At 47.6% G+C, this 144,179-nt stretch overlaps 1 protein-coding gene across 2 annotated transcripts; it reads right to left on the bottom strand.

Annotated features, from left to right (window-relative positions):
• Window positions 1-42,371: 42,371 nt before the first annotated feature.
• LOC104140915 (gamma-aminobutyric acid type A receptor subunit theta) lies at window positions 42,372-119,016 on the bottom strand. Of its 2 annotated transcripts, none has more exons than XM_009669930.2 (9): window positions 118,448-119,016; window positions 114,315-114,403; window positions 89,147-89,214; window positions 66,498-66,718; window positions 52,968-53,050; window positions 48,092-48,229; window positions 46,324-46,476; window positions 43,331-43,587; window positions 42,372-42,857 (listed from the first exon to the last, which is right to left on the bottom strand). In XM_009669930.2, exons 1-9 carry the CDS (start codon window positions 118,525-118,527, stop codon window positions 42,480-42,482), a joined length of 1,467 nt encoding a protein of 488 aa, XP_009668225.1. In that variant the 5' UTR covers window positions 118,528-119,016; the 3' UTR covers window positions 42,372-42,479. The 2 variants fall into 2 exon arrangements, with proteins under 2 accessions (XP_009668225.1, XP_009668226.1); XM_009669931.2 differs by having other exon boundaries at window positions 43,343-43,587; window positions 118,448-119,002.
• Window positions 119,017-144,179: the final 25,163 nt, after the last annotated feature.

Here is a 144,179-nt window from a genome sequence, read left to right on the forward strand (position 1 = left end):
ACGTTTGAAGATGTTAACAAACCCCAACAGGAGAACTGCTGAGCAAGCCAGTCACTCATCACATCTGCAGATGGAAGCCTCAAATCAATATGAGCTCAAAGCCAGTCCAAAGCTCTTATTTTATTGTCTAATCACTAATACAACAATTGCTTTCATATAGACAAAACAGACCCACTCTTCCCTATGAGGGGATAAAATTCCATATTTTCCACCAGTTTTGTTACCTCATGGTTACCTGAACTAGTTTGGTCTCATCTTCTGTTGTTAGTTCTGACAGCTGGAGTGTAGAGTTCATTGATCTTCAATTACCCCCTGTAACCAGATCCTGGGACTTTTTTCTTTCACATATCCTTTTGAGCCTACTTAAGCAGGGCAGTCAAACTTAGGGCCTCAACAGCACTTCTCTGATCCTTCCTGGAGGTACTAGAAGATGACACATTTGGTCTGTGTGGCAAGAGGCAGTCAGAGCTACAGGAGCCCTTCTCCTCTTCCACATGTTCTCAGCCAAGCTACCAGGATCGCTGTGGTGCTGCCACAGGTGGTACATCAGCAAACCAAGCCGAGGGTCCTGCTGCTCTAGACAGTGTGGCTACTCCCTCAGCATCTGCAAGAGGATATATATAGGGAATGGGAGAGTTTTGCTGCTGCCAAATAGGATCATTCATTATATGTCTCCTAGCAGGACAAATCTGGGGTACCACAGCCTTGACTGGAGAAGGTTCCCAGGAGGGACACTTGCCCTGAGTGGTCTTTCCTCCTACAAAAGGTCTCAGCAGAGCATCCTCCCTCAGCATTCGCACATGCACCCAGGCAGGACCTCCACCTACTGCTGCTTCCACAGAGATTACAGTCACCCTCCAGCAAGACCTAAGATTTTCCTTCCAGACTGCTTAAGTAGAACACTTAAAACACTGAAATAAATGGGACTGCCTGAAGCACACTGCTGCTTGGAAGGTGTCAGGAGCTAAATTATTCCAGAAGCACTGAACCATATGCTGTCAGGAGCGATCCTGTGTTGGCAGAGAGAGGATGGACAAAGCAGCCCAATAGATCCCTTCCTTCCATTGTAGCATCTATAATTTCTCTGTTAATGACTTGTAATCACATCCTACATGTCAGGACAAATTTTGATTCCTTGCTTGATAAAGCACTGGGGCCAGTCAGATCATTCAGCTAACTACACAGTTTAATACCTCCCCCAACACCAAGGCCTCCCATCCCACATTGGCCAGGACCATCTTTCTGCACCTCTACAAGGGCCCAGAGGGGAAGCGGGTGAGGAGCAGAGAGAAACATTCATTCTCCTCATTTAAAAAATGTAAAACATATTCAGTTCTGCATGTAATAGTGTTGTAAATCTTATTTCCATAAAGCACCTCCAGGGCTAATTCACAAGATGTTAATCATATTCCAGCTTCTCCCAGCTGTTAACTTGTCTGCAGGGTTTTTGATAAAAGATTTTGTATGCATTTTCAAGAAAGGCAAAATAGTACCTACAAGGACAAGTCTATATGGAGTAGAGATTTCTGAGCTCTGAATAAAGCCCACCTAGCAGACTCCAGAGCCCGCACGCTACAGGTTTCATTCCCCAACCAAACCTTTCCCAGCTCCCAACAGGGTTACCTCACCATCCTTTCAATGACACCCTACGGTGATGAGGCTTGGCTAAGGCACAGGCAATAATATATTTCCAGGTCACTTCCTCCAAGTTAAATCTGATTTATTCCCAGCCAGTTCATTGGCATCGTTCAGTAGCAGTACCCTTAATTATTCCTTTAAATCTCATTTCAAATTCCAAGCAATGCCTCCCTCCCCTTCTTCTAGCCTTCTGAAATTATAGTCTGATTTGTGGATAAACACACTCTTTCCCTTTATCCTATTTGTCTGAAAGCACCTTTTTCCAGGAAAGGCCTTGATTCACCCCTGTGTTGCACCGGGGAGGTGACAAGCTCTCAGGAGGTGTGGGGCAAGCCTGCAGATGCGGGGACTAGGAACACACTTGTCCCTGAGCAGAGAACGCCAAGCACATCAGGGAGGTGGGATTCACCTCATTGAGATGCCGCATGCACAGAACTCCCTTGGCAAGATGGCAAGTGACTCCAAGTCACAGCAGCAGGGGTGGCTGGGCTTGTGGCATGCTGCATTACAACATTATAAATCCTCTTCCATCAACAACCCCAACCTGCTGCCCCACATATGCATGCTCACTCTTCCCATAGGCCTCAACAAGTTGCTCCCTCCTCCTGCATCTTGCAAAAGAAACCCCCAGATCTCCAGGCTTGCACCTCCACATTTAACCTACCTGTTTTCTCCTCAGAGTCCCCCCCAGGGTAACTGGAGGAGGGCTCACCTCATGCCACCAGCGAGGCAGTGGTCCTGCTCTCAGCATCTTCTTCCCAAAGCTCCTTTTCCACATGCAAAGCCAAATTTGGGAGGATCTTGTCATCCAACTTCATCCACTAAATCAGCTTGCTGGCTAATCCTGTTTTAAGCGTGCTTCACATTCAGCAGAACATCACTGTTGCTGAAGAAGCCCCTCTCCTACTGCAGTGAAATTATACAGAACAACATGAAAACTAGTCTTGAACAGCAGGAGCCCAGGTGTCACAGGGAAATGGGCAGAGGGTCCCCAAAAGCATCTTCCTCTCTATTGTAAAGGCTATAAATATTACAAGCCAGCAGCCACCTGCTTTCATCAAGAATGAAGAGAGTTGGGCATCTTCCTGCTATCTGAACAGGTAGTTTGCAGTAGGGACAGGCAGGATTTTTAACCTGATACTCCATTTCTGAGTTAATCCCCTTAAAAGAGTAAATTTTAAAATGAAAAATGCTGCTTCATACTGAAAACATTACAACTAAACATCTGGACATTTCAAAGTGAAGTGCTTCAGCACTTCTCTATCCTTTTTCATCTGAAGGCAATCAGCAAGTTTGCATCAAAATCTCATTCCCTCAAACTGTGTCTTTAGAAAAATTCATTGCTATTACTAAATCTAGGAAAATTTTTCTTCTTTCTGAACAAAGGACTTTGGTAATAGAACCATAAGCATAGAGGAGACTGTTAGATAAAGCCACAATGGGTTGCAAGAGGCATATTAGGCCTTTTCTAATTCAGTAGGAACTAGAAGTTCAGGAATACCGGTTGGTGGGCAAATAGGGCTCCGAGTTTCAGCTCATGCAACATTCCCAGTACCTTTCCACAAAGACTAGCATCTGCCCCCCATTCTTAGGGGCAAGTGGTTGTGGTGGCAGTGCCTTAGGATCCGTCAGATCTACAGCAGTTCACCAGTCCCATTTTCCTGGATGGGGGACTAGACCGGCTACTGTTCCTCACTTCCCTCCTGCTCCTTTGCCGACGTGGTGGACTGCAACGGCTAGCTCAAGGCAGCCTCTAGACAGAGAGTCAAACCAGATGACTATACTTGCATTTCTGACAAGGCTTTGCCCAGGCTGCTGAAACGCAGCAGGGATGGGGTGACCAGCATTTACTGGGAAGAGGGACCTGGCTCCAAACCCACACTGAGCACAGAGACCAGGGAAGGTCTTACCTTACTGCTAAGTCGTTCATCTGTATCATTGAGAAATGAAAAAAACACCCAACCAAAACCAGAGTCAAAATACCAATTACTGCTGCTGCATTTTGGGCAGGAAAGCACAGTCTGTGCTCCAAACCCCTTTGCCTGTCAGCATCTCCAAAACTGATCTCCCCAAGCTCAGTACTGGCACAAACGGGTTGTCTTGGGGCTGCACCCTCATGCCTTACTCTCATCTGCACCTTTCTCTTCAAGGGAGCTCGTGCTGCCTTTCCCCTTCTCCAACTTTGACCACGTTCCTTCCTTTCTAGAAGCCTTCAGACTCAACAGTCCCACATTGTAGCTAATCCAGATATGCTACTCTCCAAATAAAGGAGAGAATTTTTCTTTTTTAGAAGCCTCCTTCCCACTGACCCACTGTCTAACATGCACCTGTCCTTTCCCTTCCCTCCTGCTGCATTGCAGCTTGATCTTTGACACCAGAAAATGGGAGTGTTTCAGGAATGCCTCACCAAAGGCAGAAAAACTCAAGAGCAGGCCATCTAGCACCATGACTGTACCATAGCTAAAACAGGGTCTTGCAACTTGCACAGCCTGCAAAACTCAGCAACTCCAGTTCCTTTTTCCAAGTTTCTTTTATTTGCATTCCTGAAAGATGATATTTTTATTCCAGCATTTCTGGAGTTTCCTCACTGCCCCATACAGCCTTTCACGTTGAGTAGATAGACTCTCCACATTATTACCTGTGGACCTTATTCACAGTCTGGATTTGTTTCCAGCATTTCACCTGGGAAAGCACCATTCATATTGATGCTATTACCTATGCAGTTATCTTGAATAAGGGAGGAAAAAAAAACAAAAAACAAAAAGAGACGCACTTCAAGTGCTATTAAACCTGTGTGATGCCAATAGTTATCTTTATGTTTTCCACTGAAGAGAGTATCTGTTCTTCACTTCTCCCTGCCCCCACTGAGGAATCCATCCTTCTCTCCCCCCAAAACCCCAACCCACCACATGTTTGACTGCCAATGATAGTTACTTAATAGTGCATCCCTCAGGGCCCCATGGTTGCAACTGAACAGAACCACCATGAGTTCTGTGAGCAGCTTAATTTGGTCATCTTGGATAATCTACTTGCTTTCTTAGTGTTATGTAATCTAAATTGGTTTTGCTGTTATTTTGATCTCCACAGGAAAGAAAATTGGTAAATAACTTTTTTTTTTTAAATCATGCCAAACATTAGCCATCAACAGACCATCAGCCAGTCAAACTGCCACCAGCAGAGATCACTGTAAGAGACAAAAGATCACAAGCTCCATAAGCACTCTCAGGCCAGGCTCAGGCAGAACTAGCACACAGCAGACACAGCAAAAGACAGACAGCTCTCCAACTGGTGACCCCACACCACTGTGGAAGTTCAACTTTCCTTTAGTGAAAAGATGTTATTAGCCCATATAATGACAGTGTGCCCTTGCACCTCTGGGAGGGAACAGAAACTCAGGACGTAACTCCAAGGACAACCCATTCCTCTGGCCCCCAGAGCCCAGATCTGCATGGCCAGACACAGCACCCAGCAAGCTGTCTTGGAGATTGCATACTAGCACCAATCCCCACTTGGAGATTGCATACTAACACCAGCCTCCAGTACTTGGGAAGCCACTGAGGATGCTTCCCTCTGCTGCTGCCACCAAATGCCATGTCCAACGCAAGGTCCAGAAACATTTCAGCCCCTGAGCAACACACCCTGAGCACTGGCAGGGAAAAACTAGCCTCACTCTACTCTGAGCTCCAGGCCCAAGACAGAGCCAAAGCCAGCTTTTCTATACCATGCTGCTCCCCCAAACCACTTCCTACCTTGTCTTTTCTTCTCTGATGCTTTCTCTCCATCCTCCTTACCACCTATCCAGACTCTCAGGCAAAACCTTAGCAATAGCTTCACATCTTTAGGCCCTCACCTTCACAGCTGGACCCTCCTGCTTCACTCAACAGCACTGCACCAAAACACTTACCTAAAAGCTTCTATAAGGAAAATGCACCCCAAAACCCACCACCAACATAACAAGGGCTTTTTCCCTTTTAATCCTAACTCAGTACAGCTGTGGCAGACAGGGCTGATTGAACAGGACTGGTGATCAGCAGAGTGATAGGCAGCCCTAGTGTAAGCAAACACCAGGCCTTCTGAGACGAGACGCTCCTGAATCGTGAAGGGATGCCAGTCAAACATCACCTCTTTTTTTGTTTCCAAATATGATATTTTAGGAAGTCAGGGAGTAGCGTACTTGCTGTTTAGAAAGCATTGTTCATGTAGGAGCACTGTAAGGCTATATTCAACTCCACAAAATATCTACAGGTGTCATACAACAAAGCTCCTATTGTTGTTTGCTCCCAGGATTAAGATAGTTTGTGTGCTAGGGCACAACTCTTCTAGCAACAGAGATCCTTCTCCTTACAATTCCTAGTTTGTGAGTTCAGCTATCTGCTGTTTCCTGGCCTTAAGAAAAGATCCACCCTCCATTTCCCTCAAGCCAATCTAGCCATTTCTCAGCTCAGAATAGCACACATCCCTTCACTTTACTGTTGCAGTCTGCAGCGCAGCTGAACGAAGGGCAACACTTCATTTCCCAGAAGACTATATGAAGCTTTTATTCAGGCCAAATACTTTAAATAAACATTTGAAGATATGCTCCAATTCTGTGAATTCTTCAACACAAACAGATAGATTGATAGATGTAGTAGATTAGTTTGGGTACAACATGATCCAACATGATAGTCAAGGGATTCGAGCAAGGGAACCACCTGCAATGCGCTGCTTAAAGAAACATAATGTGTTTTCTTGTCAAGTACGTCAGGACGTTCTGATACTAACCTCACCCATGCACCTCCCATAAAAATATGCCCAGCTCTCTTCCATTACCAGCCGTCAGATGACCACAAGTCCCTTGGGATTTCTTGAAGTGAGCATAATAGGATAAATTTTGTTCCCACATCTCCTGGATTGCGGTGATTCCAGGGGAGACTCTAATGGAGAAATTCTACCAAGGCCAGCGTGGGGCTGACAGCACAACCAGCCGCATGGGAGGAGAGATTTGGAAGCCAGGCAGGGAGAAGAATATAGAAGCAAATATAGAAGCTCAATTTTATGTTCAGTCAGGCCTTCACATTTCACAGAATCACAGAATCACAGGATGGTTTAGGTTGGAAGGGACCTCTGGAGATCATCTAGTCCCACCTCTCTGCTCAAGCACGGTCAACTAGAGCACATGGCACAGGATCGCATCCAGGCAGGTTTTGAATATTTCCAGCAAAGGAGACTCCACTACCTCTCTGGGCAACCTGTGCCAGTGCTCAGTCACCCTCACAGTCAAGAAGTTTTTCCTCGTATTCAGATGGAACTTCCTGTGGTTCAGTTTGTGCCTGCTGCCTCTTGTCCTGTCACTGGGCACCACGGAGAAGAGGCTGGCCTCATCCTCTCGACACTCCCCCTTCAGATACTTGTACACGTTGATGAGATCGCCTCTCAGTCTTCTCTTCTCCGGCCTGAACAGGCCCAGCTCTCACAGCCTTTCTTCAGAGGAGAGACCCTCCAGTCTCCAGAGACCCCAGACCCTCCAGAGACCCCTCATCATGTTTGTAGCCCTCCGCTGGACTCTCTCCAGTAGCGCCATGTCTCTCTTGTCCTGGGGAGCCCAGAATTGGACACAGTACTCCAGGTGAGGCCTCACCAGGGCTGAGCAGAGGGGCAGGATCACCTCCCTCGACCTGCTGGCAACACTCTGTCTAATGCACCCGAGGAGACCATTGGCCTTCTTGGCCACAAGGGCACATTGCTGGCTTTCCTTCCTACTCGGCTCCATGTAGGTAACTGGCTACTCTTTTCCTAAATATTTATTTGAAAATAGTTCTTGAATTTACCTTGGGAGCTGGAAAGAGAAATTCAGAGGTTCCTGTATTAAGCAAAGCTGACCATGCTAACAGCAGCTCAGCTTTGTCTCAAGCCAGTAACTCTCTCTCCTCAAGCGGGCTTTTGAAGAGCCATCATACCGTGATCTCTAACCTCCTTGACATCCCACCCATGGGCCTTGTTTTTGGATACCAGCCTTTCACCCTTTGTACTCAGTGTTATTTCCCTGTCAGAGGAAGAACAGCAGCTACAGAAACCACAGCACTCACGATTGCAAGTACTGGCAGCATCCAACCTCTGTGCAAGAGGGAATGGTGACATGGTGCCAGTGAGGTGACCGTTCATGACTTTGGCCTGTTTCTCCCAGCATAAGGGTCAGGTCCTGACACTGACACCGCAACTTCCCTACTTTCTAGCCAATTCAGCAAACCTTAGCTTCTCCTTACTACTGATTCCTGGAGTATTTTGTTGGGAGGGGTAGGATTTGCTTTACCCAAACGCTTGCTCAGCTTTCTCCACCCAGGGTTCCAGCAGCATCCTTTATTTCCTCTTAGTGCTTGTCTTTTTTGTAGCACTTTTCTCCCTTGGGAAAATGATTAGTTTGCATGGTGGTCAGATTGTCTGATAAAGGAAAAATTACATGTTACACCAGAAGAAGAAGTGAAAGTTTTTTTCCAGGGCCCTGTGTACACTAATAAGCTTTAATTGCTGGACCAGCCTCACCTAGGATGTGATTGCACTTTGCCACAGGTAAATCCAGAAATTAAAGAAATAAAAAAGTCACCTGATGGATGCAGAATATAATGAACTGCACTTCCTGCCCTCCCATACACAGCCCTTTACCTCACCTCAAAAAGATGGAGGGGATAAGACCACACTTGTGTGCTTGACTGTGAGCGCGTGGTTGGCTCATGTGCAAAGCTGCATTTCAAGGGTGTAACTCGGCTTTGGTTAAAGCCTCTGGCAAACTCCTACCACTTTCAATAGCATGCATAGAGAAATCCAGAAACACCAGGCGCTCTGTTGATGTAACTTGACGGATTTGTCAAACACATTTCTGCATTTTTACTGTGTTTTTATGTGGTACAGAATCACAGGGTTTTTTCTCTGCATTTGTTGCAGCTTAAATGCCTTGAAATGCCTATAATGGAAACCTGACCTTTAGCGTGCTGGTACCATACCACAGCATGATGACACAGAAAGTTTTGAGGTGACGTGTGCCAAGGCTAGGACTGCAAGGTGCATGTGAGTCTTGAGTCAGGAAAGTGTGAGGAGCAAGATTTTTGGCCTAGCAAGCTATACAGGTGGCACTACTGACTTTGGGAGGGTGGGAGTGTGCCCCCGGGAGCAGCAGAGAGTGCCTGCTTTGCAGCTTCACAGGATGGCACAGGGAACCGTTCCCATCCCTTGGCAAACTGCAAAGGGCCTGTTCAAGTGGCAGCTCCTAGGCAGCACAGGCAGGCAGCGGCAAGGAGGCAGCTGCCTGCACACAGTGAGGAATAAATACGTCTTGCTCTGCCAGATGGTGTGGCATCAGGGTCTGAAGAGAGGATAAGTGTCCCCCAAAAATGGGCACCTGAGCACCCTCCCCAGCTCCTGGGGGTATTGGGCCTGCAGAGAAACACAGGACTTGGGAGAATGGGCATGTGCCCTTAATTCCCCAAAACTCTGCCAATAGAGAAAACAGAAACGCCTGGAAGGTTCTAGAGCCTTCTCAAGGAAAGTGGGAGTGAGGGAAGACAACCTGCAGTGCTGCCTGCTGGAGATTTCCTCCTGCCCATCCCCGTGGTATCACTCAACCCAAGGGTCGGTGCTTGGGGAGCAAGAGTTACCTGGCAGCTCCAAACACTCTTTCCTCCAGCAGCAACTCAAAGTTCAGCACTGAGGCGTCATGTTCACCCTGCTGCCACCGCAGCAGCCTCTCAAGGGACAAGCACCTCTCTGTGAGTGCACTGGGCTATGGCCTCCTTGGAAGTGACCTGCCCTGCGCAGAGGTGAATAACTACTGAGGCCACCTAGGAGGGCACTAATGAAGCAAGGGGCTGGAGTCAGCATGGAGAGAGCTAAGGGGATGGCGACCGCACAGGGCACTGCTCTGCTCTGCCAAAGCCCAGGCGTGCCCCAGTGGCTCTATCTCTGCTCCCAGGGCAGGACCTTTACCTCTCCTGCCCTCCTTGCCTTCTTCGTACTGGCCTGCTGAGAGGGTCCCGCCCTGCTGTATGGAGACACCCTGGTGAAGAGCCGGAGTTGACGCCTTGCTTAATCAGACCTGGGCTTTTCAACCCTGCTCCCACTAAGGACAATCCTTTTCTGGAAGGAATGAAAAAGGAGGCACATTCCTCAGGCTAAGTCTCACCTAGGCTTCCTTTTCTCTCCCTTTTCTGTATGTGGATGATCTCACGGGCACCCTGCACTGAGGCAGTGACATCCTCCATTTAGAGGTTGCCAGTAGTACGGGGGACATGTTCCATGCACTGACACTTCACCGGCCAAGTTTTCTGCCTATGGACACAAACAACCTCCTGGATCCCTCTCCAGGACTCGCAGATCCGTGGGCTTTCAGAGACCTTCAGTGTTGCTGGTCTTCATCGCAGGAGGGGAGCAGTTCTCCACATTTCTCCCTGCCCTTAAATCTATCTCGAGTCTGTGGATGCTAAAAGAAAAGAACAAGGGGGCGTTGAGGAAATTTACTTTCTTTCAGCTGATCTCCAAAATAGTCCCTCTTGAAGCAATTTTAACTTTCTTTCCCCCTTAAGTAAGGCTTTGGGTGACAGCAGCTGCTTCACTGTCAGTGCTGACGAGCGAAGAGGAGTGCGGGCTGAACGTGAGGGAACAGCAGAAGGAACGTTATTGGAGAGCAGTAGAATTGCAACAGCTTGTTAGTTTTGGCAGCAGCTGAACGGGAAGTGGGGACATGAGGGAAGCAGGGTCGGGGAAAATGAGCAGCAGAGAAGCTGCTGAACATCTCAGGCAGGACTTTGAATGGCTGCTCAGCACTGGCACCGCTGGGGCTGCTGCAAGGGTGTTTCAAGCTGTTGTTAGTCCATGACCCTCGCTAGCCTGGCTGTAGCACTGAAAATGGGACACTGGGGACGGGGGTTTCTCCAAGATGGGAATCAGATCCTCTGACCGCTGCCTTCAGTAGTCAGTGGTGCATGGTGCTGGGGTCTGACGCATCTGTAACTGAGGCCAGAATCTGGCTGGGCTCCCCTCTGGGCCATAACCAAGAATGTTGTGCTGTATTGCAAAGCTGTGTTACATCTCTTGTCCCCATAGTGTGACAAGGACGTATAGGCTGATGGGGCAAGAAATCATGGCTCCAACTATTCTTACAGTCAACTTGGACAACATTCTACTCTGCCTTCTTGTCAGGGAAAAAAAAAACCCCGTACTGGCCACACAAGCAGGTGCCATGAACTGCAGAAGGAGCTTGCATGTGTTCACACAGACAGGAATTACCAGCTAGCAACAGCCAGTGATGCTCAGGAAGACAGAATAGCTCCGTTCTGGAGACACCTTCCCCATTACACATACATCCTTGTGACTGGTCCCAGCCAGAGACCACCTGTGGCCTTGTTAATGCTCAGTGGAAAGCAAGAGAGGTAGATGAGGCCTGGGTGCTCCTCAGGCAGTAACACAGGCTCCAGAGGCTGCAGGAATCCCCCTGTGCTCCATTCCAAGCCTAACCGTGGCTGTTGGACTCAGTGCAAAGAGCCTCAGCCATCAGTTACATTAAGAAGTAGACTTTAACGGTCCTCAGCAGGCAGCCTTGGTCATCTCAGGCATCCCCCAGCACAGGGAGGAAGATCAAAGCTGCCGTGCTCAAGTGGCAACCTGACTGATGGCTACACAAGGGAGCAAGAATGATTAAACAGGAGGCACAAGGCTCCATGCAGTTGCTGACCCTCTTCCCCTGATATCAGTGAGAGTTTGGGGGAGTTTGGAGAGCCAGCTGATGTCAGTTTGGCAGCCTGCGCTGGGTAAGGGAAGGCAGGAAGGTTGAGGAACATGTAGGGGAGGGCCCCTACCCTGGCCTGGTTTCACGTGGTGCTGAGCGGGAATAACTCAGCTCCTGGCACTGCGAGTCTCCAGCATCGGTGCTTCACCCACCCCTCTGCTTCCCTCCACTCTGCAGTCCCCCTCCGTAACTCAGAGCAACTTGGCACAGGCACCTTGGGAGCTGCCCTCGGCTTGGGCCAGTTCTGATTCCTCATCTGCAGCCTGGAAGGGGGATGGGGACTTTCCCCGTGGTGCTCCCAGGTCTGATGGTGACTTTGCAACAGTTACCAGGAATTAATTATGCATTATTATCATCCATTATTCATTCCTATTATGTGTACATGCAAACGCGGCACTGAATAATAAGGAAATTATGCCAATTAAATGGCCCTCCACTGAGAAACAGCTTCAGGAGGAGGAAGTGCACCACAAGCAGAGGGAGGATTTAGCGAGGGGCAGCATCAGCCTGAATGAGGGAAGGAGGCAAAGTGACCAGGAAGGAGGGAAGCCAGGGCAGAAGGCAAGAAATGGGATGAGATGTATGAATTACAACTGGGTTAACAGACAGGTTTTCAGCTGAATGGCTGAACCTAAGTAGTCAGAAGACATTTGGGCCAAGTTTAATCAACTTTTCTGGCAAAACAAAATAAGATTCTAAAGGTCATTAGGGTCAAGCCTAAGTGATTCTTCAGCAGGAATAGAAATATTCCATTTATTTTCTAGTCCATTTTTTAATGTTAGCCTGAACAAAACTTGCATCAGTTTTGAAATTTTTTAAAAAGGCTGTTCCAAAACATTTCAATTTGATATCCAAACATATTTCTTTCAATATTTTCAAAATGTCCTGCCTGCTTTCAGCTGAAAGTATTTGTGGAATTTAACACAAATTTGCACACAGATTTGGTCTACCTCAAAATGGCATTTTTCAGCAATTTGGAAAATGTGCTTTGACTATTCATGGCATGGCGTGGAGGAAAGAGGAAGAAATCACCCAGCACTCAAAGGAGAATGACAGACCACGCAGCACTGTTCAAAGATGCATTTAGCAGACAGCCTGTGCAAAACACCGGAGCAGCAGCAAAGCCAGCAGAGAGGAAACTCAGGTTTTCAAAATCCATCTAAACTGATGGAGATAATTAGAAGTGCCACATTCCCAATTTCTTCTTCTGGGAATTCTCGTCTTTAATAAACTTGTTCTAACAAATTGATCACAGCCTCTCCAGTATTCAGCACATATCAAAGCCATTTATAAAACAGAAGAAAACGCTTCAGGTGAAAAATAGGAACCAGTGCCAGACTCTATACAGACCTGAATTTGCCTTCAGGTGTAATACAATTGAATTCAGTTATTCTGTTCATGTGCCCACTATTTAGTATGTTCACAGGTCTCTGCTTCTAATCCTTGGTCAGTGGTGAAACCAAAGAGCCCAAAAATCTCAGGAAAATCTCAGGAGTGAGACTTGCCCACAGGTGTCCCCTGCAGCATGTACCCAAGCTGAGAGACCTCGCTGAGCTCCAGTGAGCAACACGCTGCGGTCACCTACCCACTGCAGCTCGGAGACATCCTGTCTCTGCGGGATAAAGTTGCACTGGTTTTCCTAAGTGCTCATCTCTGGGCTATTCTGGGCTGACTTCAATGGGCTGAGCCTGGCGGGATAGGTATATTCATGTAAACCTGCTGGAATGGTTTGGGTAGATGATGACGTATTGGTTAGGTCTGGATTACTTCTCTTCCTTTCCAGTTCTCTTCTCTAGATTCTCAGGGAAGTGTTTGTAGCAGCATAATTTTATTGAAATAACGAGACCAAGAGTCACTTTTTCACAGGAGTACCCAATATGCTGAAGACCTTGTTTTCTAAATGAATATAATTAAACCAGCTCCAAAAAAATCAACAAATGCCTAGATAAGCTTTAAACTTGAGCTTTTAAGTGCATTTCATTAAACCTATGCAAATGCTATGAGGATGCCCTAATTGTCTATTACAATTTAGTTTAAGCCCATGGGGAAAACATTAAAATTAACACCCTCCCCCCTCCAATAAACACTTATTAACCCAAACTGAGAGCACTCAGGCAAGCATTGTTCAACTTTAATCAGTTACTGGTTCGAGTAACTGATGCAGCCAGAACCTCAGCTTTGTGGAGATGGTTGCTCTCCATATAGAGAGCAACGACCCATCCATCTAATTTACCTGATCCATGTTCTTGCAATAGTCCTGGTCATCAGTTGTTCACATAAAGTAGAAATACAGGGATAGGAGGCTGTCCTGGATTGTTTGTCTCATGTCAAGCTTTTAAGTGCTGGCCATTTTCCAGAGCTCGGTCATGGGCTTCCCCTTCTACTCTGCAAGTAAAGCTGGGGGCAAGAGGCTGGTTAGCTTTCCACAAGGAGACTGATGTTGAGCAGCTGAGGTTTGCAGCGACAGTAAAATATCCCTCAACTCACAAGGAGAGAGTGGGCCCAGCAGCAGCATGGCACATTTGTCTGCTGTACTTGCAGCTGGGTTTTTGTTCCAGTTAAGTCCCATAGGGAGTTAAAAGTCACCTTTCCCCAAGACGCAAAAGTGTTTTTTTGCGACCGCTGAAATTCCAGGAGCGATGAGGATGGAGGCAGCTGTCCCTGCCTCCCCCTTTCTGTGCACTTGCAAACCTGCATTTCTCATATACCCTTTCTACCCAGAGGAGGTTTTGTCTGCACAGTGAAGTTGCATCAGTTTTACATAAGCCGGTGCTGAAGCCAACACCGACACCTGCACAAACCCACCTCTCGGCATCCTTCCTGCAAGCTTTCAGTGCCAGAAGTGCCTCCTCCCGCTCCCCAGTGGCAGCCTCATGCCTCTGAGGGGAGGCGAGGGGGTCTCACTGCCAGCCCCATGATGGAGCATGGCAGCCCCACATCTCTCCTTGCAGTCCTACCTCTCTTGGCCACCAGCTGCCCCCACACCTCAGACCCAGCAGCACGGCCAAGGGCATTCACCAGCATCCCCTGCCAGGTGGCTTCACAAGGGACTGTGCAAGTCTGCATCCTGGCCAAGGCAGTGACACTGCCTGAACAGCTGGGAAGGGATTGGAGAGCGAGGCAGAGAGCCAGCCACCAGCGCTGCGGGGCTGGCAGGAGCTTGGCGCTGTGGGCAGGTGCAGGCACATGGGGGCCATGGGAAGCAGTGCGTGTCGGCAGCCGAGGCGGACTTGTGAGCAAGATGCTTCTTGGACCGTCCCACTGAGATGTCAGGCCTCTGTGCAAGCGACGGCAGCATTTCGCAGTCTTGGGACTGCAGGAATAAGCTGCTGGCAGTCTGCTTAGTCCCAAGGGGATTTCGCAGAGAGCTGGGTGGGTGGTTGACAGCCTGGGAAAGGAGCCATTCAAAAGCAGAGGAAGATCATTTTTCCAGTTCAGGTGTGTTTTTGCTATCATTTGCATCGTCACCTGCTCCCATCAGTGAGAGGTCACTGCTCCTGAGCTGCTTTTTGCTATCACCATCCCCCAGCCACTCAACCCCCTTTTTGGGGTCCCCACCTAGGAGAGAAATAATCGATGCGAGATGCTCACTGGAATACAAGCACCCCAGCCCAGGTCTGGCTCACAGGGGAATTCACACTTCCTCAGCAGCAGGTATGTTATATCTGAGATAGCGCAAGGTCGTGCTGTGCTGGTAGTGGTGGGGGGACGGGCCCAAAATTAGCAGCGTGTTAGCAAAGAGCACCAGCACGAAAAGAGAAAAGTCAAATCTATTTCATCACCTTTTATTTTGGCTGAAGATATATTGGCTTTTAACACTTAAAAAAAAAAAGTTTCTCCTGGGGTTAACTTTTTTGCTTCTTCTATGAAAAAGCAGACCACTGTTTTCTTGATTTTCAGGAATATTTTTAGATATCTTTTCAAACTCCAGGGGTTTTCAAAACCAAACATATAGTTTTGATTTTGGCGGTAATTGCTGCCAAAAATAAATCAAAACCAAGTCCCCAAACAGAACCTCCCCATCAGAGGAGGTTTAAAGGTCAATTTAAAGGCTTCTTACAAGATAGGCTATTAGGTGTACACCAGGGGAACCTGGTCTGGAGCTTAGCAGGGTCTGGGCAGCTGCAGGTCATCATCCTCAGTGCGGCATGTTTCTTTGCCCTCAGCATCCACTCGCCAAAGTCTGGAGCCAGTTGTCACTGGGCAAGAGCAGCAGTGAGGCCAAATTACAGCATTTCGGAAGCCAAAAACCTCAGTGTCCCGCAGGTCCAAAGCTGTTGTTCCCCCTTGGGCGTGTGCTATCATGGGTGTTTGGGAATAAGGCACGCAGGGAGATGGGGAGGGAGGAGACGATGGTGCAGATGAGCTGCAGAAGCCGTGGTGGGACATCACAAGTTCCCCCGAACAATCTGGTCTGCGCAGAGAGGCTCATTACGATGAATTCCAAATCCTGAATTTACATCTTTGCAACTATCACCATAAGGGAAAAGGTTAGACTATTTTTTGTTTGTTTGTTCATTTTCTTTAGTGGCAGCTCAGATTAGAGCTGACACCAGAAGGGTAGAGCAATGAATCCTCGGCTAAATATTTCATTTCCACAGATGCTGGCTTGAAGATGGTTATGAAAAAGCTCTTTGGCATTGTTGTTTTTTTTTTTTTTGCTTTGCTTTGTTTGCAGGCCTTTTTAAATATATATATATATACACATCACCCTCTGCTAAATTGGGATGGAAAAGGAAAAAAAAAGCTTTGAGTTCAGAAAAATCAAATTGGAGCTAGAAGGAGGCAAGTTTAAAAAAAAAAAAACACACACTTTCATGCAGTTAGCTAATCTGTTTCCTGCAAAGATTAAGGAGGGCTTTGCCCTACTTCATAGCAAAAAGGAGATTTTTCCTGAGTAACACAGGAAATTGGGTTCACATTAAGATGGAAGAGACTGCAGCCAGGGTCCTGCTAGGCCTTCCAGTTTTCTGGTCCCTTCACTGTTACATACATTGCTGACATCAGGGAGCCCATCCAGAACATGCTGAAAAATCCCCAAGATGTGCCCTTTGGGAGCACGGTGCCTGACACACACAGATAGCCTCTTGCTTCTGGTATACTTGGTAAAGTGCAGCTAAAGAAAGAAACAGTGCTGAGGAGCCACGCTTCTCCTTTGTTGTATTTCAGAGAATTGCTACAGAACTTCACAAGGGAAATTATATTTATGCTTCAATGCAGTGAGCAAAAGAATCCCATTTCCCTTTGCCATTCAAGCTAAATTTGGCTCTCCCTGACACTGGTACCTTTGGAATACATCCATTGAAGTTATTCTGCATTTCCACAGTGGCAGAACATGAATCTTTATTTATTTATTAAGGCTATATGGGTTTGAGATTTGCTGTTGCAGGAGGAAACTTCCTCAGTATTGTTTACGCTCGGTTGCAGAGGACTCGGTGCTGGGCACAAACAGCAACATCCAGAGGAACAGAGCCAATTAGCAGGGAGAAGGCTGCAGCCATCTGCATATTGCAGTCCTCCCGTGCCGCTGCCGAGAGTGCCAGCTTCCATGAGAGCCGATCAGGGTCTTTCCTGTCTGAGGAGCCTTTGACGTCGGTGCTGGTGCTGAGGCAAGGGAGACACAGATGGATTAAAATAGCACAGCTATTATCAGCTTCACTCAAAATTCCGGTTCAATTTAAATTCATTTGTCAGGAGAACGAGGAAACCGACTTTTATTTGAGCAGCTGCTTTCCCTCCGGACCCCAAAGCCATCTCAGTTCCAGCAAGAGCCAAGTCAAAGACCCCTTGACAGAGGCACCGTTTGGCTCATGGGGATGCTCCCAACTTCTTCCCAAACAGAACTAAGCACTGGTGGCTCAAGTTGCATGTCCCATAGGTCAGGAGTGACATACAAGTCCCATTGTACTTCCCCAATTACATTCCAGTTAAAGTACCAGCCCACACAAAGAGATATCCCATGGGGCAGGTGCGACCTACTAGACAGGAAAATATTCTCTGAGCCAGGAACTGGAGTTCCAGTTCCACGTTCATCTGGGGGCAAGGGGCTCCCCCTCTCTCCCATCCTCAATTGCAACAGCCATTAATAACACTTTCCACTTTGGAAAAGCATCAGCTCTGAATGCAACTCTCTCCGCATTTGTGCTGGCTGGGGATATTTTCAGGCTGGTCTTTAGGAGCTGGCATGTTAACTTTCCCTTACAAATACCTTTAGGTACTTCACACTCCAGAGCTTGGGGACATCATTGGACATCCCACTTGTATACTGGTCTAGCCCTCAAAAGTGATCCCAGTGTTTCCTCCCTACCTCAGCTCTGCACTCCTGCCCTGACACATTATGTTACTGCAAGGAGACTATTCCTGCCCCTTCCCTTGCTGCTCAAAGAACTAGATAAGTATCAAAGCAGGGAGCCTCAGTGCAAAGAAGCCTCCGAGGAAGTGGATGAATTTTCCTTGCTCCTTCTCAAGGGAAGGTATCTCTACACAGCCCAAGGCTATTCTGCTAGCACAGGGTTGGTTGCCTACTCTCTCTGTGGTATTACAGAAGGTCCCTTCCCCACCCACCAAAGCCGTGCTCTCCAGCAAGTGACTTGGTAAAGCTGCTAATTTATCCTTCTGTGCCTCCAGCTTGCAGGCTCTTTCTGTTGTTAGGTTTTGGCCGTCCCCCACACTCACTGGAAGAGACTCAATGCTCACTCTACCCTCCCTGCAAGCGTGCTATGACCCCTCTGTCGGGTACCTCAGGCTTTGTTTGCATGCATGAGGCCCCCAGGTGCCACTTGCCAAACAGCAACACATCTGGAAAAGCTGGTCTCAGTGCCCAGCATCTTTCTTCCTGAGTATGAAAGCATTTGTTCCCTACAATCCCCAAGCAAGGAAAGCAACAGGGATTTGATTAAGTGACTTTGAGGCAAATGTTCCTCATTCTAGCATGAGCTCCGCTAGTCCCCAGTGCTCAGGGGCTCAGCTCACAGCACATGGGCAGAACAGGGACGTGCTGGCAGGCAGAAACCCAGCCAAAGAAGAGTAACAGGTAAAGATGTAGCTGGATCCTGTTGTGCCCTGGGGACTGGTGCACACCTCGGCCAGCCCATGCACACATGCTACTGCCCCATTCATGGGTGCTTTACCATACATCCCTTCCCCACCTCATATGATGCTCAGCTATGAGCTGTGGGTAACGAGCTCCCACATGTCACATAGGTAAAACAAGCCATCCGCCCATCTGTGGGGAAAAAGGGACATATGGGGCAATGGAAGAGGAAAAACTGTTGCAGACAGCATCCAGTAGGGTCACATCACCTCTGCACTAACCACCGCAGGCTCCCTCTCTTGCCCCTTCTCTCTTCCCTCTCCACAATTTTGTTTTTTCTTTTCTTTCTCCCTCTCCTTTTTCCCCCCAGTCATCATCAGAAGATACTTTACTTTCTCATTCCTCCCTTCCCAGTGGTAATCCTTGCTGTATTCATGAAAACATGAACACGTTTTACACATGGCTGCCCATCTCCAGAGATCAGTGGAGCGTGAGCAGGAGCTGCTTCGCTGGGCAGGCTGCGGCTGACCCCCCAGCACCCTGCCTCCCCTCTCCCGGAGAACGTTCTGGTGACGTGCTTGGCTGGGTGTGAGAAGGCTCCTTATCAACAGACGAGTCCCATGGGTCCTCGCTCTGCTGCTGGTGCAGCCAGCTTAGCCCCTGCACACACTTTGCTCCCCTCTGTGCTGCTCCGATGAGGGATTTGCCTGCTTCCCATCCTTTAAGAGCTGCCCCTAGCGTCCTGCTGGCTAAGCCCGACACTTCCTCATAACCAGGCTTGGTGCTGCGGCATGATGTAGGCACTCACAGTGGCAAGGATCGCCTTTGCTCTTGCCTGTCCTTCCATCATCTGCAAAACTGCCAATGTCTGCCCAAGCCCTGCAGCACATGTCCGGGGATGGAGAACTTAAGATGGGGAGCCTGGATTTTTATTTACTGCTTTAAGTGCTGCAAGGTACAGATGCCTTGCAGGACAAAGATAGTGAGCATGTGAAATACCTGCTCTCCTCCAGAGCCTGTTATGTGTTTGTAGAAGAGCATTACAGCCCTCCAGGACTATTTGTCCTCCCGAGTGGTTGATGGAGCAGGCCTGCAACTCACCAAGTCCCCGGCTCTCACTCTGTCAGTCCTCCCCAGTCTCTGCAGACCCCTTGCCTTTGGTGTAACAGGTGTCAGGTTTCTTGCTGGCTTTGCTCCCTGCTGTGCCAAAATGATCTTGCTGGATTTCAGATGTGCTCTGAGTCTTGGCTCTCCACCCAAAAGGAGGGGTAACAGTGTCCCTATGTCAGGGGCACAAGCAGAAGGCTACCAAGGAGGACACGGTTGCTGAAAAAAAAGAAAGTGGCAGACAGTAGCAACTTTGCCCAGTTCCTCTCCACCCCTGACTACAGCTCTCTGCAGAGCAGAGCTGATGATAGTGCAAATTTCGGGTGGAAATAGCTGTGTTTGCCCATGAGGACACTTCATACCATTCTTTCTGGTGATGCCTGTACCTTAATTACCAACAAAGATGTCCCCCAAATCCTGACCTCATAGCAGAGCTGGTCCCTGCTGCGCGGTTGAGAGCAGCCAAGGTACAGCTGGAGTCAGAAGCAGGAGAACGCGCAGGCTGGACTGGTGGACTGGCCCATTGCTAACTGCAGAGACCTCACTTTCAGGACTACACTAAGCTCTTCCTCAGGCACCACCTTGACCATGAAGAGGTCTCCACACCATGCTCTTCTACATTTTGGAGACCTGGGATTATTCCCTTCCACGTTTCACTCAAGCAGCCCACATAGGATTTCTCCCTTCCAGGTGCAGGAAGCATCACTTTGCTTTTGGGCAGCTATGTTTGGTGTGGTAATTGCAGCCCCGCATCTACTTCATGTGTGCCAGTCATAGGCTGCTAGTTGCTTGTACATGAATATATCTATGAAAAGACTCATGTGATAGCTCTTCAGCTGCCCCTTTCAAAAACCAGAGACCTCATCCTTGAAAGGCCACTTGACAGTAAAAATAAAACAAACAAAAAAAAGCCCTTACTTGTTCTGAGGAGCGGAGTGCCTTTCCCCAGCCTACACACTAGCTGTAACCATATGCATGCTCTTGACCAATCCATCTCATCCAATTAAATCCCAGAGCTGCTGAACCAGAGCTTAAAAAGTGACAGAGAGAGGGGAAAGGGAAAGCAGGATGGTTGCATGCCTTTGGGAAGATTTGTTCCCTGCCCGGGCAACGCCCAGCGCTTCTCGTCCTCTCCAGCTTTGCAGGAATAGCCCACATGATTTCAGGTTGGTATTACCCACCTCTATCCCTCACTTCAAACCCTTGGGCTTGCCACACCTTTTGCGCTGGAAACGAAACCTAAAATAAATTACAGAGAAGAAAAGGAAAAGAAAGCACGTAGATCCCCAATCAGCATAGAGTGCTTATGCAGTCAGATCTCTAATCACTACAAACTGAACAGCAGGGGTGACAAACCCCACAGCTAATTCCTACTGATTAAGTCCCCCCCATCCCCTCTCAACACTTCTGCTCATTTTTGGTTTAATTCCTTGGCCCCTAGATACAGGCAGCTGATAAAGGGAGCTCTCCCCCCACCCAACTCAGGTCACTTCACAGAAGGCTACTCCAGAGCCTATTCCAAACCCTTGCATGTCTCCTTACATCCAAGCTCTTTCCCCCAGTCTGGCCTGTGCCCCCTGAGTCCAGTGATATAAGGGACAGCCCTAGCACCGCAGGCTGGCATCATGGGAGGGCAAGGAGTGGAAGAGACAAGGCAGGACCCAAGACAGAGTTCACAGCCCCATGGAGTAATTTAGGTCTGAAGGGAACTCTGCAGATCTCTGGTCCAATCCCTAATCAAAGCAGGACCAGATCTGAAGTCAACTTAGGTTGCTCAGGTTTGTCCAGTCAAAGTTAGAATATCTCCAAGGGCAGAGATCCCACAGCCTCTCTTGGCCCCTCTTCTGACGTTTGACTGTCATCCTCACAGAAATTATTTCCTTTTATCAATTCAAATAAAAATTGCTTTTGTTGCAAATTGTGTCTATTGGCTCTTATCCTATTACTGTGAAAATTAATTAGGACCAAATTAAACCAGAGAGGGAACATGTAGGCCCAAGAAGAGCTCTCAGTCTTCTCTGAAGAAGCATAGCACAGCCTCGGTTTTGAGCGTATCAGACACAGACCAAGCTGCAGGTTCAGACTTCCCAGATGTTTACCTTCAGATTAATATCTATATAGATAAGTACATGAATAGATATGACTCAAGACCCAGGTTCACCACAGTCTTCCCCCAAAAGGGGCTGCCTCTCTCCAGTTTTTTGCACAAATACAAAGTTAGACCTTCTGAGATAGTTAGTCCAGACACTGTCCTGACCTCTTGCACAGTGTAGTGCCATCATCCACTCTTTTATCACAAGGATTCTCCGTTTGGAACTATAGCCCTCTCCTTTCAGCCACAGGGACTCAAGGCAAAATTAAGGTGGAGACCAAAAATGATGAAGTTTTCCCCTAGTTTAATCAACATCATCAAAGCAACTCACTGAAAACTCCAGGGCAGATGCTGAGAGGAAGAAGAACTAAGAAAGCCGTAAGAGACTAGTGCAGAGGCCTGAAATATATTTATTAAAGAAGACAGAGGAGCAAATAGGAGGTTTAAATTTAACCAGACATTATATGGGAAACTCCCTCTGAAGTGAAGTTTGAAGGGCAGAATTACTGGGACCCTAGCACACATACTGCTCTGGGGTAACTATGGCCCTGCTCAAGAGGGCCTGGCTGTTGCAGGACCTGGAGAACTGAAGGTCTGCACAACCTCAGCTGGTCCCCATTATTCCCGGTGCCTTGGTGCAGGAGCCAGCATGAAATGTCAAGCTGGTCTTCAGAGTTTAGCAGCAGTGAAGTGCCACGATTGTTGCTCAGAGCTTATGGAAGGGTTTTGTTTGTTTATTGTTGCTTTGTATATTAGTTCTTTTAATTGAAGGCTGGAGTGTTCTTTATCTAAGAAGCAGTTCTTGGAAGCAAAAGTACAAGTAGATGCAAGGCCTCAGCTGTCCTCTAGGACATGTCCCTTCAGGCCATTCGCCCTGTGCTGAGGGGTGGGTGCAGTAGGGCTCACACCAAATAAGCAAGGAAGAAGCAGATTCCTCTCTCTGATCATCTCTCCGCCCATAGGAAAAGAGATGCACAATGTCACCTCAGCTCTGCCACTCCCACTTCTGCAGGTGCTCAACCCTAGTCAGGATTAGGTCTTGCATAGCCAAACACGTGCCTCAAACATATCTCCTTTCTATAGAAACGATGGCTCAGACTCTTCTGTTTAGTACATTGCGTTCAAGAATACCAAAGTCCAAAACTGGGGACAATGCTGAACTTTCATTTCCTCCTGTAAGTAGGGCTGTGCTCACACAACACACTATTTTTTGTCAGTCACACTGAGGAAGTGATTCTCACAGAAGGGCAAGAGCAAGAAGAGTGTGTGGCTGTGCACTGAATCAGACATTTGGTACAGAGGGCTTAACTCTTTTTTTTAAAGCCATAAGAAAAAGAAAAAGGAAGAAACTAAGTAGACTCACAGAAGTGGGGCAGGACAAGAAGTCCTGATCCCCCCATAGGCTCAGCAGTTACAACATGCAGTCAGGGTGTGGCAGACCCAGCTCCCTCCTCTGCCCAGAAGAGTCTGAACATGCTGCTCCCACACGCACCGGGCAGGCAAGGCTGCTCCCTCCCTCCCATTTGACAGCCTTCCCCTTTGCAGAGGTAACAACACGCTCACTGGTGCAGGAGCTGGAGGCTGTGGAGTGCCTCCCAGGTCTCTGCCAGGTCATTTTCTGTCTGACTGCCCACACTTTTGTACAAGTGTGACAGCTGTGCTGGGAGAGACAAGGAAGGACACAAGGTGTCCAGGACCCTCTTCTCCTGCAGTAGGTGGAGACAGGATTTGTCCTTGCACCTAGGTAAGGACCTATGAAGGGTAGGAAGCAAGCAGGCTCGATATCCCTGCTCCCATTCTCTTGCCTCCCTCCAAGGCCTTTTTGCCTGTGTGTTACAGGGAAATTTCTCACCTGAGGGTGCATCATCTGATTTCCCCATGCCCCATATGGAAAAGGTCCTGACCAGAGAAACCTGCTGACCAGGGAGAAGAGAAAAGCACCTGCACCCACCCTGACTAGTGGAGCAATTTAGTACTTTTGCTTCAGGAGAAGATGGTAGTGTGATACGGCAAAATATATTCAGAAGGTGCCCCAAGAGACCTGGCTGAAATCCTGGCCCAGTAGCGCTAAAACTACCAGGCTCTGGCAGATCCAGGACTTTACTCCAGGCTTCTATTTCCTTCTGTACCACTCAGCTGCTCTGTAACTGCCAGAGGAAAGAGCATTTTACCCAGCCGTTTCACTGCTCCTGAGAACATGTTCATATAGGCCCAGCAAGGTTTATCAGAGTTTGCATTTCAATCAGGTTTGTTTAACTGCATTAAATCCTTATGTGGGCACCATTCTTCAGAAAGAAGTCTGCTGTGTTTCAGGTTAGCACACTTTGTTCTAAATACAGATGTGAAACAGTGTCCACTTTGATGACCATCTCTATGTAAGGCCTTGCCTAGTTAGGAGAGGGGAAAACACACACACCTCCCCAGTCTAGCACATCACATGTTTTTGGCAAGTGGAGAACACCAGCTCCTCACTCAGCTCAAGAAAAGAAGGACTCAGCAGGGTAAATCCCACGCTCAGGAAAAGGCCACGTTTACAGCCCAGATTTCTCAATCCACAAACCAGCTGGAGCTTGATCAGCAAGACATGCATACTTCCAGCATGCCTTGTGAAAAGTAACCACACCCAGGAGATGATACCTCCTCAGACCTTTCCTCCCAGGTTCCTAACAGAGCTATCTGGTCTACCAAAAACCAACCTGGACACTTGGCAACACCAATTCCCTCCCTCCACTCCTAGTAGGCATCTGGACAGGACTCTGCTGTGAGCATGCATGGAGTAATGAAGTCAGGCAACCTTTGATGATCTAAGAAAGCCCTGCCTCATTTGCTTCAGCTGGTTTTAGCAACCTTCCTTCCCACTTGCCACATACTTATAGAAATAAATCATCCAGTTAAGCAGTCTTAAAGGAGAAATGCAAACCTCATGCAAGGAATAGATTTTAACACCAGCTTTGTTTCTAGGGACAGAAACCCAAATCAATTACTGGAGCTCACCATCCATTCATCTGCATTAGCAACTGTATTTGCTACTATGACTGCAGGAGTTATGCATGGATTTTAACAGTCCAGTGTCACAGCCTTCAGATTTTCCTTGGCTTTGTGAGCAAGAAGACAACAGATCTCAACAGCTGCAATATTAAGAAAAACCCTATGCAAACTCTAAACTCCGGAGTACTGAACACCCATAAAATACCTTGGATAACATTTAACACACCTAAGGAAGTCCCTAACACACTTTCAGCGGCAACAGTCCCAGAATTTTGAAATACAGTAGTATAAAGCAATGGAAACTCACCCTAAAGACTTTTCCTAGGAGGATATTTGGCATCCCACCCATGCTTCTAGAGCTCATGGTATCTTGCACCCCAGCTACAGAGGGTAAGACTGCTAACAGATCTGCTTTGGCCTTCTCAGATTTTACCTTTCTAAAGAGAAGAGTTCACTCCTGGCAATCCTGCTACTGACTGTTGCCAAATCCTCTCATGCTTTGGGGAGCAGCAACAGCAAGACTACTGCACAAGGAAGGAGCCAAGGGTGATCACAGCCCCACAGTGCCCAAGCAGAGCAGGGCTGACAGCAAGATCTGCCAGCAGTCCAGCAATCATCAGACAAACACAACATGCAGAGATAACCAGTCCCATAAGCAAAGGCTTGAACAAAAACCCACCAGCAGCACAGCTCTTACCAGGACTGGGGCCCAGCCTGTGTGTGACTGGAGGACATGGGTGCCTCAGGTGGGGCTGCTCAGGCTAATTAGGACCTATTGGTACATGCAGGGCCCTGACACATGATAGTGAACGGCACAGCTCAGATGTGCTGCTCTGATCCCCATTCTTCTAATTTGCACTCAGCATTACACCCTCATGATGCCCCATTTGCTTTAGCTCTCTCTGGTCTGCTCCCACCAGGGAGCCTGCTGGCCCTGACATACAGACCTGCTGCAGGAAGCAGGTCCTATCATGTTCAGCATCTTCTGTAGCTCATTAGGGTAGCAGGGTAGCCTGGATACCTTCCATGGAAAGAGAAAAAAGCCACCTTTCTCCTTTCTCTCTTTAGTTTTAACAACCTCCATGCTGAGCTCTGGTGGGAATTAAGAGACGCCGGTAAAGGAGTGGAGAAAAGGCAGGTAGGGCACAATAATGCTCTGCATGGCCTAGCCCCTACAGCTGACAAGGGTGAGATGTGGGGCTGGGTTCACAGCAAGCTTTCCATGCCCCAGAGGCAGAGCATGTCCACAAAAGAGAGCAAAGCAAAATCTCCATGGGCAAACATGAGGTATATGTGTGAGAACTCCGAGACAGTAAGTATTAAAAAATTCACTGCGCAGAAAACAAAATGAAGCCGTTTACCCTGCTGAAGGGTCCTGACTGGTACCCAGTTCTTCCAGTCTTGCTCTTCCTCCTTCTGTCTTTCCTTATTAAGTCCTGAAGATTTTTTCCCCTTCTGATAATTGTGTATCTCCTCCTTTATCTCATTCACAATCTTAAGAGACTTTCTCTTCTCTCGTTTTTATTTCTCCTTTGTGTTTTGCCTTTGTATAATGCATCCTGTCCTTCCCGCTTGCCTTCTGGATGAAACACTTAACCATCCAAGGTTTCCCCTCCTTCTTGAAAGCCTAGAGAAGCACCGAAGCTGAAAGCTTTGCCCTCACGGGAATGCACATGGAGCAAGCAGGGGGGCTGTCCTGGGACTGTGGGGGATTCTCGGGTTAACTCGTAAAATTAACTTCAGACTCAGCAGCTGCTGCTACTGGTACTATTTCAAGGAAGAAGGAAAATGCTGATGGTGACAGCTGCCTCTATGATTTATGAGCATTCTGCGAACCTCTAGCAAGCTCTGGAGAGCTGCGTATGGAAGGGGATTTTCCTGTGAATGACCTTCTTTAAGAAAAGTTATTAGGCACATGTTTGAGGGGAAATTGTCAAAGATTCCCTCAGCAATGAGCAGCTTCATCTTCCTTTTGTCATCTATCCATCAGATCCCTCCTTACCACCAAAGGTGTTGGTCTAGCCATAAGGAATGGTGGAAAGTGGTGACCTGAAGACATTTTTAGGGAAATAATCTTGTTTTCTGAAACATTGTCCACTCTACTGTAAGGTCTGCGAAGAAGATGCCTGTCATTGTCCCAACACCTCAGTACGACTTTGTCTAAGAACTTTGCATGGTGGCAGGGAGATGAGTGTGCACAAACATGTAGGACAGAGAAGAGATGGGTAAAACATCCCCTTCTGTTTTATCCTGCTTGCCACCCTTCTGTGGACAATCTTTCAATACAACAATTGTGGGTGATCCAGCGTGCTTCTGTCAGAGTAGCACTCACATTGCTATGGGAGTTTCTTCCTAAGTTGCATAATGGATGCTTTATCCTACCTCCAGGGAGACTCTCACTTCAGCTGGTCAGCTATACCAATAGATAACATTGGCTGATGGAATGAAACTCCTACCTCCTTTCCCTGAACCACCACTGGATTAGGAATAGGCTCTTCTCCGCAGCAGGAATCCTTATAAATTCCCCAGCGGTGTAACTCAGCCAGATCACAAATCCTCCCTGATTCTGCCATGCTCCAGTGGGTATAATGCTGCACCAGGAGGTCTGGAGACCTGAACCCTGCACTTCTGTTTTTCTTCTTGTTTATAGAGTTCTTGGGGTGAGGTGCTCCTTCGTGCTCTGCCCCTCCTGGGGCAGTCATTTGCTCCTCTAGTGTGAATCATCATTGATGTTTCATAACATGAAGCCAGGGGGAAACTTCATCCAATGAAAATGTCAAAATAAGGCAACAGTTGCGTGTTTCTCTGCCATCCATACTTCCACTGGCTAAATGGTGGTTATTTTCTTTTCCAGCAAAGCTGAGCAGAAGCATTGTTCTGAGAGAGCTCCAGATGAGAGAGTTAAGCTCTTTGGTGAGGTGTGCATGCCCACATACATATGTATTTTGCAGGGAAGCAGAGCTCAAGAGATTTTGGACTGGACACTGAAATACTGTCACAAACGTTCAGTAATCATTATTTGCCTTTTCTCTGTCCCCAAAATCTTGATTTTGACTTAAAACCCACTAAGTGATTAATAAACATTTAATGGTAGATTACTTTAATTTGCCCTCTGGTAGCCAGCTTCAGCAGTCACATCTATGAGCTTGTGTCCCTGATCCAAACTTAGTTTTTGTTTTTACATGCAAACACAGCCCTGGATATATTCCCATGAATCGAAGAACAAGTTGTTGTTTTTTTTTGAAGAGGGACTTAGAACTAGGCTCATGATTAATTCACCAAATTAAATTAAACCAGTTGGCAACTCTGATCTAAAGTTGGCTCACTTTCACCCATCTAACTTCAAAATGGCAGAATGGATTTTGCTCAAACTTTAGAGAAAAAGGAGCTTGCCTTTGGGAACAGGAACTAGAGACTAGAAATAGAAATATGACATAGTAATAGCATTTGTGTATCCTCCTTGGTCATCCAGCGTTAAGCAACAGAAGTGACTTGTCAGCAGCTCCGTCAGCTGGTGCATGGCAGGGAAGGGATATCGTTGCCAGACAATGCTGGCCAGGTGCAGAGCCGAAACACCACAGCGATTCTTGCCCCAGCAGGAGTGAAAATGTCAGTGCTCAGCAGAGTGCTGACTTTCTGCCCCTCTACTAAAAAGAGACTCCAGCTGCATACACAGCATCTACCTTTAAACTCAGAATTTTAATAAATTGGGCAGCAACTCTTGTTGTGATCTTCATAGCTCCCTAAGGAGGGTATATCTCTGCATAGCAACTGAAAAATGCATCCCATTGGAAATGTACTCATCATTCATCAATAAACCCACAGAGTGAAAGAATATACAGTGTGAGGAAGTGGGTGGGTGAGGATGGATCTACTCTGTGGAATCGGGTACATGTCAGTTGGGCCATCTCAAAACAGATCTCTGGGAGCCCTGCATCATGTCATGAGGTGTTTTATTCCCAGCAAAAAGCTAGCTTTTTGTACACAGAGAGAGTTGTTTCCTGAGTGCCTGCACAGCAGAAATTTTAGACTGGGAACATGAAAAACACAGGCTTATATCTGCCAATATCTGCTGATATTGCTTCTTATTTCAGCAAATTATGCTTATTAACTGGCCTTGACTGTTTATCTGACAACATCTCCTAAGAGAATGGTGTGAAGACAGAAGCTGAGCTCTTCTATTGTTACATGAGTGCATGTACAGGGGAAAGGAGTAGGTAGATTGTTTTCCATATAGTGGATACAGGTTGATGTCAGGCCCTTCCTTGACACAATGTGAGCCTTAGAGAACTTCTTCTAAATCCTGATTTAGGTCCTGTCAGTATATAGCACAAATTAGAGTGATATTTAACGTCATAATTTAACATCAGTGTTCATCAGAGCTGAGTTTTTCACAATCCTAAAACTAAAATGATCATTTGAAACCAGTGTCAAGGACAGCTTTTAGAAATGAATTTTTTTGATCAGGAGCTGCTTTGGAGAATTTTTTTTCCAGCTACCGATCTTGCTATCATAATTTGTGCCTTTGTTATTGCAAGACCAGACTCCTGCACTGTGCTTAGCATGACGCTAAAGCTTAAGCGAACCCACTAACCAAACCTGGCGCAGACCCTGACCTTATACGTGTCAGCAGTATGTGTCACTGGGTTGCTTGATCCCAAGTACGCTAGCAGCCTGGTGCTTTGTAGGAAGCAAGTTTTATGGTTTATTTCTTTGGCTAAGGAGCCAAAGACCTCAGACCTACCTGTATGGGAGGTAATGCATCCTCAATGTCATAATCCTTTGGACATGATCAACGGATGCCTTAGCTGCAGAAGGAGCCTCCAGCAGACATGTTCTGGGATGTGCCATCAGCTGGAATTACTTTTCTGCTATGTTTGCGGCAGCCAGCAGAAGCAGACCCTGCAGTCATGGAAAAGACCTGTCTTCCTAGACAGCCCTTTTGGTGTAGGAAACAAAGCGACAGAGCTGCCTTTGGATGGGTATGTGGACTATGTCCAGCCTGTTCATGACGGAACAGCTCTGTTTGGGGAAAAAAATCCGTGAGAAGGATTCAAGGTTGAATCCTCTGGCTGATACTGTATTTCCCATGGGCTGGTGAGAGCACATGGAACGCTTAATATTTAAGCTGTTGATACAGTGCCCGATTTAGACAGCTGCTTCACCGTCACCTTCATTTGGCAAAGTGTATTGTCTGGGGGAAGGCGGCATGATCTAAGCATCCAGCACAAAATGTTTAGGCTCACTCAAACCGTGTGGCTGGATTGCACTGCACTGAGTCTGCTCAGTTCTTTCTTCTCTCTGGGCAGAGAACGACTTCCAAGGGCTTTTCAGCACAGCGTCTCTTTGATGAGACTTCACAAAAGAATTGGCTGGAAAATGTCTGTGAGTTTTTCTTATCTTTTCCTTCCAAAATTTGCAGTTTTTTAAAAACTGTAAAAAAGCAAAATTGTGGTGATTCGAATGAAATGTTTTTCAGCTGCCTTGAAATACAATATTTTATTTCATTTCAATTTTAGTATCCATTTTGCTTTGAGTTTTTCTTGTTCTGAATTTCCCTCCTTCTGCCTTTGCCTGCCCCAAATTAGACAGTGAAAATTGTGTTGATATAGGTCAAAACATAATTCATTTTTGGACATGAGATATTCCAAAGATATATCAAAAAAAATTTAGACCTTTTGACACTGAAGATTTCAAATACATTGAAGAATTAGACACTTGCTATTTCTCTTTTAAAGCAAACAAACGATTGGCTTTTACTCTTCCTATTGGGTAGGCAAAGCCTATTTAGTTCGAGTCATTCACCTGCGACTTTGATGAGAAAGTCAAGAAATGCTGAGATCCTCAAGCATTTGGACACCAAAGACTGGGCACTGGATGTTTAGATCATGTGGTTGGTCTCAAAAAGTTTATAATATGGGGGCTAGTGGTAGCGATGCCCAGGAGGAGAGGCTAGCAGGTGGGAAAATGCAAGCAGTAACCCTTACAGAGTGGGCTGGAGGCTGTGGCAGCTCTGCTGGAAAAGGGCAGCCTCTCCCTTAAGCAGCATTATGGTGCTTTTCAATAGGAGAGCTTTTCTAATAGCCCATGAAGAAAGGTAAAAGTTTAATTGTCACTGCTGAAGACAGTAAAGTAATGATCTTATCTTATAGACTATGCACTCAGTGAAAAAAAATCCAAAGGCAAAGGAGGAACCTTCCTCCTGTCCACTCCCCAGGATCATGCAGACGTTTGCTGCACAGGTGCCAACAAGCCTCAGTTAGTGCTGGAGACAGGAACGTGACAGGGTCTGGGGAGGCAGTGGCTGAGTGAGAGCAGCACACGCCAGGCACGCAGCTGCACCCCTCTCCCAGCAAACATGCCCTCTCTGCGGCAGAGGTCCTTGCTTGCTTGCTCAGAAGAACTGCTAGGTGATTCCAAAAGGGCAAGCCCTACTGTTTCTTGAAGAAGTTTGAGTGCCCAAGACTCAGCCTATTAACAGATCTGAATTAAATACCGCAGTGCCTTGCAACTCTAAGTGCATCAGTCATTTTTGAAAACGGTATTGTCTAATCCACTTTTGGTCAGCATGGCAAGGTCTAGCAAAGCTTGAGTGTTTTATTGGCTTGTAGAAATAGGATTTAAGTGCCACTGAGAAGGTAATCTCTTATCTTCTCTCCTCAGAGTCAGGGTAATTTACTCACCTTTGTGGTGGAAGAATAGTGCCAGAGATATTTTTCTCCTTTTTCTCCTTTTTCCCCCTCTGCTTTTTTTCCCCTCACAGAGTTTGTACATATCCCAGCTTTCCACTCCTGGCTCTTGATTCAGTTTAGCAGAACACTTAGGCATACAGATAACAGTTTGCTTAAGTCTTAGGAAAGTCCTCTGGACACACAGTTCAAATGGCACCACTGCAGCTGTGTTTAAATGTAAGGACAAATTTGAGTGCTCTGGAGAGTGAGGATGACTTGCTTCTCAGAGACCAAATATGTAGATTTGGTCTAAAGACAGAGCCTTGAAAACTGAAATCTCTTGCATACGAACCAGCAGAGAAAAAAATCGTTTCTCCATTAAAGGTTGTATTTTAAAAGTGTTACTTTTGTTCTGGGTAGGAAAAAAAAATCAAAATCAAAAGCCCAAGAAAGATTCCTAGCCAACTGATAACAGCTTTCAAGTACATTTATGTCTACATACATCATTTGTTAAAAAAGAATTCTTTTTTTAGTGTTTTAACACCTTTTTGAAAAAAAGGAGATGAAATTAATGTACACATTACATTATTTTAGCACTGGTTTGTACAAAACTGTAAACTATTTCAAGTTTGTTTGCTTTGACTTTTGTTCATCACCACCTTTCAAACACTGTCACTGCAGAAACAAAAATACCTCAGACAAAACCCCAAAATAAAATCAAGGCCACTCTCCTTGCCCCTTCCAGTCCTTCCCCTCACCCTCATGGCCGCTCTCCCTAGAAGAAGACCGAAGGAGATAGATAGATAGTTTTTGAAAGCACCCAGCCAGTACTGGTGATGTGCCCTCTCCAGCCTCCGTGGAGCTGAGCCTCTCCTGCACAGGAACTGCCTCTCTGAAAGCAGAAAGTGCTACCCATCAATCACACTGTCCCACCTGTACAGTAGACAAAGATGGCTCTTTAGGTCATTTTATTTTATTTCTTTGTCATTTTTCCCTTTTTTTTCTTTTTCTCTTTTGTTTTGTTTTGTTTTGTTTTGTTTTTTACAAAAATTTCTACATCTAAATCACTTTGCTAGAAACATTATTTTTCTTTTCTTTTTTTCTTACATTAGTTAAAGCAGAATCTGTTTTTGTGAAAAAAGACAAGGATCAAGGTCTCATTTCATGCAGAAAATGCAAATTAAAGATCTTAAAAATGGGCATTTTGTTCCGTTTTTGTTGTTTTTTGTTTCTGTTTTTTGTAACGCTGTACAGGATGCAACGCAGCCACTCAGAGTATGTTAAGATGGTTCACAGAAGTCCCTTTGATAATATATATCAACATTGCCATTGATCTCACTGTCCTGTTGTCATTGCTGTTCAGTTGTTTGTTTTTCTGAATTTCTGGCCACATAAGATGTCCCCCAGTCAGAGAAGTTGTTGCTGCTTTTTCATCTTTGAGAGGAAGATGGATGAGTGCAGTTTGAGAGGATGACACATTGGCATAAGTGGTCCCAGATATTCCTAGAAGGATGCTCCAGCCTTTGAGGTCGAACCTCTTTTATTTTCTTACCTCTTGGTATAACATCCCTGTGGTGACCACAGCACAAGTAAGCATTTGTCCTTCTTCAGAAACCAGTTTCACTTCTGAGAAGGGACTTGATTTTGCATAAAGACCCAATATCATGACATGTCAGGCCATGGAAAGAAAAATTCCTGCAGACCACACAACAGTCATGCCCCAAGGGTCATATGTTCTTGTCAAACGAGGGGATTTTTCTGGTTAGCTTTTAAGGTTTTACTTTATCCACAGTTATTCAATTTTCTTGTCCAGCACCAAGCTATACATCTTTCCAGATATTAGAAACTCTTCTCTGTGACTTCCACTGAGTCTTTCTCGGTGGTCACTCACTAAAAATCATCCCTTTTGGTCTGCCAAGGGCACTGACCCCAACCCAGTGAAGCCGTTGGGCCTGGGTGGGATTTTCAGCAGATGAGCAGTTGTCAGGGCTGCTCTCATGCTCAGTTAGGCACAGGACAGGGCTTTGCTGGGCTGGGGCACAGTGCAGGTTTAATCCCACCCCGCTTCTCTGCTTGTCCCCTCCACTTCTTGCTGCAGTGCAATAGCAGCAGGGCAGAAAAGCCTGGGTAAGCCCTTGCTCCTGGCCAGCCATTTCCCTCACCACTACCCTGCTACCCTGCTCAGTAGGGCAGGGGTGATGCTCAGGGATTTCTGTGAGAGGCTTGGGGACACAGCTCCCTACTCCCACTTTTCCAGGAGCTGGCAAGGGCCAGGGGGTCGTGGCTGGCTGTGGCTTGGTAGCACAGGCACCTCAACTTGAATAACCTTCAAGCCCTGATGCAGCGGAGGGGCAATGGCTGGCAGGCAGAGGGACAACGCTTGTGGGCTTCTGGCTGCACGTCGCTGGCTCCAAATGCATGGGACACGAGACTGGAGAGAGCTCCAAGGCCAGCCTGGAGCCTGCACTATTTCCTATTTTCCTATTCAAAACATCCAAAAAATATTTTCTTATTCAGAACATCCTTGATGTGCACCCAGGTGCCCCTGCAGCAGGTAGTCAGCTGGTCCCCAGATCTGCAGGTCCCATGGGCCATCACCTCTGGAGAAACGAGATTAAGCATGGCCAGCCCTGCCATCGCCAGCTCACTCACAAGGTGCACCTCCTTTGTGACCTCCCACCTGACATGTCATGACATTGCATGCTGGGCCATGGTTGCAGTGGAGAGTTACCCGCTCACCTCCCCCCGTCACCAGTTCAGCCCTCCCTGCAGGCTCGTTGGGAACAGCCATCTCCTTGGCAAGGCTTTGCACCGCTGGCCCCTGTAGCGCTGGGCACGGCCAGAGCACAGTGATGAGACGGAAGAGACTAATCCAATGCCCCTACCCTATGCGTACAAATAAAGAGGATCTGCTCAAGGACTGAGTGGGGTCGAGCGAGGCAGAGCAGCTTGGAGAGAGACAAGGCAGAGTCAGTTCCCTTCTCCACAGAGAAGAGCTGAGATCAGCCACAGAGAGAAGTGCTTCTGCTAACCTGAGCTGCTGAAAAACAGATGTGCCCCTTGTCTCCGTCCCCAAGCCGTATCTGTGTAGCACCAAAGGCAATTATGCTTTCCTTCCTTCCTTGTGGGCCTGGCTTCTCCCAGCCTGTCAGTCTCCAAACCATTCCCCCCTGCCTTAGCAGTACCCGAGCCTCTTGTGCAGCTCGGCAGTGTGAGCAGCACGGCTGTGCAGTCAGCAAAGCATGCTGCAGTCAAAGACATGTCCGGGGGCAGGGAAGGTCAGGGAAAAGATCTTCGATTCTCCTGCCCAGACACTCTGTCCATGGATGCCTAGCAAGGTCCCCAAACAAGACCTGGACCTGGAGTCTGAGTATGGAAATTTACCCTGGAGTTGGCACACGTCATTCAGCTGGGATAGCACTGAGACCTAGGAGGGAGTAGCCTTACAGAAAGCAAAATAATACTCATCTGCTCTTTGAAATGTACTGGAGGAGAAAACATCACCCTCTTTGTAAAACAATGTTGCTCACCATTGTGCCATCGCATCCTTTCTGGGGGAAAGTCTGCCAGTATAATGCTCAGCCTGTGCAAATTATAAAATGAGCATCCCTACAACCATAAATGGGTCTACCATCTCTTATCTCCCCACTTTCTCATAAACATATTCAATACTACTCAGTAAGTTTTTTCTACCTGTGGCACTGGAAAGTTCTGGCTATCTTAGATGTGAGCAGGCAGTTCACAGCAAGGTGCTGAAAATAGGAGGTTTAGGATGGCAGGTCCAGTGTCTCTGGGGTGGGATGGATGTGGGCATAAGCTTTTCAGAGCAGAGACCACATTTTGTTCCAGGCTTTTCTAGTCTATAACACAATGGAGTGCAGAGACTTGGGCTCATATAACTTCTCCTGGTTTTGCCTCTGCAAAAAAAAAAAAACCCTATTCTTACCTATCCACCAGTCCTGCCTGGGCTGCTCATCCGTAGAAATCACTGAATCAGGTCTGTCTGGCCTGGATCAGTATGGGTGCACCCTAGTTGGAGTGGAAGCTGCAGTAGAGAAAAGCTTTACTGCAGAGGAATGACCATTCCTAAGAGGATTGAGACTTCCCTCCATTCATTGCCTTCCCTGTAAAGTTTTTTTTATCCTCACTGCAATCACACAAACGGTACAACATCCATTGGCCCAGCAGCAGAAGCCACACTTCTGCTCCACAGAGACAAGACAGCCCTCTGCTTTCCCAAAGCACTAAACATATGACAAACAATCCATTTCTTGTATTGTTTTTTTTACCATTGAGACCTTTCCCAGTCCAAATGAAGACGGGATTGTAACACAGAGATCCAAAGATCTCAGACCAACTACCATCTTCCTCATCCTCAGCATTCCCCTATCACTATTATTTCTGATAACTGGAAGCTGGTATGGAAATCAGGTGTCCCTGAGGCCTGTCAGTGCCCTGCACTTGAGCCCCCTCATTTGTACTTCTGACCTTACACATTCCATAAATCACCACTGAAGAATTTGTCTCTGCAAAGCCAATGGCCACTAAAACAGACAGCTAAGCTTAACACAAGGTCCCTGCTCTGCATCCTCTCTCCAAATCCCCAAGCAAAGGTCTACTGAATTGCAAAGGGTCTTAAAACAAATCCTTCCACATGGAGGGCTTCCTTGGTAACTCTTCCGAGCAGCTGGGCATTTCCTAGCACTTGTCACCCCGGAATAAGTCACAAGGCAGAGAGCAGCAGCAGCAGCAGCAGCAACAGCCTTTCAAAGAAAGTTCAGGCTTATACCGCCTTTATTCCATCTGCAGGTTTATGCAAGTGACTCCTGATGCCACCTTAGTCCCTTCACCACTTTATCCTTGGATACAGTAAGGGAGAGTTCAGGGTGGCTCTCCAGGAAGAGATAACATTTAGGAGATATACATAATAGAGATAAACATACACGGTCTCCTCCCGTTGGCCTCAGGGATAGTGGGGTCAAACACTGAAGCTTCTTATGTACCATCACTTCTGCGCTCTACCCCCCACCTTTTATTTACTTTTCTTTATCAGAGGTGGATCAAGGTGCCAGCCCTAAGGTCATCATCACAGCGGGCTGTGCCTCTGTGCAGGCGCATGTACAGGTTTGCCCTCCAAACCCTGTGGGAAAGATCTGGGGAAATGTGTTATAGTATCAACCTGGAGGACAGTGCTTCTTTATTACACTTGTCACCTTTCAGCTGTTCTTCAGTTTACTTCTGAATGTACAGAACCATTTTTATTTGGTTTACATCAAGACATTAGAAATCAAACATTTTTTTCAAAAAAGAACAAAACCAAACAAAAAACAAACCAAAAATAAAACCCAAACCCCAACACTATATACAGTTCTTCCTCCCCAGTCTCCACTCCCCCCCTCCCTCCCCTCCTCCCTCCCTCCCTCCCAGCATCTGCGTTAGGTCCTGCTTTCAACAACATGTAGGCTTCACATTTCTAGCCTGACCCGTAGCCCCAACCCAATTTCCATGCCTACTGTAAAGACTTCTCACCCTGTTTGGTAAGCCCAGTCTCATCTCCAAAAAAGCGTTTGGTAACCCGCATAGTGTTTCTTGCCCAGTTGGCTCTGATCTCTGACACCAGGGTAGAGCTCAGCCTTTGCTCTAGCTTGGGATGGCTGTGGCTCCACTGCTTATCCCAGACCAGCTCCTGTAACATTGTCCAGATGCAAATGATTGTCCCTGCCTAAAGGGACTGAGCTCATACTGACAGTAAAGCCCTGGGAGTCTTTCCCTCCTTTCCTCATTTCCTGATTTCACTGTTTCCCAGAGACTGGCCTCTGCCCGCTGAGTACTGCTACCACAGCTAGGTTTCCTTGAAAGCTGCCTGCAGCTGCACCCAGCCCATCCGGCTCAGTGAATGTCCTCTGTTCTCAGAGCTCTAGTCCCTTCAAACCTATTGCATTGCACATATATTTTCATTACCTCTCTCCTAACTGTCCTGCTTCTCAAGTTACAGCTGTCTCCCACCAACAACCTCTTCCTCACCCCACCTTCGCTTTTAGGATTTCAGTACCACCTTCTCTAAAGCCACTGTCCTTTGGTCTGCAGCTCCAGAGGTTTCTCTTCTGCCTGACAACAGCTCAGAGATTTAAAACCCCTTCCTCCTCACCACAAAAAGAAATACAAAACCAATGCAACCCCCCTCCCCACCCCTTATCTCCTCCTGCCAGGGCCTCTGGAGCAGATCTGGTCAAACAGACCGGCCCAATCAGTTCCCTGCATGGCTCTATTTCTGGGAAGTGGATGTGCTGTCCATTGGACAGAGGAAGTGCCAAGCCTTGGCAGGTTCTCTACTTATTTGCAAGACATAAGCTGCTGGTGTGGTGTCAGATGTGCATGCAAGAAAGCTGGATGCCAGTTAAGACCTACAGTCCTGTTTGTTTCATGCACTGTGAACTTATCCTATATACACTACGGGCTGGTTTATGCTTGAAGACATGAATATAAAGGTATACATTTTCCTTTTATGTTAATAACCAAAGCTTTGCTTTCACCATGGAATAGCAGGAGTTTGCTACCAGGACTCTTATTTACCTCTTTTGATCTTTCTCTCATTCTCTCTTCAGTTCTTAATACTCAAGGTGAAGGGGGATAGGAGGGGGACAGGTACAATTACAGTCCCAAGGTCCTAGTTCCTAAGGGTCCCTGAGTGACAGCACTATACAGTATCAGAAAATGAAGCAATAGGGTTGTGTTGGCCATGTATATATCCTGAGAGAGATTTCAATTCTATTTCTCCTCTTCCTTCTCCTCCTCTACATTCCTCTCTTAGGCTGTTATGCATGGGAAAATTAGAAAACGTTCTCCCCCAGCCCAGCTCCCTCAGGCAAACTGAAGCTTCCCTCATGCTCGTGTTACCGTCTTTGCCAAAGGCATGACCCAGTAAGCAGTAATCATGCCCCAAGCTGCAAAGAAACCAGGCTGCATTGAGAAGCAGCTTTGCTTCAGCACCACAGGAGCAAAAGTCAGCAGCTCTTCTGTGGAGAAGCACTCCTTCTTCCCTCTTTCCCCACGGCTCTCCCTTCACGAAGCCAAGGCAGATGGCAGCTGGCGTGCAAGTTGCAGCATGGAAATCCACTCCATCTTTCCAACAATACTAGCTTTGTACCCACTGTATTAGAGGGTCATGCCTTTCCTTTTCCTACATTTATGATGGCTTGGAATCTGTAAGCCTTGAGTTTGATTAAAGCGCCTACTTTTTCTCCACCGTTTCCTTTCCAGATCACCGGACCCAAAATGACACACTCCTCTGTTGTCTCTCTTAGGGGTAGACACAGTCTGTGATGGAGGGGGGAAATGGAGGTGCGACCTCAGTTCTGGAGAAGGGCATTTCTAAAGGCTTTCAGCAATTCTTCCCTCACCCCCATACAAAGATACATTTTCTACAGCTCAGTTGTTCTCCAGCATTCTGCCCTGTCAGCAAAAATTATAAGGCAGTCCCTGAACTGTGAAAAGTCCTGACCACACACTCTTTGGCAAAGATTATTGTGTAGGACCAAATAGTCCAGATGTCTGGATATACTAAGACTGACTCTATGAAATAAGCCTGACCTGATAATGACAGGTCAGAAACATTCAAAGAGAGAAACTAGGACAACTCCTGATAAGAAAGAGAACCCAGCCAACAGAGAACCTGGGCAATAACAGACGAGCCTGGCTCCAAATTGAACAGGTGAAGTAACCAGCTGAGCAGTGGTTTTTCCCTGGAAAACTTTAGGATTGTCGCTATGAAATTCTGGGCTCAGTCTCCAATTGGAGCCTTGAGTAGTGAATGCAGGACTTCTGTGTCTGATCTCCAGCTGCTAGAGGCCCCAGGTTGTACCTACAGGGCACTGGACTGGGTCAGTCAGTGCCTGGCAAGAGGCCTCTCCATATGGGCTCAGTGCCCAAACAAAACGCTTAGGCAGGCTTTGCATCATCCATGTGCTGCTGCCACTCTTGGCCACTGGGACTGTCTGAGAGAGCTCTCAGGCACCTAGCTCCTGTCACAGATGCAGGCTTTTAATAAAACTACTAAATTACTGGAGTTCCTGAGTCATCTCCCTCATCTTCATCACATCATTTCTATGTGGCCATTTGTTCTCTCTCCAGTCTTAAAAGGCTTCTTATAACTGCCTTCCTTTTTTTCCCTTCTAATTTTCTGACCACCCTTTACATTGTAATCACATTTATAAGGGTAAGTATTTAGATATTTTTATTAATGAACAATCAGCTGGTTAGACTCTCCTTAAAAACTGAATCTGCCTGAATAGGCAGCCTCTATTCAGCAATTACAGCCGTCCAACTTGCATATTTCCATCTACATCATACTGCTTATGTCATAAAATGCAACTTATGACTTCCATTAAAATTTTTAAAAGCCATTTCTAAATCAAATCCCAGCATGACTTTCCTCTTTTGGCCAGCCTTTAAACTTTCTGTGTATCAGGTAGACAAAGCTACCCAGTCCAGCACTAGTCCTATGATCAAGCTTCATTCACTTCTCAGACTCTTACTCCTACCAAGTCCCATCTAGACCATAAACTGTAACAACATTGAAAAAAAACATTTACAACTGCATCGCTCTTAAATGTGAAAACCAGCAAGAGACTGTTCTGCAGGGCAGCTGGGAATCCAAGTCTGATTTAACAATTGTGCTAAAACCTTGGTGAGTCCAGGGAGGCCTGGACTGAATGTGTGCATGCATGTACATGAGAGGGAGACAGAGCCTGGGGACAATTGAGAAGGATGGTTCCTCTACTTTTATGGTTAGGATTCTAGTAGTAGAAAATGCATAAGACACATTACTGATATAAAAATAACAATGCTTATTACACTGATGGGCCCTGATCCTGCTCCAGCCAAGTCAAGGCAAAACTTCACATGACCGGTGTTGCTAGGTCAGGCCTATAGTGATTCACATTTCTGTAGTACTGTATAGACATAAAGTAGTAAATGAAAAGATGTGCATTAGATGCATCTATCGTCTGAAAAACAGGAATTTCCCTGGTCTCAGAGGATCGCTCTGATTTCCCAAGGAATGGGAACCAAGGAGAAAGGATGAGAATGCTACAGGAAAATAAAGGGATGTTTGGATTCAAGGCAGTGTGTGTGTGTATGTGTGTGTGTGTCTGTGGCATGTAAAAGCCTCCATTGGGTAAGAACAAGGTTCTCATCATTACTCCGGGAATGGCAGATTGATCCTAGGGTTAAAGTTTTGCACTTGTGAATTTATTATTTTCATGGCTTTTATACACTTTATAAGGGAGATTATCAATCATCAGAAATTGCCAAAGTAGCCAGTAATTCAGTGATTTCCTGAAAGTCTCTGGCTCCTTTGGAAAATGTTGACCTTACAGCTCAAGGCCAAGTTACCCTTCTGTACCTTTTTATAACAAGTGCCTGTGGATGGAAGCTACTATAAACTTAGGGGCTTCCACAAGCACCAACAAGCTCAGCGTTTTCATTGCAACCTTCACCCTGCCCAGTCTTTGAGGACTATCATTTTCCAGAGGGATGATGCTCCATGGAACGCTACTGCACCCTTTGCTATGTCTCCTGCAAGAAGGGACATGGTGTGCTCTTCTCTACGCTCTATATGCATTAATGGATATACAACAAGGCCCGATAGAAGCAGTCTGCATCAGAGGGTGCCAGCCCACCATTTGCTTCTGAAGTTCTTAGGAAAGGGGTTAGTTATCATTTCCAGAGTTTGTCATCCTAAAGCACAACAATTTTAAATGACCTCCACCCCTCCCTGGGCCTTGCAGTTGGCTAGGGTCATTCAGTGGGCTGGAGCGTGAAGTCCCTTGTCTGGCTCTGTGCACAAAGAGCAGGTAGATGGGGAAAGAGTTGAGTTTTCAGAGTCCTGTAACTGCTTTTCTCCCCAAACTCAGCAAGTAAGATGCAGGGTGAGAAAGATTGGGAACAACCCCTCCTTTTTAGGACTGGATCAGCTTAATCTACCTGAGATCGGATGCCAGCTGGGGACACTGGCACTGTCCCATGGCTGATACCCTAACCTCTCTCTCCTCAGTAAATATATATTTGCATGATCTACAGTCCCCAGCTCTGTGACTCTGATACAGGCTGGGACTCCAACCTCTCAAAGTTGCAATAAGCAAACAAAACCCTGCTATTCCCCCCAAAATACTGCCAGTTAAATGTCATCTGTGTTCTCTTTCTACAAAAGACATTATAAAACCCCCCTCCCCTGCTCCCCACCCCAGAAAACATGCTTGCACACATACATCCATATCTGCATACACACACACGCACAGATGCGCCGCACACACACACACACACACATTCACACAGGAAAAACAGCTTGCAAACTCCTGAAGGTGGAAAAAGGCAACTTGCAAATGTGCCTTTGTTTTTGATAAGCTCCCTCCTCCCACCCCCCTCCCATATCCCCACATTGCCCCTTCCCTCCCAAATAATTGCCCTGTCCTCCCCCCTTTCCCAGCTCTTCCAAAATAAATATTATTTTTATTTGTTGGTTTAAAAGATTCTTTTAGGCTTGTAAGCAAGAGAGAGGGAAAGAGAAAAAGAAAAGAGAAATCTTTTAGCATGAGAATGAAACCCCACGATCTCATGAATCCATGAAGGAATAAACATGAGGGGGTTAAGAGCAGAGACAGAAGAAAGGTTAAAAAATATAATAATGCCGAGAAGAGAAAGATGAAATTCAGTAGTGAAATGGAAGTGAGGATAGCGCATTAGTGAGCACAGCCAAAGATAACCTATCCACCCCACACCAGTTTTTGACTCAATTTCTTTAAATCTCCCCCCCTTTTTTTAACTTTTCTTTTTTTGTTGTTTTTTGTTGTTTTTTCTGTCTTTTTTCTTTTTTTTCCCTTTCTTTTTTGTTTTTTGTTTTTTGTTTTTTTTTACAATGGTTTAAGTCCATCGGCAGGAAACCAAAATTGAGACAAACACATCCCTCCCTGAAACCAAAAACCCTCCCCTTACACCCTTCTCTCCCTTATCCCCACCCCACACTCCATGGTTCTACATGTGCTGAAAAGAGAAGAGTAAGCTTAGAATAAACCTAATGAATCAAAGGAATAAATGATAATGATAGTAAAGAGTAAAACCCAAACCCAAAAGACCACAACACTCCTGTGTTGTCATTGTCTGAGTGTCTGTCCCTATCTCTCTTGGAGGCTGCAGGCATCAATTTACATAGTACAACCAGTAAACAAGGTTGAAGAATCCAAAGGTGATTGGAAAAATGATTCGTGACCACTTGTCAATGGTGCTGACATCTGTCAGGTCTGGGATTTTGAGCTTCAGCTTAGATGACCGCCGGCGAAGACGGCAGTTGGCGCGGTTGCGGGCCGCAGTGTGGTGGGTCAGTGGGACGTGGCGGTCTAGGGTTGGGTGGTGACCAAATCCATCTCGAGAGGCCAGCTGCTTGCGGAACTGGATTCCTGAGCCTTCAAAGGACATGACAGAGTTTCGAGAGTCGCCAACACTGCTCATCATGTCCGTGGCCAGCAGCTCATTGTTCATCTCCAGAGTGCTGAGGAGGATGTTACCGTAAGGGTCAACCTAGAAAAGGGGAGACAGAGAGAAAGGTAGCAAGGATGTCCCATGCACGGCGCACATGTGGCCATGCCATCAGACTAAAAGGGATTATTTTGAACTATTTTTGGTGTGCAGTGGTTGGGTTATCTGTGAGCCCTGCATCCTGGATTTCTGCATCTGAAAAGGTTGTCCACTAATGCTGGAACTGATGGACCAGCTACCTGCACTTGCAGCAAACTTGTGATTTGGGTAATGTGATCCTGATGAGGACTCAGGATGACGACCAAACGATCAAGGAGAAAAAATTCCTGGTAATCACTGGAAAGAGGTCTTTCTAGGCATCTGTCTGCAAAGTTCAGAAGACATATGTATACCAGACAAGGGAACTGGAGTTCATCTCTTGCGATGAGGAGAAAGGCTGCTCCACAGCTCACTCAGAGCTGAATGAACAGTGGAGAGTCTGAATTCTCCTGCTACAATGAAAGAAGGGGACAAACCTGCTCTCTCACCCTCTTCTCCTCATAACGGTGGCGCTCATTGTTGGCCTTGCTGATCCGTTCACTCTGTTTCTTCTGCTGCCGGGGGCCTCTCCCGAAGAATATGTAGTTGACAAAAGCATACTCCAGGAGTGCCAGGAACACGAAGACAAAACAGCCCATGAGATAAACATCAATAGCCTTGACGTAAGGGATCTTGGGGAGGGTCTCCCGCAGATGGGTGTTGATGGTAGTCATTGTAAGTACCGTGGTGACCCCTGCAAGGAGAGGGCAGGCACTCTGTCACCAAGGTGTGGGGGGGGGGGAGTTTCCTGAAATGGTACTCTCAGCTTCCCCATCCCTCCTCCCAGCCAGGCTGAACATCAGGAGTGATGGAGCAGCACAATTGGGAAGGAAACTGTGGTTTATTTTAAACCCTGGTGTCCACTATAAATCACTGCAGAAAATAAACCAGCAGTCAACAGTGGGAGAAAATGTCCAAACTGAATATCATCAGGGTGATGGGGATCAACCTCTCTCTGTTCTCTACGTCCTCCCTGACCCTTCTTCTTTCCCTCAGTGAGGTAGGGAGCATTCAGTTTTGCTCTCAGTCTTTCAACATCTCCTCCCTTTCTTCCACTTTATGAACACACTGGGCTTCCCTAGGCACTACTGAATGGCTCAGTACCCTTGGCATGAATTTATAATCTGCTTTGTCTTTCCAATGCCATGAATACGAGAAAAGAAGAAGAGATTCCCCCTTCGTGGCTTTCTCTTCTTTCGCCTACCTCGTAGCCTTCCATCTATATCCTTGATCACATCAGTTCCCAACTTCCTTTCACCTTTCCTTTTACCATGCACTGCTTCAGCTATCTTTATACACTCCTCACATGACTCTCATTCTCTCCTTTTCAGGCCTACTTATGTTTACTGCTTGAAATAAATATCTCTTGGTCTCATTGACCACCTTATTTTTTTTTCCACCTTCTTGGTCTCCAAAAGCACGATGCACCATAGTTATTCTCATGGCCTTCATTCCTCTTCTTGGGCTTCTTCTCAACCTCTCCCCTTCTCTGGTCTCAGGGTAGCCCCAAATCTGTCTCTTCAACAGTTTTCTGCAAGCTCTGAGAAGATGGCAATGGATCTTCATTCTTCTTTTGGGGCAGTAGCTGTGCCTCTTCAAACTAGTCTTCTTTTCTCTCTTTTCTGCCTCAGCTGTCTTGCTTTTCTTACTACCTTGCTGATCATCTTTTCTTCTACTGTCTCTACTGCTCATCTCCTTGTTGGCAGCTCCCCAGATCATATCTGTTGTCTTCAGCTCTCTCAATCTTCATGACTTCATTTGTCCTTCTGGTTTCAGCTCCCACCTCTGCAGTGATAGCTCCCAAATCTCTCTCTGTGCATGCTGGACCTCTGTTTGTCCCGTTTCCCCCTCACACCTACCATGTATTTGGTGTTATTCCTGATAAAAGATGGAAAGAACTGAGAGTTTTCAGTTCATACAAGAGTAGAGAATAGGGAGATATGACAACAGTCTTTAAATATCCAGAAATTTGGTGCAAAGGGGGAATAACCTGTTCTCCACGTCAGCTAAGAACAGGACAAAAAGTTCAGTGGTTTAAAATGTAAGGGAGACCTAGGACAGAGATCAAGAAGAGCTTTCTAACAGTATGACCAAGTGAAAGTACCCAGAGGAGGTTGTTGAGTTAGACAGAGAGCTGTCAGGAATGGCTCAGGGAGAGCTGTTCCAGTCCTGATCTACTACAGTGTTTTTCTTCTGTCTTCTCCTGTGAATCCAGATGTCAGCAGAAATTCAACAGCTGGGCATCTCATCTCCACCCTTCTATCTGTACTGTCACTGTGCCAGCAATGTCTGCCATGGTCTTTCCTTCTCCCCTCACTGGTAACACTAGTGGCAATGCAACTTACCTTTATAATTTGTAATGTTCTTCTTGTCCCCTCCCTGTCTCTCTGCTCCAGTCTCTCCAAATGACCACAGCCAAATCTTTTCCCTTACACACCTTTGTACAAACCGTCCTTCCTCTGACTCTACCCAAAGCTCTGTCTTCTCCTAGATCTAATTTAAGCCCCTAGACCTTCTCTGTAAGACCTAGCCTCCACCTTTGCTTGATTGCCTTTCCGATCCTTTTTCCACTCACAGCCGAAAACCTTCTCCCTCCTCCTTTGCCTTTATTTCCTCTGAACTTTCTATAATTTTGCACAGCCCCATTCTCATATGCCAGTCATCCACCCTTTCTCCTGTTCCTTCTTCAAAATTCTCATCTGCAATCCACCCCCTCTTCCCTTCTGTTGCTTAAAAGACCTCATTTTTTCTTCATATAGGAAAACATCCCTAGCACGTGTTTAAGAAGAAATTGGACTTTTAACTACTGTCCCACATTTGCCTTGATAATGAAGGTCTTCAGGTGCAAAAAGTGTCTGTATGGGGCATGAAATATCATGAGAATGTGTAATGCCACTTCAATTATTTTTATTATCTTAGCCATTAATTTACCATCCTTACTGCTCTTTGTCCACCCATTCTCTGAATTTATCATCCAGCTAACATAATACCAGCACACCTGTTGATTAAGAGGTGCCCAGCCTTTTTCTCAAGAAAATAGGTACAAACCAGAGTGAGAACACTGGTGTGCTCATGGCATGTCACAGTATCATATGTCTGAGAAGATGTGACCATTTATGTCTTTGTTAGAGTCTAAATTTGCACCCACAGAAATTTACAGCATAGTTTTTACTGATTCCAGTAATTCGGGCTAAAGCTTTGGAGGTACCAACTTTTCTAACAAAAAAGTGTCTCTGCAGGTAGAATACTCCCAGGCTTGTTCTCGGAAGAAATGTCCTTCCTTTGGGAAGGAAATCTGACAGAACTATTTGATTTGCTTTCACTGCTACCTCATCTTAAAAAAAAAAAAAAAGTATTTTATTTCCCAGAGCTGTTCTAGCTGACTTTCTCAGAAAATACCTTCTTCAATGTATAGTGAAAAGGTACCTACCCAGTGCCACCCGTGCAGCAGAAGCATCATAATTGATCCAGAACGAGACCCAGGACAGGATAGTGATGAGGATGGATGGCATGTAAGTCTGGAGGATGAAGTAACCAATGTTCCTCTTAATCCGAAAACTCAAGGATAAGCGGAGATATGAACCTGTCAATGAAATATTAAAGGCAAGTGTTGTCTGAGAGGAGGGCAAGGCTGTATTTATGGTTAAAAAGGTTAGAAATTGAAATTTCACTTGGAATGTGTGCTCAAGAGTCAGTGATAGTGAGGAATCTCTCTTCTTTCCTTGCTTTGATTTTGCAGATTTATCAGCTTTAGGGAGAGGCTCTTTAGAGTCTGCTCATTTTGCTCAGAATATTAAGAAGAAAGGAAACTATCTAAGTAATATTGTCATGTCAAATACCATGGGAGAATGTCTACTCAGAACTCAGATGAAACTGCCGTTATGGTATGTGCCAATAAGTAACAGTCTTACACAGGAGACTTTAACCCTATATCTGGATGCACTGAGATGATTTTCCATTGTTTCCTGTGTTAACTTTTCCTCCAAACAGCAATGAATATCTGAATCGTATATTTCCCATGCTGTTCTAAAAATAGGTTATGGTCAGACTGGGCAAATATGCGAACGCTTTAAGTTAATCTGCAAGTCTTTTTTTTTCAAGTTCTTGCAACTTCCTCCTAATCTTTTAGCAAACCTAATGGGGATAGTAACAACAATAAGCACTTTTACAGCCCTTCCACTGGAGCAGGATCATTTTAACAGGAACAAAGCATCACCTCTCTCTTTTCTGTGAAACAAAGTCCAAGCCTTTCCCCCTTCCCACCTCTGTCCCTTCAGCAGCACAGCCGGCTGCCCTGACTTATGGGTGTAACTGTTGGTTGGCAGTTAAACTAATAAGAGAACAGCAGTCTTTAATGATCAGAAAAGTGGACTGGGAAGAAAGGAGGTTAGGTTCTCTCCTTATTATGCACCATGTGTATAACTTGAACAAGGTACTTCACCTGTTTGTCTTTGCAGGTCTTAGCTATTTTGACTGCAAGCTGCTACAGGGGCCAGGACTGCCTCTCATTGTTCTTGGTATTCTGGAGATGCACAATGGACCCTTCTCCTGGCATGCCCCAGAGGCACTACTGTAACAACAGCACCATCTGCCACTGTTGCTGATAGACTTTGGCAGTGATTTCATGGCATTTGGAAAATCATCCTGTCTCGCAGGTGTGTGGCACGCTGCTTTGGCAGTGAACTGCATGCCAGATCAAAATAAAGTAACCAAAATCCAAGCCCCTCTAACTTTTCAAGTGGCAGTATTTCAACCATCCAGGATATTATTCTCTCCAGGTCTTTTGACTGTTATGTGCAGACGGGTTTGTGTCACTCTATAGATCACTTGCTTTTTAACAGAAATATACTTCTGCTTACTGTTACACCTACCTTGGCTTCAAGAGCCAGTTGCAAATCACAGAAATAATGTAAAGGCTGAGAACCTTCTGATGAGGTTCTGTTTTGAGCTCAGTTGGTATTTTGCCCAAGAAATGAAAATAACTGCAGGAAAAAATATCACCCCATAACTCTCTGAAGATAGGCAGTCAAAAAAGGCAAATTTTGTAGGCACAGAAGACATCTATTTTCCAAAGGAGCAGTTGAAGTCTTGAAGACCTTAAGTTAGTGCTTCGGTATCTAAATCAGAGGAGCAAGCAGACTGACTTTGATCAGCACACGGTTTACATGTTCCATTACATCCTTTGGGAAGAGACTCACCGGTGGTGAAGACCACTTCCCTGCTGACCAGCCTCTGTTCGATTATGGTGAACTGGGGTAGTTCTAGCACCTCCATTCCTGTTACAGCAGAATCATTTCCTTGCCAGAAGAACACAATGTCATCAACTGTATAACCATCTGCAGAAAAGCACAAAGAGAGAATTAAGCTGAGAAGCTGGAGCAAATGGCACCCCCATTTGTAATAAGGTGATCTGGAATAGGATCCAAAGGAAAGCCTGTGCCATCAGACAACAAGCATAGGCCCTCTCCTGCTGATATACTTTCATTCATCAGCTGAGCTTGGCAGTACAGTCACCAGGAGAAGAGAAAAACATGGTCAGAACTCCTACTTCTGGCTAGGATTCAGGAGGAAAAGTTGGGAAATGGTCCATCAGCTCTTGACTTGTGCTACATAATCTCCATGGCTGACATGACACGGACTTGTGCATCACAAGCCTCTGTCAAATGCACCAAGCCAGCATTTTGCTTTTAAAAACTGCATCCTTTTACCAGAAGGGGGAGATCACACAGTACTTTTTGGAGTGGACTTGGTAAACAGTGCCTGTAAGTATTAAATATTCCCAGAGAGAAAAAGATTTACAACAGCAGCGAAGAAAGAAATCTGAGCATCGGAGCATCACCCTCTTCTAAACACCCTCAATCAAAATTTGGAGCGAGGAAGTGGACAGCATCTCTGAGATAGGTAGCCACTTCTGGAAAGTGCCAGCTGAAAAGAACACTAATTGGAGGGAAAAAAAGGGGAGGGGGCAGTCAGGCTGGTAACAAATGCTCATCTCTTTCATTTCAGGGTAATGGAATCATTCAGAGGTTAACTACACCAAAGGTACAGCCTCCTACTTTAACCCCAAACCACCCCTGCCAGGTAACAAGGGCTAAGCAGGCTGAAAGTGCTGATGAGTCCAAACCCACAATCCCAGGAGCAGGGCTCAGAGATCTCCAGTTGCTCTGGCCTCAGCAGGAAGGAGGCCCATGGGAGCAAATCATGCAGCTCCACTCTCGCTACTGCAATGAACATAGAGCCCTGCCTGGGTCCCCGAGGACAAGGACTCATCTCCACTTGAAAATTAACACAGGTTGTGGCAAGTTGGATTTTGAAGCACCGTGGCTGTTTCTGGACAAGTCCAGAGCCTGCCTTTAATTCCAAGCAGCGTGCCAGCATGCAGAGCTGAATAGGAGCATCTCTGCGTACACAAGTACTAAAATGAGGAATTCACAGGCATTAATTAGTACCTCACTGTGAAAGGTTTCATTTGGAGCATGAACTTTGCCTATGCCCAGAGATAGCTTTTATTCACAACCTGCACTGCAGCACAGCAGCCTGCCTAGTCCATAAGCCCTTGCAGCAGAGAAGCAGCTGGCTAGCAATCCCTGGCAAGGCTCTTTGCAGGCTAAAGTACACCACAGAGAGCTGCCACCAAAACCAGCACCAATTTATTAGTGAAGCCAGTGGAACAAACAGCTGTCCAACGTACCATAGAGGAGGAATTCCTCTCCCTAGCCTCAGAGGCACAAGGTTCCCCTGGATCAGGGCTGAACCTTTCAGGATGGTGCCACACTGCAGCTCCCTAGTGGATAAAGTCCTGAGCAACCGATCTGATCTCAGAGCTGAGCCTGTTTTGAGCAGGAGCCTGGATGAGAGACATCCTGATGTCCCCTTCCAAACTGAATTATCCTATGACTCTGTAGTCTCCAAACCCATGTCCTGCTAAAAAATAATAACAATCCTCCAAATGGTAAGCCAGATCTACTCCTGGTATAGATCAGCTAAACCAGGCCTCCACCTCCTCCTCACCATTGCCTGCTTCTGCTCCCACTGCAATAAATGGTAACACACTGACAGGCATGAGCCCACAGATTCAGAGAAGGAAGGCCAGGAAGGACCTGGGCCAGGAAGGTCATCTCATCTGTTGCAAGCACTAGGATGTCACAGGCTGTCACACTGCCTCAGTTACCCCAGTTTTGTGCACAGGAACTGGTATTTGTGGCTGGCTGAAGCATCTCTCCAAAAGCAAAGTATTGAGATCAACTGTAGAAAGCATCAAGAAGCCATGAAGCCCCCAACTCCTCCTGGTGGTTGATTTTAGTGGCTTAAACACTTGCAGCTAAAAATGCTGTGTGCAATTTTACATTTGAATTTATCTGGCCTCAGACTTTCAGACATTGGTGGCTGTTCTGAATTTTTGTATTAGGTTACTAAGCCCTTTCCACCCAGCATTCATGCTCCGCAGAGGTGCATGCAGCCTGTAAACAAGTCACCTCTCCATCTCCTTTGCAGTAAACAAACCAGATTGAGCTATTTAGGTTTCTTACTGCAAAACATCTGCTCTAGCCCTTGAACCACTTTTCAGCATCTTTTTTCAACCTCTTCTGATTTCTCAACTTCCTTTCTACATTATGGAAACCAGAACTAGACATAGTCCCTTTCCCAGTCTCACCAGCCACATATACAGAGGCCAGTCAATTCCCTCCTCTGACTCACTGCTCCCCTGGTTTATATAACCAAGTCTCACTCCAGCCTTTTTTGTCAGAGCCCTGCTACCAAACCTCCAGCAGTGGTACTCAGTCGCTGTGATCCCTTGATCTTTTTCGTCAGTGGGTACTCCTCCAGATACAGTCCCTCAGTCTGTCAGTCTGGCCTGTGTTCCCACACTCAGACATAGGGCTCTGCATTTAGCTGTATTCAGATGTATTCTGGATGCATTCAAATTTGGATGTATTCAAATGTGCAGCGAGCAAGCCACGCAGACTGCCGTCTTCATCATCCACAAATTTAACAGCAGTGACTTTAAATTTACTTCCTGATCAGCAATGAAAATGTCAAATTACAGTAACTAATTTTAGGAGATCTCTCAGTTAACTAGTTTCTGCTCCATATAGTCCATGACCTGCTGATGTCAGGTACCAATCTGTTTTTTTGATCATGGCATTATGGAATATGTAAACAAAATTTTTTTTCAAGAAACCATTTTTTAAAAGTGATTCTAAAGGGAAAGGTTGTTCATTCTAAAAATAAATACTTCACTTTGATTTCCAGCTTTTAAAAAGGAACCAAATTTCCATTTTACTTTTACAAAGTAAAAGAACTTTCAAAAAGACAAGTCATTTCAAATTTAAACACCATAAAGTATTGATATAACATTTTAAAATGTCAGATTAACACCCTGGCTATTGCCTACCTCATCGCACTTGAATACTGGCACACCATTATGCAGGGGTGTACGTAGAAAGGGCTGCTTTTCAAGACAGGGGGTATCCTGTCTGATCAACAGATCTTTGACAGATAAACCTACATTGGTGATATAGGTTTATCTCCTGGACGGGCTCTCCTGTGATCCCCTTCTAGCGTCGTTCACATCACTTGGCTGTACCATTGGCCACTGCCTCTTTTGCCACGGGCATTTTACAGTTTTTGGGGCCAGGGACAACAAGGGAAGGTACCAGTGTCAAAGGTGGTGATGGGACAAGGCAGGACACCCAAAACATCCAGGGAGATGAACCACACAGCTCAGGCAGGGTTGCTGCCCTGCCCTAGGAAAGCTGTCTAACCCAGCTCTCTGCTGTTTTGCGAGGTGGGACGGAGTGAGCCAGGCCAATTTGCACAAAAAGAGGTCCCACAGCCGCAGTCCGCATGGGAGCCGTCCCACAATTGCCACTAGCTGCTGTGGGGAGGGAAATTCCTGCTGCCCACTGCTGCTTTACAAATCCATCACTCCAGCACCATTAAAGGGTTATTTTGGTGTTTTTTTCCTTTTTTTTAAGCAAGGCATGAACAGGATTATTGTTCCAAAGCTGCGTGGACATGGAAACAAGCAAAACGTATAGCCCCGCAGATTCAAATGCACCAAGTGTGTAAAAGACAAAAGCTCTGAGGAAATAAATGTTGAACCTCTTCATCTCTGTGTGGATCTTAGAAACATTGCAAGGAAACATAGCTTTGACTAACAAATTAGCTTGACATGTCCCATTAAGAACAAAATCGCAACATGGGGAACTGTGGGTAATTCTCTGCCTTCTGCTTTCTTGGTTGTACCATAAACTATTCTCAAAATACTAAAAAGTGCCAGAAATGACATGTCATTAGTGCCTAATTTACATTCCATTACCCACCACGCCAAGCGCCGCAATTGCTGAGCATCCTAAGCAACCCAAAACACGAGCGGGAGCTGGGGCTCCCAGACACAGGCAGGGCTGTGAAGGCAACACAGAGCTTTCTGACTATGGATGCTGTGGGACCTCTTTTATGAAAAAAGCAATTCTCTGATAATCACCACTGAAGCTGCATCATCATTACTGTGAGATCTGCTGTTCTGGACCGCTCCTGTGGGGATACTGCGGTGCATTTTTATGAGGGAGAGCTGGGCTTCCTTCGCCGCTGTGGTCAGAACATGCTTTTTATAGGAGTCAAAGAAAAATTCAGGCTGGAAGGGATCTCAGGAGATCTCTAGTCCCACCTCCTGTTCAGAGCAGGGTCAGCCACGAGGTCAGGCCAGGTTACCCAGGCCTTCCTCGGTGTCAACAGAGGCTCTTACAGCCCTCCTGGGAACAAGGAGCATTTTAGTGCCCAACCTGCTGCTAGAGCTCTGTTTAGCTCCACCTTTCACCGGTGAGGCTGCCTCAAGGGGGAGCTTGGACGAGGGGGCATGGGTCCTGCCTGTGGCCCACGGGGCGGCTGCAGGTCTCCAGCCACTCTCAGCCAGGAGCCACAGGGCTTGGTGCATGTTCTCAGGGATGGGTGGCCTGTAACGCCCCCAGGGAGGCAACCCCTGGGTGGGCAGCCCCTGCCGAGGGGGGTGTGCACGTGGCACCGTATAGCCGTCGTGGGGTGCTGCGGGAGGAGGGTGCAAGGCATACGCACAGCTCTCGATTTCCAGTGTGCAGTTCTGCTGGTCCAGGGGGTACCTCCTCAGATCCATCATGCAAGCAGCTGTGGTGGTGATTCTGGAAGGGGAAAAAATATATATATATATTAAAAAGAAAAAAGAAAAAAGAAAAGGAGGAACGAAAGGCAGACGCAAAAGGCAGCATTTGGGGCTGCTGTTTCCCTGGTAACCAGGGAGAGCCGGAGTGGGAGGGAGGGAGGTGTGTGGGGTGGGGGACTGGATGCGGCTCACCCTCAACTGCATGGCTTAAATCTTTCGTGACTCACGTCAGCAAAGCAGTATCTTTATTAACGAGGTGGGGAGGGATTTGTGTTCCTCCTCTGTCTTTCCAGGAGGGAGACAAAGAAACTGGGAGTAGGCAGGGCTATGGACAGGGGAGAAGAGGAGAGATGTTTCTATTTGTAAAAGAGAGACAGAGGACACATGTCTACAAAACAGAAAATGTGTTGTTTAAATTGCTCTGCAATGAGGTATGCGGAGGAATAATTTATCATGTCTTCCCCTTTTTCTCCCCAGTCACCCTGATGACCTGAAGCCAGCCTCCCCGCCCCCCCACCATTGCATATATCTTCAAACCACCAAATCTGGATACCGGGAGCCCACTGATGTGGCCCTCTCTTCTCAATGAAGTGCATCACTGCTGCTCCATCAACTCTTGGCTCTGTTAACATAATCAGTCTTGCGCAAGTGATTTCACGTTCAAGATTTGCCTGAGATTTTGGGGGGGAGGTGTTCTTCCTTCCCCCACCCCACCCCACCCCCAATTACACAGAGAAAGAGAGTCTGTGCTGCTTTAGGGGTGGGCATCAGAGCACACGGGGGCAGGGAGCAGAGCCATGCAGTGCTCACAGCACAGTTTTGCATGGCAGGTGCAAAAATTTTGCATGTGCCAATGGCTGCACCGGTGTGGAGGGTTCACATGAGCGCATGTTTTGTGTTGCACATGAAGGAGCATCATTTTCCAGGCTAGGGCATTTTGGGAGCAGGGGTTAAATGGGGGAAGTAGGTATGAAGCAAGGATGGAGCGAATCAACAGTTAACTTACCAGCTTGGCCATGCTGCCCTAGAGTTAAGAGGCTGCCCTTATTTTTGAAATATACTGCTCCCCTCACCCTGTAATGCAGTCGTCTTCCTGTGCAATGTGCGTGTGTGTGTGGTGCTGAAGAGGGGGGAGAGACTGGTGCATTCCTCCCCTCTTTTTTCAATTAACCATCTGGAAGGCATTAATCAAGCTACAAATTTTTCTACTATGTAGGCATAACCAGTGAACTGTTAACGAGAAAGCTTTGTTATCTTCTGAGCCCTATGGCCTAGGAGAGGGAGAGAGGGGAATAAAGACAGACAAGAGCGAGCGGAGAGAATGAGATGGCGAACAACCCAAAAAAAAAAATGCGGGGGGGAATCGGGAATCAGTGAAGGAGGATGAGACAGACCAGAAAAGGGGGGAGGACAGGTGCAGATGGACAGAAAATTGGAAGGGGTGGGAGAAGAGTAGGAAAGATAATCACTGGTTTGAAACAGCAATACCTTGGGGCAGGGGGGACAGAGGCAGGGAAGGCGAGCGTGCACCGCTGAGCAGCTGTCTCTTTAAGAAATCTCGTGTGCTAAATTTATCTCTCTGCTGTCTGTGAAGACTGTTTGTAGGAGATGAAGCCTTGAGGAGAGCCTTTGCCACTGCCTGCCGTGCTATAAATAGATCCGAAGAGACGGAGGGAATTTATATATATCCTCACTGGGTCTAGATACAACATTGCAACTGCCCTCTCCCCGAGCAGGGGGCCTAAGTGAGCTCTTAACCCTTTTATCTGTAATGCAGTAAGGGTGTAGGAGAAAGCACAGAGCGGGAGAAGGATAACAGCACAGGAACCACTTAAAAATTATCACAGTGCCTTCAGGATTGCAAGGACTGGTTTTATAGCCTCCAAATTTGGCATCTCTGCAATGCTGGAAATACAATACCTCTCCCACCCTAATCCTCCTGGACCAGGGTACCTGGGCACAGGACACCATAGTGGAGGAGCAGATATGAAGGTACACCTGGAGGTAGCTACACCTTGCCAGGATAGCCTGAAGTGGCAGGGGCAGAGTCCCTCACAGCCCTGCTCCAAGACCCAAAGAATCACGAACAGGTATGACTCATCCCCCTGTGCTGCACACAGCATATACTGTGCATATTATACTGTACCTGTGGGAAATAGCAACTACAAATTCTTCTATGCTCCCATTCTCCTATTATCCCTGAAGTGCGAGATGCAAAAATGTATTAGATGAAAATTTTCCACCCCATTTGTGGGACCCTGTGGGCTAAAACCTTTCCACAGTGTCTGTCCCAAGATTGCTGCCTGGCTGGCTAACTTTGTCACACAAAGGACATTTAGAGGAAGCCTTTTCTGGCATGAGAGGGACCCTCTAGCCTCTCAGCAGGATTTGCTTATCACCTGCAGTGCTTGTTGGAAATGCAGAGCACGACACAGTGAGCTATGGCTACCACACTCCATGCGCCAAATCCTGCTCACACTAACAGCTAGCATAAATCCAGAGCCACTCCACTGATTTTTGCAAGATCACACCAATTTACATCAGCAGAGATTTACATCAGAGCAGAATTTAGCCCTGTTGATTCAAAGCAAAGAGAACTTAGAGACAGTAGAATGGAAAGGAGAAAAACAGATTAAGATGGCGTCAATCCCAGAGAATCAGATAACATTTCCCCTTCCTCCAGATTAAAGGGTGGATGTATCTACACTGCATTATTCAGCAACCTTCAGAGACATCCCAGCCGGTTCCAGGTCCAGAGCTTCTAATGAACTTACTGTAACACTGCTTGGGCAAGTGAGAATTGGGAACATCTACTTGCGGGTTTTATTCCAGAGCCTGGACGAGCACAATTGCGCACTGCTGTCACCTGCTTTTTTGGAGCATTTCTGCAGCAGTACCACAGCCTACAGTGCAGGTGTATCTAGCAAGCCCTGGGGGACCAGCAGTACAGGACCACCTGGATCTCGTGCTCCCACAGTGTGATAAGATGCGAGAGACAGCTAGCCTGGGGTGCTGGGTTCAGCTTACATCCTGCCTCTGGGCTTCCTAAACCCTTCCCGGGTTAAAACCCAGCCCTTCCCGGGTTAAAACAAATGGTATCCCAATAAGGAAGGGGATTTTTAATTCTTCAGATCTCAAAAGCATCCTAGACACCAATGGCCCTTTGCCATCCCCAGGGTCAATGCATTGCAACCCCATTCCCACTCCCCCAAGGCAGACCTGCCTGCTGCTGCTTCACACAGCACCCACCAACTTCAGTGAAGCCTGCACCGCCCACTTGTCCTTAAAAAACAGAGCGTCAGTGCCCTGGAGGGGCCAACAAAAGATTTTTCTAGCTCCTTTGGGGGCTGCATAATATGGACCCAGCAAAAAGATGAGAGGCTCCGTTCACCTCTTACAGCCAAAAGGGGACTAGAGCAAGACTAGGGCACACCACTGACCTTGATGAGTCACTGCACATGCCATGGCTGGTGCAGAAGGCCATGGGACCAATCTGTACCTAATGCTTTGACGGTTATAAACGTGTCACCTTGATATGCTCTGAGCTGTTGCATAAAAAGATGTATTCACTTAGCACAAATGACAAATACTGCATAGGGAGGACTGACTGGACAGGTGTATGAGGTGATGGCTGCACAGTAAGGGACCATATAGTGGCAAACATATTTAAGGGGTGATAGGAGAGTAAGAGGTGGAAAAATGAGAAGAGGAAGAAAGAGTGATGGCAGAGCATTACTAGAGGAGGCAGGAGTAGAGAAGAGAGAGAGGAGACCACATAGTAAAGGACAGGAGGCCACTGGAGTAAGAGAACGGAGGAGAGATGAGGGATGAGGAGAACTAAGGAGAGAATGAGCTTGGGGAAGGAGAGCAGAAGAACGAGAGGTTAAAAGACAGAAAGCAGAGGAGGAGTGAATACTCACTCTGTGAGAAAGGAGATGAAGAGACAGAGAACAAACCATTCCCCTGTAAACATTTTCAGACAGGGCACAGTGCCTCCAGGAGGAGAGAAAAGAGAGAAAGGAGCATGGGGGGGGCAGGGAGGACACCGGGGAAGAATGTCATGTTCTCTGTGACATTACAAATGGCACTGGAGCCTAGCCAGGCTGTATCTTCTCCTTTCTTCTCCTCTTCTCTTGCTTTTAAACCCATCCCTATCCCCTTTCAAATTCAAATATTTGTGTGTCATGAAATTTCATCTGCTTTGGTGGGTATTCACAGAGACACTGCCCATCAGAAGCTTGCCTGCTTTTTGCATGATGCACTCAATAAAGCGGCCTGCTTTCCCAGCCTCCCACCAGCTCCTGAACCTGGCCGCCATGACCCTCTTCCCATACAAGCTCCCCTTTACTCCGTCAATCTCTATTCACCCCTTAAGGATTCAGAATCAACCCCCTCATGTGTCGCAAACCTTCTACCTACCTTCCCACAAAAAGGACATATTAATGCCCTTGCCCTAATTACTTCTCCTCAGGTCTTTCAGGCAGTCATGCTATCAAGGAGCCAGGTCCTCCCTGCCCTATTACTTGGCTGCACTGCTGGCAAGGCAGCATACTTCTTTGGAGGGGGGAGACGGAGCTATGGAGAAACCCCCATGTATCTCAAAAAAAAAAAACCCCAACAAAAAACAGCATGCATTCATGGAATATCGAGTAGCTCTGGTAGGCTGGGGGCTGATGAACATCCCCCTTTTGCATCAGCACCCAGAGGACCTCAGCAGAAGCCTGAGGTAGCCCAGATAACTCACTGTGGAGAGCATCCTTCAACCCAAGGGACAGGTAGGGACAATTTCCAGTAAAGCAGCCATCAAGCTCTAAGTCACACAGCATGGGTGCTGGGTCTCAGTTTGTTATAGCAAGGAAGCAATGTCCACCTGAAGCTTGCATTGACTTAGCAACTGCCAGCACAGAAGGGATAACGCAACTTCACCACAGAAAGGATAACGCAACTTCACCCTCCTATTCCACCACCAGCCTCTGTAAGCTGAGCCAGACAGTGGGGTGGGACTGTTCTATCACATCTGTAGTCCAAAGAGGAATGCTCAAACTTCTCCTGCACACCAGTGGACCACAAATATTTCATTTCCTCACAGACATGCATACCAGCAGCCCTTTTATTCCCTCTCTGAACCTCCTCATTGCTGTTTACTTATTAATGGCTTCTTCTGTCTTATTTAGAATGATTATATAAGATCGCAGACACAGAGTAGCATAGAGCTCAGACCTGCTACTAAAACCTGCCTTGGCTGAATCTCTCCTTTCCATCTTCTTTTGCTCTTGTTGCTTACTTCCTTCAGCTTCTTTCCCAGATGAATCTGCCTCTAAACTTCTACTCTGAAGGCCCTCATCCACCATTTCACCCTCCAGATCTCCAATGTGCCAGGAGAAACAAACTTGCCAGCCACAAGTGTAAAGGGAAAAAAAATTGCTTCCCCAAAATACCATCTGATTTCAAAAGCAGCAGGTCCAGACTCTCTAAAGAGGACTGGGGTGGGAGACAGGGAAAGTTACGTACCTTGGAGGGATTTCTAAAGCAAGTGCGGTCCCTTTCTGCTTAAGTTCATACTTCAGTATTTTACTTTGCAAGGATGTGCATCTTAAATGTGTCTGTACTAGCAAACTAAACATGCCTGGGACTGGGTTTTGGCACCACTTTAGCTTGGGATGGAACAGCCTGTGTCCATACTTTTAAATTCTTACCCTCCACAAAAAGGGTCTGGCTGCATGCAAAATGCGTGATGAGAATGGTCATCAGCCTCTGCTGTACTGTAAGTGGGAATGCCTGAGAGACTGTTAGTGGACATGGATTAAAATCATGTAACAATTCAGCAGTGTGGACCACTGAAGTCAAGTAACTAGGAATGTTCCCTGATATTTAATTTACTAGAATAGATATAAGACAGCATCATCTGCAGATTGTACCTGTAGCTTCAAAAGGACGCTATCTAAAATTCAGTATGGATGTGAATAGGAGGAGAATAGCTCAGATACCCCCAGCACCTCCTTCCTAATTCAAAGGGAGGCAGAGCCAGCAATTCAGGCTCCTACGGCTTTGTGCAGGTATGGATTAAATTTTAGTATCTGATGACTAGCACACTCAAACACATCCTTGCAGCAAAGGATAAATATTAAGGTTCTGGTTGCAACTTTATGGATCTCAGATCTCCCAAGAGGCTGAAGATGCTACTGTCCCTCAGGGATACAAACTCCCAAAGCTCGCAGCAGTTCACAGCAGCAGCAAGGATGTTACATGGAAATGGCTTGGGTTTTGCAGGACCTGCGTGGGCTAACTTCGTGAAGCAAGTTAAACTTAGAATTCAAGTGACTTTAAGGGGAGAGAGAGAGGCAAAATTGCTGTTTTATTGAATGTGAGGAAAAAAACAAAACCAAATTCTTACTCCATACATTCTCAAAGTCGATTAGAAAAACATGCTGGTAAGTGTCACCTTCCAGGTGGCTCTAAGCACAAACTTCAAAGGGCCCAGAGGGATTTATAAACCCTTGGCGAATTTTGCCATTCTTTTAACATGATATGATCTTTGCAAACTCCTGGAGGTCATTTTGGAACCAAAAATAAGGCAAGGATATGGAGTATTTTTCCTCGAGTCCGTTTACCTAAAACGGATTCAATAAGCCTTAGCACAATCCTGCTAAGGTCACTCCATTTACAGAAACATCCGTGCTTGCATAGGCATCCTTTAACAAATAACAGTATACACTGCACTCAAATTAGATGGGGGAGAAAAAAAAAATCTTCTATACCAGTACACAGGGCACCAGTCACCTAAATCAACCAGTTCTTCGCCCCGGGAGAATACCAAGGTGATTTGCCGTCACTGCAAGGTTTGCTTTTCAGCCTCTGTATTCTATTCCAACTGCACTGTGTCTCGCAAGCTGCTAACAGGAGTCGGGAGCAAGAAACATCTGAGTGGAATATGTTTAGAAAGAGGTTTATCCACTACAGTTGTTTTAGATTACAGTGACCTGCACTTAACGGAGCAGAAGAACCCTTCCTTTAACAGCATGAGGCTGGATAAAGTTAAATTAATAGAACAGTAACCCATGATATAAACCTGAGGGATTTAGCAAGAATAGACAGGGTCCAGGGGTGGACTCAGACTGATTACTAGGATAGGACAGCAAACAGGAAGACTAAGAGGCATTTCCAGTGCTGCTACGGTGAACTGTGGGTACAGGCCATGCAAGCCCTTCCAGTGGCTTGTGAGGTGATGCTGGGGATCAGCTGCTTTTAGATATGTCTTGACCTCTATTTTGCTAATAAACAAGTGTGGAAGATGGGGCACAGGCAACAAGTTGAGCCAGGCACTGACGATGCTTGCCTGTTCTTGTATCATTAAGGGTTGAGGATCAGCTCTGGCTCAGTTTTAGCTAGCTCCAATTTGTTCCTCAGCTTCTAAGATATTATTCTGAAACTTCATATTTTTCTTAAACTTTTCATTTCTTAAACTTCTTTCCAGTGCTTCCAGCTAAGCACCTCATCCCAACCATGGGGGCCAACATACACATGGGGATCTGTCCTAACCCTAAGTGGGGAACCAAGCTCCTAATTAAATTCTCTCATTTCCCCTCACATCCATCTAATTAACTCTTCTCCCAACTCCACTCCTGTCCCTCCACATCTTTGCGCTAAGGAACTGACCCATAGTAGAGCTCCATGGTGAGAACAGTAAAAATCTGCAGCAACAGCTCTTGGGGGCCAGCTAGATAAATATAAATCCACTTCTTTGTACCCAACCTGCCAAAGGAGAGATTTCCGTTGTCTAACCTACTGAGGAGGAGCAGGCAGAGCTTCCAGAAGTAGGGTAGAGCCTAAATCACCTCACCAATTTCCAGAGAAGCCTCTGTCGTGGAGGGAAGGGAAAGCAAAAAGGAAAATAGTGGATTTCTTCTCTTTTAGCCTGTAAGATGGGAGCAGAAAGTTTCTCAGTAGCCTTGGTGCAGAGAAAGAACAGCTCCCCAGTCTTAACTTACTAGGCTTCTACTCTGCAAGAAATCACATAATATCTATGCGGAGAGCAAGGAGATAGCTGCAAACAGAAGTGGGAGAAACCAACTGGAGTTGGGAGTAAGAGGCTGGGATGTGGGGAACGTAACGCAGACAAGACCAAGTCCTGATTAAGAGGTGGGTTGGAGCTGGGACCTATGAAGCAAAAGCCCCCCAGAGGAGTTCCAGCATGGCCCAACCTAACAGCAGGAAGGCACGGGGCACCTTGGACTCACACGAGGAGCTCTGCCAGCCCTACCACCCAAGCAGTCTACGTGCCCAAGGGACAGAGGGGCTCTCTGATGCTGGCAGCCTACCCGGTTTTGGATGAGCAGCTAGGTGGGATGCTAAATGCGGATTTATTAGACTGTGTCTGTTCCCTGCGTAAGGGGAGCTAACAGTGGTGCTCAAGCTGCTGCTTTGCCCAGAAGCACGATCTCTCCTGAGCATGGGTCAGCAGTAGCTTGCTGCAGTGCTAGGCTGGCTTCCTCTGGGAGCCACTGCTTTGCAGGGAACAGCTGGCAGATGGGAACTTACCTCTCTGATAAGTAGAAATCAAGTGCTGCCAAAGCAGATACACTCAGATTTTCTTATTTTTAAAATGCAAATTTTTAGTTGTTGGAAGTATAACAACTCACGTTCCCCCTTGCTTCAAGCACCAAACATTTACATTGATGAGGACGACGGGGGTCCGCTTTCCCAGGAGAGTAGTCATTGGTCTCAGTGCTCTGCTTTGTCTCAGCACCTTTGCCTACATCCAGATTGCACCGCTACTGCCTTGTCTCTAAAATACACCTCGTTGCGCTACCATGGACACAAAAAAAAGCAAAACTCACACGCACACCTCCCAACCACCACCTTCGCAGGAGATCCCTTATTCTCACCACACAGGAGAGAATTTCTCTCCGTCATCAAATTCCTCTGCAGTTTTTCAGTTGCTCAGTTTACATTTTCTGGGCTCCTTGCCAGCCAGGCATCGCATCTCACTTGCTGTCCACTCAGCTTTGCGCCTGCTTCCCAGGCCAGCCTCAGCCCCTCTACTACTCCCCTGCAAGCAGGGGGATGTAGCTGGAGCTCCTCAAAGCACCGGTTTTGCTGGAATTCAGTTTTGTCCTTAAGTAGAATTAAATTAAATAGCTTCAAGAGCACCCTGACGGATATTTTTAAGTTGGTTTCTGAATGCAGTTTCAGATTACCATATGAGAATTCCAGCATTGTTACAGATTTTCTATTTTTAGGTCTTTGAAAACAGATAGCAAAATATTGATGACACTAGCATTTGACAAGTGTCAACTTGTTTCACTATCAAATGAAGGCAACATGGTCTAGAAAAGGAAATAATCTCAGTCCACATTATATACTAGTTGTCTTTAATGACTTCAAATGTGAAGATTCAGAATGTAAAGCTTTTTGAATATTACAGCAGGGGTGCACTAGACAGTCTCTGGAGGTCCAGAGAAAGCCTTTGATGATTCTGTGTGATACTCAAATGTCAGCAGTGGTAGTACAGGCATCCGGAAATAGTGAGGGAAGTATTGACATAAAAATGAAAAATTCTCTACATAAAATTAGGAGTGAAATGTCAACATTTTCTGAAACATTTTTTCTTAAATGAAAGATTTCTCCCTAATTTTTTCTGTTTAAAATTTGATGAAACTAGTGCAATTTCTGACAAAAAGCCATTAGGAGGAGAAAATACATTAAATTCAGCTGGTTCTAGCTAGCCTTTCCTCACTATTTTATCTATCTAGCTCTGCTACCCTAAAAACTGATTACTTTGTCTTTGTGGGTAGCTGCTTTAAGCCTCCCTTCATATTGCATGCTTTCTATATTGCTTTAGCACTTTCCTGTTGTGTGCCACAGGTGACACTTCTCTGTGCTTGACAGACACTTAATTCCAGCAAGGTGTTTGGGAGCTAGACAAGTTCAGACACCATCATGCCAGGTCACGCTTCCCTAAAGCCCTGGCAGCTCAACTGGGTTTGTATCCTCCCATCACAGCCCATACATACTTGCCGACTGCTTCGTGTTCACAGAGATATGAGTGCCTTCCGGACTATATCGGGGCTCGAGGCCCCCATTTAGCCTTCTGGGATTCATGCCATCTGCTATTCATAAAGGAAGGAGTTAGGAAATACCAGTCCCACCTCCCATCCATGCAGCAGTCCCAGAATTGCCTCCTCCAATTCAATCCATTGCTGTTTATGCATCCCTTTTGTTGAAGACCTGGCAACCAGCTTTTAATCAAAGCCCAATGTGAATTAATTTTGGAGTAAGCTTTTGTATCAAATGCTTTCCTAAGATGTAGTTATATTACATCTGCCGTACTCCCTTCATCCACTTATTTGCTAATTCTATCGAAAACAAGCATGTGCTTCTTCAACACAGAACTTTCACAATGGAGCAAAGTAGAGGAAGAAAGGGCTTCGTTTACTCATGGAAACAAGGTACCTGAAGCCTGGTCTTATCTCACTGAAGTTAGAAACAAAATACCTGTTGACTTCTGTCAACTTGGACAGAACTCGGACCTTGGGGGTCTGATCCAGGGTTTGAGACTCATCCTGCAGGTCACCTGAACACATGCTCAGAGCCAGGGTCTGCCAGGGTGTCATCCTCCCAGGTCTCTGACATCAGAGACTACTGGAAAGAAAAATGACTGTTGTTCCACAAATAGCATGATTGAGTCACTTTGCTACAGGATCAGCTCAAAGGAGGGGGAAGTGACTAGCAAGAAGGTAGCAGGAGAAGGAGCAGAGCTCTGGTATCTTGCTTGTGGAAAAACAAGCAAGCAAACAAATGAGAAGAAACAGAAATTGTCTTCTTTGACCTTCCTCCATCAGAGCAGCTCCATTTTAAGAATCCTTCCAGAGGACGCTAGAGAAGCCAACAAGAAAAGGCTTCAAAACATAAGGAGGATGTGCATTTTCCCTCCTGTTTGCAGGGCAAGTACAGGTGCAGCTTTACAGCAATAAAGGGAACACAGGTGAATGTGATCACTGTTTTTGTACCTGTTTACACCTGCTGTGCATGTGTCTATGTATTATTGACTATTTCACAATTATTTGCACCTGCAAAACCACTCCTAGGACTCCTACTGTCAGCAAAATCACAGGTGCAGGAGTCAGTGCAGAAAGGAAGCCCTAATGAAAACATTGCCCATACCCCTGTGAATAAAGCTAGAGAGACTTCTAGCATTCAGAGGTACTGGGCCTGTCCCTCAAAACCCAGTGTGTTTTCAGGATAGGAAAAGCAAGCCACCCTGCCCTGAGCTACAGCCCCAAGAGCTCCCGCTGAAGAGAAGAGTAGCTGAAATTGCTCAGTGCCTGGTTTCTGCAATTGCTATTTTCTCCAGGGGCAAGAGAGCAGCTTCCAGGAAAAACAGGCAAAAGTTAACACAAAACAGGCAGCTCTTACTACGGCCCCGGAAATAACAGGGTTTTGCAAAACAGCTGTCATTTTCTTCCTTTTGGCCTGAATGCAATTCTCCTTTTGTCTCGCCCATCTACACTGGCCATCCAAGGGAGTGGACAGTTTCCCTCCCAGCTCTGCCATGTGCCCCAGGGACTGGCCCTGCTGGGAAGGGAAGGGTGCAAGAGGTGCTTGTGCAGGCTTCCTAGCTGGAACTAGCAGGAGTGCAAACCCTCCAAGGACTTCCACTGCTTGTCACCTGTGCTGCAGGGTTCACACCACTCATTATTTGAGCTGACTAAATTGAAGCTGATATTTATATACTAGCCTTTCTGCTTCTTTTGCTGTGCAGGTGCATGCTAAGACTTCCCGCGTGCTAGGGGAGGCAGCTCTTTGCTCAGACGGGCTAACTCAGCAACAGAGAGCAACCTGAGCTTTGGTGAAACACAAGTTTAGTATCTCTTCGCTCCCTCCTCCCCAACTGGCTGAAGTTCACGCTCCTACCTGCCCCAAGTCAAAGCATTTTCTTGCCCTGCCTTTGCTCTTGTTTTAACACAAAATAGAAAATCTGTGTTAGTCATCTGGGTGAAAGCTACATGCCTTTTGCTGTGTAAGCAAAACTTGCTCAGGGATCCTTGGCAGTACAAGTCAAACATCATCACTGTGGTGCTCAGGTAAAGAGATCTGGATGCTCCTGTCCCAGGAAGAGAAAGGCAGAGCTGGGACTGAGCCACGGAGTTGGGCTTGTCACACCTTCTGCTGTCTCCAGGCCTGCAGCAACGGCAACAATGGGCATCTGCTAATTGGAAGGACAACTAAGTACAAACATCACCCCAAATGATCACTCCAGCCTGGCCCTCAGCAACAGGAGCTGCCGCTGCTCATTTGGCTTTCCACAGCTCTGTCACAGGGAAAATAGTGGGCACAGCAACCTTGCTGCCCCAGCAGGATGGTGCTCCAGGCAGCCTCCTACTTTGTAATGCCTACATCCAGCCCTACCCTCTGCTAGTTAAAGAGGAGGAAATCATCATAAAATCAGACTTCACCACACAACACGAAGCAGCAGAGGAGCTGATACTGTAAATGAGAAGGGTGGGTGTAGCCTCTTTGAGAGAAAAAGGTCTTTCCTCCCCCTTTGCTGCACTGGGACATAATCCCAAAGCTGCTATCACAATCATTTGTGAATGTGGAGGCAGGTCTACAAGCCAGCTGTAAATTTTGGTAGTCAAAAAGAGGGGGAAAAAAAACTGTGAGAAGTACAGCTCAAAGCAGTCAAATAGAGGATTGAGAAAATCACTGCCTAGATTTCAGCTGTAGGGTCCAAAACCTGCATCTAAGTCTTACCTGTGGCTGAAAACTTCCCTTTTAGCCCTCTGCTTCCTCCCATTTAACTTTCCTATGTACCCTGGCATGTCACACCTCCAGATAATAAAGTAAGGCCAACCTTTGCCACCTCCACTGCGCATCAGCACAGCACTTTCAAAGGCTGTGAACTTGGTTACATTAATTTATTCCAGAAACCACAAAAAGTCTCCTCACTGAGGACTATTTCCCTACTAAATATCAACTTTCAAGCCTCAATCTTTAGAAGTGCTCTGGTAAAGACAAGAGACGTTTTTTAATAGTACAGAAACACATATGCTATCTCACATTCAAAAATGACTGAAGTGATTTGACTCAAACGCTATGAAATTCAACCTTAGACACCAGACTAATGAAGTCTTATCTCCATAGGCCAAACTTGCCAAAAATTATAAGCAACTGAAAATGAGTTTCCAATGGAAGTGTTGCACAAAATGAGTGATAGTGACCTGAAATGCACAGAACCAACTATTCCCATCTCCCATATTTCTTTACAGCAGTATGGGGAAACAACCATTTCCAGCTTGGAGAAAGAGCAGATGCTTAAAATTTAGCAACATTTGAGCACCTTTTGGTCTTTTTGATCCTTGCTTGTGCTTAAAGAAAATGCTAGAGTCTCTTCGGAAATAGGTGAAAATTTAAATGAGATGTCATTGTTCTCAGCCACAACTGACAAAAACTCCCTTCAGACTTACCTCAGGCCATACAGGACAGTCCCATCAGGATGAAGCCGAATCATGCGATTCTTCACTGTCACCCCATGCAGAAAGGACTTCTTGTCATTCAGGAAATAGGTATCAGGCAGCCACAACTGGTCAGCCACCCTGTTATCCAGGGTCAGGTTGAGAGGAAGGTCATTATACGCTAGGCGTTTGTCCCGCCAGCTCTGCTGGAAGTACATGGTGATGGTGTAGTCCTGGGAGAAGAAACATGCAAGTGTCAGCTTAGCCTTAAGGTAGGAACATAACTCTCAGTCCCTTCACTCCTGCTGCTGCCGAGATCTTTGTAGGTGTGCACCTTCTTTGGCACTCAAATGCTCAAGTCTGCACCTCCATGGGCTATGAAAACTATGCTTTGTTCTGGTGGAAAAAAGTAAACGAGCCTGAGTCTTGTAGGGGACAAAATGATATTACACGCCTCCAGTTAAGCACACATCCAGTGGAGACCCAGAGGCCCTAAATCAGTTTTGTTCAAAGATACAGTATCACAGCAGTGTACTACAAGAACAATTATTTCTTCTCGGATATGCTAGTCGGACACAAAGTGATTTAGTACACACCAATGACAGAAAATATCATCGCAACAGGTCTTAAATAGGCTAGGAGTCAAGATTCTTTTGCTACAGGGGAAAACAGAGTGGATAAAAGAGCTAAGAAAATAAGTTTGTAGATTAGGATGCGGGAAGGGTAAGCGGTGGGCTCAAGCCCTGTAAGGCTTGGCAGTAAAAGTGTCAGTAATTTTGCACAAGTCCTTAAGTAAAAAAGCATTCTGCAAATGCACAAAAATGAATTTGTACAGTAATGCCCCGAGCCACGGGACATACTATCTCTTCCTAAGCAGATCTTATTGGGCCACAGGACCCCTCCTGACAAAGTCAATTTGCACAAGGGGCAGCAAGCCTTTTTATGCTTGGTGTGTGCCAGCTCTGTGCAAGGCACTGGCGAGGTCCTCGCGTGTGCACCAACAGCTGGGCTGAGCACAGAGGCACACTGCCTGTCTTCTCCCACTGACTTTACTAGAAGCCAGGTTTATTCGGCACCTCTGAAAACAAGCTCAAATAATCCCACAGTATCAGTATGCCAACTTTGGGTATCTAACTATGATTCAGAAATCTAGACCCACATGCATATCTAAAAGGTCACAGAATAAATCTGTGGTGCAGTCTAGATATAAACGCTGTATCTGTCATCTTCTGCATTGTATAGAAAAGAACAAAAACACAGTGACAGCTTGTTGGCCAGGAAATTGTTTTGCTTTGCTTTTTGAAGGACTGCTACATTCTTGCCTCAGAAGCCTGACAGATCATCTCTCAGAGACCCCAACATTTTCTTTTTTGGTCAAGACCTTGCAAAGGAAAACATCCTCCGTGCTACCCCTCCCAAGGGGTTTGGACCTTCATTGCAGTGAGAGCACAGAGTATAGCGTAAGTGCTTGGAGCCTCTTACCCTTACGGTATCTGCTCTTCCCCACTTCGGTGACACTCGGCTCAAAGGCAACCTTTTCCATCCTTTCCCTCCAAGAACTCCACAGCACGTCGCAGCAAGCTGCATCGCTGACCTGCATTTTCTTAATCCCTGACAGAGCTCTGCAACACCTCTGCCCTCAACCAGGCCACCCTCCTGTCATTGCAGGCTCCAGTCAGTCCCCAGGTGTGGCAGACGAGGTTGCACTGACCTCCAGAGATCAAAAAAAGGATGAGCTGCTTACAAAGTAGAGGCTCAGTAGCACCCAAGACATACACCTTCTAAACTCACATCTTATAGACTTCCAGGTTTGTGAGAAGAGTACAGAAGTAAAAAACCTAGATCTGATCCAGTGGGCTAAGGATGCTCCCGAGGTACAGAGACCTCTCTGGGGAACAGCAGCCAGTCAGGCCCTTGGCTGAGCCCTCTCCAGTTCTCTGACTGTTCCTGGGCTTCTTTACACAACACATTTCTCTGGACAGTATCATGAAAGTCTGGAGCACTTGATAATCACGGCTCATCTTGTATCCAGTGCTGCCTTTCACTCCTTTCTCTCCCCCAACCCCTATTTGCTTTTCTCCTTCTTCCCCTACCTCATCCCTCAGTTCTGTCACACAGTGTGCAGGATCTCTGGGCAGAAGCAAAATAGCTGGGCAAGTGTCCAACATGCAGAGGGCAGAGTCCTCTCTGGGAGGAGAGGCGGCACTGACATACTGATGGGTGCAGCACTGAAGTTCAGGAATGAGGGATGCTCTGCCTCCAGGCCCCTGGGAGCAACCACACACAGACCAGGGGGCCAGGAGCAGCCCAGAGAAAGGGCGTCTTCCTGGCTATCTTCATAGAGGAGGCAGTGATATGGCCCACTACAGTGGGTGAGAGGCCCAGGAGTGAAAACAGTGAGCCTTGATCTCCCTTCATCCCCCCATAACCTGGGCAAACAAGTACGAAGTACACCCATGCCTCCCCCTCCAGCATCACCATCTGCCGACAGGTAGCTCTGTCAGTGTCATCAGTTCTTGCCCTGCATACACATCCATGCCCTTCTCCTCCCCATCACACAGAAGTGGCCAGGCTCCAGAGCTGATGAGATGATATTAGTCAAAGCCTCCCTTTCAGAGGCAGATAAAATAGTAATCAAGGGTGACATCGTTCTTTACGAGCAGAACGGCCAGACAGAGCCAACGCATGCACTGTTTCGCAAGTTCAGGAATCAGAAGCAATAAGCCTGATTTTCCTCCAAGTCCTCAATGGGTACCAGCGCAGCTCCAGTGGCAACAAAAACACTTCCAGGTTTCCTATTATTGAGCCTATTGGGTTTTTCTAGAGGACTCTAGAGGTGCTCAGGAAGGGCAAGTCTGGCTGAGGCTAGTCATTGCTGTGGCAGGAACGGAGAACTGGCTGAGGCTAGTCATTGCTGTGGCAGGAACGGAGAACTTTCCATTCCAGTTCACTCCGCTGGGGCACTGTTTGCTCTCTGCACTGGGTGAGGAAACGAAGGAGCTGCACTATGAGGGAATACGCATGTACCAGACCACTCTGTGCAGCCTTCTGCTCCGTTTGGTGGTTGCTGGTGGTGGGGGAGATGCAGATGAAGGGGGAGACCACTCCTCATCAGAGACTCAGTGCAAGTTGCATTGCAGAGGCCTTAGAAGATCATTCATCATGAATTGAGATTTCAATTTGAAAAAATGTTAAGGCTGGGACAGGTGAAGGGGAATGGATCTACTCAGAAATTACATGCCTTCATACTTGGTCCTTCTGGATTCTCCACCCCCAGGAAAAGCAAGCTTTCCAGAGACACCTGCAACCTTTCTCTAGTCAGGCTTTACTACTGCAGCTTGTCTTGCCATGCCTGTCCACTCCTCCCCTGACCAGTATCCCACTGCAGGAAGCTGAAATGCTGCAGTCGACAGCCTTTCAAGGAGAGCCTCTTTCAGACCCAGATGATCCTTGCTGAATCTGGCTGACCACGCTTCCCTTATGCTAAAAGGGCTTGAGTGTTTCAAAATAAGCTGCTCCTCTCCCAGTTTCCACCAGCACCTTCACTTGGTGGTGGCCAGCTCCCTTGGTTTGCTCCAGAAGCCAGCACTCAGTAGCTCACAAGTTCCATGGCTCCTTGCTGCTACATCCAGCTCTTTTATTTACTGCAACACTTCTGTGCTCCCTCCCTGCCTTGCAAGGCTGCCTCATGGCCCAGCTGTGTGCAGGGCTGTGCTCAGCACTACGGCTCCCATTCAGCCCCTCATGACACTGAGTTGGCACCTGAGCCTGCCGGAAAAGCTGTTAGCATGACCGTCCCCACGGGATCCCCTCCAGATCCCTCCATTCAGTCTGCTCTGTCAAGCTGCTCTGAGCCTGCTGCCAGCTCCAGCCCCTCTCACCTCCCCTGCTCCCCAGGCCCAGGTTTTGCAAAGGGTTTGCTCTCTCTTTTTCTCTCTATCTTCTTGCTGTGTGTGACACATGCACAAAACAGGTGAGAGCAACACACGGAGCAGGCAGACATTTGTGTACAAGAATTGCCTCCCTCTGAGGAGGCAGGACAACTGGTTTAGAGACCAGTAAAATCTTTGAAGAAGGACGAGGAGCTCACTTGGGGGCCTCACATGCTAAAACGACAGTGCATCCTACCAGCTTCTGAGCACAGGGCTGTCAGTCTCCTTTCCCTGACTGGAGATGAATGCTGATAATTACAGCCCTATCAATTACCTCAAGCTTTCCTGAAACTCACTAGAGATCCCAAATCAAAGATCACATAAGCGGACTGAGCAGTGGAAAGCTGAGATGTTGACACACAAGAGGCAAAGGTGGGCAAAGGGGAAGATGTTGGACCGCTCCCTATTTGTGTTGCATGTGCAGTTGGGGAGCAAGAACAAGCCGCCTGCCACAGCAGCCCAAAGCTGCCTCTGGGAACAGAGGAGGATGCCAGATCTCAGCCTAATGAGAACAAATCTGCTTGTGCAAAGTTTACAGAGCCCAAGTCAGTGAGAGGACATGAGGTGCCTCAGGTGGAGGGAAAAAAGAAAGGGGACTAATAAAGGCCTAATAAAGGAGAGGTGGGTAACTCCTCGCACTGTGAGTGCGGTGAGACCCCACCGACAAACCAGAGGGCAGGAAGAAATTGGAGTGCTTGAGGTAGCAGATGCTCTCAGGAGACATCAGGACCCAGGGAAGGTCATGGGAATGTGGCCGCTTGCTCCCTGGGCCAGCCACATGCCTTGTGGAGTATCCAGGGACACATCCAGCCCAGACACCACTAAGAGAAACAACACCTGGGGGAGTCAGTGGAGAGGTGGGGATCAGACCTTCCCTGTTAATAAAGGAACACAGGACAGTGAGAGGTTGAGCAGAAAGGGGGTTAAGGCACCTCAGTAACAAACATAGCACTTTGCCAAGAGCAACTTCAGTCTTCTACTGGAAAGGCTCACTGCACCTCCGCTGGCCCACAGACATGTGCCATGAGGAGCCTGAATTCCTCTGAGATTAAAACTCAGGGCTAAGTCCAGGTCAGATCCAAGGTCCAGAATGTGAACATTCAGTCCTACCTGATGTATAGGCGGGAATTATGGACTCTGACACTCAGGCAGCTCTTCAGCCATGTTATACCTCCACATGGCTGCTCCCAGCCTGAGAAGTCAGAGGCATTTGCTTTCAGTACCTGAGGGACCCAGCATGCAACAGAACCCAGATGGAAATCCTCGTCCTCAGAGCTCCTTGTCCAGGTCAGACAGGCTACTCTGGGTTTGCTGCTATTCCTTTAAACACATACACAGAGCCTCTGGGCTCAAGGATGCCCCTTTGGAGGCTGTCCTCTATCACATAGATGTTTCTGTTCGCTGCTGAGAGAGATGGGGACCCAGAATTAAGGACCTCCTTTTTCCTCCCAGAATTGAGGGCCTCCTTTTCCCCCTTTTCTCCTGCCTCATCTCACGTGAGCATGCAGACCACAAAAATGCCATATGTCCTAAGTGGTTTTCCTCACAAGAATGCTTCATCTCATTTTGGAGATATACACAGCTCTACTGTGTCAGATCAAAAGTCCTTCTACAAAATTATCCTGTCACCAGTAGCAGTCAAGAACATAGCAGGAAGAAATATAAGCAAAACAGCATAAATGTTTTGATACTTGCTTAGATTCCTCTCCAGCTATTTGAGGCTTAAGGATCTCCTAAGCCAGAGCTGGTATTCTCTTAATTGAAGATCCTCAGGTTCTCTTTTGAGATTGTCTCAACTCTTAGACTGTTCAGCCTTTGGCAGGTACAATCTTGCGGCGGTAAGTTCCACAGTGTAGCTATCCACTGTATGCACACCACTTCAAAATAGATACAAGTGATACTGACTCTTCCCTGACTCCCTGTAGTGTTTGTATTTAAAAAGTCAGTAAATAATCCTGACTCTATGCTGCTCAAGGTTATAGAGTCCAACCCCTAGTTAGATACTTAAGGGCTACTGAGCAGAATGGAAACAACTAAATGCATTCTCAAAAGCACTAGGCAAAGCTTTAATAGAGACAAGAAGCAGCAAGATGGGAAAGAACTGTTGTATGCGTTAAATGCAAAATACAGACAGAACTGAATGCCCACAGTGTCTGACTTTTTGCAGAATAACAGATTGAAGACAAGGTGTGGAAATAACTTTCCACAGAGCCTGTAGAACTTGCTGCTATGAGCACACTGAAGCCAGGAGCTTAGCAGTATTTGGAAGCTCTAGGCACTGATGTGGAAAACATGATCATCTGACTTAGAAATGGGAGAGGTTAAAAGGAAAGAGTAGCCCAAGGACACAGAGCCTCCTGCTGCAAAGTAGAAGCTCCAGCTTCTAACAAAAAGGCACCAGAAGCAACCTTCCTGGGCAGGCTGCTTTACAGAGGCCTCCGCACAGCTCCTTGGAGAAACAGACCACTGGCAGGTTGGGTCAGACTAGTTTCTTCTGCGCTCTGACTGTGGCGGCCTCGGTACTAAAACAAGCCTCTTGTCCAGAGGCAGGAAGTGTGCACACTCACTGGGAGGTACAATAGACTCAGAAGCCAAGCTTAGAAACAGAAGGAGTAGTGTACATGAAACAGCATGTTGTGTCTTTACTCAGAATACAGTATTTCTGGCTATATGGATGTCTCCTTCGCTTAGTCCATTTTTGCCTATGACAAACGACTCAGATACTTTCACCTTCCAAGCTCCTACCAGAAAGGTAGCTATTCCAGGCTGCTAGTGGAGGTTGCACTTCACAAACCACTTTTGTCAGCTGCTTGAAAGCAATAACTTCTCTGCAAGAGAGAGTGCAGGCAACTCTTCTGCTGCTGCATCACTTGGGACATGAGGGATAAAGGAGATTTCGCAACTTATCCCTTTAGTCGGCTGTGTCACCTGACTTTTCATCCCCCATTTCCCCTCCACCCTGATTTTGATAAAGCACCTCCTTTTTGAAGGGGGAAATCCGCAAATAAAAGTCCTACCCCATACAAGCAAATGACATATGGTCCCCTTGTCCAAGATCATAAAAGAACAATAGGAAAGCCAAGATGCTCCAGGAAGAGGGGGGAAAAAAATGGAACATCTTTGACTTGGTGAAAATCAAGCTGCCACTGCCAGCAACTAATGAACAGTTTGTTGGCTTCAACTTCATTGATGATTAAACACCAGCTCCTGTTCCCGTCATTCTTGGAAAAGAAATTAAAGGACAAAGGAGTCCTCAAGTATGTTTCAGGGGGGTAGGGGAAATAAGAGGAATTATTTTAAAAAGGAGGAGACAGGGCGTGCCTGCAGCCAGTTGCAAAGAATTGGAGCAATGTAATACATACAGGAGAATGCAAGGACAGAGCAAGAGGCTCACACTTAACAGGAGCTTGCTAAGTAAGGAATCTGCTTTGCCCTCTTAATGGATTGCCCATTTCTATCTAGATAAGATAAATCAGTGGATTCCAGACCTTAATTAGCACCAGTGAATCTGACATTAGTAAAGACATGATAGAAATCTTTCCAGCTCCAAGACAATTCAGTCTGTTTAGACTCTCACCTTTGCCCAGGGCAGGAGGCAGCAGCCCTGGTACTTACTGTGCTTTTCTTGGGGAGAGTGCTGCTTTAATTTCTCTTTTGGTGCAAGCCAGTGACTGAGTTAGGATTCTGAAGTTCTGCATGACAACTGTTATAATACTAGACGTTGCTCTTCTCCCTATGCTTCAGCCCAGCAGGTGAAAACCTCAGACTCTCTTCCTACCTCTCCCCCTTTTTTGAGTAATCAGATGTCAGTACTGACTCTGGGATCAGGAAAGGCTTTTGACAATGCAAGCCCCTTCCACCTGCAATCTCTCTGCCATTAATGCAAGGGGACAAGTGTGCTGGCAAATGCTCCGTGCAGCAGGTCTGTATGCTCATGGACTGATTTTCTTATAGGACCTGAAAAGTAGCTTTCATGGAGATGTTCCCCTCACTGATTTGATCTACTTTTGTAGTAATTTGCATGTGTAATTGCTGAATGCCTGTCCAGAAACTGGGACAGATACCAGCTGTATTCTCAACAGGTATGAATTTGCAAGTAAACTGTCACTTTGTTGCCCTATTTCTCTCCTGCCCTGCCCCATCACTGCAGCACCTGGGTTGGTGCTGATCCTCCTAGCCTAAGAGAGAGGATATACAGAACTGGGTCCTAAGCCAAAAGCAGGTTGATTTGCCCATGAAAAGGCTTTCAGATTTCTGATCCTATATATCAAAGTTCCATCTGAGCAGGAGGCAGCACCAGATGTCCTCTGCCTAACAGCCCTAGTCATGTTGGAAGCAGAGGTTGAGAAGAGAAAGCTAAAAGTGATGGGCTCAGGGATGAATAGCACCTGCTTCGTGAGCATATGCGAAACAGCAGTCTTGTTCAGTGTTACAGGCAGCAGTCCCCAAATCACCACCTGCAGTATGCCATGCTTTTAGAAAACAATGCCTGGCAGTTTCTATTCTTAAGCTGTAAAATCTGTGAGCTGCTGAACGCTAGTTTCTGCTGCTCTGGTTTCCTAGCTCTGCTCCCCATGAAGGCTAGTGGCTGGGCAAAACCCAGAGCCCATTCTACCCCTGAAGTAGGATGGTTTGGCCTTCCCATTCCTGAGTCACCACCCAGCCTTCACTCCAAACCCCATCACAACTTGAGAAAGTGTCCCACCTTGAGAAGGTGGGAGCCCCTTAGCTGCTGATCAATCCCATCTCATCTAATATTTGGTGCCAATACCTACCATGCCAAGGCAACACAGCGGACGGGTAGCTGAGAAGCAAGGTAATACATTAAGTTCAGTAAAAGGTGAGGCATCAATTTGACTGATTTTCAGCCACAAAGTCAAAGGGATGGCGTTTACATGACCCGCTCATTGATAGATGGGCTGGAAACCGGGAGAAGGACTCCTCCCTGTAGTACCCAGGGTTCTGAAAGCAGATCAGATGTGCACTTAAACCAGGAGGCAGCCCAGGCAGCAAGTCACCACCTGAGCAATCCCTTCCAGGGGAAGGGCACTCTAGAGGGTGGCCTTGGATAACGTGGGGAGGGGAGCAAGCTGACACCTCACTGAGAAGTGCAGTATATTGCTTTTCCCAGGCGAAGTCTATCCTAAGTATGACTTGACCAGCATAGCACCCAGACAACCCCCATAGCATGGCTTCTTCCACCTCCACAGGCTCATTACATACACCTTCTAGGTTCTGCTACTGCAGCAAATGTCTCAAAATGGCTTCATCAAGTTCTTCTAAATCCCTACTCTAATTTGTATCCTATTTGCTTAAGGCAAAAATCTTAACTTAGACCCTTTTCTTGCTTCCCTTACCTCTCTGCAGGTATCCACAAAGCTACCCATTACTACAGGCTTTGAGACTCATGCAAGCATTAACGCACCATCTCTGTGAAGTCTCGGAGAGGCGTAATGATCACCCGCTGCATACCTGTGAAAGGGAGGCTGAGGGTATGCTTTCTAGTTTGGAGTCCTTGGTAAATTAAAACAGATTATGCTGTGTTAGTATTCTGCTGCCCTATGACAGGAAAACACGGTGCTTTCAGAAAGGCCATCTTCACCTTCTACTGTTTGCTCGCACTACACTAGCATGCTATGTATCTGCCTTCAGCACACCTGCAATAAGCCATAGGATAGTGCTGGTGTCTGTAGCCCAGCTCTTCTTCCCCCATCTCCCACCCAGCTCCTCCCAGCCTATCTTCTGGTACTTTCCTCTCCAGCCCACTACCTTTACTGCCTTACAACATCTCTGTTTCCAGTGCCTGCTGCAAACACATGCAGACATTTCTAATAAACAACCATTAAAGCTCAAAAATATGTTTTTAAATAATCACTTTGTATTTAATTAAACATGCAACAACTAGCTTATTAGACTAAATTAAATTTGAGCAAGACATTTAAACAGTGACTGGTGAAGATATTTGTTTCTAAAGCCTTCAGAAGGATAGAGAAAGAAAACTGGATTGTGCCAGGAGAGAGGTGATACAGGAAGATCACTGATGCTACCTATACCGTCTCAAAGAGGCTTCACAGCCTCAGTGTGTACCCTCTGAAAAATTTTGCCTTGTAGTTGCTTCCTTACTTCTTGCTTGCTGAGAGATGCTCACTTTAAGTAATCATCAAAAAGCAAAAGGTTTTCTAGCAGACACAACATGGTAAGGGACAAAAGCAATTTCTCTAAAACATTCCCATAACTCTTCACTCTCCCGGGCCTATCTTTGTTTGTTTGGCTGGCTTTTAACTAAACATCTTCAATATCTTGCCAATAGGACTGGACACCAATCCTGTCAAACCCTGCCCCAGGCCGGATAGGTTCTACAGCCCTCGCCATAGACACTGACTGCCAGAGACCACAGGACAAAACACTGCAGGAACGGGAAGGTAAAAGGGAGACTTCTAAAGTATCTAAGGGACTTAGGAGTGCATTAGGATTAGGCACTTTAGAAAACATCATCTCTCGGTATCAATTCCAGCTCACCCAATGCTAATTCTCTAGGATTCCATGGGCACTTTCACCTGCTTTGTTTTCCATCTGTAAAATTAAGATACTGATGCTAACTGTCCCCTGTGCAGCACTTTGGGATCCCTAGATCTCAATGCAAGTGCTAAGTGTGTAATGCACATCAGAAACTATTTTTTCCTCTGTGAGGAAAATATTAACTGGAGCTTGTAATTCTGCGTGGCAGTCAAAAAGGCCAATACAGTTTTGGGCCACATAGGTAGGAGGTCATGTCATGAATGAGAGAAGTAATATTCCTTCTCTATACAGCAGAATAAAATGCTGTATATACAGCTTTGAGGACCAAAGCCATCAGTCTTTGCACCAGTATCAAGATACAGAGTGCTTTGAAGAGACTGAGTTTTCAGGAAAAACTTAGAGGAGGAAGGTTTGATGTGCCAGCTCAGGAAACCACCACAAAGATGTTATACCCCGGGATGGTAGCCCCGTGGTTTGAAAAAGCATGGGGCCATTTTTCAGCAAGCCCAAGCAAACTGGATCTGCACAATTGTACTGTTAAGCATCCCAAAACATATGCAGGAACAGAGACCCAGTCCTATGTCTGGGATGACTGCTTCTACACATGAACGCTGCATAGCCATATCTGTGATCTCTAAGCTGACAGACTCAATAAGATTGACTTATTGTTAGAGAAAATAGGTGGAAATCAAGTGTCTCAACAGTAGTGTCTCAACAGTGCACTCTATAGTCATACTAGTACAACTGAAAAAAGGACAAGAGCACCAACTGGATAATCTGTTGCAGGGAACAACTTCTATTACCAAGCATATTGACCAAATGATGTAATACAATAGAAATATTCTACTTCTGCCTCCAGCTGTGGATTAGTCTGCCATCAGGTATGCCAGGATAAAGCCAGTGGAACCAGTCTAGATTTACACCACCATCAGTGAGTGCATAATACATCCTATGCTACCCGTCTTCCACTTCAGCAATCCAAATCTTGGCTGCAGGAGCGCAAACCTGATGGGCAGGCACAGACAGTGTGGTTAACTGGTGAGAGTATTCAAGATACAGCTGGGAGAGACATTCCTAATTCTGCTGAACAAGTCAAGCTTGTTACAGGATTCATGAAGAAAAGTAGCGGAGACTTCAGCAAGCTCTGGAGGTCCACAAGCAAGCAGACCAACTTCACAGCCAACTGGCTGGCAGAAAACAAACTGCAGTCCCTGTCCATGCTGAGTGAGTGCTCTATGCAGTACCAGGACCAACAGTCCTGGAGCCAAGGAGCTCTATTTGCAGAGCTGGCTGAAAGTTATTGGCAGAGAGCCCATGTGAGCTCGGTAAATAAAGTATCCAGATAATAAAAATACCCAAAGGCACTGTTTAATTTTTCTGAGGGTTCTGATACAGCCAGCAATACTGAGATGGAATAGAAATCTTGCAGACAGGAGCAGGGGGCAGAGCTGCCTTTCCATAGGAAGGACACAAGACACCTGGCAGGTCTGACTGCTCACAGTCTGTACAGCTAGATACTTAACACTATGACTTGCAGGGAGACAGCTGAAAGGGAAGGAGGTCTGTGTTCAAGAACGAGACTGACACTCTAGAGCACTCTAGGCTCAGACAAGAGCTGCTGTACTGTAAACCCTCAAGTCTCCTTGAACCTCAGCTCCAACTTTGTGATGGACAAAAGGGTCAGAGTTTTGTGCAAGTTAGAACTAGCCTAGAATGCATCAGACCAAGGGAGTGGCTGGGGAGATACAAGGCCACAAGCTGTCTTCCTCTGTAGTCACAATGAAGTTAAAGAAGATACTGTGGTAACAGTCTGTGGCAATGAACCTGTTAGCATGTCTTGGGTTTGCTTCCCTCTTTACTAGGGCTTCAGATGGGAGCTCAGTGTTTTGCAAAAAAGGGAGGAAAGATGTATAAAAGGGCATACCCCAAAGTGGTGACACACTGCATAGACACATAGCATAGACAGGAAGAGGCCAGCTGTATATACTCTGCAAACAATGACACAGAAGTGGACAGTGGCTAGAGAATCTGCTCTTTTACCATTTCTGCTGCCATTTTTCTGGTAAGAGCTGCCACGAGATGCCACTTGTGCCAGGGCAGCAACGGCTGCCTACGTTTCATCCCCTATTCATGTACATCCTCCCTCCCCTAAATGATCCTTTTCATCTAACTAGAGGGGCTTTCTGGACCTCCAAACAGCTCAGCAGATCCTCTCCCTTTTACCATCCTTCTTCCTTGAATGTTCATTTTTCTCTGTAGCCTAGCAACTCAGCACAGACTCAGAATATTAAGAGCTCCTGTCCCCATACGCAGTCTTCTCCAGAGGCCTGAAAAATGCAATAGCAGAAAGGCTGAGAGGGGTAGGAGCAAGCACCAGAGATACAGGGAGCACACAGGGAACCTCTACCAGGCTCTACCATTTGGAAACAGCAAAGCTATTCAGATGTCATATCTGCCACCTTCACTTAACATGTACATAACATATAGAGCTATATATAGAGCTATATAGAGCCCCATTTATTTACATATTCAAATAGCAACACGACACACGCACACTCATATTTGGATCTAGATTCTATATTGAGGTGCTGGCACTCTTGTGCACGTACATTCTATTGCTACACGCTTTAAATGTATATATGACAGGACGGCAGCAGGTCACACCCTAAGGATCTAATCTGGTTTTCAATCAAACCAAACCAGATGAAGCTTTTGCTTGTGGGAAGATAGTTTAGCCTTCTGCAGTAATACTCTCCAGTGCTGCAGGATCACTATTGAAACAGGTGGCAGTTTGGAGCACTACTTTCAAATAGACAGCTTTTTTTTTTTTTTTTTAAACAGATATATATGTAAATATATTTTTTATATATATATATACACACACACACACACACATATATATGGGCAGTGGGAGTTCTGCCTGTATAAAAACCTGAATAAAATTCTGAATAGAAAAAAATGCATTTTTATCCTGTGCAAAGTCTTCTGCAGTAACAACTCTGCTACAGGAATGCTGGAGTGCAAGCTGAAGTGGTTCATACCACTGCCGTATAATACTGCGATACGTTCAGATCTAAAGATAACTTGGCCGATACAGGAACAGATGGGGCATTGCAATGCATAGCACTGTTCAGCCCAAAACATGCTGCAAACAGGCCATGGACTCTCATCCTCTCCAACACAACTTCTCCCTTCTCCCATGGGAAAGAGTCATCTAAGAAATTCAGAGTGAACTTATTCTCTTCAGTGAGAGCACAGAAGTGTTCTCATTTGGGAAACCACTTGGTGAGTAAAACATTTGAACTCTGTTTCTCAATATTGGAAGCAGGTTTAACCCAGCTCTCCTGAGGTTCAGACTTGTGATACTGGAGGAATTGCAGATCCTTAGGAATAACAGCATCGTGGAAAGAGATGTGCAGAGGGAGATCTTTTATAACAAACATTGCCACCACATTTTATTAGTGCTGTGAAACACAGGGACTAGGCTAGAAATTGGCAAGTCCACTCACCTACAGCTTGCCCATAACCAAGCGTTTCCAGTTGCGCAAATAAAGACCTTTCCTCAAACCCATTAAAATACTGAGTGAACGCTACAGGAGTACTGGGAGGAAATCAGCAAGGCAGAGTAGAAAGTCTCAGTCTAGCAGTTCCCAATCTTTTTTCAGCTGAGAGGCACCTAAGCTTTTGTTTCAGCAAGGTTTCCACAGCTCACATATCTATTGACCTAGGTAAATGGCAAAGTTATTCACTCAGCCAACCAAAGCCCTTCGTTCATGGACATCAGTAATGACCAAAACATTCAGAGCCCTTCAACACAACTATAGGAAACCCTTTGACAGGGCTAGCTATGAGGCTGTCTCCCCTTTCCTGGGAGGGCATCTCCAGGCACAACAGCAGCAGTGGACTAGCAGGACTGCTCCTTTCCCAGGCCACTATCTGCTACACATGTGCCTAATCCCCAAGACCTCAACTTCAGGAGGAATTACCGGCACTTTGTGCAGATCCTAGTTTACAGCTAGCCACAGCTTTGAAGAGACTATATGGTGATATTGGACTGGTTACTTAGCAACTAGGCTCTGTGAGATGTGTTGAATTTACTAGGCTGCCTCTGCAGAGCCAACCAACACCACAGCCAAGGTGATAGGGAAAATTCTGCCGTGAGAGTGGGATAATCTGTATAATATACTGGAAGATATCAGAAAGATGATTTTTCCCTTCTACAAGTTGCCATAAATGCAGCAAATATTGACATATGAGTCACACTGACCTATTTTCTAGTTTCTAAGCCAGGACAATCTCTTCATAACCAATTTCGGAACCAATGAATTTGGAGTACTTCAGGCCACTTCATAATGGTTTGCTTTATTCTAACTATTTTTTGCAAGAATCCCATCCTATTGTAGAAGGACCGTCCTTTTCTTTGGGGCATAAAGGGGACCACTGTTTGTTCAGACCTGAGCTCCCACTCCCCCATCCCATCATACTGCACAGCTCCCCTGAGGCCAGAGGCGTTATTTGCCTTCACGCACTACCTTAGTTCCAGAGATCTTTCAGTACAGTCAGTAGGTTTCCTGTTACAGAAAGGTATATTCAGTGTGGTGCGAGCAGATATGCAAATCTGACTCTCGGCTTTTAAAACCATATAAGTGCTGGTGAAAGTCACCCTGAGTCCAAGCAGTCCATCACAGAATGTCAATACTGCAAGGATGAAGCAACCTCATATCCAGCAATAGCACAGAAGATGGGTCACTGACATCCACATTGCCACAAGGATGTTTCTAGGGGTTCAGTGGATTTCTGTCCTTATCATCTATCTAGATAAACAACAGAGCAGGCAGTTATACCTCCTGCCTGCAGAGGAGATCTCCTCAAAGATGGTATACCTAGCAGGGTTTGGAGGTTCCTCTCTCCCCTTCCACAACCATCTTTTATTTCTCCACAAACCCCTCTGGTAGATGGAAAAAGCATCAAGATGCTATTGCTAACCAGGAGGCTGTGTGTTTTTGCACAAGCTTGCTATTGCTTGAGAAGTTGAGACACGAGAAAGCCACCAACGTGACTGCGTAACTGATGGCAGTGTGCACAGCTGGATACTGCACATAGGAGTTGTATGGGACTGCCCTTTACACTCTGTTAATTCTCCCCTGCAGGGGAAGGCTGTTTCACAGGTACAGAGCAGCCTCTGTGCGACTTCCCAAGCAGACAACCACCCAACGAATTACAGCCCTGCACACAAGGACTTAAAGTGACAATAACTGCATGACCTCAGTTGTACTAAAGCAATCATTGCCAGAGGAAGGCAAAGAATGGCCAGCTCTGAAGAAGCCAACCCTCTCAGTTGCGTGCTTGCGATATCTTGGTTTAAATCACAGCACATGGAAACCCCTAGAACGTAAAACACGCACAACCCCTACCTGTCCATGCCAGCACAGAGTCTGTAGATACCTCACCCTAATTCAGAGTTGTACCATTTCTACCATGCCACACTAGAAGGATCCAGTCCCTCCCCAGCTCCGAGGCAACACTGCATCCTCTGCTACCTGCAACACTACCTTCTCAGAAGCCTCCAGCAATCCAACATGACTACAGCCCTGCAGCACCATTACAGCACACCATCCACAGTCCATCAGCTCAGCAAAGCTGCCTTTCAGCTTTACCATATTTCAGCAGTCTTCAATATTCAGAAGCCTTAAATACTAAGCAGGATGTTGTATATACACACACAGCTCAGATACCACAGTGTGTCTCAGGGCTGAGGATTCCTAAGGCGACAGGAAAACAGTTACAGCACCAGAATGTCCTGTCATACTTGTCTCTTGTAGCACATAAATCCAGAAATCTCTGGTTGTAGTATTCAAATGCTTTAACCTCTGTTTTAAAACTTTATATAGTCAGGGACAGAATAGATTTCCTGGGAAATACCTGCATGCCATTTCTTCATTAAAAAGAGATAGCAATAAAATAGAATACTTTCAGTTAAAAATAAGAAAAATGATGATATATGTGATGAGAATAAGTGGTAATACAAGGTATGTAGCAGAAACCTCTCCTTAAAAATTTTGTTTTTTACACTCAAAATCTCAATACCAATGGAAAATTTTCCAGGAGCATATTGCAGCAAAGGTGTTTCCCGTCTATTATTGCAGACATACAGAGGGTCTGCCGAGGACCCTCTAAGGCTGATGCCAAAGCTGCTTCAGCCTCAGGGAGACCAGGGATTTGTGTACATTGTTTGACTGTCAGAGAACAGATTGAGCATGGACTGAAGATCACACATCCAGATCAGTGATCACAGTTATGTACATTTTCCTGCCTTTCCTTTCTGCTTCTTGGAAAGGTTCAAGGGCCAAGAGCTCCGTCTGAAAAAGTATGATCTAAGAGGCTGGTGTTGTATATCCCCTCTACAGATTTTCACCACCTACTTTCAGCAACCATGCCCAGCATACAGCACAGCGAGGCACATGTATTAGTGTACATGAGTTACATGGAAAATGATATCCAATTAGGTAGTGAACATTCATATCCCAGTGAGAACAGAGAACTGCAGAGCCTGACTGGAAGAGATCCCGCTACAAAGACTGTATTTCAAACATGTCTTATGGATGGAAAATTTGGCATGCAAAGAGTGATGCCCTACTGATGATGGCACAACAGATGGTAGGATGACTTTTCCTAGTCAAGGATGTCCTTACACACACCCTGATCCACCTTCTTTTGAGTTGAAAGCCGATTTAAAACCCTTGCAGCACATAGCTTTCTTGGGATATGCTTTATGTCTCTCCTGAAGAGGGACAACTTCTTTTCCAAGCAAGACAGAACTTAGTTTTCAAATAAGCTTCTAGAAGCTGGGAAATAGCAGGCACAATGGTTCCTTCCATAAGCCGATGAGAGACAGCGCAGTATGCCAACTTCAATGCAGCCAGTCCCACAAAGACACACCGAGGGCAGCGCAGCAATAGGCTGATACACGACCAGGAAGGAGGAGGCAATGAAGGAAAGCATCAGGGTTAGCTTTGCACCAACTACTAACCTGTCTGCACTGCAGACTGTCCCCCAGCAAAAGGGGACATCAATCCCAGTCCCACTAGCATCATTCCTTCAGCAGTATGTTCCTGCAAACATTTCCGTTGGAAGCCTCCCTTCTTACACTAGCCCTTCTACAATAATCTGCTTGTAACTTTTCAACTTGTCATCAGGTTTATAAAACTTTAAAGCTAGTGCTATAACAAACTGAAACAATGTTATTGCAGATGTAGGAGAGCATCTTGGGATGAATAAATTATAGGAGCCACAAAGAAATCAGGATGACAACAACAGCTGGATGCTCCAAGCTGCCTACGGTGTGCAGATGCACAGGAGGGAGAAGGTTTAGGACTGCACAGATCATAGGGCAGGAAAACTGAAGTGTTATGAAGGGTAACTGTCTCTCATTTTAAATGCATACAAAGCTTTTGGTTGTTTTTCTTCCTTATTCAAGTAGTTCGTTAATGCTTGAAGGGAGCTTGAAGTGTCTGGTACAAGAAAAATATGACTCCAGTGATTACCTAGAGATAGAAGGCTACAGCTGGAATTACCAGCCTCTCCTCCCACCACCCAACAATTACAGACTATCCTAAAGAGGTCAGTTCACAGCTGTCCTTTGAAAGGACACATGGGAGTGGGAGGAAGATTTCCAGCTCCTTCTGAGGCAGTCACTACTGGATGCTGTTAGAGACAGATCCATCAAAGCAGGTAGGTTGAACCAGACCATTAATCTGTTAGTGACTTTGGGCAGCATTCAGACCACATACCAGAATGACATAGAAATGTCTGTGTGCCCCCTTGACCGCAGAGTGACTCGAGGTCTGGGCTGCCAGTGCTCTTCATTCTCTGGAGTCAGGACATACTACTAGATTTGTAAGTGTCTTGGGTACCATAGTGGGAGGAATGAAATTAGCACTGTCCAGATAACACCATACACCAACATTGTTTCTATACACCATACACCAACAAGTTTCTATGAACAGCTGCATGTTGTTCCATACTTACAACAATTCAACTCTCTGTAGCAAAACGACATTTGCCAGATAATTTGTTCAGCCCATTTCCTTAAAGGACAATTGGCAGATACCATGCTTCCATTCTCTGCAGATCACATGAGCTACGGAACATCATCATGAAGTTTCTCCTTTCAACCTACCTTTAAATCCTCAACTTGCAAATTCATACGGAATCTGAAAAGACTCTAGCTAGTCCTTTCATCTTCACAGATCAGCACTTCCTGGAGGATCCACCTGTGAAACATTCCTCCCCCAATGCCGATTTTGCCTGGCCCATGGCATCCTTTCCCAGGTATTTCAATTGATGTTACCGATCTTGGCTCAGCAAATAATCCTTCTAACCACTGATAAGAACAAAGGCTGCAGCTCAGTGTTGCTTAGTAGGGCTACGATGAGTACAGAGTAATAAAGCATTATTCTAGCAAGTGAGCCTGAAAATACAGCTGACCACACACAGGCAGCAAGAAGGTGCCATTTTTTCAGTTTTTGCCCATCATCACTGAGAGAACACTAAAATGCCAGCACTGTACCTAGGAACTTCCTGCACTACAGCACAACTTCATCATCTGTACTATGTCATGTCTCTGTATCTGGGCATGGCCCTTAAAGAAACGGAGATGCATCACCTTCGTAGATAAAGGTATCAGGGCCCATCAAGCTTGGGAAAGCAGTTGCAGCCCACTCCATGTATCACACAGTATCTGGGAACTTCCAGTGTAAAGACATAACTGTATTGCCTTTGCTCCAGCAGAAAACCCTGTAGCCTCCAGGATTAAATGTCACCACATCATTTTGGGAACACCATTCCCATGGGAGCGTGGGCAAAGAGTGCTCTTTAGATCATGGGTGGAGCTATATTACTCCACAGCACCGTATCCAGCTGGAATCCTATGGAAAACAACTTTCTGAATCATGCAACAGCTAGTCACTGGCAGCACTTGCTCCCTCTCAATGGGTGCAGGCAGCAGGCTCCAGGATCCCAAGGAAGGCCATGGCAGAGCTGGGGGCTCCCTCAGGCTGCCCAGCCTCAGCAACAGGCCCATTGTTCCAGAAAGGATGTCTAAGGATTAATTAAATTATCCTACAAGGGGCAGTAAGTAATAACACTCCTTGTGTAACAATAGAAGCTATTTGGTTGCCATGACAACCCTGCTCCACTTGTGTGCCTTTAATTTATTCACTGCACAGTCCCTTCCCCAATCACATAGGACGCCAAAAAATTGCCTTGTTTTTCTTGCCAGGAACTGTGTCCAGAGCAGGAGTAAGATGCCCTTTCTCTGGGGTTTCTGTCATGCAGAAGAAAGAAGCACATAAAATCCCTTCGGCCTGGAAACCTGCATCACACAGGAACTCTTTTCCACTCCTTAAATGCGTGTTAAGCTGATTCTGATTTTTAACCCTACCTGAAGCTGCCTCACCATGACACTTGAGCAGGCCCTCATGCGTAGCTGTTTTCATCTTTCCTCCCCCAAATATACACAGGAAGGATGACCAGGAGATTATGCTTGACAAATAAGAACAGGGGCTAGGAGGGATAATCAAAAGCACAGAAGTGACACACCTTTCCAACATCACCAGGAGAGCGGCAGAGACACCGCCTGCTGCGCAGCCTAATCATGAACTGTGCCACGACTATCAAAAACACTCAGTGTGTCCATCAGAGGTTCTGTCCCCGAATTCTGTATGATCCAGAGCAGCATGTGGATGAAGGACAAGGGCTGAAAAGTGTTGCTAAGAGAACGGCTATGCTAGTGCTACTTGCCTAGGAAATAGCATGCCTGACCACAGTTACTTGCAACAGGTACATGGCAAAGTACTTGATTACCATTTATAGGTAATGGACACGTTTTCAGCAAAAGATTCATCCTGAACCTGCCTCTGCATTGCCTAGTTCTCACATCTGTGGAGGAAGCTCAGGACAGTTATAACAATTCAGCTGAGAGCTAAATCCTTCACTCCCTCCAGCTATGTTTATGTAAGATTGGGTCTTGAACTCAGACTTTAGGTCCAGACCCTGAACTGTTCATGCTGCCTCTAGCAAAGAGGGTGACAACTAGCTCATCACATAGGGAAGTTCAGGTCCAAGTTGAGAATGGGAGAGGAAATGACTCAGACTTGAGCTGTGTCCTGAAAGGCAAGATGGATGGAACTGGGTTAAGCCATCTGGCTCTTCTACACTGAGCCTAGACTTAGGAATAGCTACTCAATGTGATAGGGACATAGGTCTGTACCATAGATCTGAATTTCCATATGTGCATGCTGTCCAGTATCACTGTCGTTAGATACTGAGAGGTAACATGCCATACAGGTAATTATGATAGTGGAGGGACGATAAGGAAGAATCCGTGCAACAAGTAATCTGTTCCGTGTCTCAGACCAAGAGGAAATAGCAATTATTTGGCAGAGGCTTAACCTCTAGGTCGGTAATGCTTATCCTAACTAGTGTCTCAGGTCTTGGTTTGACCCCTCCTTCCCCAAGGCTCTTGTGTAAGAACATGCAAAATAAATAGTTTTATATGGGAACCTGAAAACTCATAATTGGCCCCTCAGGCTAGAATGTATCAACAGATACATTCAGAAATTTCAGGCAATTTAGAACCAAAGCTACTAGTCAGATTGCTTCCCCTCCTCCCCCCTTACAACAGCAAAAGAACTGGTGGGCCAAAGAAGCAGGGCAGGAGAGTCCAGAAACAGATAAATAGGACAGGAGCATTGGGAGACGAAGATTTTAATTGACTTGATCAGCAAGAGCTCTAAACTGGCCTAGGGCTCCTCTGCATCAGTAAAGTATAGAAGAACGGGGCAGGTGCTGCTAAGCGTGGCCCCTGCCAGCTTTCCTCACTGCTCAGCTGTTCAGAAAGCAGAGGAGCTTGGAGGAAAAGTTACTCAGCAACTGCCTAGGCAGGAGAGAGGAAAATTGCTCAGAGGACAGGTCAGCACTGTGCATGACCTCTACTGGGTCCTAAGATCTTCTCCTAGACAGGTAGAGCACGGGCCTGGGTGTGCACCTATCCCATGACCAAAACTGTTAACAGATTTCAGCACCATTAACAAATTTCACCCTCTAAAAAACTGCCAACTCAAATACCTTTTTCTCTTCTCCAGTGAGAAAAGCTCCAGTCCAAAGCCAGCAGATCCCCGTTACATGGTTTCCTCTCCTCCCTCTTCTAGTACAAATCTCCAAATAAATGCCAAATTTCCACCAGCAAGCCTGAAAAGTCACTGACCGCTTTTCAACTCGGCAGTCACAGGCTGACCGTAAAGCCACCATTGCCTTTGTGCCACTGGAAACAAGCAGCAAGCATCTACTGTTTCAAGGCATAATCATTAATGGCCAGGAGAGATGTCCATGCAACCAGGATAGAAGGGTAAGGGATGAGCATCTCTACTCTGGATAAGGAGCAGCTGGCACCAGAGATGCCACCAGAGATCCTCCATCCACACATTCACAGCTAACATCAGACATACTTTAGTGTGCTATTATAGATGCATTTACTAACCCTACTAGAATTTACCTCACGTCAAGAAGCTAGCTAGTCTTTTGGTGTGTCCACTAACATTGTAGGTATCACCAGCAGAAGTAAGTATATACCACATGAGAGGTCCCTCATGCCTGTCCTGTTTTGCAAGGGTTTAATTTCAGCATTGTTTCAGTCTGGAGCTGGACTGAGGCTGTGGAACCAACAGTTCCAGTGACCCAGGTCAGTCAGTGGATGGAAGGAGCGAGGCTCAGACTGAAATCAGTACAATGGGAAAGAAGTTCGGAGAGAATCTCATTTACTACAGCCCACAGAAGCGTTTAACTTTTTTTGTCACACTATGCAAGGAGAAATCATACTTAAATTCCTTATACTTTACTGAGGAAGAATCCTGTCTTTTAAATCAGAGTTCCCATCATCCCACAAAATTCTAACTATCTCCAAAGGAGAATGAAAAAAATACTTATTCTTTATCAGGCAAGTGCCACTCTTCCTCAAAGAACTTCAGGGAAGATTTGCAAAAGAAGCTTAATGGAGCAGGTGTTAGGACCCTTCTCTTCAGAAGTACACTCTCAGATCTCAGGTGACTCCAAGAAGCCACTGACTTGGATTTGTATCTCAAAAGGAAAATGGAAGAATAGTTTGCTAGGGATTTTGTTGGTGGTGTTTTTTTTTTCTTTTTTAAAACTCACCATGTTGACTTCTGAGATCTGGTCAATGCTGGAGATATGGATGCTCATTCCCACTGTGACAGGGTTACCTTCAGAAAATACAAAAGGAGCAGGTTAGAACCACATTCAAGTTTTCTTCCCTTGTCTGCTATTACAGCATTAACTAGAAGTGCATGGACATGATTTGAAGCAGCCTCAGATTCCACAAATCTCAGGGATTTCTAAGTCAGATGTGCTCAAATGATTAGAGAAGAGCAGATTTCTCTAACTCCCAGACTTACAAACTCACCCCTAGGGGTAGCACAGCCTAAGCTTGATTCTCTAATTCCAGGAAGTTAATTACCCCCCAGTTATACAATTATCTCTGGTTATTCCAAATAATGCCTTCAGAGACATCGGTAGGCTCCCAGCGGGCTTGCATAAGGTGTTGCTGATTGCTGTATTCTTTGTATGGTCAATCAAGCCCATGCAAAATATGGGCAGGAAAAATACTCCAGCTCATTCCTCCTTCACCTTGTCAGCTCTGCAGTGAGCTATAATGCCCAAGATACCAGATGAGGACAGGGACCAAACCTGTGGAGTGAGAAAGTACCATTTTTATAGTGGTTTTTCAAAGCAGGACTGCACTTGAATCAGGGATCAGATTCCCTGTTTCACCATTGGCATCAGGGTGCACGTCCCCCCACACATCCTCTTCCCAGCAGCCACTGAACTGTGGTAGACATCTGTGCCCCGATTTTCTGGGGAATTCAGCTATTCCCTTACCAGTGACCAAGCCACCCCCACTCTGTAGTAAGTGTCATTGCATCACTACTGCATGTAAGATAAATATGTTAAGAAGCACTACACTGAAAGGCAGTTGCAGGTAGACCTATTGCCTTCTCTTGCCCAAGTGCAAAGAGATGTATTACTGCTTCCCTTAGGCAGGGTAGAGTCAAGGCAGAAGCAGGACACTTCAACCCCTACTTCCAGATGTGCAGCATCCCCAGCTAGATCCAGCAGGGATAAACAGGCAGCAGGACAGCCCTTTCAATTGAATTTAAGCTGTTTAAAACTTTCTGCAGTGAGACACACATCCAGTACCAAAACCAGCAAATGGCCTCCTACTGCTCCAGTCAGGGTTTCCAAGTGTCTCCCCTTGCCTGTCAGCATCCTGGCTCCAAAGCCAAAACCTATTCTACTGCAATCAAAGCCCCTCTTCCCACACATGCCAGGTGGGAAACAATTCCTTGAGATGCAGTACTAGAAAGGGAACAGCAAGCCTTTATGCCACTCTGAGTATTAACTCTTCCATGGACTCAGTAGTAGATCTAAGTGCCGTAATATTTACAGATAATTACTTTCTAAGCCATTTCATGATTAAGAGATTGGGGGAAGAGGGGAGAACCACACAACTGGAAATGAAGTGATTTTTTAATTATGTGTTACCAGAAGTAGGGAAGTAGTGTCATTAGGGCTTCCTTGTGATTGGATGTACTGGTAACTGAGACCCTCTGCTGCAAATTAAGCAGCATTATCCTTTAATGGAATATGAACAACACTGAAAATATCAGAAACAACAACTGCAATTAGACCCCACAAAGCAAATCTTCTTAAAGAGGCAGTGTTCCTCTCCACCACTGACAGCTTACTGTCAGCTGTGCAGGAGATGGGTGTTCTCGGGTGATCTCTGAAAATCCCTGTGCGTGGGGCACACTCCTAGCCACATCTTTGCTGTAGTGCTGCATTCATCTTCACAAGGGAGACGAGTGTGAAAATAACCAAAAGTCATTTGCAGAGAAGGACTCTGGCAGAGCCGATTTTCCCTTTATTCTCCCTTGTGCTGGAGGCTGACAGTGGCACCAATAAAGCTTTTAACAAATCTCATTTTTGATAGTTTGCCTTTTTCCTCCCCCCAAAATCAGAGCCTTGTTGTGGTAGGAGCCATAGAAGAAAGAGGAAGAAATAGCCCGTGCTCTGATGAACTTGCAGGCTAATTGGTCACATGAAGAAAGACAGGGCTGTGTAGAAGGGCTGCAGCAGATTTGGGAAGAAGCCAACTCTCTCAACTGCTGAGCTTTTCTGCCATGCAATTTTGTTACCTTCAAGAGTTATTCTCCTGCCTGCTTTATTCCCACTCCATCTGTGTCACCACTGGTAATTGTGGTACTGTTGTCATGTGCGCACTCCATTCTCAATGAGGAAATTAATTGTTTCTTCCCCATTGCTGTATAAGAGACCCACTGATACAACTGGACTGGGTGGCTATAGTAGGGGAGCACTGAAAAGGGTGGTATACAAGTACTTATCAAATACAGAGTCTATTCAATCTAATCTATCTGTCTAGACATTTGTGCTGTGTTCATCACCATGGTATCTGAGCGCCTGAGGTCATGCAGTGACTCAGTGTCAAAGCTGTGGATAAGATCCAGAGCTCCGTCTCCCAGCTCTGAGACAAACGACAGAGTTGAGATCAGCAGAACGCTGCTCCCCATGAGCTCGGGCTCAGCTCAGCCCAGCTCATGCTCACTTAGCAATATTTCCTGCTCATCCACTCAAGGCACTGCCAAGACCTCCACTCCCTATCTACTGTGGCTAGTGGAAGACTCCGCTTTTCCCACAGGCAGAAGCATATGATCTGCACACAAATGCAAAAGACAAAGGTATGCGAAGTCCTGCCTTTATTGGATCTGTTCCCAGCTGGATCTCAGGGAAGCCATTTCACCTTCTCTGTTCCTGTTGCAAAGGCTGGCTTGCAGTCTCCTCAGGATAGGGGTGCACGTGCAAAGCCAGCAGGAAAAAAAAAAACAAAAAAAAACAAAAAAAAAACCCAAAACATGCCCTACCTCCTACCACAGCCCAAAGAGAAACTAGACCAGCTGGTGTCCAACGTTCAGGCTCTAAGCAGTATACAAAACAAAGAAAGGACATCAAATCTGCCAATGTTAATAGCTTCAGGGAAGAGGGATACAAAAAGTAGGGTAGCTAAAACACAAGATAACATCATCTGAATTTGTCCAAAAGGCAGAGCTCTGCATTTCATCTGAGAAGAGGCAGCAGTAGTAAGTCTGATATTAAAGGCCTATGCTTTTATCTGTGCCTTGCTAATGTGTGCATAAACTAGATCTGTTCCCCTCCTCCCTGGCCTGGCCCCTTGAAGAAAAAGCTTATGCCTGGAAAACATTTTTAGGCAAATTCAGAGACAAGGGAGTGAGAGAAATTCTGCCACATTCATCAATGAAAGGCACCCTTACACTTCCCCATTTCTCACCATCACTGGAGAAGTCACCAACATTTTGTATGGAAAACAGCATGATGCCTGCGAAAAACGTACTCTGGGGAAGCTGAGAGGGAAAATAAACTAAATTATTAAAATAAAACATTCCTCTTTCTGCAAGTGATACTTGTCAAATACAAGAACCAAACAGTCTAGGCAGGTAACAAGTTGTGGTAAACTGCAATATTCTTCCAGCAACCAATCATTGCCTCCACTTTTTATTTTGTCATGATTTGAAGTCTCAGAACGTAGAGTCATGTTACTCTAGGAGAAGTCATTCTTACTTCACTGTTGCAGGGAAGAGGTTGTGTTTCCACACCTATGTTGGCCTGCATTACAGCCAGAGGTGATGGCAGCATGGGTCAGTACCTTCACTCTACGCTTCATCCTAGTAGCTCAGCTGCGGCAGAGATAACAGCACAAAATGCAGCATGTGTAGTAGGTCTCAAGACATTAGATGCTTACTTGGGCAACTGGCTTGTACAAAGGGCTATGTTGCCCTCTCCACTCCTACCCAAGGAAGCTGGACTACAGTGAGCTTCGGTTTCTCTCCCATCAGAGTTCTAACTGCAGTACAGACGCAGCCAAAAAGACTCAAAAAACAGTGAGCAGATAAATAAAACTTGCATTACATTGTCCTCCACTAAAAGCTGCACCATTTTTATGAGCCACAGTCAGTATTTTGAGGTGTCTGGGTCATGCATTTCTGACCATATGAATGGCAATGCCAGCTCACCAAATGCTTGCAGTTGTTAAGGGACAGGCGTGAGCCTCAGACTGACCCATCAGCCCAAACTGCAGGAACAAAGGGCTGACAAGGATCTCAGGAGGCCACACAGCCCAAATCCTTTAAGGAAGCAGACCTGTCTAGGCTTAGAGCCTCTTTGATGGAGGTTTTCTTTAAAGACATCAGCATCAGAAATTGCACACCTCCCCTGGACGATCTCTTCCAACATTCCACTGCACTTGAGAAGGCTTTTCCTAAGTATTCAAACTAAGCCTTCTTTATGCTGTAAGTGTAGCTCATTTCATCTCATCATTCCCCCCAACGATTGCAAAAGAACAAATCAATCATCTTTTGACAATCGCTTTTATGTATTGAGAAACCATGACATCCCTCCTCACCTCACACCACCAGTACTGTCTTTTCTAGATTAAATGCACCTGATTTCTTCAACTTTCTTCTCAAAGGTCATATTTTCTAAAGCTCTGACAATTAGTGTTGTTCTCTGGCATCTTGCCAATTTGTCTACATCTCTTTTAAAGCACAGTACCCAGAAACCAACCACTGAAGCAAAGATGACATGTCACCAGTATAGAGAAGAGAAAAAACAACCTCCAGAATACAGCAGTCTCATAAAACCGCCTTCAGTGGATTCATGACAAGTCTCCCCAGACTCACTGCACCCACCCTGGAAGCCGCTCAGTCTGTGTAGGAGGTTACAGATGTTAATGGGGCAGTTTGCCTGACTTGGGAATGAGAAACTTCCCTGTGCCTGCAGCCTAGCTCCTGCCATTACAGAAAGCAGCATACATACAGGAAGAGGGAATGTAGCACCTGCTTTTTTGGCCAAGAGTGGAAATGTCAGCACAGCTGTACACATGAGCCCCAGCGTCTTCTGCTTGGACACCGCCTATGGGACCACCTGAGGTGGTCCTGGGACCTGGGTCCTGGAACTCTGAGGGGTTTCAGTGACCCCTTCAGCGGCATTAAAGCTACTTCAGTGTCTTCTGTTGAGTAAGCAAAGCCAGCCAGTGAAAAAGAGAGTTTTCAGCCACCAAGCCTACATATAGAATAACTCTGTGCCTTACCCTGCAATGGCATGCATCCACAGGCATAAAGGACTCTGTGCATGTAAAACCTTGCTCTTTGTCCTCAGGCCTCCAGAAACTGGAGGACAGTAGTGGCACAAGAGCCCAGAAACAGCAAGGTCCAGACAAAGCTGCCCTGCACCTCCTGGCAAAGCTGTTTCTGCAGAAGCAGGGCCGTATAGACAGACTCAAGGAGAATAACCTTTGTTGATACACATGGCTATGGGACTGCACTGCCTTTTCTTTATCACTTGCATTTCCAAGGACCCTCACCCTCATCAAGGACAGCAGTTAGTTCATTCTCAGGCCTGAAAAAGGAGAGATCAGCACACAGATTAATCTCCCTCCCAGGACTTTTTCCTTCAGGGCTCTTATCCCTGCTTTCCCGGGCCAGGGAGAACTCTTCAGTCCTTCTGCACAGAAAGGTTTACCCAAGCCACTGCCCCCACTTTGTTCACAGTACTGAACCTCAGGGCAGCCTGGATTTATGTTTAAAACTTAAAGCCATGGTCCACGTCATTGCTATGTGTAATGATGAGTTGATTTTACAAGGTCTGACAGACATGGTTAGTTAGGAGACAAGAGTTCCCAGGTAATCAGAGGTGCAGGATGCAGCTCACATTCAACATTAGGCTTCCTTGACTAACAGAGGAGTCACCAGCCTGGATGCAGCTGTACCAGTCTCCTAAGAAACGCCACTTTATCCTCCCCAAACCAGACCCTCGTTTTCAGCCCACAGACTGAGGTCCTGAGCGATGGCAGGGAAGTACCCCCCACTGAAGTTTCTTCTAAAACACCCTCAGAAGGTAACTCAGAAGCCAGCCTGCTCTCAGCATGCTGCTTGAGGTCACTTTGGAGTAATCTATACCTACGTCCCAGGAGAGACAGACTGAAAATGCTCCTGGTTTTTCATAATATATGTAGATTTTAAGATTCAAATTGCTATCAACATTATGGCTGTGCTCACAGATCTCAAGCAAGAGGGCTCTGCTATAGCAGTTTAGAGGAGCATTTCTAGGGGATGCCATCCCAGCAGGCTACAAAGAAGCCAAATCAAAAAGAAGTTTCCAATGCTAAGTTTCTGATTCTTTTCCTTTTTTAGCTTAGGTACCTATGCCCAGCATCAAGCATAAACACAGCAAGAGCTTATGCTTTAGGAGCAAGAAACATTGGCCATGTATTATGGAAGCAGAAATGTTTGGGGAGCTGCTTTCATCTAGCGTGGATGGAACGGGCAACATCTAGAAGCACCAAGTTCAGCAAGGTCACTTAAAAACCTGCTTAAACTTTCCCAATAAAATCTAGCTTTAAATACACATTAAACACTCTCCAAGCTTTCTTCTACTTGGTTTTTATTCTTATCTCCATGACTCATTGCAGACCTCTCCCCCACCCCACAGCCGATAGCTAAACAGTAAGCTTGCCAGGCTCAGTACAACAGCCAGAAATATCAAACACAGAGGCTGATATCAAAGCTCTCCCCCTACTCCTAGCAAGGTCACTCCATGACATCCATTGGATTTATAAGATCAAATCATACCATGACAATATGCTTTGGGCCGCTGTGGTACATTGCCACAAAGAGGAGAGATGCTCTCATGGGAAGTCAGCAAATATGGCATTGCCTTCTGGTATCCGGGGGCACAGGGAAGATGAGGGACTTGCTGTTGCTAACCAATCTCCTCACTTTAAGTGAGGAAAGCAGCCTTGTGGAGCTGATAGATAGGGCCCTAGTCTCCAGGGCATATGGGGCTTGGAGTGCTTTCTTGCTTCCCCAAGGATTCATTGTTTTGCAGGGCCAGGAGGAGCATCTACCACTAATTCTAATGGAGATTGCAGCTAGTCTCCAAGTGAGCCTGGCAGAAGACAGTTCCCTCTGCCTGGAAGGCTTCCTTCCCTTTGCCGTGCTCCTTTAGGGAGTGCTTGGCACTTTTTAAGCCATCAAGCCTGCACGCAGAACAAAATTGCTAGGCTTCCCATCTATCCACATCAACCAGACATAGCACAACCCTGTGCAAGGAAGCTAATGAGAGCAGAATGGCACAGGCTGGAAGCCTGCCTTTGGCCTTAGCCAGACAGATCACCAAGTCTGCACAACTCACTTAACAAGGGGGAATATTAGGGACTTCCCACAAGACATGGAAACTTCAGAGCAAGCTCTCACCAAAACAGTGATACCAAGGACAGAACACCACGTTGGATGGAACAGCCAAGGGAGGGTACAACCAAGCCACATATTATAAGTCATACCACCTCCTGGCCCCTGGCAGCTCATGAGCCAGGAGAGCTGGGCACAGCACCTGAGCAGATCCTTGAAACATGCACACACCGAAAAAATGCAAGGGCTTCAGTAGGAGACAGGCTTTTGTGCAAGCAAGCAGTGAAGCCAATTCTTCAGCAAGGAGCCAAGCAACACAGCGCTTGCTGAGGAGACAAAACTGACCACTCAAGTACTTCTATCTTGAGATGCTCTTTACAAACTTACAGTTTAACCTTGACGTAACAGCCACATTTCCAGCATGTTATTAACTGAAGCTGTCCCTGTAGATTTGTGTAGACAGAGGATTTTTTTCTCCTCTCCCAAGCAAGCTGTGCCTGCTTGTGAGCCCATGCTGGAGGATCGTTCTGGAGGAACAATGCTTTTCCAGTGCAGATGTAGCAATCTTTTTGTGGCTGTTCTAAGGAAAGTAGAGAGCTAAAGAGCACAATCTGCAAGGCACAGTGGATTACCCATCTATCTCATGGGTATTTTTAATGGATTAGTAGGTATTAGAGTGGGATATTGCAAATATCCCATGGAAATTTGGAAGTTAGAGAGAACAATCAGCAGGCTGCAAGAATAGCGCAAAGGCTGTCCCAGAGGTATTGAAGGATTACAGAGGAAGCTAAATCAAGGTTGATTTTAAAAGATGGTGGTAGACAGCTACTCAAGCTGAATAAAAACAAGGTCTCATATATACAGGCTTAAAAATGGAACAAGAGAGTAGACACCAAGCCTTTACTTACAGCGTCTGTACTACTGGTGGACTCAGTTCAGCAAAGCACTTGTACATATACACACAGCATTAAGAAAAATCAGTGACTTCTCAGAATACCATCTGTTCTTGGGCAAGGCCTAGGTCAATATTCAGGAGTCAGAGTTTTAAAGGTTCTTAGTGATGAAGAGATTTTTCTAAAGTCCTCTGCATGCTTAATTATTTCCTGGGTGATATATACTTGTTCAGGTTACTGCAGATTGAGGGGAAAATAAGTTTCTAGAACCATCATAAACTGGATATGTTTTGCAGTTGTATTTGCACTCATTTGTAGACATATACAGCTGCATGACCTTACTAGACTTGATTGTTTCCAACCTGGCATCACTAGTAGGTCCTAAGCAATCAGTGCTTTAACAGTGAGCTTACGAAGAGCAGCAGTTCCCAAATACTAGCTGTCCTTTGAAGGAGGCAAAACCTGGCTGGAATCACAGCAAGCTGCAGACTGAAGCATCCTTTGCAGGGACCGCCATAGGCACAGGTTTCTCTGCCAGAGCAGGGCGGTTGCAGGTGCAGACCTGGCCCTCAGGAGGCAAAGGCAGGCCCCTAACCTGCTGGTGTGCTGTGCTGCTAGAGCAAGGACCACTTTCCAGCCCCCCTCTGGAGGGCTTTCTTCTCAGCATCCTCCCAGGGCACCCACCCACACCAGCTCCCGCCTTTGCAGCCTGCAGCACACACCCTTTGTTTAGAGGTTTTTGCTTTTACACCCACCATGCAGAGTAGGGCACTTCTACAAAATACTGTGTTTCTCCACAGTTACTCTGAGCTGCCCGGGGAAGATCAGAGGCACAAGGCCCTGTAGATCCCTTCAGCACTTACTTTCCATCAAGGGTGATATGCAAGCAGGCAACAGGGCCTCCTCAGCAAACGCGTATTATAATAGACTGACAGCAGAACAACATGTGCCGGGAACAACATCAAGCACAAGACCTGCACTGAGCAGCACCCCCACGTTTCTCCACCTGAGAAGGCTCCCTCCCACCTCCAGCAGCACGCTGGCAGGCGAGCGCATCCCCACCGCACTTTGTGGGGGCCTGGCCCATGCTGCTGCAGCTCTGCCCACGAAGCTGCGCAGGAGCTTGGAGCACGCCAGGGCCACACCACCGCCACCCCCCGGCCAGGCAGCAAGCCCGGCCCTCTCGCGCAGGCCCTTCCAGCTCAGGTTGGCTCCGTGTCCTCAGCCATGGCGGGCTCAGCCCTTGCTCCCACAGCCCTTCACACCCTCCTGGGGTGCCCTGCTGCCACCGTTACCCCACTCACCCCAGCTGGGCAGGTTGTCCCCAGAGCAGCCCTGCAGCCTGGAAAAACACTCTTTACAACCAAAACACCAGATTTACACACCAGCCCTAGCACTCAGGCAGCACAAACACACCAGGAGCATAAGCAGGGTAGGGGCTGAGGCAGGTGCGGCCCAGCTACATGTGGGGCAGCCCATCCCATCCCACTCCAGCCTGTGGACTGACTCCGTGGGTGACAGACACACAGTCCCACCACCCAGGAGCCTCCCGCACCCGGCTTAGGCGGGGCGGCCGCAGGTGGGGCCCATCAGCAGCTTTGCCCAGGTGGCGGGTGGCAGCTGTGGAGACGGGCCAGCATTGCCTGCCTGTGGGGGCGCGGAGGTGCCGGCCCTCTCCTCGCCTCGGCGGCGGTGTGCCCCGCTACGCGGAGGAGGCTTGTTCTGGTCACGCGCCCAAAATACCGTCCCCCAAAAAACCACTGGCCTGGGCCGTGCTTGAATACGTGACCTCTCCGGGAAAACGCTCTCCTGCGTTGCCACATCCTGAGCCCGCTAATCCCCTTAGCTGAAAATGATCCGAACCAAATTAATTTAAATGGGTTAACACAAGCTCCTCCGTTCATATCAAATCCATTACTCCGTCTTGGAAGCATTTGTAACAACAACAAAATATATTGACTTGTCATTTTTATCAAAGTGACGACAGGAAGGTGTTTTCCTTTTTTCCCCCCCTGTTTTTCAGTTTTAATGAGTTAGTCACACCTCCTCGTCGCTGTTTACAAACTCACGGCTCTAAAGGATACCACACCGTCTAATTCCTGGACGTGATCCCGCCAGGCACGCGCGGCACGGGGGAAAGGGAAGGGACTCGGTGGCCAGGCCAGGCAAACGCCGAAGTCGGGTGCCCGGGAGTGGCAGGGACAGCCCCGGCCATGCCTCCTGTGGGGTGATATTTTGGCAGTGCTGGACACCCTCCTTCATCCCCCGAGACGGCGGGCAGGGGTCACCTGGCGCCCGAGGCTTGCGCCTGGCGGTGGTATGGACAGCTTAACGGTGTGAGTGTGGGGACCAGTGGGGAAAGTAGTGAGTCAGACCCGAAAATGCCATGACATTCACGTTAAAATCATGAGCTTGAGTTAGAACGCATGAGAAGAAAAGCACACATATAAACTAGCCTCCCCCTTTCCAAATGTTATATACGGGACTATATGTTTCCATCTTCCATTTTCTGAGTCCCTTGGATGTGCTGTGTTCAGGTTTTTCTGCTTTTCCTCCACAGTCTCAAGGCAAAGAAAACCTGACTTAACCCACTGATGACTTAGATTTGCGAGAGGGTTGTAGGAGGGAGAATTCAAGTTCGCAAATTGGTCACTTTTGAACGATTGGCTCCCTAGGCTGGTGCTTCTATCTTTTCAGCGAAGATCAGTTGATGAGAGAGTCCTGGAAACCCACCAGGACAAAAGTTACCAGGCGACCTTTTACCCTAGCACCTCTTATTAAGAAATACAGCTAACTGTCATTTGTTCACCAAAATAATTGCTTTCACTCAGGATGCATGGATGAGCGAATCTTGCAGGGCTTTTACATATAAATTCATCTCCGGCAATTCATCAACATAATAATCACACATTATTAACTTGAGTACTCATCATTTTTTTTCTCTAGCTTCAAATACTAGCAAGGAGCTAGCATAAAAAAGAGAAGAAAAACATGTAGGGGAACTTCTGATAAATGTTCTTCTATTTTTGCTGTGAAAGGAGGATGAGAAGAAAAATTCGGCTCATAGTCAACCCTCCCCCCACCTCCAAAAATTTCCTACCCAAGCTGAGACAGATCTGCTGAGATGTTTTCATTTTTAGTTAACATATAGATCCTCCTGACTGCGAGAACAGAGTGGGTGACGGCAGTCACACCTTTGATCACCGCTGCCTTTGTTCTCCTCAAGGGTCTGAACCACACATTTTGGTTGCCTTTAGTGGGCAGTAGACAGGCCCTCTGTGCTCTAAAACAGAAAAAGCATCTGGACTGGGTCAATCGCTGTCAGTGCAGTCTCAGCCTGCTAAAACTTTGGCAGAGCTTTGCTCAAATAGATGCTACTTGTGGAAGCAGCATTACTAAATCAGATGCACAAGTACTGTAGATATGCACAAGGCCTTGCAGATTTGAGCCCAGATTAGGGGAAGGTCTTGGGACATGTAGGCCCGTGTTAACTCTCAACCCAGTGGGAATTTTACGTGTGGTATCATCAGGATCAGATGAAGCCAAGGCTCGATGTTTTCTTCCACAGAGGCCGGCACACAGGGCTTTCTGGCAGACATGACATACAGCCCGGCTCCCCAGCAGCGCTTCTTCTCCCCAGCTGGAACAGGAGGATTCCTCCTCTAGTGACAATGTCCCACCAGTAAACTCCCACCTGTAACCTGGGTGGCCTCCTCCCCTGGGGTGACCATCGCCAGTGTCATACCCAGAGCTTTGCCTACTGCAATGGGGAGTCCCTTTCTTTATACATTCCCGAGCTGAACTGCTCAGGGTAGCTCCACAATACCTTCCCCATGCCTGGCCTTTCCCATGGCACAAGCTTCTCCCAGCCTGGACGAGTCATCTGCTGTGGTCTTACTAATGAAAAACTACTTAAAGAAAGAGCTGTAGATGGATTCTCTCACTGTGGCTAATGTATAAAAGAAGAGCAAGAAAACGATCAAGGAACTGCCTGGTAATAATAGAGGTGTTGGAATGACCTCCGGATCAGGAAACTGGGCCTGGTTCTGTGGCATTGCTGCAGTCATGACCCATACTAGTAGAAGCAAAAAGGGCAAGTTTGGTGTACTCACTTCTGAGCTAACTGAAATGGATGAGCCTTGGTTTTAAATGCAAGCGTTTGACGATAAACTGTCGTAGGAACCAAGTAAGACATGCTACTTCTGGGTCGTTGCTCACTAGTGGAGGCCAGTCTGCATAGTAGATAAAAGCCTAAAACTGCTTTTAGTGGCTGAAATGACCCTGCTGGTTCTGAGAGCTGAGGCCTACGCTGTGATACCGAAGGTCCTTGTGTCAGTTCTTGCTGACAGCCTGTGGTGAGACTCATTACAGAGGCACATGAAGAGTAAAGGTTGGAACTTAGTGCAATAGCGAATACACCCTTCCCACTTTTCCTACTATATGACATGTTCATACACAGTGAATATATTATCTTCTATTCATCATTTTTCTTAAATATTCATCCAGCTCTGAGATAACTGAATCCATTCCCTGAAATGGATGGTGGGGAATGCCCTCCTGCCCCATCCACCAGAACCAACTTAATGCCCATCGCATGTGAAAGCCTTTCCTATGGTTTTACCCCTTCCATTTCTCTGCAGTGAGAAGTGGGTACATGCACTTGTTCCCTTTGGGAATTTCACAGGCTACTGCAATCGAAGGAAGTGTCACGGTTTAGTGACCAAGCAGTGGACCAAAGCACTGAAGATGCTCAGATCTGTTCTTGTGAATAAAGAGTAATAGCGTGAAGCAGAACCTCCTAGTTCTATCCTTTGCTCTGCCACAGGTTTTTCTGTGTCAACTCAAACAAACTGCCCCCTTCAGTATCCCCTAGGTGCAAAACAGAGTGGTAGTAGTCCATCAGCCCACAGGTAGCAGGGAAGACCTGTTAGTCAGTGTTTGTACAGTGCAGAAGCCTTGCCGCGCTATCTGTCGCACAGAGCCAGTAATGTTACCTGAGAACAAATTATACTCGTGCATAATCAAAATCACAACCCGCTCAGCCCTGATTCCAGAATCCTTTCTGGCTGGTGATGATGTCCAGAGCAGAGAGAGCACAGCTTGATTTCCGGAGCCCAGGCTGAGCTGGCAGAGCTGGCAGGTAGAAATATCTTGTTTTGACTGGTAAACTGAGCAAATTTGACATGGAAACCACTGAGGGAGAATAAATATGGAACAACAAGATGTAATTTTTACAGAGGCTCTTTCCCAACTATAGCTGTACTCTGAGCCATCCCAGACTTGCACTAAGAGGTCCTGAGGTCTGGGGAGGGAAATTCAAGCCACGCTAGACCGGGCTGAGGCTCACCCCTGTCACAAGCACAGACGTCTATAAGTGCACAATTACTTAAGAGCACTATTCCACCAGGACTGCAAAGAGGAGAAAAGGAAAGGAGGAGAAGAAAAGATCAGAGAAGAAAAAGAGTTTCTAACTCTGACATAGAACCAAGAACAAATGCCGAAAGCAGAAGAACAGCCTGTTGGAATTGCATGCATAGTGTTCTTCATACCATGCTGAAGTACGTATCCTGCTCAAAGCAAACAGCAGTGCTCCTCCTGACTAGGAATAAAGGGCTGACTGAAAAGAGCTCTGTTGTCTTCCATTTAATGGAAATGGGAGAAATCACTGGATCTACAGAATACCTGTTTATTCTGCAGATCTGTTCATGCTGTAGGGCTCCACCTTCCAGCATTTCTCTCCTTTTCACGTATGTGATGTGAATTCCTTTAATGGGCCTTATGCCATCAGTAAGCACATCATTTGTCTTGTCCATGTTTCTATTCACGTTTTACCAAGTGCATGATATTTCCCAAGAAATATCAAGATATAAATAAACACATGACAAACTCCACCAAAGGCTACCTGCAAGAATGGATCTTACAGTCTTCCACACCAAATACCGTCACTATCACTGAAAAACTGTGTTACATCAGTTCAGCCTGACACTTTAGTAGCCTTTTCTTTGAACCAGACATAGGTGACAAGAATGTCATGCATGCACAGTTTGTGTGTTTCATGTAGAAGTAAAGCTACCGCGTATCACTGGGCCTTTATGTTCCAGGCTGTACAGGTAAAAAAGATATTTTTCTGCCTGACTGCGATATTGGCTATCTTAGAAAATGAACAATGCAGATATTTAAGGCTACTCTGATGAACAGATTTAGGACTAAGGAAATATATTTTGACTAATCAGAAAGATTCATACTAGCAGGTTTTGCACTTCTTTTACATTTTGCTTTCAATGACAGTCCCTAGAAGGCAAGTTTACTTGCAGGAATATTCACAAAAATGGTGAGCGTTATGTAGATATTAATCAATGAGGAGGAGCAACTCCATTTGACGTTAGTGTCCAAGTGAGATGGGGTACATCTTCCAGACTGGCTCTGAACAACAACCCACTTTTGATCTGTTAATGAATGAATGAATTAATAATTATTGGAATTATTCTAGTGATCAATAACTCAAAGGTATTGTATTCAATCATAAAAAATCTGTGCCTAAGAAAATAGGCAAAATTCCTGGAATAAATGTTTTGTTAAAATTTCAATGACGTCTTTCTATTATGGAAAGAGATCTCACAGCCCTTCACCGACTACAGTGCACTGCCAGGGACTAGCTCCAAGAGCACTGGTAAGTGGCTGTGTCCAGCGTGGAGTGGAGTGGTAGCGCAAGGCTACACAAATCAAGGGTGAAAAGGAAAAAGGAGAGCAACCGACTGCAATTATACCACATAGGATTTAGTGCAGACATGAGAACTTCTGTTACTGCAAAAGTACAGTGGCTTAATGGATGACAACAGGACTACATGCCCTCCATTTGATGTCAAATCAAGAAAATGCTTGGTGTTACCAAGCGCTGCTCTTGAGCAGGCGTACAAATTGTTTAGACACCCACCTCCAGTTTGACTCCAGGCTGAGAATCAAGAGAACTCATCCTCACTGCTGTCTTGGTCGCACCACCCAAAACTCCCTCCACCACTTTATGTCAGAGTTTCCAACCTCTGAAGGAGTATAATAAGGATCTTGTGGGTCCCCAGTTGAATTCACAGAAATGTCCAACATGCAAAGAGAAGTTCCTAAGCTTTATCACACTGGAGAAAGTAACTAGTCTAATGTCCTAAAATATTATTGCACCCAAAAAACTGCATGAAAAACAGGCTCTCAAAATGTGTGTCAGAGGTAAGGATGACCATTGCTGAATGGATGTTATAGAAGCAGTTCTTAGTTAAACGATCCACAGGATCCTTGTTCGTTCCCTTTCCTTGTTCAACAGAGGATGGATTTGCTCTGAGGATGACTCAGGATTATATAGTGAGGTAGAGCATTGTCAATGGGGTCCCTGCCTAATTTACTGAAGAAGCTGATAGCCATGCAGTGAGTGAGGAGCAGGCCTTCAGGAAAGGAAGGAAGATACTTGTGTTGCTGAATCCTGTTCTCCAGGACTAGATGTATCACGCGGGTTCCTAAGTGGTGCTACATCATGCACCTAAACCTTGCAGGTTTTCACGAACTCTGTGTATCTGTCTCTCAGGGCACCAGAGATGAGCACTCACAGCTGCGGCTGTGTGCTTTGAGCACATACTGTGCTGAATAGAATGCTGCTAAATATTCTGGAAAATCAGGTGTTTGGCTGGGCACCCCACAGTGGGGGATACTTTTGACTCCTCAGAGGGGAGGTGAGTACATGTTCAGGCTGTACTGGTGTGCTTGACAGCAGTCATAAAAAAACTAATTCTATGTTAGCAGCAGGTCTGAATACAGAGCAGTCAAGAAGGCACGAGTCCAGGCTGATCTTTGCCTGCTCAGTCACAAGCTTTGCACTGGACATGCATCTCACTCCAGTTTCTTCTGGCTCAGCTTGTCTTAACTATCTGCTGTGATCTCCTCACCTAGCCCTCAATGCCATGCTCCCAGATTGTCCCCCTTTCTAATAAGGGAAAACGAAAGAATGGCTCCCTAAATAAATGGCATCTCCTGTGTGCTCTGTGAGGAAGACGTGCCCAGGAAAAGCATGCAGACCTTGCCCCCTGATGCACACTCACAATAGGACTAAATACAGGTCTAGGAAGCAAATTCAGTTCTGGCATTTCTGAAGTCCTGAGTTTGACTTTACACCCTCAAAAATCCTTTTAACAGTATGTATCTCCTATAAAAAGAGCAAACCGAAAAAAATAGAAATTCCATCATGTGGCAATGTGTTAACATCCACATATGTCCCAAGAAGGACTGGATCCTTTCATTTCCTGCCACTTGAGTTAATGAAGTAAGACGTAACAGCAGGAGATTGTCGTCTTTCTTCTGTATTAGCCCTAGAGATGATGTGACCCATGGTCTGGAGCCAGAAGTCACATAAATGGGGGAGGAAGTGGGGGCTGCACAACTGCAGCCAAGCCTACTGACCAAGAACATCCATTCCTTAGCCTGCCAAAAGGCAGGAGAGTAGGGCTACCGCCAGCCCTGGTAGCACATCCGCATTTGCTTTGGCCCTGGTTTACACTGGCATTTGCTGACCATGGAGGAATGGTGCCACCTGGGAATATTAGGGTTGTTCTGAAGAGGAATGCAATCCAGCTGGCCCAGCATCTTCTTCTTACCGTACTCTCCAGGTCCCTTCTGTCTTTCAGTTTTTTTTCTGCTAGCTTGTCTCTGTCCTCAACTTCTCTCTTCTCTGTCTTGGCTCTTTCTCTCCCTGACTAGCTGGTGTTGCCCCTCCTCAGTGCAGGCCAACCACAGGCTGATCAGTCCTCCAGGTCCCAGGACCCTCAGTGTCCCAGCCCCCATTTTTCCTGGCAGGGAAAACCCTTCCAGGTGAAGTCAAGGCACCAGGCTCATACATTCCCATTTTCTTGCCCTCCTTGGTCCAAACACAGCTCACCCTCTTCCTCTCTCTCATGGGTTTCTTACATCCTCCCACCCTCCCTCACAGTATCTTCCACTTCTCCCCTCTTCCACTTCCTTCTGCCCTCTCCAACTTTGTTTACATCTTCCTTTCCTGTCCCTTGTTCCACTCGAGGCACCCACCCTGCCTTCCACCAGGTCCAATCTCTCTCCCATCCCCAGCAGCCTCACCATGAAATGGCTCCTTAAACCCTAGCCTACTTCCCCAAACAGTCCCTGCCTCTCCTTCCTCAATTACTCCTTTTCTTCTTCTGATCCACGTTTCATCTCTCGGCTTTCAAATCCTGAGCTGCTCTCTCTTCCCTTCCTGGGTATAGGAAAGGAAGGGTGATATTCCCCACTCTAGTAAAGCTCTGTGAAGTGCAGCATTTCAGATTAATCCTCGTCCAAGTGTGGGCAGTTTCTCCTGTGGGTGGTGAAGGTGAAGGACATGGCCCTGGTGGAAGAGGTGCCTTCCCGCTAAAGTCTCAATTCCTTGCTCCAAAGCGTGGGAGAGAGTTGACTCAAGGCATGTCAGAAGCATAGGGAAAAATGAATCTGGCTGCTCTGAGAATTAAACAATTATGACACAGAAAGGGAGGGGGAGAGAGATGGACAATGTGGACAGAGCCCTGGAGAGGTGGGCTTGCGGGTCCTACTGCCATGGGCAAGGCAAGTGCATAAGGCCAGATTCTGATTCCCTGGGGAGGGATGCCTCCCTCCCATAGCAAACTCCCCAGGCCCACGGACCCTGGCCCTTCCCTCAGCCGCACCAGCCAGTCTGGGATGTTGCACAGGCAAAATAGGTGGTAGGGCCAAGGTCATTTTGCCGGCCCAGCAGCTGCTGGCCCTGGGCACCTGCCTGCTTTGCGTGCACCTGGGGCCAGGCCTGCTGGAAGAGCTCCCGTTTTGCAGCTCTGGAACATTTTGAAAGAGGAAAAAAAAATCACATACATGCTTCAGCTTGTTCTCAGAAATGCTTGAATCATTTTGCCTGAAATCTCCCCCTTCCTCTCAGAAAAGTCAAAGAAAGCAAGCTATATGGAAAAAAACCACAGCCACAGTGGCTGATCGTTATACGTAGTAGAAAATAGGCTTCTCGTGGACATTGTCAGGGAACCTTCACAACGTGCAACACTGCCAGTCTTGACTATGGTAAGATGCCAAATTATTACTTCTTCCGGTACAGCACTATGGCAAGATCTCCTCCAGCAGTCCAGGGCTGGTCAGCCAGGGCTTGGTGTCCTGCCTCGCTCCCCCTCTGCCTGCTGCTGCATTACTGCCAGCCAACACAGCCACCCAGCCTCCCAGCCCTGCCGGTTTCAGAGTTCTGAACTACTGATGATGTTTCACTGCAACACTTTATGCATCAGCAATCATTTATTTTTACAATTCTGACTTTCAAGTGATGCTGTTACACAGGGAACGGCTGAGGATTTCATCCCCATGTCCATTGAATTCTATTTGGCCACTGCTGCCACCTGAAGAAGAAACACTGGGGAACAAGCAGGACATGGAGGGAACCGTGGTCTGGGATGAGGTATGCATGTGAAAGAGGAGAGAGGGGCTGAGGACAGGAGAGGCAAGGGAGAGAAAGCAGGGAGGCCTAGATATTGCAGCTAAGGAGGGATTTGGCTCTTAGAGGAAAGGGGTGACACTGGGCGAGGGCGATGTGAGAGTCTGGAATCCAGGTCTCCACTGCAGAGCAGATGAGGAGCAGAGCACAGGCTCATTTTGGTCCCTTTGAAGAGCCAAGACCCCCTACGCTCTAATTCTCTTTAGGGAAATTTGAATCAAAAGTGGAGCAGGGGAGGCTGCTGGATCCACAGGCGCTGAAACTAGGATTATTGTGTAATCACAAAGGCTTCTGATCATTCCCTTTTCACCGGGTGTTTGCAGACACTGCACACATCAGCCCAGGAAGAAACACCTAGGAATCCTGCACTGTCTAGGTGGGTTGGGCACAAGGAGCAGAGAATGCCATCAGTCTGCTTTCAGCTAACAAGACCTGTAAAAGGTGATGGGAAACCATACAGAGTGCCCCTTCCATCAGTCTCTGGGAAGCAGAGACTTCTGCCTGAAACTCTTGCAAAGTTTTGGGCTGGAAATGTTGCACCAACAGAGAGCAGCTGAGTCACTGAGCTCAAGTGGGATCCTCCTGCCATTCCTTCATTGCCTTCTCTACCCCAAGGCAATACGGTCTTCATTTGCTTTTTCTTTTTCTTTTTTTTTTCCCTTCTATGGAACTAATGCTTCTGAAAGTGAGAGGCTAAGAGCGCTTGCAATAACCAGGGTGCTGCTCTGAAAGCTCCCTCTCTCCCCCACCCCTGGTTCTGCAATGCTTCTCGGATCTGATCTGCAGCATCCCCTGCTCCTCCAGTCCTAAACTCTGGGCTTTCTGCTTGCTGTACTGCGGCCCAGCTTGCAACACATCACTTGCAATACACCTGCCAAAAGGAGATATTGGTCCCCACACTGTCCATTCCCCCGGCCAGGGCTGGTAGGATCCTGCATACCTGCCTTTGATCACCCTGTGAAACGTGCTGCCCTGCTCCCCCAGAGCTGAGAGGGCTCCCCAATACACCCTGCCAAAACACCTCGCACCTCACTGTTGCCATTCTCGCAGTACCAGGACAGAGATCTCCCTCTTCAGCAGACCAACAGCACTGGCCAAATTTTCCCTCTACACTGCAGATCTCTCCTTCAAGCCCATTCCAGATCCTCCATCACAGTCCTGACCAAAGCTCTTATGCCTGCTCTGCAATAACCCCCTGCCCTTTCAGCATCAGGCCATCTTCTTGCTCTGCCTATGAAAAGTGGGCTTCACGTCCCTCCTTGCCCCACAGGGCCCTCCCATACTACTTAACACCCTGCTACTCTTGTATGCTCCTCTAGAGCTTGGGGGCAGAGGCTAGGAGGGAAAAAAAGGCAGTCTGGGGCTCCCCAGACTGGAAGGGTTTAATCTCCTGCACCGCAAACGATGAATGTGGTGAGCCCACAGCATCCCCTTCAATGCTTGCTCCTAACTCCCTCAGGCTCTATCAGCTGAGCCAAAACAGCTTTCTGGAGGAGCTGGTCCCAGATTTTTCCAGCACCCTTCATGGCTCCAACTTTGCCCCTTTCTCCCTTGTGTCCTTCCTGTTCAGCTCAGTCCCCAGGTGAGCACGTCACACTCATTGCTACAGCACAACCCCTGAGAGCTGACCTGCTCATCGGCCTAATGGGTTTCCAAGGGGGTGGGAGGAGAGGGGAGGAGAGCGAGTGGCTGATGCTTCTCAGCCACTCAGCTCGGCCCAGAGCTAACGAGGCATCTCAAAATTAAAAAGTGAACTGCAATCCCCAGCAGGCCTGTCCTCCTTTTGGCATTAGTTGGAGTTCTCTTTCTCTCTCAGAAAAGAGGACTGGGGAGCTGCAAGTTGCATTTGAAGCTGTGGAAGCACCACATCCCAGGGGCTGTGTGGGCGGGGTGGTGCTGGCTCAGGGAAGGCCCTTGTCTGAGGGCAGCAGTGTAGGGGCCTTCGCTGCCCCTGGAAATCATTTCTCCTCCAGGGAGAGGAGGGAATCAGCACCATTTTGAGGCCAATGGGCTAATTTCTGCTCCCCCTGCCTGCCCATTTCCCGCAGATCCTAGGCTCACAATGCAGATGGGACGGGGCCAGAGCAGGGCTGTGAGCAAGGCATAGATCAAGGGAGAGGTGTGAGAATGAAAGAGGAGAACTTGATTCATAATGTGGGGAAGCAGAGGAATTTTGGCTGGAAGAGAGCTGGTTAGAGAGCAGCAAGGTGAACGACAGCTCCAGAACCCTGGGCTGCAAAAGGAGGCGGCAGAGGGTGCGTGAAGGTGTGGCAGCCTGGGTGCTGCTGTGCTGTGGGAGCACAGGCTCTCTTAAAAGGCCATGGGGTGCAAGGGCAGATCTGTCTCGCCTTGGCAAGGAGCACAAACAGTACCTGGGAACATGCTCTCCCAGTGCCTCTGCGCCCGGAGGTTCACAGCTGCCTCCCACTCTGTGGGCAGCAAACCACAGGTGTTTGGAGGGGGCACTCCAGGGTGCAGAGGAGGCAGCCTGCCCTGCAGCGCTGAGCACGCACAGGGAACAGTGCAGAGGGGCGAGTGCCCCCAGGCACAGGGCAGCAGGGTAAGACGGTAAGAAGGAAATAATACTCGTGGTGTAGAAAAAAATGGGGAAAACAAGCAGGGAAAGGAAAGAGAATAGAGAAGGGAGGAAGAGAAGGAAGCCTGGTTTATTACTTCTGTGGGTTGCATTTCTCAGGTGGCAATATGTCTGGTAAGGACAGGAGGGTCCTCCCCTTCCCTGTGCCTCTGAGTGCCCAGTGCCACCCGCACTATGCTGCTTCCCCCAGGGCCCTCACTCTTGAGCTGCAGAGGGCCGAGGGCTCTCGCTTGTGGAGGTGCTGCCTGGAGCAGAAGAGATGGAGCAGCTCAGCCTGGCTCACAGACAAATTGAGACCTGCTGAACGGTGGCCACTTTCTTCAACTCCCGTCCACCCTCTGTGGGCAGCTACCTGTCCAGCTGCACCCCTGGCTCCCTGCTGGGCCAGCCCCTGCATGGACCTGTGCTGTTTCTCCAGGAGATATGACTCCAAGCAAGAACCTGTACCTCTCCAGGATGCTGTTCCTGCAGTTCTCGGCTCACCCTAATAGGCACTTTGGGCCCTACATCTTCCCAGGGATAGAGCAAATGGGTGAAGAGTGAGCACCAGCAGTGATAGCTTAGGCCCGTCTTGCCCAGCTTCAGTGGCAACAAGCAGACCCAGATGGTGGAAGCGTTGGAAGGCTGAGGAGGGGAGGCAGGACAAGGTTCATGATGTAGCATGAAGGAGGCTGCAGGGCAGAGGTTTTAAAGAGATAAGGGACGGAGGAGGGGTGGGAAAGCAAGCCCCAGAGTAGAGGGGCAGGCAGCAGGAGAACATGTTCACTTTAGTGAGGAATAGCCAGCACAGAAAGGTGCGCAGCCCCCCTCCCCCCCAAAAAAAAAGTGCTGTAGCAAAGGTGCACCAGCTCCGTTTTCATTTAGCAGGCTCAGTGCAGCTTTCGGGGGCTCTTGGGGCAGGGGGAAAGGGCAGCACCAGGCTGGCAGCAGAGGGACAAGCTGCTATCATAGCCAAGTGTGGAGCCAGGCAGCCACTACCACCACTCTGGAGCAAGGTGCTGCAGTTGGGGAGGCAGGGGAAGGAGGACCAGCAAGTACACAGCCAGCCTGACCATTGCCAAGGGGTGGGGGCTGGCTGGAGACAGGGCTGAAGGGCAGGTACTACTGCCTTTCTCTGGGAGAAAAACTCAGCCCACTGGGATCCTGTGACTTGGGTTTGGTACTGCTCTCTCTGCCTCCCACACTCACCTGAGTGGTTAGTTTTGCACCTAGAAAGCTTCTAAGGCTTTACCAAAAGCAGGTGTGCAGGTGCACACACCCCTTGTGGGGGTGCAAAACTTTACCCTCTCCACAGCAGCATTGCAGATGAACTAGAAGCTTCATGGGGTTAGACACGCTGCTGGAGTGATCTCACGGGATTTATCCTAGCAGTGGATTTGGCCCAAGATCTCAGAGAACTGGTGAGCTCTTGGCGCGGCAGCAGTGTAAGAAAACTTCCACCTCTTTTCTCTAGGCTTATAATGCTAATGATTTCCAGTTTTCAGATCCCCTTCTCAGCCCATCTTTTCCTCATCTGTAAATGCTGCAGGGGCAATTCTGACCAGAGAAGCTTATCCTCCAGGGTAGCCGGCCAGACATGCTATAGGGCAGCCAGCACTGTTGTCTAGGGCGTCCCTGCATAGTGAGCACCAAAGGCACCCATTGCTGCTGCTGTCACCAGGGACTTTGCACTTACAAGCAGAGGGAAGGACAAGAAAGGGTGAAAGGCAACAGTGAAAGGCATGCAGAATAGAGGGTTACCGTTGTCTTTCTCTCCCTCTGCTTGAGCGAGGAAGATGCTCTTTTTACTTTGGGAATTTAGAGGAAATTGAACTAAAATGTGATGCTTTCCCCAGAAACATCCATCTTGCAGTCAGGAGGAGCTCAGTGCCTGCCTAGCCCAACTCCTGCACTGCACAGGGCTGGCAGGGTCAGCCAGCAATGCCTGCACCAAGCCCCGGCAGCCTTGCCCAGGCTGAAAGAAGGGATGCTTTGTGTCCTGGTGGGCAGGCTGGATGTCCACGAGGGACGCATGCCCAGGACCAGAGTGGGCAGGCTGTGAGCCGGGACCCCTGTGCCTTCAGGCGGCCAGACCGCAGTTCCACAGCTCCTCGCTGCATCACCCTTCACCCCTCCGCTTTGCGCCTGTGCGGAGCCAGATCACCTACTGCTTTACTGTATCATAATCATCTCAATAGCTTACAAGATGGTTTTCTTGCAGTTTTTTTATGTCATCTCTGCAGTTCTTCCCATCATAAAATGGGACTGCACTGATTTCTGTGATCAGTGCTGGTCAGCTAATAGGGACATTTGGTATTTCCCGGACAGACACAGACCCTTTAAATCAAATCCAGCCGTATTCCACATTCAAAGGAAAGAAGGGAGGAGGGGGGGCTCGGTGCCACCCATTTCCTTGCTGAGTGCAACAAGCCTCCCAAAAGCGGTATCCCACTGCATTGAAGAGTATTGCCAAATGTACCAGCGTGCACGAAGGAGGGATCTCATCAGAGAGGCGAGCATACCCAGCAGCTCTCCTCTGGGGCCAGCGCGCGGTCGGGCTTTGTGCTGCCCTCCTGAAAGCTCCTGTGCCACTGCGGGGAAGACGGAGGTGTGGAGGGCTGTGGGGACCTTGTGCGCAGGAAGGGAGGGCAGTTGCTACTGGAGGGTAAGCGAACAGGGAGTGGATGTGGCCAGGTTTATGTGAGATGCAGGGAAGCCTGAGCTCAACGTATAGGGGTAGATGGGTTTGTTTGTGGTGTAACAGAAAACTGGAATATACAGGGGTGACTTCTAAACCTGAGGAAACCAGTGGGGATATTCCCCCCTCCCCCAACTTCAAGAGCTCAGACCAAGTCCTTCATAAGAAAATTTTTCTCTTGCACCACAATTGACTTGGCCCTGGCATATCTCCCTCTCGAGACCACAGGCATGAATCTGCTTCCCAGTAGATGTTTGGAGGAGAACATCTCAATATGGTTCCTGTTCTCCCACAGCCTGAAGATCCTTCAAGTCCACACTCCTCCTCATGAGGAGGAAATAGCATTGCCCAGGAAAGACCAAAAATAGCCAAGCTTGGCAGGCAGAAGCCAGAAGTGCTCCAACCCTCCTCTCACCATGTGGTCAGCTGTGGGCTTTCCACAGTCTGCCTCTCTAACAAATAGACCCAACAGTGCTCTTGAGTGGGATAGGTGACCTAAGAATTATTTCTGCAGGTACCAGCATCTTCTACCGAATAGCAGCAAGACTAACAGCTTCCCGATTAATATTTCGTCCCCTACGGTTAGTGAGGGGTGCAACCTGGCAGTAAGAAGGGCTCTCCACTGCAGCCCACTAAGATGCAATGGAGACAGACTGACCAACTGCCCTGCCAGCAGCCAACCCGACCCTCTGGAGGGAAAACAGCAAAAGAATATGGCATCAGGAGCAGCAAAAGTGGTGGAGGAGTGACCTGCTGTCCGTGATGGAGAAAGTCCAGAGCAGAGAAAAACAGTGTATCTCTGTCCCAAGGAAATGTCCCCATAAACATCCCGCCATGGGGAACACCGCAGTCACTGCAGAAAATGCAAATTTGGGATAGGGTTCTTTTTATTTATTTTTTCTTTCCCCATGTTTCTGGTCTTCAGTGGGTCTCAGCAAAGTTGAGCCTGGACCAAGGGAGTTTTGCTGACTGACTGATGCATTACAGAGCTCAGTGCTTAGTGTGGGACCGAGGAGATGAAGACATGCTTTACAGGTACTGCAGAGCAAAGGAAGGAGCAGACAGAGCAGGGTGGAGAGGAGGGGATAACAGAGGGAGCAGAGGAGGTGGTAGGAGAGGAAGAGAGAAACTAGGGGGCAAAGAAAGAAAAGAGGGAAAGAAGGAAGGACGGAGAAGGTGGCTGACAAACAGTGGGGTTTCAAGAGACGTAAGTGTGCAGAAGGAAGAGTTTGGCAGGCTAGTGCATGTTGCGACCAGCCAAACCAGCCGCACTGCCAAGAAGCAGCAGCCCCCATACTCTGCTCGCCGCTCTTCAGCTACGCCGGGCCCCCGCACAGGGCAGCGCGTGACCGGGGATCGCCATACCTCCAAAGTCAGGCCTGAGTCGGACGTCATAGCCTTTCAGCAATTTATCCACAATCTCTTTCACCACAGAAATATTCCCAGTGGATGGGCTGAAATACAAAAGAAGAGAGTCCTTGTCACACTGTGGGCCCCAGGGCAGGGTCCCTCTCAGCAGCCAGCCATCCGCTGCAGCACAACGTGCATGGCCACGCACCTGGCATGCACGGTGTATGGGCACTGCAGCCGCAAACAGAGCCTCTCCTCTCCTCACACATATCTGCCTGCTCCGGTGCAGCTCTCAGTCCCCAACCCACATGCACTTTGCACAAGGACCGTGGGGCTGCCCTGAGCCGCTGGGACACCTGCAGTCCTGGGTGATGGCACAGGCATCCCAACGGGTATTTTGGCTCCTCTTCCTGTGCTTGCCTCCTGCCTGGGCTCCCCAAACTCCCAGACCATCCTGCCGGGCTGATGCGTACCTCTGTGTGGCCCTGGTCACCACGTGGATCCCTCCATGGCTACCAACCTGCAGCCCACAGGGCTTCTCGCTGCTCCCTGCCCACAGGTGGGGGTACAAATACACACACAAACGCATGCATGCATGTATGCACAAAATTGGCCTTTCTGTGCGCCAGGCTGCTGCAATCTCTTTTTTGCAAGGCTCACTCCCCTTCCCCACCATGCTGGGTGCTTTCTCCCTGTCTTACACAACACAAATGCAGACTCGTCATGCAGTGAGTTCCTCAATACACAACTCTCCCTCCCAACACGTGTACCCTACAATGTCACGCATCCTAATGCAACCTCTATTTCTTGTCAGTGCACTCAGATGTTTCTTCATGTTATTGAAGTAAAGGTAAATGTCGACACTCCTTTTCTTACAACCACAATGTACAGCCCATCTTTGGCATGTAAAAAATTATTTTTCTATCACTCAGCATCACTGTGGCTTCTTAGCAACACAAACCAAGAGAGAGCGACAGGGAGAAGGAGAGTCCATCTTTGGCTCTGTGTGCCTGGGCAACGGGCTGCTCTGTCCCCAGCCCTCTGCCTGCCATTGGGAGGGAGGTGGCTGCCCTCGCTAATGTTCTTCCAATGCCTCCAGCCATTTCAGCAGAAGGGGAGCTCCCTCTAAAAGCAGCCCAAGAGTCAAAGCAAAATTTAAGGAAGGGAAATCAAAAAGAAGAAGATGCTAAAAATATTGAACCTATTCAATGCTGCAGGGCTTATAGGTTTTCTCACCTTAAAATCCAGCCTCTGTGTCACATTCTGCCCCCTATTTTCCATGAGAACAGAGAGCCTAGGCCAGCGGCAAGCACTGCTCTTTGCAGTCCCCCACCAAAACAGCATGTCTCCCTGTCAGCACCGCCTCCACGTCAGTCCAAGTCAGGTTGGAAGGCTGCACCGCTGCACTCTTCTTGGTGTCTCACTGGACATGGGAGTTTGCGCTGACATCTCCGTACAGGTACACACACATGCATGCACACACACACATCTGCATGCTCTCCTGGCTGTAAGGTGGATGCACAGACTCCCTGCATGTGAATATAGATTTGCAGGCACACGAATGCTCTGGAGCTCAAGGGTACGGTGCGTGTGACACATGCACACAGACATGTTTGTGCATGAGCGTGACCAGATCCAGGTCCACGTGGAGGTGAGTGTGGGTGCAGAGCCTGCTCAGTCTGCAGGCACGATGTAGATGCTGCCTATGCAGGTGCACAGAAATAGGTGTTTGCGGGTGCCTGATGCTGGATTCCCAGGTGCCCAGCCTGTCCGCACAGGTGTGGGTGGGGGAATCTGGGACCCCTGGGAAATCTGGGCATGTGTTCAGGCTCTGGGTGCCCGGACTGCATAAATGCACAGATTTTTCAGCTGAACTGCTGATAGCAAATGTAAGACAGCACACTTTGCAGGGCCCAGCTCCAGTGTAGGGACAAACTGTTCAGCATTTGTGCCAGTGGGGCCGGGGGAGGTTGTGTCTGAGCAGAGATCCTGCATGTGCACCCTGTAGAGGTATAGCTCTTCATCACATTGTTTTGTTCACTGTAGAAGCAAGGCCACAGAGGTGTGCCCAGGTGGACATTTTCACAGAACTGTGCCTGTGCTTGCAAAGTCCTCGTGCACCTGTGGATTTCTATGCAGGTATGTGAGTTTTTGGACTGTGCTCAAGCATATAGGCTCACTGTGGATTGACACTATGCACTAGCATTTGTTCATCTCTAGATATTTACTCCTAAGTACATAGATTTCCATATACACATATGCATAGCATAGACACAGTATGTATGTCTCAAGGGGGTTTAGACATTTCTGTTTAGCCTCACATAAGCCATTAGCTGAGGAAGTGGCGTTACCCTCTTCCTATAGGCATGGAAAGGGAGGCAGAGAGAGCACAGTGTGCCAGAGACCCTGCAGGCAGGGGCAGAGTGGGAGGAGGGATCTAGGGGCCTTTCCTCCTCATGAGGTATGAGTTAGCCCAGGGAGGCCATAAACTGGCATCATGATTAAGGGCAAGGTCTCTTCCTTCTTGGTGCTCTCTCTGATCCGTAAGGCCACTTCCCTCCCACTGAATAGCCAGGTTGTGTATTTGCCCAGCTGCGGGCAAGCAGCTGCATGGAAGTGCTACTCCCAGCAAATGTGGGTCTGCATCCACTCAGGGAGCAGGTGCATCCAGCCTGTGAACTGCATTTTTGAATATTGTGTCCCTGACTCTGTGTGGGCGTGCATGTGCTTTACATATACATGTACCCTTGCAGTCAAACATCTACATACATGCATAGTGTGCTGCTGGCTGGGATGCGTGGGAGTAGATGAAGGCATGTGCTCATGGGAAGAGTGCGTTCTCTCTGGAAGGTGTGCAGAGTTGTGCATGTGGCTATAGCTAGGTCTCAGTCCTGCACATTAGCAGATATAAATACACATGCAGGGACATGTCTGAGCAAATGCTATTGATGTGGATGCTGCTCTTTACACATTTGGTCAAACACTACCTCTAAGCATTTCTGTCTACGCCTCTCTGTATACAGGGAGCCACGCAGGAATGGTATAGATAAGATGGGCACGAAGCTGCGCATGTGCATGTTTATAACTATGGGAACATAAATCTTTGTATATACAGCTGTGCAAGCTGGAGCGGGGACCTGCATGTGTGCGTCAGGAGCGCACGGCTCAGCGTGCATGGCTGAGCAAGGAGATACCAGAGATACCTCCCCAGCAGACTTCATGCACTCCGTGAGCACGCAGCTATAAAGGCACCTGCCCACAGGAGTGAGAGAGAGCGTGAGGGGGAGTATGCAGAGCTGCACCTGGGTGTGAAGGCAGTGGATGAACGCCTGTGTCAGAGCAAACAGGTGTGCTCTGTACACCTTGTCTGGGCTGGACCTGTGCCTGCATTCCTGGTTGCTCGGATCCCTCTGAGTGTTCAGGGCATATCCCAGGAATAGCTGCATTTGGGGTATGCAGTGTATCAGCACAAACATTTGGATAAATGCAGAAGCAGGTGAATCATGCTGTGCCCTGCAAGTCTGCTGTGCTACACATGTGTGTGCACCCGAACGGCACAGATGAATGCACACATGCAGCGATGCATTTGATTGACTGCACACACGGATGATTATTTTGCACACTGTAAAGCAGCATGTAGGCACAGATGTAGGCGCTGCCTCCCGCACACACTGCAGAGCCAGGGCTTTGGGGACAGGCACAGCACGCTCGGATGTGAGTGTGGCTGCGTGTGTACTGTGTGTGCAGGCACAGGCATGGCCAAGGCAGCCCTGTGCCCGGGTGTGTACGCACACAGCCTGGTGCCATGCAGTCCAGCGTCTCCTATGGACACCATGTTTCCCAGCAAAACGCTTCGTTTTGCCATTTCCCCCGTGGTCGCGGGGAGCGGTGGGGGGAGACGCGCTGCAAGTGGGCTGAGGTGGGCTCCGTCTGCAGGGAGCTTGCTCCACATCTCATGTATGAGCATCCCTCCTCCCCCTCAAAATGACACGGTCTGGGAAATAACAACAGCAGGCAGCAGGGGAAGCAATTTAGGGAAAGAACCCCCTCCCCTTTTGCACACACAGATCGAGGAAGAAAACCCCAAACAAAACAAACAAATCCTGTATCAGCCCCCCTGCCCTGCAGCCTGGGATCGCAATCCTTACCTTTGCGCACAGCAGGCGAGACAAAGCGCTGCTAAAGCAGAGACTATTCCACTCAATCTGTCTGCCTGAAATGTCCACATTTCCACAAAGACGAAGGATGAAAAAAGAATCTTTTGAGGGGAGGGGAGAGAAGGATGGATCTTCTGAAATCCCCCTCCAAAAAAAGGGGGGGAGGGAAAAAAGAAACCAGCCCCCCCCCAGTTAATGATTTCCTAAAGAAAAGGAATAATGAAAAATCCTAAAAAATGTGGGGGAAAAATATCCCCCCCCCCTTCAGTGCCAGTCAAAGAATTCGTTTCTTCTTCCTTTCAGCATCCTCTCAACAAGACACATCCTCTGGCAATGGAGAAAATCCCAAGAGAAAGAAAAATAAAATGCCCCAAAATGGGCTCAGCAAAATATGAAATCGAATCTCACAGGTACACAGAAGAAGGAGAAGAAAAAAAAAAGAAAAAGAAAAAAAGAACTCAGTGTCCCCTGAGCACTCCACTTGGATTATTTTTCTTCCTGCTCTTTTGCCATCCGGTTCTGCAGATGTTGCATGGCTCCTGCTACCCACCTTCAGAGAAGAGGAGGAGGAGGAAGAGTGTGTGTGTGTGTGTGTGTGTGTGTGTGTGTGTGTGTGTGTGTGTGCGTGCGTGAGGGGGGAGGTGTGAGTTATCTAGCAATGTGATTTTATTCTGGATTTTACCTACCCTTGCCTGCTCTCCCCTCCCTCTTTATTTTTTGAGGGGGAAGAGGGAGCAATCCAATCCCACTACACTATGTTATTTTATTTTATGGAATTCTGACGCTTGTCATTTGGATGGTTGGGGGATTTTCTGAAAGGTTTTAAAAAAGGAAAAACAAATGCAATCCAGTAAATATATAAATACATATATGCATATGTAGAAAATAAATAAATTCGCATCTGCAGAAAGCAGCTCTCAAAGGGAGAACTGTATGTCTCCCTAATGCTGTTGCTGCAGCTCCTGTGGAGTTTTGCTGCTCATTGCAAAGTCACAAGAGGAGGGGAGGAGAGCAGGAGTTTGTGGATGGGGAGGGGGACTCTCCGGGCAAATTGGGATCCTGACGTCATGGCTGACAACATTAACCCCTGCTGGCTTGCAGAGGGGACTTTTTTTTTTTTTTTTTTTTTTTGCAGAGAGCTAGGGGCAGGAGAGCGGATAGAAAAGGTGGTGGTGCTCTGGCAAGCAGGAGGATGCACCCGGGCAAGAGCAGCTCAGCTGCAAGCGCTGCTCAGTGCTGCAGCTGTCTAAAATAGTGCAATGAGCAAAGTCTGAGCTCGCCAGCCAGAGAGAGATCAAAAATAGGGTGATTTACTAAGTGTCCCTGCATGCCACAAGGCAAAGTGGCCTGGCAGCGTCCTCGTGGGGAGCTCTGGAAGATCTAAAGCCTGGAGTGGGGCTGGGGCAAACCCTGCACTTCCCAGGCCAGGGAAGCCCAGGTCAACTTTCCCTGGAGGGTGTCCTGTTACAGGCACAACAAAACTGGGGGCAAAAGGGAGTCTAAACTTCCAGAAATGCTGCTGGGGATCAGCTCTTGGAGCTTGTGGCTTTCTTTGCCCACTGCAATGGTAACAACATCAAGCAGGTCTTCACGGTGACAATCTCCTGTATCCGCTACTGAGCATCATCTTAAAAAATAAGATAATTAAGGAGCTCTGGATCAGGCATGCAGTAATGTACTTCCATGGAGGAAATGTTCCTGGGAAAAAGAAGAGATCCTGGCATTCCTTTGAATGTAGGGCTGCAGTCGTGGCCTGCGGAGGAAGTGCCCGAAGCCCTCATGCCAGGAGAGTCCCAGCTCCTGCCTCCTCCGTGGCCACCTGGCAGCTCCGTGTGGAAACCTCCGGCCAGGTAACTCCCTTCCTGCCTTCTCTTGGAGGGACTGCCTCACGCTGGGGCATGTCGGGTGCAGGGGCTCGACCGCGATATCCAGCTGCGGCTGGTGCTGCTTCTTCACATCCCAGCCCTGAGCCAGGCTGGCTGCTCGTGCCAGGCTGGACCCCCTCAGATGTGCCCTAGCTTTAATGTGCCCCCCATGTCCTGGGCAATAGATGCTGTGTCAACACCCCAGCAGCTGGTGGCACCACGGTACCTGTGGCTTGGGACTCACCTTTGTTAAAGGGTCTGGGGAGACGGGCTGAAGCCCCAGGGTTTCCGTGGGTGCCTGTTGAAGAGCAGGTACCAAAACAGTGGATCAGAGCTGTGCTCAGTCAGGCTCTGCCTCCTTGGAAAGCAGCCGGTCTACCGCTTCCACATAGCAGTCTCCTGCGTGATTGCTCTGCGTTCATCCGGGTCCCCAGCACTGTGGTTTGGGGCTTAGTCAGCCCTGGCACGGATTTGTGGGGACCCTCACAGGCAGGCCGTTGCACAGCTGTGGGGCCAGGCTCCTCCACTGCTGCTGCTGGGATGCAGTTTCCTGGCAGCAGTTTGGTTTTGAAGTGGTTGATCTGAATTAAGCTGCCAGGTACCAGAGGGGAGCGCTCCTGAGGGGAGGCGAGAAGCGTTTGCCTCTGCCACGGCTCTGGTCTCTGGAGGCTCCAGGTAGCCCCCTCAGGCCGTCCCGCTCCTCCCTTTTCTGGCCTGTTAGCACTGCTCTCTCCCACCAGTTGTGACTGCGTGTTACTGGCTAAAAAGGTAAATGGAAATAAAATGTCAGAGGCATACATGAAGAGGAAAAGATTATGCTCACAAAGGGTGACATTTGTGCTTGCAAGTTCATCCAGTCAGGAGCAAAAACCATGTCACATGAATTATCTGACCACTCAGCCACTACGTGAAACTTTGCAAAGCCAATTGCTTAGCAGTGAATGCATTCAAAGAAACCATTGTGTACTCTTGAATAATCTACCTGAAGCCACGTTCACAAATAAATGACTGCTTTGGAATTAGTCACCCATCTCCGCTGAGGCTCACTAAGGCTGATGCACATTTGATACATGAAGATGATAATGGATGGTTTGTTTCTTGCTCTCTGAAGACGAGGATCCTCAAGTCCCTCCCAGAATCCCAAAGGCTGGTTCTCTCCCCACTGCTTTTAGGCTGCTGTCCTGCTCAGGGGCTGCCTGCTCCCTAGCAAGAGTGGAATAGTATGTTTTTCTGAAATTCATACTCTGAGTCCCAAAACAGCTAGGCTGCTGAAGGCTGCTAGAAATGGCACGCTACGGCTGTAATTACGCTGAAGAAGCCACAAAGAATTTTGTTTGTGGCCATTGGTTATCCTCCACCATTAAGTTGTTCATTTTTACTCTCCTCTTACTCGCTCCTCCACTGCAATCCCCATGCCTGAGCCTCTCTTAGCATCCCGTGGCCACACTTGGCTTCAAGTTGTAGTCAGTGCTGTGCCAAAAGCCTAATGCAGATCATGGCTTCTGGTCTACAGCCACCATAGGAAGCTTAGTCTCCCCTTTCCTCCATGGTGTCCAACAGTTCAGCATTTTCTCGTGTTCACATGAATGCTGCCTTCACCTTAGGGGTCACCGACGGGGACAGAGGAATCAGTGAGTGAGGCACTAAGTCATATTGTATCTACCTTTCAGCAAAAACAGGGAAAAAGAGGGAGGCTGAGCTTTGCCAGTACCAAGGCATGCTTTAGACCTCTTCTCCAAATACAGAGATGCACCCTCAAAAGGATTCTGGGTAGATATTTCAGTAGGAAGTATCCTACATTAGGAAATACTATAATTAGAGCTAGCACTAAGGAGCATCCAAAATACAACTTGCACCACCTCCTTAGCTGTGAAGCATCACCTCCAACCCTGGGGAGGTGTCATGTTGCCCTCTCTCAGCAGGAGAGAACAAGGAGCTCTCTCCCTTGCCATCGTGGTTATCATGTAAGTGCCACTTTTCTCAAGCGTGTGCATCCAAGGTGGGAAAGCTTCCCTGCCCCGTCTCCCCCCACCAGCAGGAGAAGACAGAGCTGGCACTTCTGTCAAGCCAAAAACTTCCAGCAGTTGATTGTTCTTCTGAAAAAGGACAAGAGAAGAGAAAGCAAAACAAACTAAGCAATAAAACAGAAGTGCTTATGTAATAAAAGCCCTGCAGTAAGGGAGAAAGTATTCAACCTCAGAGCTGGCATTCCTGTGTGGAAGGTGGAAAACTCCCTAGAAATAAATGAGGTGAAAATAGAGAAAGGCACAGACGAAAGAGGCTTTCTCCACCTGGTGTAGCGCACAGCTGCTGTCTTCCCACTCACACTGCAGCTGCATCAGGCCTGACCTCACCAAGCCAGAGACCCTTTGCAATTCCAGCTCTCAGGTTCCCTGCAGGAAAGGTTTTCCCTGAAGCCATCCCATAGGGCAAATGTTCCACCAGTAATTGTAGGACCATGTCATCACCCTCCAACACTAGCCCTGGAAGAGAAGACTACACGTTGTCGTGTCATGAACTAATAGGGTTGCCAGCCACCATGGGCTGGACATCTAGGACTATAATTTCAGCAATTCTACCTGCATGTTGGGCCTGTGGTGCATGGACAGTCTGCTCCATCTGTACCTTAAGCTGCCCCAGAAGGCCAGTTATACAGCAGGTAGGTGAGTCCGATCTTCAGGGCAGCCTAAGGGCTAACAAGCAGCTTTAGCAGAGCTGTAGTACCCAGGGAGGTCTGAATTTGTTCCTGCATGCATGGTAAGGGATGTAGAGCTTAAACCCTTAATCATCTTGTGTATGCGTGTATGGCTGTATGTCTCCTGGCTACTGACTGCTGTGCGGCGACTGGGGCCAGCTCCTCGGTGAGTGTAAGTCTGCCTGGCCCTGCTGACTGCAATGACGTGTCATTCACTTATCCCACTTGCAAGTCTCACCTTGGGGCTGTAAACACAAACTCCTGGTCTGTGGCAAAGGCCGGCTCAGGTTTGAACTTAACACATAAACGGCTCCAAGTTTATTTTCTCTTTGCATTTCCACAGCTGTAGTTAGGAATAGCAGCAATGCCCTTTGGGACTGGCATTTCCAATCATATTATGACTGGCAGTGTGAAGGGCCCAAGGCAAGGACAAGGCCCTTCAGCCCTTGCAGACACTTATGAAGTGCCAGAAAATGCCTCCCTACTCATTACTGCTTATGGTAGAGATTTGTTCTGACAGAGAGTGTGTCTATTGGGCCTGAGGCTCCCACAAGGCACCCCAGTTTTAAAGGGTATAACACCTCTAGCTCCCATGGCTCTTCCTTCCCATTCACACCAGCAGGCAAGGCCCTTTCAGAGCCAGAGCTGCTGGGTTTAGTCATGGAGATTCAGGAAAAGTGTCTGAAGTGGCAGCAAAATGGATTGCAAGGGTCTAGGTAAAAAAAATTGCTCCTGAGCTCCACACTCAGGGGTGGACAGCTTCACCCCCCTCTTTCTCTTTCCCAGGCAGATGGAGCTGTGCCCCTGTCTGTCCCCACAGCAATCCTGCTCTGAGGAGAGCAGTGACCCAGCACCATCACATTGGAGGCCAGAGCAGCCGAGCGGTATGCGATCCTTGGCCCCATGTGCGCTGTGGACAGGAAGTGTTCTCAAAGCATGTCTTGCAGGTGCCACCTGGAATAACCTCCTCCCAAGCTCAAAGGCTCCACCTCCCACGCAGAGGGACTGCAGCAAATGTGATTAAAGAGATGATTTCTGCACACCACAGGGACCTGGGCTCAGTTCCCCCTTCAGCCTGAGGCCGCTCAAGCCTGCATCTCCCACGGGCTCACGGGAGTGAGTGAGTCCTCGTCTCTAATTTATACCGTGACAAAGAGCAGGTGGTCTTCTCCACAAGGCCGTGCCCCAGCGGCTGTGAGGCTCTCGTCTGTGTCTTGCCTCCTCAGAGGAACCCTGGAGGAGTATTTGCTCAGTAAGGCAGGTGGCAAGCTGCCCTTGCCCTCGCCCTTCTGAATGAGAGGTGAGTACAGACATCGCATGCAGAAGACAGGAGCGAGCCCAGGTTAGAGCTGTGACCCTCAGGAGCTAATCATCAGGCAGGACATACCTGCAGCTCAGAGTAAGACATGCAGGCCTCAAAGGACAGGAGGTCAGGCATGTCCCCTACCTGGGCATTTCCTACTACCTGTCTCTAATCAGGTGCCCTCTGAGCATGCTGATTTAAGGTAATTACCTGGAACTGGCTCCAAGGTGCCTGCATCCCCTTGGTTTCTGCATGGGGAGCCTGCATGCCGGGGCTCTGCAATCTTGTTGCAGACGCCTGCCTTTGAGGTACCTACTCCTCTCTCAGCTGAAATACTGAGCTAATATTTCCCACCTAATCCCTCCTGACTCCACAGGGCCAACCCAGCTAGGAGAGCCATGGTCTGCTTCTCCTTGTACCACAAATATGCTCTCCAGGTCCAACGTATTCAGTTCTTCCTTATCCGAAACAGAGAGAGCCCAGCATGGTGCTCAGGCCTGGGGTGAGCTGTTTGCTCTTCACTTGCAGACTGAGCCCACTCGTGTAGGAGAGACCATGCGCAAGGGCCACAGAGGCAGGGTCGTGCTCCAGACATAGCAGAGGGAGGTGTCCCATGAGGTCATGGGGTGGGAGCTGAAGGGACGGTAGGACAACAGCCAGTGATGATGTCACTGGGGCCACAGAAGGTGCTTAAGTTGCCTGTTACTGCTGGGAGTGTCCTAAAGACGATGCAAGCTGCCGCATGAGAGGCAAATGCACACAGGTTCAGGCTGAGAGATGAGGAACACTGATGTTGCACACACCGAGGTGCCCATCAGGGCTTTCTACTCTGAGCAGAGATGAAAGAACATAAAACTGCTGTAAGAGTTACCAACTCTGAATGTGGAAGGAGCAACTCTGCTCCTTTGTTCATCATTAATTCCTATTTTTATTTTACAGGGGGGAAATTGAGGCAGATAGATACTAGCTTAATTACTTGCTTAAAATGCACAGAGACCTGATGCCAGGTCAAATTTCAGTCCTCTAAAATTTCTCCTTACTTTTTAACTATTAGACAAACCTCTATCTAGAAGATTAAAAACCCTGGACCTTTGTAAGGTGACAGTCAGGATTAATCAAGAGAGGGAAAAAAGTCAGGAAGGAAGAGAAGTTGCTGGTTTAAGCTGAGAACCTGGAAGCTGGTTGTCTGGGCACAGCTCTGAGGGCCCAGGAACCCAGAAAAGTGCAAATGCACGTTGCAAAAGCATCTGAGTCCCAAACCAGATTAACTCGTGCAGTTAAAAAGGCAAAGGTTAGTTCTTTGGGTCTTTTGGTCACTGGGATATTTCACTTCACTGTTAATTTCAGAGGTGTTTTTAATACGTTGTTCAGGTTCAGAACAAAAAGGCGACAGCTTTGATGATCAGATGTAAAAAGTATTTGAGTAAGGGAGGAGAGGTAGCTGCTGTGTCCGTGGCCTGAGGAAGGTTTAGTTTCAGGTTTTGTTCTAAGCTACAGAGACAGGGCTTGGGTGGTTCTTTTTGTGTTTCCAGTTACCAACCACAGTGTCCTGGCTGTGTGGGGTGGGGCAGCCAGTCCCTCACTTCCTCAGTTTCCTCTCATTTTTGACTGGACACCTGTACCAACTGGCAGACTTTTCTTCTGTAATGGGAGGAGTGCAGATCTTGAGCCTGGCTTTTAGTGTGGAAATGCAGGAGACGTGAAATATGCTTTCTGAAGGCATACTCTGCTCTGGAAAAAGCATGCTGCCTCCATAAGTGTTCCTGCCCGGGCCAGTGTATTTACAGCCCATTTTCACCAGGAATGTGCTGTGCACTCCAAGTTAATTTGCTGGTTTATGTGGAGTAATATTCATATGTGCTTTTGCATGATGTTCCACCACTGCAGTGATTGCAAAGGGCTTTGGCTCACAGCTCTGAAACAGGTGGCCAAGAGCGGAGTGACTTTTGCGACCTGGGAAGGGTGATAATTGTGTCAAAATTTGCTCTCAAGAGTGTGATATTGCTGTCATGAAGTGCAATTTATACATTATAGGAAGGAAGACAGCAAGACATGTGTCTTGCTTCTGAAGGAGGTATGACAGTCCATCAACCTGCTGACAACTAGTAAGCTCTAGACATGCATCAACTTCTGAAGTCATTTTAGCATTTGCTCTGTAGATGCGAATGCAAAACTCTTGCATAAGAGTCCAAAACCAAAAATTAAAACCTGCAGACAGTCAGTATGGTGGAGGCTGAAAGTGGGAGACCTGCTCAATGAATCCCTGGGAAAGACTCACATTGGTGTTTCCTACTGCTCCCAAGCCTTTGCCTTCTAGCCCTGCAGTGGGGCTGTGGCCAGAAGAGGTACCTGGCTTCAGCCAAAACTTAGTGGAGGGCTTTGTAGGAGCACTGTCAGCCGCAGAACTGTGGCAGATGAGAGCGCAAGGGGTGAGATGGAAAAAAAGAGGTGTTCTGTATCAAAGACACCTACCTTGGATGAGAAAACAACCACTATGAATTGTGTTAATCCCAGCTCCCCTTCTCTTTTACGCTGACGAGACTCCAGTGAAAACTGCCTTGATCTGAACTGAATTATTCTAGATTGGCACCAGGGTAACTGAAAACAAATCAGTGGTCCTACAGGTTGGCAGAAGTCCTACTGGCAGTCCTCTATGGCTCTCCAGTGTGGGCAGGAAGACACCAAGTGTGGGCACTTTGGGGCTCTCCCCAGAGGGAGGGGACAAGGAAATCACAGCTTGGTTCATCCCCTGCACTGGCTCAGCAACCCTGGAAGAATTGTTCCTGGGGGACAAAAGCCAGCAGAATGATGGCACTGTGCCCTGCTGACCACCAGCTCCCACATCGTGACTGGACACATCTGGGGATCTTTGGTATACCTGTCCAAAAAGGGCCAAATAAGCCCCTGCAGCTCAGCAGGGTTGAGGGGTTACAGTGTACCTTGTCTCTGCCTGCCTTATCCTGGTATCTCCCGACATGCGCACCACTCTGCCAAGCCTCTGCATCAAGCCCCAAGACTTACCGCAAACCTGAATTCCTTAAAGCCCACTTTGCTGGTGACAGACCTGTCACTGTCCATCACCAGGTCTCATTCTCCCTACTCAGGAGAGTAGGGAGAGGTCTCCAGGAGGAGCCGCTAGGCCACAAAGTGGGGAAAACCTAAGCACCAAGGAGGTGACCGGCCAGGCTCTGGTGGCCTCGGAAGCAGAGGTTTTGCAAGAGAGCGAGCCTGGTGAATACAGGAGAGAGCCATGGCACTGAGCAGCAGCAGAGCCAGCAGCTGACAGCAGTCGCTGGAGACCCCTCTGCCTCTCCAGCTGCCTGGTTCCTGAGCTTGCGAGGTCCCTCCCTGGAGGAGCAGTGAGGAAAACACCCTAGATATACATTTTATTTAGGAGGTTGGGAGTGAAATCCATATGATACCATGTTGCCTGGCAACAGGCTGGGAGCGCTGAAATAGTGCAGGGTAACTCTTTTCCAAGACCGTGAGTGGAGAGGATTGTTCCAGGATGCAATGACTGCATGTGTGTGCAGGATCAGAGGGAAGGAGCCAGGGCAACAGCAGAGGAGGATGTGCTTTGCAGTGAAGGCACAGAAACAAAAGCAAGAGAAGGCCCAAGAAGGAGACAAAAGTCCAAGTGAGGATGGAAGAGAAGAGGGAAGCCAGACCGAAGGAGAGGGAAGGAGCAGAGGAGGAGAGCACCTGGGCACGTTTTGCTGCCAGGACTGTGCAATCACTGCATGGCTGTCACATCCCAGCTGAAGCTGTGGTCTCTCTGTGGATATGTCATGTTTTGATCCGAAGGACTGCAGAGAAAACTCTTCCTGCCTGCATCTGGCTTCTCTGAGACCCACAGCATCTATACCTCTGGAGGTGACCCACAAAGCCCTGCTCCCCTCACAACCCCAGATACCTCAGAAAGGATTCACAGTCGAGCTGATATGGGCTAACATACTTCTATTCTGAACAGTGAACATAAAGGCTTCACCAGGAACAATACCACCTTTTAGAGGAGTCCCTGAAAGGGTCCCACCCCCAGTTTGAGGGTACTCCAGCCTGAGGAGACCACAGGTATACTTGGGCCCAGGGGATCAGACTTGGGCAACACAGAGGCTGTGAATCTGACCTTAACTTCCTTTACTTTAAAGTGCTTGAAAATAATTTAAAAAAAAAAAAGGAAACAACATGCCTAGAGACAGATAGTCCCGTTTGCCATCAAATGGGATTGGGGGAAACAGGGCTGGGAAAAGCGATTGGTTTCCGTCCATGCTAAATGCTTGTGGTCTGGTTGCCCCCTGTGAAAGCCACAGGTCACCTTGCGCCTCTGTTCTCCTGTGTGCAACCAAGAGCAATGTACTGGGGATCCCTTTCACCTCGTCCCCACAGAGCAGGGGGACTCGCTCCCCGGCCAGCACTGCGGCTCAGGAAGAGGACAGTGTAGAGGGCTTATAGCCAAGCCTGAGGCGAGAGCAGTTTCTGCATTTTGTGGCACCTGGCCAGACGGCTGTGCGGGCCCTGGCTGCTGCGGCACAGTGCGGGGCAAGCCCAGGCAGCACAGGGGTCCTGGGGAGGCCGGGACAGGCCATGCATGCCCTTGGCCTTCCCATGCTGCTCCCACGCAACATCAGGCAGTGCCTGCCGAAGTAACGCTGGGTCCTCTCCTACTGGTAAACCTCCGGCCTTTGGTATGTCATGCCATCCACCACCCCTCATCCCTCGTGGGCTGCAGCTATCTCCCCCTCTGTAATTCCCTTTATCTATGGGGACCGTGAATCCTGGGCTGACCCTCTGCCCCAGACATCCACAAGAAATTTTTTGCGGTACTGTTTTGTCCCAAGTCACAGAAACAGCAACACAGGGCCAGTAAATGTTCTGCAAGCAAGTGTTCCTTGCCTCTCCTGACAGCATTTCAGGCTGCTGTTGGCACCAAAGTGGGCAGGAGCTGGAGACCTCAGCCCTTCGCCTCAGTCCCTGACACCACACAAAGGTTGTCCCCACAGCAGAATGTGCTGCAAAAAGGATGTCAGCCATCCTTTCAGACACCCTCTGGCTTTCGCCTTTTGTTTTTAAGAGTAACCACACTCTTGCACAGTGTCCTCAGGAGGAGGCATTCATCCATGTAGCCTCTGGGAACATAAGACAAGGTATCTTGTTCATGCTCGCACAGCAAGGGAGTAGTAGGGCTGGAGTAGACTGTGGTTTCCTTGTGCTCAGCTCTACTCTCTTAATAATTAAGATGAACCTTTTAGCTCAGTTCTTTCCATCTTGATGCTTTCCTACCTGGCCTGACTGAAAATAGCATTGTAACAGGACTTCCATCCTGTAGGAAATCCTAAAACTGGTGATTGATTTATCCTAATTTGGGAAGAAGAGACAAAATACTTTTGCCAACTACAGCTGTTTCTGAGATGTTCAGGATAAAGTTTTGTTTTAACTGTAACTCTTTCTAGTCATTTCTAATATGACATAATACTAAATTTAAACTGATAAACACTGCAGCACTTACCAGAACAAAATTTACCGATAATCTTCTATTGTGAGCATAGAGAAAAAAAAAAAACTCTCTGCAGAACATTTCCATTGTGTACCATAGGTGTTTTATGAGAAAATGAACCTGCTGCTATTTCTTTAAAAACTTAAGTTTAGCATTCTTTGGAGGCTGAAGGTGGTGTTCACAGGATGAAGCAGTTGAGAGACCAGGACATGCACTGGTAACACTGAATTTGCCTGTTAGCTGTGTTGCTAAACTTGTCTGGCCTTACCATAGCTTGAACTTCATTAAGAAAAGAACTTTTTACGGAGCAATAACTAGAAAACTTGAGAGGAAGGAAGGGATACAGCACATTCCCTGCAGCAGGAGGAGAAGAGCTGTGACTCCCTTCAAACCTTCCACATGTCAGGTAGCTGCCCTTCTCGCTCCGCCACCCTTTTCTCAGGCAGAAAAGTCCCTTTCCTCAGGAACACCTATCTATAATTGAAGCAATAGCTGAAGCATCTGATTCTCCACCAGCCAACACCTCCTGGGGCAGTTAGCACCAGCCCAAAGTGAGTGCAAAGGCATAACACTTTAGTAACATGTTACATTCACTTTAGGCTGATGCCAGCTGCTGCGGAAGGTGGCAGAAAGTGGAAGCTAGCACAAGCGCTTTTGTAGAGCCATTGACTTAAATTTAGGCCGTATCTATGTTGCAAATTGAGGCATGGGCCTCAGTGAGGGGTGGAAGCCTTCTCGGTGCATCTCCATTTCTTCTTTTCCAAGGTGCTAGTAATTACTTCTAGTCAGGTTCCAAACTGACGTTTTCTCTTCTCACCAGATCAAGGGAGGGGATATGTTTTCATCTTAAAAACATTCATGGGGAAAATTAGCTTTTCTTAGAAACGCTGCAGGTAAGCAAGAGTACCAAGCGGCTGGCTGGAAGGGGAGCTGTAAAGCCCTCTTGGAGTGCTGCTCAAGTGCAAACCTCCTCTGGGAGGAACGTATTTTCCTCTGTGAATGGGAAATAGGAATGCCCCAGGCGTGTGGCCTCCTTGCCTCATATGCAGGAGGGCAGCTCACCCAAGGAGGAAAAGTGAGACCTAGTGAGCAGGACCACTGGTCAGCACTCCCCCGGAGCCCGGGTGAACCCAGCTGGGCCAGCAAAGGGCCCTGACACTGGCTCTCCCTGGCCTCTGCAGCTTGCAGTCCTGGCAGGGTTTGTTACCACACTCCTGCACGTGGCTGTTTGTCCCTGAACTCCCAGTTCCTGAAAATTTCATCTTTCTCTTTTCTTTCTTTGAAGTTTCTGGCCCTCTTCTGAAAATACAAGTCTAAAGAAACCAGGCTCAAAAATCCTAGCAGGCAACAAAAGAGCAGACATTATTTGGTGCCTCATTTTGCTGGGGCCTGGGTCTTGAGTTTCCAAAGCCAGCAGCCAGCCAGACTGGATTTGCAGATATCAGTGATGTATTTTATTTTGTTTCTTTAACTGAATGAAAGCTAATCCCACTGCTGCCTTCCCTGGGCCCTCCAGTGGAAGTGTATCTCAAAGCCTTGACAGCCCAGTGCTCAAGCTGACTCCAGAGTTTTCTTGGGCTCCCCCGGCTCAGGCTTGGCACCGAGCACCTTTCAGTCCTGCTGCCAGCTTGCTCCGCCTTTTTGCCATCTCCAGGCTCCCGTTTCTCCTCATCCTCCTGTCTGTCCGGTGCATCCCCAGCCTTCTCCTGAGCACCTCTTTCACACCTGGCAGTGCAATCCTGCCTACACTGAAGTGAGGTGGGCTGTGTTTTTGCTGGCCCCTTCCTCCTGCCTCTTTAGTCTGTTACCCAGAGCAGGGGCCATTTTGCTTCGGCATTTGGAGAGGCATGGCACTTTGCAGATAAGACCTTCAGAGGCAAAATCAGAAGAAAAGCCAGAGCTGGATCCCTGCATCCCCAGGGAGCCTGCACACAGGGCAGACCGGGCCAGCAACATCCCAGGAAAAGCAGCTGCTTCCTAGCCTACCTCCTTGACCTCTGATGAGGAAGACATTTTCCAGACCACCCCCAACATACAACTCGCCCAGCAACGTCTGCCCAGTTCTGCAGAGAAGCCTGAACCAACAGCTCGGCAATGCCGAGAGACTTAATCACAAGTTGCAAGGGAGCGCTGGAGGCCGGCTAGCCTGACCTCCCCTTGACTTGCAAGGCATCTGTACGTTGTAGTCTGTAGGCCAAGCAACGGGCAACCCTGATCCAGACACAAGAATTCTTGTTTTTCCAGTCTGAGGTAAGTACTGGTTGGCAGCATGCCATTTCTTTCTCTCCTAATACAAGCCCTGCACCCCCTCCCCCAAATTGGCTGTGATGACAATTTTTCCTCAAGGGTCAGGAGGGAAGGATACCCTGGTGTGTGTTGGGGACCAGGCAAGAGAGCCACTGTTTCTCCGTCCTCAGAGTCAACCAGCATCCAGGGGTGAGGTAGCATCTCCTGGTGATGGCACTCAGATTTACCTCCATACTCATCTACAGGCATCTTTGCCCTCGTAGAAAGCAGCAAAGATCATCAAACTGTCTCTCCTTTGTTTCCTGACTAGCCCTGCAGGACATCCCCCGAGGAATCCTTCTCTTTAAACACACTCTGAAAGAAACCATGCTGGCTCAGGGTCGAGCAGTTCAGCTCTGCTCGCGACGAACACTGCCAAGGAAGAGGAGAGGATAGCATAGCAATAGCACGAGTGAAGAAGAACTCCACTGCCCGGCCAGCTCCACAAGCCCCCTCATGCCCTGCACACGGAGGCCATCCCTGGCACCCCACAGTGGCAACCGGGGGAGAAGGTGAAGAGGCATTGTGGAGAGTGGAAGAGCTGTTTGCTGTATTATATCTAATTTGCAGTGGAAGCAGAGGGGTCAGGAGAAGGCTGTTTATCATGCCAAGATGTCCTGATTAAGTCAAGCACCAATGATGACATCTTAAAGGGGCTGATAGGGGGCAAATCATCTCCCAGCACTAGAAGCTCTGGGGAAAACTAGCCAAAAAAAAGCCCTGGTGAGGGGTCAGCATCAGCTGGGCCCATGCACGTCCCTGGGTGCCACCTGCAGCCCCCAGGAGAGCGGAGCATTCCCGCACGACGTGGGGATGACAAGCTCCGTCACCACGGTAACGCAGGGATGCTGCAGCAGCGACGGCCAGGCAAGAGTTTGCAATTGGCAGAACGGGGAAATGTTTGATAGATTAAAAAAATACCAACTGCACGCGCTCTCCCTCCCTCCCTCACTCACTCCACCTTGTGCTGCCAAGTTGAATAACGATGTTATTGTGGTGGGAGAAAAACAGCATAATCTGTGCCCAGGCTGTCAAGGAGAGGGGAGAGAAAGGGTTTAGCTGCTTTTCTTCTTGATATTGCCTTGCTCTCTTCCCATGATCTCCCCTGAGAGGCCATGCTGACCTGCAGGTAGGGAGCTGAGTGCAAGCTGGAGAGCCAGACTCGATTTGCACTGTGTGACCTCCTGTGAATCTCACGACCACCCTGGACCCTCAATCACAGGGCAGAGAAGGTGACTCTTAATTAGCTTTTTAAAAATGGTTCAAGATCCTGGGCTTGTTAAGCATTAGATAACTCTGGTTTGCTACTAGAAATTGTGCAGAGAGCAGTGCAGAGGTAGAGGAGTTAAAAAAGCAGGTCTACTCGCCTGGCTAAAAACCTCACTGCTTCCACGTAGGAGCTCTGAAGTGCCTGAAAAGACACCACGGTTTCCTGAGCAAAATGGCAACTGCACTGGTTGCTGTTGCCACTCTAGAAGTGACCCCAGTCCCAACCCAAAGGGTTTCATCCTTGCACCCATGGCAGGCGGACACACATTACCCTTGCACACATAATTCGGGGTAGCTTGACTGTTTTGCAGTCTTGGCTGAGGCTGGGCCGAATGTTCTGCTGCTTTTTGCGCGGGTGTCTCAAAGCCAGGTATGCTTCAATCTGACTCCTGAGCAGGTGGTCCAGGTTTCTCCCAAGCTGGAGCAGGGGGCTGCAGACTGGCCCCAGTTGCACTTAAGGTCTGTTGGGAAGGATCGCAGAGGCTTACCCCCAGCCACCAAGCAGCACCCCACTACCTGGGCGATGGCTCTGTAAGGCTTTTTCTTTATACCGCCACTTTGCCTGCTGTCCCTTTCAAACCATAGAACAAAACAATGGTACAAAACAAGAGGTGACAAGAGGAAAAGTCACCTGTGGGCGCTAAAAATGCCCAGCCACCAGAACACAGAAAGTTTTGCCTTATGCTGTTAGAGCTGGGAGCTGGGGGCCAGGGCTGCGGTCCTGAGTGCACAGACAGGCCCTAAGTGCCCTGACCAGCCTCACCTGGGACCTCTACTCACACACCCTCTGACCATTGGATCAGGGCTCCATTTAAGCCCAGGCTTGGGCTCCCAGCTCTTATTTGAGCTGTGCTGTATCTGTTCCTGTGTTTGTCTCTGTCTGTCTCTTAGATGGCTGTCAGACTTGTTTTGTAATCTTATCTCTTAACTAGACTCCCTGAACTGGATTGATTACCTTGCATGGGATCCCTGCTCTGCTAAGGTACAGTGGGGCTGCACCCTGGTTGGTGAGGGCATGGCCTGTATCATGGTCATCGTTGGCTCCCAGCTTGTCCCTTCTCTTGGAACAGCTCTGCTCTTGCTGCTCCCCAACACTCAGAGAACGGTCCTCTGAGGACCCCTGTCCCAGCTCATGTTTAAGGAGGAAGGCAAATACCAGATGTCTCCTGGAAAGGAAGTACCAATTGAGCCCCCTACTCCGTAATTTCCATCCCAATAGCCCCTAGATGGGAGCTGGTTCTTGCACTTAAGGAGTTTACAGGCTGCTAAGGAAAGAAGATCTTTCCCTTAGGAAAGGGAGTAGAGACTAGAAAAGAGGAGGGAAATCTCCCAAGGTGACCCAGGCACTCCATGTCAGAGACTATCAGCGTCTAGCCACTAAAATACAACTTGAACTTGAGGTGGCATGTTAGGCCATAGTATTTTGCACTCAATCAGGGATTGGCACAGTCCAAACTGGGCAGGTAGATATGTTCCCTTTTCACAAACGGGAAAACCTTGATGAGAAAAACAGCGAGGAGAGGTTGGTGGAGAGGACACAACCCCAGGCTCACGTTTTCTGGTCTGCCTTGGGTGCCCCTGCTGCATGCGAGGGACTGCAGCAGCTTTGCAAGAGAAGTTGGTGCCTGGGTGCTCACCTCAGCAGGGGCTCACAGGCACTTGAGGGCTGCCTGGGCCGGTGGGTGGCTGGAGAGGCATCTTGGGGCCAGCAGGAGGCTGGGATGTGTTAGCTCTCCCTAGAGACAGAGCCTTTGCACCCCTTCCCCAGTGTGCTGCTGGCAAAGAGACCTCCCCTGTAGACCTGCAGACAGGGTGAGCACAAATCCCAGCAGGTTTCCTTGAAGACGGGTCCTTTGTTTTTTGTGAAAGTGCTCTGCTCTGGCAGGGAGCGTTCCCTGACAACAAGAGAAGGAGTCTCGCTCCTCCGGGGGAGTGGAGGGAGATGCCATTTTCCTATACCTCCACCACATATGCAGAGAAAAGAAATCCACTCAGCGGCTCGTCACTGCGCTGGGACCAATAGCGGGCAGCTGAGGGAATCCCTTTGCCGGGGAAGCACCGCCAGCCCAGCCAGCTCTTGACAGGCAGCCTCTGAAGAGCCAGTGAGCAGCATCCTGCCTCCCTTCCTCCCTGGAGGAGCCTCTGGAGGTTGCACTTTCCTTTCTGCTCTTTTCTGTCTCCCCCAGCACAGCCACCTCCCTTACATGCATTTCTTCTGCCTCACTCCACACTGCTCTGCGGTTTTCTCTGCTCAAAATAATTTCTGCTCAGGGAATTCCTCTCTCCCTCCCTCCCTGCTCTCCTGCGGTATTTCTCCCTGGCCTTTGCCTGAGAGATGTATTTGAGCATCAGTCCAAGTATCTCACTGGTGATGTGGAGCAGACTAGATGACTTTAAGCAGAATGAAAAAACCCTCCTGCAAAAACTATTTTGTTGCAAAACCAGGGCATTAGAGAGGAAGGCTTTGCTCTCCAGGCAGCCCAGGTAGGATGTTTGCTAAGTTAATCACTGCTTAGAATAATTCCTCAGCAATGTGCTATGTTCACCCAGGGCACTTCCAGCCTGAGCAGGAACAAAACCTCAGGCTGGGAACATCACTTAGTGCCACTGCCAGCATCAATCACTTCTCCAGCCATAGGGAGATGCCAGCTCCAACAGCCAACCATGCCCACCTGTGATCCTATAGGGAGCCCCTGTATCCACCCCACAGACTGCAGTAAAATCATCTGCAATTAATCACCTGCTGATCATAACCTGCATATTTCTTGATTGGTAGGTGCTGTGCTTTTGTGGGAGGTCTCAGAGGTCTGACTTGTTTAATCCTTGCAGAGGAGCTAGTGGCACAGAGGGAGGCCAGCATGATGGACCTGTGTGAGCAATCTGATGTTAGCTGGGCAGCCTGATGCCCTTGGTGGTAGGGGCCCAAGGCATTGTGGAGGTGGGCTTTTTGTGTTGGTGCTCTAATTAGGTGGTTTTTTTGCTTCCTCTGGCTTTTCATAATAGCCTTCTGCAGTGAGTTACATCTCATTGTTCCTCTGCTGAGTATTGAGGCAGTATTTGCCCAGGTCCCTTTGCAGCAAATGTGTTAGGCTTTGGCTACTGAGCTCCTGCCTTGACCTAATTGCTGACCAAGTCTTAAAGGAAAAACTGTTGTCAAGGTGCTGTGTTAGAAAGCGTGTGTGTGTGTGTATGTGCAGCTGCTGATCATAAGCTTGGAGAGGTAAAAGAAGGAAGCTGCATATATAACCTTTCTTTTAAGATACTATAATGGTCTAGCATAAGCTTGTGATGAGGGTGGAGCAGCTATTTTTAGCAAAATGCTTCAGGTGAGTCAGACTTCCCCCCTTCTGTTGTCTGTGTCTTCAAAGCACTTCTCATCCCTGCTCAGCCTGAAGTAAAAAGGCTAATAAGCCTCTGTTGCTTTTCAGTTCTCCTGGCAGTGAGTCTACCGGCTGGTAGATGCTGCTTAAAATTTAGGCATGGTGTTCCAGCTATAGCCTGCACTGCTTTGTATTGCAGTGCTAGGTAATAAAATGCAGTTGTATAAAATTATCACCGCTATAAGAATGCTGGCAAACCTTATATGTGGCCTTTTCTTGAAAACAGGCTGGGATGTGTTAGCAGCTGCTCTTCTGGGTTTCTGTGAAGAGTGACCTGGGTTAGTTGAATGTGCCCCAAAGGAAGAGGATGCTAAAGCTATCATTCCCATGGAGGTGTGGGCTGTGAAAAGGGTGAGGGGGCTAGGAGGGCAGCATCTTTATGCTTTTGGTTGCAATATGACCTCACCCTAGCAGGATAACCTAGAGAGGGTTGACGGTGCTAGAGTAGACTAGATGACTTTCAGTACAGTTAAAAAAAAAAAAAAATTCTCTTGTAAAAAACATTTTGTTGCAAAAGCAGGGCATTAAAGGAGAGCTTTGCTGTTCAGGCAGCCCAGGTGCAACACCAGCCACTACCCAGTTAGTGTGTCCAGTGGCTTGCGGAGGAAAGGTAGCTTCGTGAAGGGCCGTGACTTGGGACTGGAAGGCTCACAAATGTGTTGGATAACACTGAATTGTTTCAGTTTCCTTTTGAGAGTTCCTTTTCCCGCTTGCGGTTGGCCAAGTCAGCTAGTCTTGTCTAACCCATCTTTTTTGGCATCCACTTAATGCAATGAACCTCCCTCATTCTCAGCCAGCTTCCTTGACATATCCCAGGCCAGAGATATCTTTTCAAAAAGACCGTCTTGCTGCAATCCATGCCTTTACTGGGCTGCTCTCTTAAACCCAGCGTGGATAAGCAGTTATGTTTCTGGAAGAGCTATCTTGCAGTTTGCTTTCAGTTAGTAAATATAAATGTTGCCTTTTTTATCTTTTAAGGAGAAAGGTATGTTCCTATTTTTGGTGGTTAGCTAGTGGCTATGGGAAATGCTTTATAATACTTTAACTCCTCATAAGGGTTCAGGAAGGTTGAGCTTTTGAGTTTGAGGCCCAAAGGGGTTATTAAATAAGCTGTTCTGCTATCTAGGGTGCATTTCAGCTGGTTAATACTCTTCAGTTGATGAGCCCAATGACTTCAGCTGGACAAAGGCAGTGTGTTCAGAGGAAGCAGTCTGCTAGAGGGTATTGTTATTTGCAGATATCTTGCAAACAAAAGCTCCCAAAGATGTGAACATGATATTTAATTACCCTTGCTGTTGAAAATGTTTCTGCCCCTTTTCCTCAGCTAGTTTTTGCATTTGGAGCTCAGTTCCCAAAGATGGCGAGTACCTGTAGGCTCCTGATGTTGATGCAAGGTATGGGAGCTCCTTACCTGGGAGAGCAGATCTGTAACTCATGAGATTGCTTATTTAACATTTAAACTCTCCTCACTGGAAGCTGATAAGGATGCCCTGTGTTGGACCCGAAGTCCAAGGGATTACGAATGATCCTGTGGAAGTCCTAGGGTGAATGCCAGGTAGCCTGTGCTGTCAGTGTGATGTGATGCTACAAATGCAGCTCATCCTTGCTCCAAGGCTGGGGTGGTGGCTGGAGCCCAAGAGGTCAGTCGAAATTAAAGAAGCAGAGAAAATCTGTGGCTAAAAATCTAACTAAAGACAGATGCTTATTCTCAAGGCTGCCACAGAACCTGGGCCTAATCTGTAGCAATCCTGTGCCTGGTTGCAATGCCCTTGCCCCAGCTGAGCTGATCCTAGGGGGCTACAAAGTGAGGCTGGATGAAACTGTCCTGGTTATTGGCTAGAAACACTGTCCCCTTCCTCATGACTGCTGAGATGTGATAGAAAGGCCTCTTCTTGACTGTGCTGGGCTCTGTACCAGTGCAAAATTGCTGCAACAGAGAGCTTTCCTGCACTGAGCGCTGGGTCCCTCTGAGCACTAGCTAATTTTTGTTTCTTGTTAGTAATGAATTTGCTTTCATTCCAGGCTCCTTAGGCTGCAGCTCTGCCTTGCCACTGAATGAAATGGTGTTATATTCATGAGGTAATGTGCTAACCATCACGCCTTGTGCCAACATTTGGTTTTGAAAGGTCAGTTATAGGAAAATATAGCTTCAACTCCATCTTGTTGTGCTGGCTGCTCTTTCTGCCAAGTGACACTGGGGCATCACATGCTTGGTCTCTCTTGCCTGCTTTATCTGTCATCAGCTAGGTTATGTTGACTTTTTCTGGATGTTTCAAACCAGAGGGTCAGGAGGTTTAAAGTACGGACTTTAGGCCAGAATAGACTGAACTGGTCTAATTGTGCTGTATTAGTGGTGTAAATGGGACGACAAGCTTTTCCAGTTCAGCCACTGGGCCTTGCCCTTGGGATAAGGATCCTGGACTGCAGAGTCATAGGCGACCCCCTTCCAGCGGCACTGCTCCTTGACAAGGGGTTATGCTGTGGAGGTATCTGAGGGCTAGAGCTGAGGATGATCATCCTTGCAGGGATGGGGAAGCTCTTGGTATGCTGGTTGCAGGAGGTGAACATTTTGGAGAACATGGTTTTTCTCCCTTGCTGGTGATTCCAGGAATGTTGGTAAAACCCACCTTGCAGTACCTTCCCAATGTGTCTGTGCTCTGCTCAGCTAGGTCAGATACCTTGGCATAAACAGACAGGTTATTAAGACAGGAAAATAAGTGCTTAATGGAAACATGGACTTGGTTCAGGGCATACCATTTCAGCTCATCTCAGACTGGACTGGGGAGTGAGCTGTCCTCTGGGCTAGGATGGGGTGTTCTGGGCACAGAACATATGAAGTAGGAGAAAAAATGGATTAATTGCTTACTTGACTTGAAACTAACACTTCTTGTGATGTCTTGTACTGGTCCTTCCTAAATACCAGCTTTGAACAGAAGGACCATGTCAATTGACTCTAGCAACTGTTTTGCGTTTGCAAGGCAGGATGTTACTGTCTCTGCTGTCAAGGACCGTTTGTGTTCACAGGGGTATGTCAGTGGGAGATGAGGGCAGGAGCTCAGGTAGCACTTCAGGATAAGGAAGTGTCTTTGTAGAACTGAAGACCTATGAAGAGTAGGAGAGCTGAGAAACAGGACCAGAACATTTTTTTTCTAAACTTCTACCTTCTTTCTTCCCTCCTGCTTGACTGAGAGTGTACTAACAATGACAGAAGTCTGGCTCTTTAGCTGAAGAACTTGATTTTCTGTTAAGCACAATACTAAAAGAATGTGGACTCCTCCTTTGCTTAAAATCCCAGTTACTTATCTTGGAGGAGTTTTGATGGCAAGTTCTAAGCTGGAGACTGCTAAGGGAAGTGTGGATGGTTTCTTGGCCTTTCTTTGCAGCACACCTGCCTCTGCCCAGCCTCATTAAGTTCCGCACCTGTGGAAACTGGTATTACTCAAAATCAAACTTCAGTAAGAACCAAAAAAAGCACCAAGGGCCAGTGAGACATTGTTGTGACAATTTCAATGGAAATATATAATGAAGGCAATTTATGTACCTCTATCATACCTGGTAACGTATATATACATTTAACATGGGAGAAATTGCCTGCTCCATGGGGATTGAGGGCTGTGTTTGGCAAAGTAAGCACTGCCATCAAATGAAGAGATCAGCTATGCTTGCTGGAGCCAGCAAGTCTCCTATATTTAACCCAGCGGTTTTCACACCAAGTGAGTTAAGTACACTCTTTATATCTCATTTCTGTGCTAGGTGCCATGCTGCACTGCAGCTGTGACAGAGGTGACATGTTGCCCATTAACACCTTCACAGGCTGCTTAGCACATGTCTGAGGCTCCCAGGGGCTGGGAGAGAGGGAGGCAACAAAAGGAACCGCAGAGCTTAAAGCTTCTGGACTCTGCTTTCTCTTGTCTATAATGAAGCACTCTTCCCTGGCTAGTTCTCTATGACCGTGTTTCAGCCTGACAGGTAGTGGAGCAGAGCAAAGACTTGAGCCCACTCTTCTGCTTTAAAAGTGGTTGAGAGAGACCAAGAAAATGAAAAGGAAGAGGTACAACATCCCCAGTTAAGTGAACTGGGGCAGTCCTTCCCTTCCCTGGGCTTGACTGTGATGGAGAGCTCCTCTCCTCTCTCCAGACTGGCCAGCTTGAGCCCTGGTGGCCTTAGACAAAATAAGAGCAAGCAAGGCAGGAGACTAAGCCCTGCATTTGCTTTTGCTACCTCTCTCACTGGCCCTCTGGGAGTGCTGTGCCTGGTATGTGGCAGGGCTGGTGACAGCAGCCCTCTGGGACCACTCGGCTCTGCTCAGGGGCTGCTTTCAGAGTGGAAAGGCATGGGGAGTGTGGTGCAGCCTCCTGGAAGGAGAGATTTTCCAGACCTGGCTGAGGGCTGAGCAGTGAAGGGAGATGAGTGGAGGTGCAGGGATGCTGGCCCTCTCTCCTCCCAGAGGAGAGCTGTCCCTTTGGGCAGGGCTGAGGCGTGCTGTGCTAAAAGCACAGGCAAAGGGGATCTTAAATGTCACGCTGCTCATTATTCCTCTGTACCCTAGGGGAAGGTGTAGCATCTGAAATCTTCAGTTAACGTTAATCAACACCCCTTCTCATGGAGAGAGCAGAAATGGAAGCTGTTGGGGAAGTGCGAGTGGAGCCAGAGAGTGAACTGCCTCCGGTGGCCAGCAAGGCTGCACATGGGGATGCTGGCTGGCACCGGAGCAGGGCTTTGCAGGCAGCTCTGTGCAGGATGGGGATCCTCACTCCCTGCAGGCCCCTTGGCTCCTCCATCCCTGGGGCAAGGAAGAAAGTGAGGAAAGCCTGATCATTATAAGACTCTTGCTCAACTATGAACTCATCTTCTGTCCTTGGCACAATACGGAATTGCCCTGGTAGTGATCTCCTGCCGTGTGGAGGGTCGAGGCTTCCCCATCCCTCCTACCTGTCCCTGGTTGAAGGGTGTCCCTAGCATGAATAGTTCTGCTCTTACAGGTGTGCAGGGAGAGCTCAAAATGCTTTGCAAGGTCAGGGGGAGGTTATAGTCTCAGCCCCTTTTCTTTAAATAGAGTGGGGAAACTGAGATATGGTGGCACAGCAAACATGCTCAATAACTGCATGTGCCATTGGTGGTCAGGAGTCCAGATCTTGTGATCTTCCCCACCTTGCAGGGTGAGGGTTGCAGTAGCTTTATGAGCTAATTGCTTTAGGGACTACTGGAGCAGGGCTGGGGGACTGGCTGGGGAATAAATGTCACAGGTATGGCAATGGTGGTGCATGTAGGAGACATGCATGGCAGCAGGGTCTGGAAATCCCTGTGAATGGGAGGCTGGTCAGATGCATGTTGTGAAGGACAGCATGTGTCCTGGCTGATAGGAATCACTATCTGAGAAATGGGATTGGGGGCACAGGGGGTGGAGATAGGGGAATGCTTGCAGTTTCATTTTGTGTTAATGAAAATACGATCAACAGCTGTAATTAACTGATGAAATGGTGGCTAGTTCTCTGCCCTTCCTGATGATTTATGTGCAGAGACTGCCTGCATCCCTGGTTTCCGCTTACAACAGCGCTATGCAACATCTCAAACTTTCTCCTTCTAACTTAGGCCCAGGCAGGGTTTTCTGCAGCTGTAGCCACCGAGACCTGCATGGTGCTCCTCTGTGCTTCCTGGGCTTGCTGATCCTGGTCTTGCAAACCCGGGAAGCTGGGAGGTTTAACAGAGGGGAAGGAGGTGCTGGAGTGTGGAGGCAGGCACTGAGATGGGACATCTATCTGTGTGATAGAGAGCAGCTGCTGAGCAGCAGAACCTGCAGAGAGAAATGTGGCCTCAGCAGCAGCCTTCCAAAGGAGTGGGGTTCAGTTGCCCATGCAGCTGGGTGGGATGGGGTTTCCTGACCCCAGGAGCCATCTATCCAGGTTATCATGGCCAGGAATAGCAAAACATGCTAAGCTTCAGAGACCACGGGTGCTTGGTGTGCTCAAGTGGGAGATGATGCCCTAGGCTCTACTGCAGGCTGGGGCTGTGCTGAGCAGTTGCCTGAGATTGCCTCCTTGGCAGGTCCTACATGCTTTCTCCCTGCGCGTTTGCTCTGTGCTAAGAGCTTGGATTACCTTGTTGCCCTGTGCCAGCAAAGCCCTGCTGGTGTGACATGAGCCTGCCCTCAAACTGCTTGGAGCTTGGGAGCCTATCTTGCTCTCAGGAGTGACCCTCCCAGGCTCTGCCTCATCTGTGCAATTGCTGATGGCCAATATATAGTGGCTGAAAGTAAAAATACCCACAGAGGTGAACTTGCCAATTTAAAAATCTAGGAGAGCTGAGCAAATCTGAAACCAATGCTAGGGGGAGAGAAACACAGAAAAAGCACTGTACATATGGAGTATTAATGCGTAGGGCAACTGAGTGACAGTGAAGCCACTTTCTCCGGTTTACTCCAGTAGGAGGGTAGTGTCTGTCCCTGCAATAAAGACACAGATGGCACTTCTGGTGCATGTGTCCAAGGCAGACCAAACTGGTGCTCTGTGCCTATCTGAACAGCCATTGCTTTCCCTAGACTCATCAAGGGTTAAAGTATGTTTGAGGCTGTGGAGGAGGAAGCAGGTGAGCTATATTTTTTATTTTTTCTGATTTCATACACATGATTTTAAAAAAAGACTATCCATTTATCTGAGGGTACATGATGAGCATTAAAAATACAATTTGCAAGAATAATCAGGTCAGACTTCAAACAAACCCAGGGAAGCAGATCTGTTGAAGAAATAGATACCACTGTTATGTCATATTTTCTCTGAATAGTTCTTCAAAGCCAATCTTCCTCTCAGAGCTCAAATCAAGGGTTTTGTTTTGTTTTTTTTTTCCAGCCCAGGGACTGAACCCCATGGTCTTGCCCACAAGCTGTGAGTGACCAAGGCCGCCTGCTAGGGAAGAAAAGTAAAACGTGGTTTTGTGGGCCTGTCCTGAGGCTGCAGCAACACAGGGCTTAGGAGGGACAGGCTTGCAGCAAGCCCATGCTTTCATAGCTTACGGTGCAGACCCTGGGTTAGGGCTGGTTGAAGGGGAAAGGACCTCTAAGGTCAGTGAAGCATCTGTCAGTGGAGGAGCTGGGCCCTGCTGCTTGCTCAGAGGAGCTCCTCATCTGGGGAGAGGTAATCCTTAGCCCTGGTAAAGGCACAAGGGTATTCCAGTGAGCCCATGTTGTGTTTTTAATAGCACAGCTGGCAAATACGTAGTGCAATTTGCTGGCTGGGCAGGACTGAGAGCAGCAGGGATTGAGCACCGAAATTCCTTGTCCCTCCTTAAATAACAGCAATTAAGACAAGGATTTCTCATATGTCTAGCCTGGACACTGAGACTCATGTAGGTAGGAAACTTCTCCAGATTTGCAATTGCTGGTAAGGGATTTATAAAGCTAGTAGACACATTGGCTTTGGTTTTACCCTGCTGGTC

The sequence above is a fragment of the Struthio camelus genome, chromosome 11 (genome assembly GCF_040807025.1).
Source record: "Struthio camelus isolate bStrCam1 chromosome 11, bStrCam1.hap1, whole genome shotgun sequence".
In the NCBI taxonomy this organism is placed as follows: Eukaryota; Metazoa; Chordata; class Aves; order Struthioniformes; family Struthionidae; genus Struthio; species Struthio camelus.

Coding starts and splice junctions, on each gene's coding strand:
- LOC104140915 (XM_009669930.2), bottom strand. CDS start 118,527: ATGTGGACATTTCAGGCAGACAGATTGAGTGGAATAGTCTCTGCTTTA. Junction 114,404..118,447: donor CTCGCCTGCTGTGCGCAAAG/GTAAGGATTGCG, acceptor TTTGTATTTCAG/CCCATCCACTGGGAATATTT. Junction 43,588..46,323: donor TGCTGCACGGGTGGCACTGG/GTAGGTACCTTT, acceptor CTCTCCTTGCAG/GGGTCACCACGGTACTTACA.